This window comes from Miscanthus floridulus, chromosome 9 (genome assembly GCF_019320115.1).
Source record: "Miscanthus floridulus cultivar M001 chromosome 9, ASM1932011v1, whole genome shotgun sequence".
Lineage (NCBI taxonomy): Eukaryota > Viridiplantae > Streptophyta > Magnoliopsida > Poales > Poaceae > Miscanthus > Miscanthus floridulus.
The window spans coordinates 127,769,056-127,913,234 of NC_089588.1; the positions used below are offsets into that span (position 1 = coordinate 127,769,056).

Genomic DNA, 144,179 nt, shown 5'->3' on the forward strand with positions numbered 1-144,179 from the left:
CGTATTGAAGGGTTTTCTATTTTTTGAAATTTGAGTCTCATCACGCGATAAAATATGGTGCTGAAATTTTATATTATTTTTTCGAGCATCTTACTGTCCTCAAATGAAAAAACTCAAAACTATAAAGTTGTAGATCTCATCGAGGTCTACAATTTACATATAAAATTATCTTCATCCGGCATCGTATTGAAGGGTTTTTTCTATTTTTTGAAATTTGAGTCTCATCCCGCAACAAAATTGTTTCACGAGTGCGCAACACGCAGAATTCGTCCGACTAAACGTGGCCTTAATCATTAGTCGTATGATTAAAGTTCAGATACTTTCACCAAGCACTAGATGAATTAATTAATATAATTAATTCATCTGAAAAGTCTGCCGTGCCCGACTTTTCAGATGAACAGAGTAGAAAGCGATGAACACAGTGGCTGAGAAACAGTAGAAAGGACGATTGAACAGTCCCAAATACAGCAGTTGACACGTGGGTGAGGTCCACCCAACGAGTGTCATCTCCCTAGGCGACGAAAAGAAAGATGCCGCGGTGGACGGTTCTAATCAAATGACGTACGTCCGTACTCTGTCGTCTGCTCATCGTCCCTTTCTCCATGCTATACTCACTGTCAGTATTGGTGGGCCTCCTCATTTTTCGCATTTTTTTTTGTGTCAGTTTTTATCTGAACTTGCATACAGCCCACACCACACAGGCACCACACCCGCATCCGCAACCTATACTTAGGAGTGTCCGATGCTGTGACTAAAATTTAGAAGATGTCACATAAGTATATTATATGTGGTGTTTGAATACTAATAAAAAAAATAAATTACAGAATCCGTCAGTACTCCACGAGACGAATTTATTAAGCTTAATTAATCCATCATTAGCACATATATATACTGTAGCAACACATTGTTAAATCATGGACTAATTAGACTTAAAAGATTCGTCTCGCAAATTAGTCGTAAGCTGTGCAATTAGTTTTGTAATTAGTCTATATTTAATACTCCATAAATATGTCCAAACATCCGATGGGATAGCGACTAAAGTTTAGGAGGAGGAACTAAACACCCCCTAAAACCTAAGAGTACACAGGTAAGAGATCTGGAATTTTTGCATGACAAGCACGTCACCTCTGACTATTATAAAACATATGTGTGTTGTAAGGCGAAGAAACCTAAAGGCAAAATAGCTGTTTTGGTCCCTGAACTATTACTCGAGGCTCACTTTCATCGCTGAAGTTTTAAAATGGCTATTTTAGTCCTCAAACTCTACTTTTGGGTCTACTTTTGGGCTCACTTTCATCCTAGAACTACGAAAATAATCATTTCAGTCCTCAAACTTTGACACGTGGGTGAGGTCGACCCAACGAGTGTCATCGCTGCCCACATCAACATCTCACTAGGCGAAGAAAAGAAAGATGGCGCAGTGGACGTCCGTACTCTTTCGTCTGCTCATCGTACCTTTCTCCGTCCTCAACTCACTGTCACCTTACCTTGAAAGTGTCTCGGGAATAATTAACTCGGTGACATGGGTATTTCGACTTATAGTGAAAGTGTACAACCTCTGCAGAGTATAAAATTGGTATATTAGCTGTGCTCATGATTATAAGCGGCTTTGGAACTCTTATAGAATAAATGATCACTAAGAATTACATGTTTATGCTATTTATAAACATTGATCATGTGTTTTACTTTGGAATTGAAACAACTTATTGCTACTTGTATGTTAAAATTGTGACAACAAAAAGCTGAATGTTGTTAAACATGTGTCAAGCCTTTTGAGCCTCATGAACCGCATGTTACACTTGTTGAGTACGACACATACTTACGCTTGTTTATTTTCATTATTTGGATAAAATTCCCAGATGTGTAACAGATGGCTATGTTAATGACGACTTTGCTGAGGATTACTAGACTTGTGGTCAACCAGTCGACGTCCCTGTGATATGGAGTTTTTGCGAGAGATTTTTCTTTATACTTTCGCTACATTTATGTGAAGACTATGTCATATTATTCATGATGTAATAATCACTTGTGATGATACTATTTATAATTTATCGGCTTATGTGTATGACTGATCTCTGGACGCGCATAAGATTATACATCCCATTTTATCCATAAAATTGGGTGTGACACCTTATGAGATGAGCTAAAAGAATAAATCTTATAATATCTCATAAGAATGAGAAAGATTTGGCTATCAATTCACGGAAATAACCATTGATAGTAATAAACATTTGATCCATTTTTCTTTTAAAAATTTACTCACCTAAGCTGTTATGAAAAACAACATAAAATAAGCCCTAAATCTACATCTAAATTACCCATCTATCCATTTTATGAAACAAAATCTAAAATAACCCATAAATTTACATCTAAATTACCCATGTATCCATTAACATAATCTAAATTAACCTCTCTAAATTTGCATCTAAATTACTACTTCTACCATTGTTAAAAATAAACTAAACTATCCTTCAAATCTACATGTAAATTATCGACGTCTGCTAATATGAAAAATATTTAAATAACCATAAGTTACTCCTATATAAGTTTATAAATTAACTACTTCTTACTATGAATATATAGAAAAACTAACTTAGAGTAAACATACGTATTGTGCATACATTTTAATGGAAATATTGTGAGATATAAATTGATAGTATAATTCTGAGCACTATACTTTTTTATTAAAATACTACTACATATATAATTTCGTGATAAAGAAATTCAATATCTTAAGCATGGAGGAGGTTAAGTGACTTCGAACACATATTTAGGACTTTAAGTGACTTCAAATATAAAAAAATTCAACTACAAAGTTGTAGACTGTATTGAGAACTATAAATTTTGTATAGACCATGTCACTATGTTCATCTCTTAAAGACGCCAAAAAGATAAATTTTGTATTGAGAACTATAAATTTCGAACAGGCTGAGAGACGCCAAAAAGATAAAACAACACGGAGAATGAGTTCACGTTTTGAAAATAGAAACAGTGGAGAGCGGGCTCAATTGTCAGATATAGAAAACAATAAAGAACAGTCACGGACCGAGCGGCCGGCTGTATTAGACTGTTGCTATAAAACAATGACCGTGATCAAACGGACAGAAATTGGCCTGACGGGAGGACATGAAACAACCGAGTGTCCGTTAGCTTTTGCCTAAAAATTAATATAATTAATCATTAGTCGTATGATTAAAGTTCAGATACTTTCACCAAGCACTAGATGGGTTGGCTCTGCCGTGCCCGACTTTTCAGATGAACAGAGTAGAAAGCGATGAACACAGTGGCTGAGAAACAGTAGAAAGGACGATTGAACAGTCCCAAATATAGCAGTTGACACGTCGGTGAGGTCGACCCAACGAGTGTCATCGCTGCCCACATCAACATCTCACTAGGCGAAGAAAAGAAAGATGACGCAGTGGACGTCCGTACTCTTTCGTCTGCTCATCGTACCTTTCTCCGTCCTCAACTCACTGTCACCTTACCTTGAAAGTGTCTCAGGAATAATTAACTCGGACATATGTGTATTACGACTTACGGTGAGAATGTACGACCTCTATAAAGTATAAAATTAGTATATTAATTGTGTTTACGGTCACAAACGGCTTTGGAACCCTTATGGAATAGATGATCACTAAGAATTATCTGATTATGCTATTCATAAACATTGATCATGTGTTTTATTTTGGGATTGAAACAACTTGTTGCTACTCGTATGCTAAAATTGTGACAACTAAAAGCTGAATGCTGTTAAACCTGTGTCAAGCCTTTTGAGTCTCGTGAACCGCATATCATACTTGTTGAGTACGACACATACTTACGCTTGTTTATTTTCATTATTTGAATAAAATTCTCAGATGTGTAACAGATGACTATAGTAATGACGACTTTGCTGAGGATTACTAGACTGGTGGTCAACCAGTCAAAGTCCTTGTGATATGGAGTTTTTGTGAGAGATTTTTCTTTATACTTTCGCTATATTTATGTGAAGACTATGTCCTATTATTCATAATATAATAAACACTTGCGATGATACTATTTATAATTTATCGGTTTATGTGTGTGACTGATCTCTGGACGCACATAAGATTATACATCCTATTTTATCCATAAAATTGGACGTGACACCTTATGAGATGAGCTAAAAGAATAAATCTTATAATATCTCATAAGAATGAGAAAGATTTGGCTATCAATTCAGTAGACTGAAATAACCATTGATAGTAATAAACATTTGATCCATTTTTCTTTTAAAAAATTACTCACCTATGCTGTTATGAAAAACAACATAAAATAAGCCCTAAATCTACATCTAAATTACCCAACTATCCATTTTATGAAACAAAATCTAAAATAACCCATAAATTTACATCTAAATTACCCATGTATCCATTAACATAATATAAATTAACCTCTCTAAATTTGCATCTAAATTACTACTTCTACCATTGTTAAAAATAAACTAAACTATCCTTCAAATCTACATGTAAATTATCGATGTCTGCTAATATGAAAAATATTTAAATAACCATAAGTTACTCCTATATAAGTTTATAAATTAACTACTTCTTACTATGAATATATAGAAAAACTAACTTAGAGTAAACATACATATTTTGCATACACTTTAATGGAAATATTGTGACATATAAATTGATAGTATAATTCTGAGCACTACACTTTTTTATTAAAATACTACTACATATATAATTCCGTGATAAAGAAATTCAATATCTTAAGCATGGAGGAGGTTAAGTGACTTCGAACACATATTTAGGACATTAAGTGGCTTCAAATAAAAAACTTTTCAACTACAAAGTTGTAGACTGTATTGAGAACTATAAATTTTGTATAGACCATGTCAACATCTGAGATTGTTTGATAATTTTAAACTTTAAATTTCAATATCCATGAACTTACAACAATATTTTGGGACCCTAAATAGTTTTAATTAAAAAACTTTTCAAATACAAAGTTGTAGATTACGTCGAGAGCTACAATCTTGTCAAGCACAGCAACTTTGCTGCCAACCCATGGGAAAGACACAAGAACAAGGAGGTTATCAAAAGGCTTAAGTTGTTGTACACCTCAAAGGCGGAGAGGACCTTCAAGAGAAGCCTAGTTTCATCAGAAAAAGTAATGAACGGTGAAGTAAAAGCGTGGGTTCAAAATGAAATGGGTAATAAGGAAAAATGGGTAGCAGCATTGGATGATGGTGGTTGGAGGTACGGTGTACACAGTACAAATATCTCCGAGGTTCTAAACAAGGTGTTCAAAGGCATAAGAGCAATGCCCGTCTCGGCCATCATAGAGTGCTCTTTCTACAAACTGAACTTGTACTATGTGCATAGATGGCAGAAAGCGGGGATCCATTTGGAGAACAATGACATGTGGAGAAAAATGGGTGGCCAGAGTCATGGAAGACGCCGGCGAAGTGGACGCAGCCAGATCCATGCAAGGATGCACTAGCAGAGAAACGACCTTTGATCTACTTCAAAATTTGGCTTTAGTCCTGATATTTTTCACGTCCAGGATTAGAGAAACCTTTAGTACCGGTTGGTAGCTCTAACCGAGACTAAAGGTCCTTGCCCAACGGCTACTGCGGCAGACTTTTGCTGCTGGGGACCTTTAGTCCCGGTTGGAGCTACCAACCGGGACTAAAGGTTAACTTTTACTCCCGGTTCATACCTTCAACCGGGAGTAAAAGTCTACTCTCGGCTGGAGGTTTCGTCCGGGACTAGAAAGGGACCTTTAGTCCCGGTTGCTGTCTTCAATCGAGACTAAAGGTCCCCTTCTATATACCTCTTCTTCCTCCCCGAGCGCGAGCCACTTCGAGCTTAGTGTTCTTGCTTCATCGTCGGCCTCTCTTCTTTCCTCATCGCCGGTAATCACAAGATTTCTTTGATTCCTCCATCGATTCTTCGGTTCTAAAGGTTACCAACTTTATACTCTCATATTTTATCAGTAGCATATCTCATTTTGTGGACTAGATATATGTGGTTTTTTATGGTGGATTTTTTTTTATTTATAAGCCATTTAAGCTCAAAATCACTTTAAAGTTTGCATATTTGGATGAAGGAAGGTTAAAGTAGTTATTCAAAACTAGTATTCAGCTTTTATTTCTAGCATGCATAGCACACTTCATGGTTTAGAGATATAGAGATTTTTAGAGTTTTTTTAATTTTATTTGTTTATAAAATGAGAAATTTATATTATACTAAAAATGAGTATAGAGAGTAGATGGCAACTGCTTCCGGGTCCTCGGCCTCTCATTGGGTTCCAAAGCGACTAAGGCCGGACCTCCCTCTCATTGCATGCGGCAAGTGTGAGGAGAAGATCGTGATGGAGTACCGGGTGAGGAAGGAGTGTCCCAACAAAGGCCGTATCTTCTGCAAGTGTCCGGATCGCAATGTGAGTTATTTTGTCGCATTTGATGATTATGGTTAATTTATACTTATTTTCATGATGATTGTGATTAGAGTTCTAATTTTTTTGTTTTAATTTCAGTGGGATGGCACTGGATGTTCAGGCTGGTACTGGGAGGAAGAGTATGTCGTGCAAAACTCTCTTGCACAGGCGGCTACGGCGGCTGATGAGGCAGTGATCATGCGGAAGAAGCCCATAGATGTTGAATAAACGCATGATCTGTCTGTTTTAGTTGGGATTGGTCGCAAAATCCTTATGCTGCTGAAGTGCATTTTAGCTTTAGTTTTTTTAGTGGTAGTTGGAATTGTCTACATTGTAGCGAGACTTTCTTAAATTAATACCTTCTGTAGTGGCATGCATGTCGTATAATTAACTAATTATGTTCTAGGTTTTAATATGGTATGTATGTCATGTAATGCAGATGAGCCGGCATTGGATGTACAATGCTGATCGCTGCTCCCAAGAGTTCATTGAGGGCGGGCATTCTTTCTTACGTGTGGCTGAGGCAAACAAACGCGATGGTTTCATGTGCTGCACATGTGCCATATGTAAGAATTTGAAGGAATATGCTAGCTCAAGGAGTCTTCATTCACACTTGTTGAAGTTGGGTTTCATGCCAAACTATATTTGTTGGACAAAGCACGGAGAAACCGGGGTTGTAATGGAAGAAGGTGAAGAAGAACAATGGGACGATGATGACATTATTGCTAAATATGGTGCCTTCAATGATACTGCAATGGGGGAAGCTGAAGAAGAGGTAGGGGTAGAAGATGAGCCCGCTGATGATCTTGGTCAGGCCATTCAGTGACGCACAAAGAGAATGTGAAAGTGAAAAGGAGAAGATCAAGTTCGAGCGCATGCTAGAGGATCACAAGAAATTGCTATACCCAACTTGTGATGCGGGGCAGAAAAAGTTGGGTACCACACTGGAATTGCTGCAATGGAAGGCAAAGAATGGTGTATCTGACAAGGGATTTGGGGAGTTACTAAAAATCCAAAAGAAGATGCTTCCGAAGGATTACGAATTGCCCGCCACTACGTACGAAGCAAAACAGGTAGTCTGCCCTTTGGGATTAGAAATCCAGAAGATACATGCATGTTCCTAATGACTGCATCCTCTACCTGTGGCGAGGAGTACAGAGAAGTTAGATGCATGCCTGGTATGTCATGCATCGCGGTATAAGATTAGGCGAGATGACCCTGGTGATGTTGAGGGCGAACGTCCCTCAAAGAAAATCCCTGTCAAGATTATGTGGTATACTCCTATAATACCACGCTTGAAACGTTTGTTCAGAAACAAAGACCATGTAAAGTTGTTGCGATTGCACAAAGAAGACCGTAAGGTAGACAATATGTTGAGACACCCTGCTAATGGGTCCCAGTGGAGAGCAATCGATAGAGAATTCCTAGAGTTTGTAAATGACGCAAGAAACTTAAGGTTTGCTTTAAGTACGAATGGTATGAATCCTTTTAGGGAGCAGAGCAGTAGTCATAGCACTTGGCCTGTTACTCTATGTATCTAAAAGCTTCCTCCCTGGTTATGCATGAAGCATAAGTTTATTATGATGCCAGTGCTCATCCAAGGCCCAAGGCAACCTGGCAACAACATCGATGTGTACCTGAGGCCACTAGTTGAAGAACTGCTACTTTGTGGAACAGACCAGTTGTACATGTGTGGGAAGAGCACAAATAGGAGCACTTTGACCTGCGAGCATTGTTGTTTGTAACAATCAATGATTGGCCTGCTCTAAGTAATCTTTCAGGACAATCAAATAAGGGATATAATGCATGCACACACTGTTTCAATGACATTAAAGGTATATTCTTGAAAAAATGTCGAAAGGTCGTGTACCTTGGCCATCGTCGATTTCTTCCTACGAATCACCACCTAAGAAAGAAAGGCAAGCATTTTAAAGGTAAGGTAGACCACCAGACCAAGCCAGGCAACCGAACTGGTGAGGATGTACTCAATATGGTCAAGGATGTGAAAGTAGTATTTGGAAAGGCACATGGTAGTGAACCTATTCTGAACGACGCCAACGGTCACGCACCCATGTGGAAGAAGAAGTCCATATTTTGGGAGCTACCCTATTAGCAAGTCCTAGAGGTCCTTAGCGTGATCGACGTGATGCACCTGATGAAGAATCTTTGTGTGAACCTACTTGGCTTCATGGGTGTGTATGGGAAGCCTAAGGACACACTTGAAGCATGACATGACCTGTGGCAAGTCCTAGAGACAACCTGCATCCAGAGAAGACAGATGATGGATGCCATTACTTAAGTCCTGCCAGCTACACTCTTAGCAAAGAAGAGAAGGAAAGCATGTTTGAATGCCTAGCAAGCATCAAGGTACCATCTGGATTCTCCTCGAATATAAAGGGTATAATAAATATGCTAGAGAAGAAATTTCTAAACTTAAAGTCCCATGACTTCCACGTGCTCATGACGTAATTGCTTCCAGTTGCATTAAGAGGAATTCTACCTCCAAATGTACGTCTAGCAACCGTGAAGCTATGTGCATTCCTCAATGCAAATTCTCAGAAGGCAATCGATCCAATGGATCTAGCTAAACTACAGAATGATGTGGTTCAATGTCTTGTCAGCTTTGAGTTGGTGTTCCCTCCTTCCTTCTTTAATATCATGACACACCTCCTAGTTCACCTGGTCAAGGAGATTAGCATTCTCGGTCCTATGTTCCTGCATAATATGTTCCCCTTTGAGAGGTTCATGGGAGTCCTAAAGAAATATGTTCACAACCGTGCTCGGCCAGAAGGAAGCATCGCCAAGGGCTATGGAACAGAAGAGGTCATTGAGTTTTGTGTTGACTTTATTCCCGACCTTGACCCGATTGGTGTTCCTGAATCGTGACACGAGGGGAGACTAAGTGGAAAGGGGACACTAGGGAAGAAAACATATATTGTTATGCAGGACAATTATTTTAATAAAGCACACTACACAGTTCTGCAAAACTCCTCCTTGGTGGATCCGTATATTGAAACACATAAAGAGTTGCTTCGATCCGAGTTTCCCGGGAAGTCTGAAGCTTGGATTATGTGTCAACACATGCAAACTTTCAGCGACTGGTTGCGAAAAGAATGTTAGGGTGATGAGAGTATTGATGAGCAACTGTATTTGTTGGCTAGGCAGCCATCGTGGCATATCCTCACATACAAAGGGTACGAGATAAATGGGAATACATTTTACACAGTAGCCCAAGATAAAAGGAGCACCAACCAAAACAGTGGTGTCCGCATAGATGCCACCGACCCTAATGGAAATAAGCAAACATATTATGGCCGCATAGAGGAGATATGGGAACTAAACTATGCACCTACTTTTAAGGTACCTTTGTGCAAGTGCCAATGGGTAAAGGCGACTCGAGGCGGGGTAGCAGTCGACAACTAGTATGGAATGACAACCGTGGACCTCAACAATATTGGATACAAAGATGAACCATTCGTCCTTGCCAAGGATGTGAATCAGGTGTTCTATGTCAAGGACATGTCTACAAAACCGAAGAGAGGAAAAAACAACAACGACCCAATCAATGAGCCAAAGCGTCACATAGTTCTTTTAGGGAAAAGAAACATTGTCGGAATTGAAGACAAGTTAGACATATCAGAAGATTATAAAAGGATGACCGAATTCCACCCTTCATAGTGAACAAAGACCCAAGCATCCAGCTAAATGATGCGGACACTCCATGGTTACGGCGCTATGATAACCAAGGGATATACGTTAAGAAGAAGTTCACTACCGTGCCCGCTTGATATATATAACGATGTTTAATAGTGTGTATTAGAGGTATTATGTAATAATTGTGAATTCAGAGATGTTTATTAGGTGTTTCCTTTTTTTCTATGTTCAAATTAAATTTGTGTTTGATGGTGGAATTTCCATGTCGCTTTTGGACAATGAGTGATGAAAAAATGAAAAGATTTATGTTAAAATGATGTGAAAACAAAAGTTTTAATGATTTAAATTAAACACTACATTTTTGCATTAAAAAATAGTAAATATTAATGACATTATGTTTCAATACTTATAAGAAAAAACAAAAAACTTTAGGTCACACAATTTTCCTGTGTGCAATAAAGCAAAACTAAATCCATATTCTTTTTAAAACAATTTTATGCCTTGTATTTAATTTATTGTGCAATTAAGAAGACTTTAACATTTTATAGAAAGAAATATATAAAAAAACAAATGGAGATTGAAACTAGCGGGAAGCCAAACTGCAGCCCACCTTTACTCTCGGGTGGATCAACCACCCAGGACTAAAGGTGGGCTACGTTTTCGCGGCCCGCAAAAATCCCCTTTACTCCCGGGCTGTGGCTACACCCAGGACTAAAGGTCAGACCTTTAGTCCTGGTTCTAACCATCGCCCAGGACTAAAGAACCTTGCCAAGGTGGGCTACACTTTCGTGGCCCGCCAAAATCCCTTTACTCCCGGGTCGTGGCTACACCCGGGACTTAAGGTCATACCTTTAGTCCTGGTTCTAACCATCACCCGAGACTAAACAGCCTTTAGTCCCGGTTTTAACCATCACCCGGGACTAAAGAGCCTTTAGTCCCGGTTCTAACCATCACTCGGGACTACAGGTCTCCCTTTATAAACCATGCCCTTCTCCCTTCTCTAGTTCTCTTCCTCTCTATCTTTGCCACGCCGTCGCCTCATCTTCTCCACCAGATTGATCCGATCTAGCAGTGTCACCGCCCCTAGGTGACCACCCCTAGCCTCGCCTCGTCACGCACGCACGCTGTCACTGGCCCCACACGCACGTGCGCTTCTTCTCCGGTTGACCAGCACACGCCTCGCTCATCCTCGTCCATCGTCGCTGCAGTCCTCACCGGAGCCTTCCCCGCGCTGAGCGTCCCTGGCCCAAGCGACATCGTAGAGGAGGAGCCGCCCGAGCTGAGCTGACGCACCGCCGAGGACGAGGATTGGGTCTCTTGTATGTGCCTGTTTTGATTTCTTGCGGCTTGACATCAATTGGGTCTCTTGTATGTGCCTGTTGTATGTGCCGACGGGGTTTAGAAGACGACGACTAGCTAGGGCTCATTTGATCTCTTGTATGTGTCTGTTGTATGTGCTTGTCAGTAGCATGAATCATGAATGAACCGTCAACCAAGGCAACCTAAACGACGCTCAGATCTGGGCAAACCCCCCGTCGGATTGGATCGACAAGCGGCGGCTTACGTGATCTTAAAAGATGTGTGAGGTCATGAGAGCGTGTGTTTTTCTCAATTTTGTCGAGCAGGTCACTTATAATTAATTTTTCCATGAAACGCCCGCGAGCTCGCTGATGTTGAGCAGGTCACTTAGAATTGATTTTTCCATGAAATGAAATACTTAGAAATCATGCCTTTTATTTTTTAGAATTAATTTTTCCATGAAATGAAATACTTAGAAAATTGTAGAAAATTCGTACTAGTTGAACTTGCGGACCGTGTTTATCTCGGCTAGCATGTTCTCTGCCGAGCGGTAATGGACGTCAAGGAGGAGCTTTGATTCTACGAGGGAGAGCGGCAACGGTCGTGGAAGACCGTGTTCCCTTCCTTGTAGAATCGGAGCTCTTCCGTGGCCAAGTACGGTGCCATCCGGGGGAGAAATGCTCGCCGAGATGATCACGTAAGCAAGGTCATGAGAGCGTGTGTTTTTTCTCAATTTTGTCGAGCAAGTCACTTAGAATTAATTTTTCCATGAAACACCCGCGAGCTCGTCGATGTCAAGCAGGTCACTTAGAATTAATTTTTCCATAAAATGAAATACTTAGAAATCATGCCTTTTATTTTTAAGAATTAATTTTTCCATGAATGAAATACTTAGAAAATAGTTAGAAAATTGTAGAAAATTCATACTAGTTGAACTTGCGGACCGTGTTCATCTCGGCTAGCATGTTCTCTACCGAGCGGTAACGGATGTCAAGGAGGAGCTTTGATTCTAGGAGGGAGAGCAGCAACGGTCATGGAAGACCGTGTTCCCTTCCTCGTAGAATCGGAGCTCTTCCGTGGCCAAGTACGGTGCCGTCCGGTGGAGAAATGCTCGCCGAGATGATCACGTAAGCAAGGTCAACTAGTACGGATGGTTATTTATTTAAACATGTTTTTGAGCTAGAATTTGATGGATATTTGATAACTTTAGACCTACAAATATCATCTACAAATGTTACTATCCTCGAGGTGGCACGTCCTGCAGGAGTCCATTTTATAGACATAGTTTTTTATTTTTTATAGATATATCTAGTGGTGTAAAAGCTAGATGGCTGCCCCGAGAGACAACATGGATGAAGAAATGAATTATATTATCAACACCGGCACTCAATTTGCCAATGGTGACCAGTAGGATGTAGATGACGGGAGTCAATACCTGGCTCTTGAAGATAACCAAGAAAATATTGTGCAAGAAAATACTGGCGAGGTATATATATTTATATATATAATTGAATATTATATATATATATATTTGAATATCTATCATCTATTATGTGTACACATGATATTTATTTATTTTTAAACGTAGCCCTCTGGATCGACGACCACAACGGCGAAAAGCAAAAATATTCGAGGCTCGAAAAAGCCATTGGAGGGGCGCTACATAATATCAGAATTCAATATCGAGATAGGCGAACCACTTAGTCCACATGCAAGGAAATTCATGCAACACTGTGGGTGCCTTGTAAGGGACAAACTTCCGATCAGTGCCCGTAAATGGAAGCAAAAGATCAACGAGCCTCATGTTAGTTTTGTCTCTGATCTTTATAAGAATTTAATTTGGGATGATATCCTTCAACATTTCACGTTGCAAGCGGATGATTATGATGATATCAACGATGATGAATTGAAGGAGCTAGTTTAAAAGTGGGCTATGAAGAAGATGGCCACACAATTCCAGATTTGAAAGAAATCCCTATACACGAAATACGTCAAGAAGAACCTAACGCCCAATTTCAATACTAGTGGCCCGCTCGCGAAGTTGAGGCCGTACTGGAATGATTTTGTACAGTACAAGACATCGGAAGAGGGTGAGGAACGGGTGAGAAGGAACCAAGAGAATGCCCGACAGAAGGTATACCACCATGGCATGGGATCAGGTGGCTACGCGACTACCATTCCCAAGTGAGAAAAATGGAAGCGGACATTCTTGCCAAGGGTATCACACCAGAATCACTCAATTGGCCCAAACGCGCGAAGAATTGGTTTTTCGCTCAATGGGGGAAGACTGGACCTAGAGATCGGGAAGCTGGTTCATGGCCCAAAACTCGAAAGAGCAACACAAATATTTTCTTATGCTCTACAAGCTAAAGCTATTGGTGCGTTCAGGCCCAATATAGAGAAGGATGAACTGACGTATGCCATCGGGACTGCTGAACACAGTGGCCGAACGAAAGGTTTAGGACGGAACATTTCTTGGGAGCATGGTTTCCCTAATGATAGAGATACCTACAGAAGCCAGCAGAGAAGGAAGGATGAGGAAGCAGCGCGGATCAGCAGGTTGGACGAATATGTTCGTGAGTCACGGGAGGCGTTGCTTCAAGCACAGGAGCGCGAAAAAGACATGCAAGCTAGAATGCAGGACGAAATCATAAAGCAAGTGCAAATAGCAATGAGTGCCCAAAGGCATGCATCAGATCCAGGAATCAACATTAATATTAGCCCCCCTAATCAGTTGAAAAGCAGCTGCGCTTCCACAGAGTTGCCAAATCAAGATGAAGCAATGCTACGTTTCCCCGTGGATGACATCACTGCACCGTTTACATCATGTGAGCTACATATTCCAAAAGGGAATGCCACATCATGGTGGCTCTCGGTGTTTTTTCTCCTCTAGATCTTACCAAGACACCAAGAATCCATAGGACAATAATACCACCTGGATATGTTAGCGTCTCAGTGGATAGAGTTAACAAAGGTTTTAGTGATCTGGCTCTTGACATTCTAGGAGGTGATGGGGAGAAGACTCTAGGAGAAGCAGAGAAGACATTCATACTATGGCGCAAGCGCTACATCATTATTCCTGGGGTCTCTAGTCCACCGTTGCTTCCTCAACTGCCAGACACTAGGTGCAGACAAAAGTGAACGAAACATTTTTTTCACTAATTTTCTATTGACATGCATGATTAATAATAACAATTTCTTATACCTAATTATTCTTTTTTGTACTCACACAGTAGGGCCTCTGTCAACCTAAGTCCAATTATTCAATCTCTAGATCATCATAGTGCTCCGGGCAATGATAATGCAACGCCTCCACCGCCGCCACCTCCAAGGAGGTCTCCAACGGCTGCCCCGCCTCCCTTCATGACCAAGAAGCAGCCAACTCCTAAGAGGTCCGCCCCGCAAACGAAGCCGTTGGCCCACCAGCCGGCAAAGAAGAAAGCCTCCTCTAATCCAGTTATTCCCCAAAAACTGGCTTACGAGAAAAGTGAAAAAGGAATTAAATGCTGCAGTACAAAAAGATGTGAGCAGTTTCTTTGAAAAAGTAAGAAAGCAACGAGAAGCGAGGGAGAACCCGGAGAAACCGTACTTCTACCTACCTCCAGATCTTCTAAGAAAGAAGGTAGACCAAAAAAGCGGGAATCTCAAAAGACCCTGCCAAAATCGGACTACAACCGCTCTCTCACCAAGTCATTTGAGGCGGCGCAGAAAAAGACTAGAGCAGGGAAAGGTGTTGCACAACTCGGACAACAATCGCAACAATCAGTCCCCCCTCTTGTCATTCGTAATGAATGTGGTTCAAACTTAGACGTACTGGACATCGATTTTGAGGACCTAGCTCAGTTTTATGAGGATACCGGTTTGGACCTTGCCCAAGTGCTCATTGAAGGACCATCTGCTTCGAAAGTGGATCCTTGGAAGAAATTTGAACATGGAAAGAGTCTATACAACCCTGAGGCCTTAGGTGAACTGGGTACGCAAATGTACCTGCTAAACAAGTGGTACATGGCGGCGTGTGAACGGGGAGAGAACTTTGTTTCTGTCAGAGTTAGAAACCAACATTACTTCCGTGGCGATGACGTTATATATGTTGAGTTTTTAGAATTACACCAACTATGCCACCTGGACTCTCTCGACAAAAGTCTGATTAGCTGCTATTGTCTATAAGTGTGATTATTTTCTACTATTAAAGTGTATATATATAAAACTACATGTATATATATAAATTATATATCCTCACACTATATTTTTATATATGCAGATATGAGATGACAGAACTCAGAAAGAGAAAGGATAATGATGTTGGTTTCGTTGATCCAAATGTCGTATTCAAACACCCTAATCCCTCGCCTCAATGGAAAGCTGAACTCGAGAAAAATCTCATGAGGTTCTTAGTGAACCAACAAAACAAGGACATACTCTTCCCCTACAACTTCAAGTGAGTGTTAAATAATTAATGTCGATCATATGGACATTTGTTCAATTATTTGCTTACTAGCTAAGCTATCTCACATATATATATATGTTGACTCTAGTTAATGTTGATCATATTTGTGTATAAAAACAGATGCAGCAATCACTGGATATTGATGGTGATCGATATGGCCAATAGTCGGTTGAGCATCTTAGACTCGTTAAGAAAAGAGCAAACAGAGTACCAAGACATGATAGATATTATCCAAAGGTAATTTGGTCCCTCTAGCAACTATATATACCCCGATCTCTTAACTGCAACAATTATTAAAGGCCAAATTACTTTTTTATTTTATTGGGCGCAGTGTTTGGAAAAGTTTCATTGAGGAACACCACATGAAACAATGCAAAGCGCCACTGGATGTAATCGCACACAAAGTAAGTACTAGCTACATTTATATATATATATAATTCAATTAACACCATGCATGCTTTCAATTCACTGGATCTTTTTTCTCGTAAAAGATGGTTCTGAGGCAAGAACAGGGGAACAACTAATACGGATACTATGTTTGCGAGTTCATCATGGCGTACACAAAAAGAACTCCTGAAGAGACCCTCAAAGTACGTTATATAAATATATTCATATATTCACAATTTCTTTTATTGCTCATATATATAAGTAATCACGTGACCAACACATATATATATATTAATACTTTTCCTTTAACTTTTATTGAAGACTCTATGGTTGAAGGAAAAAGTCATACGACGTGACCAACTGAAAGCAATTGAATAGACCATAGCAGGATTTCTTAATGACCAGGTCTTAAACCCCGCCGGCGAGTTCTACAATGATGTGAACGAAACATGGAAGCCAAACCAGATGGAGTGAATTTGTTATCCCAAGAATATGATAGAATATACAATACAAGCTTTATTTGTAATATATATATACATATTATATGTACATAAAATAATGTACAATATATGTATATGCATGTAATATATACGTTAGTTTCATACTTTAGTTTGTACAAAATGTTCGAACATTATAAACGTGTAGAATACGTATATTATTAGCAGCGTAGAATACGTATTCGAAAACCAAAATGAATCATCAATTGAAAATAGAAACAAAAAAAAAAGAAAAAAAAGAAAACCTAATACCAACCAGGACTAAAGGACCGGCCCATGTGGCCAGGCCGGGAGGCCTCTTTAGTCCCGGTTGGTATTACCAACCTTTAGTCCCGGGTGAGAAACCAGGACTAAAGGAGGGGCCCTTTAGTCCTAGATTCGTGATGAGAACATCCGGCCGGAAGTGGGGATGGGAATTTTTTTATTGGCCCCAAAGCTCCTCTTACTACCAGAGCCAATAATGAATCTGGCGCCGAGGATGGCGCTATGGCGAAACCTAGGCTGCCTAGGCTAAGGATGGTGAGGCATGCTTTGGTGGAAATACGACAAACGGGTGACAGCCATGGAGGCACAACTAAAAGCTAATGCTACTACTAGATCTGAAGGGCTAGATCTTCACCAAAAGCTGCTAGTTGATGACTTAGCACATATTCCTAAATTTTTGAAGGCATGTCCTGAAAGAGTTGTGTAGCGAGCAGAGCATCGCCTGGGTTGGTCGAAATATCCCCAGAAGATTAGCAGAAAGGAACTAGAAGATGAAACATCTTATGATCTAAATTAGTGTCTACTAGTAGAGAACATACCTTTGATCCAAGGGCCAAACCAGGCTCTAGTCCCGGGAAATATTGCGCCCGGGACTAGAGAGACCTTTAGTCCCGGTTGGTGGCTCCAACCGGGACTAAAGGTCCCTACCCAACGGCTCCTGCGCCAGGCCGTTGTGGCAGGGGACCTTTAGTCCCGGTTGGTGGCTCCAACCGGGAGTAAATCTCTTGTCCCGGCTGGTGGCGTGGCCCGGGACTAGAAAGTGACCTTTAGTCCCGGTTGAATCCACCAACCGGGACTAAAGGTCCCCCCTATAAATCCTGCTGGCCGTCTTTTTCCTCCCCGAGCCTGCCCGAGAACTTCAGTTCAAATTTAAGCAGTGTTCTTACTCTTTCTCCATCCATTCTTCGATTCCTCCATCGATTTCTTCGATTCCTCCGTCGATTCTTCGGTTCTAAAGGTTATCAACTTCATACTCTCATGTTTCACCATTGTCTTATCTCATTTTGTTCACTATATATATATATGGTTCTTTATTGTGGTTTTTTTCATTTGTAAGCAATTTGAGCTCAAAATCACTTCAAGCTTGCATATTTACACGAGGGAAGGTTAAAGTAGCTATTAAAAACTAGTATTCACCATTCATTTGTAGCATGCATAGCACACTTCATTGTTTAGAGATATAGAGAATTTTAGAGTTTTTTTAATTTTATTTGTTTATAAAATGAGAAATTTATAGTGTATTAAAAAATGAGTATAGGGTGGTATGACAGATGCAATGCAAGGCCGTGCAATAGGAAGAAAATCCATTCTCTTTTGACGATATGCCCGAACAGCCGGGCCTGACAGATTTGGGGGTTGAACGGGTCCGTCGGCCGTCGCCGTGCGACTGTACGACAAAGAACGGCATCGATCGACCATATTATTTTATTGTCTGGAGTCCGGTCCGGGGTGCAATGCAACGCAATGACAATTGACAATGCATTGCTAGGTCAAAATATGGTCATTTCTATGGACTCCATGACTAAACATTTTATTTTAACTTTTTATGAAATGAAAAACTTAGAAAATAGTTAGAAAATTATAGAAAATCCGTACTAGTTGAACTTGCGGACCGTGTTCAGCTCGGCGAGCATGTTCTCTGCCGAGCGGTAACGGACATCAAGGAGGAGCTTCGATTCTATGAGGGAGAGCGGCAACGGTCGTGGAAGACCGTGTTCCCTTCCTCGTAGAATCGGAGCTCTTCCTTGACCAAGTACGGTGCCGTCCGGTGGAGAAATGCTCACCGAGATGATCACGTAAGCAAGGTCAACTAGTACGGATGGTTATTTTTTGAAACATGTTTTTGAGCTATAAATCCTGTTGGCCATCTTCTTCCTCCCCGAGCCCGCCCGAGAGCTTAAGTTCAAATTTAAGCAGTGTTCTTGCTCTTTCTCCATCCATTCTTTGATTCCTCCATCGATTTCTTTGATTCCTCCGTCGATTCTTCAGTTCTAAAGGTTACCAACTTCATACTCTCATGCTTCACCATTGTCTTATCTCATTTTGTTCACTGTATATATATGGTTCTTTATTGTGGTTTTTTTATTTGTAAGCAATTTGAGCTCAAAATCACTTCAAGCTTGCATATTTACATGAAGAAAGGTTAAAGTAGCTATTAAAAACTAGTATTCACCGTTCATTTGTAGCATGCATAGCACACTTCATTGTTTAGAGATATAGAGAATTTTAGAGTTTTTTTAATTTATAGTGTATTAAAAAATGAGCATAGAGAGTAGATGGCAACTGCTTCTGGGTCCTCGGCCTCTCATGGGTTTCCAAAGCGACTTAGGCCGGGCCTCCCAGGCAGATATGGCAGCTAATGAGGCAGTGATCCAGCCAAAGAAGCCCAAAGATGTTGAACAAATGGGGGATCTGTCTGTTTTAGTTGGGTTTGGTCGCGAAATCCTTGTGCTGCTGAAGTGCATTTTAGCTTTAGTGTTTTTAGTGGTAGTTGGGATTGTCTACATTGTAGCAAGGCTTTCTTAAATTTATAGCTTTTGTGGTGGTATGCATGTTGTATAATTAACTAATTATGTTCTATGTTTTAATACGATATTTATGTCATGTAATGCAGATGAGTCGGCATTGGATGTACAATGCTGATCGTCGCTCCCAAGAGTTCATGGACGACGTGCATTCTTTGTTACGTCCAGCCGAGGCAAACAAATGCGATGGTTTAATGTGCTACCCATGTGCCGTATGTAAGAATATGATGGAATAAGCAAACTCAAAGACTCTTCATTCACACTTGTTCAAGTCGGGTTTCATGCCAAACTATATTTGTTGGACGAAGCACGAAGAAACCGGAGTTGTAATGGAAGAAGGTGAAGAAGAACAATGGGGCGATGATGACATTTTTGCTGAATATGGTGCCTTCAATGATATTGCAATGGGGGAAGCTAAAGAAGAGGTGGGGGCAAAGGAGAAGCCCGCTGAAGAAGAGGTGGGGGCAGAGGAGAAGCCCGCTGAAGAAGAGGTAGGGGCAGAGGAGGAGCCCGCTGACGATCTTGGTCAGGCCATTCATGACGCACAAAGAGAATGCGAAAGTGAAAAGGAGAAGATCAAGTTCGACCGCATGCTAGAGGATCCCAAGAAATTGCTATACCCAACTTGTGATGCGGGGTAGAAAAAGTTAGGTATCACATTGGAATTGCTGCAATGGAAGGCAAAGAATGGTGTATCTGACAAGGGATTCGTGGAGTTACTAAAAATCCAAAAGAAGATGCTTCCGAAGGATAACGAATTGCCCAGCACTACGTACGAAGCAAAACAGGTAGTCTGCCCTTTAGGATTAGAAATCCAGAAGATACATGCATGTCCTAATGACTGCATCCTCTACCGTGGCATGGAGTACGAGAAGTTGGATGCATGCCCTGTATGTCACGCGTCGCGGTATAAGATCAGGCGAGATGACCCTGGTGATGTTGAGGGCGAACGTCCCAAGAAGAAAATCCCTGCCAAGGTTATGTGGTATGCTCTTATAATACCACGCTTGAAACGTCTTTTTGGAAACAAAGACCATGTAAAGTTGTTGCGATGGCACAAAGAAGACCGTAAGGTAGACAATATGTTGAGACACCCTGCTGATGGGTCCCAGTGGAGAGCAATCGATAGAGAATTCCCCGAGTTTGCAAGTGACGCAAGAAACTTAAGGTTTGCTTTAAATATGGATGGTATGAATCCTTTCGGGGAGCAGAGCAGTAGTCACAGCACTTGGCCTGTTACTCTATGTATCTACAACCTTCCTCCCTGGTTATGCATGAAGCGTAAGTTTATTATGATGCCGGTGCTCATCCAAGGCCCAGAGCAACTTGGCAATGACATCAATGTGTACCTGAGGCCACTAGTTGAAGAACTTCTACTTTTGTGGAACAAGCCAGGTGTACGCGTGTGGGATGAGCACAAGTAGGAGCACTTTGACCTACGAGCATTATTGTTCGTAACAATCAATGATTGGCTAGCTCTAAGTAATCTTTCAGGACAATCAAATAAGGGATATAATGCATGCACGCACTGTTTCGGTGACATGAAAGGTATATTCTTGAAAAAGTGTCACAAGGTCATGTACCTTGGGCATCGATGATTTCTTCTTGCAAATCACCCCATAAGAAAGAAAGGCAAGTATTTTAAAGGTAAGGCAGACCACCAGACCAAGCCTCACAACCGAACTGGTGAGGACATCCTTGATATGGTCAATGATGTGAAAGTAATATTTGGAAAGGGACCTGGCAGCCAACTTGTATCGAAGGACGCCAACGGTCACGCACCCATGTGGAAGAAGAAGTCCAAATTTTGGGAGCTACCCTATTGGCAAGTCCTAGAGGTCCGTAGCGCGATCGACATGATGCACCTGATGAAGAATCTTTGTGTGAACCTGCTAGGCTTCATGGGCGCATATGGGAAGCCTAAGGACACAATTGAAGCACGACAGGACCTGCGGTGTTTGAAAGAATGAGACAACCTACATCCAGAGAAGACAGATGATGGACGCCAGTACTTAAGTCCTGCTAGCTACACTCTTAGCAAAGAAGAGAAGGACAGCTTGTTTGAATGCCTAGATAGCATTAAGGTACCATCTGGATTCTCCTCGAATATAAAGGATATAATAAATGTTCCAGAGAAGAAATTTGGACACTTAAAGTCCCATGACTGCCACGTGCTCATGACTCAATTGCTTCCAGTTGCATTAAGAGGAATTCTACCGCCAAATGTATGTCTAGCCACCATGAAGCTATGTGCATTCCTCAATGCAATTTCTCAGAAGGCAATCGATCCAACAGATCTAGCGAAACTACAGAATGATGTGGTTCAATGTCTTGTCAGCTTTGAGTTGGTGTTCCCTCCTTCCTTCTTTGATATCATGACACACCTCCTAGTTCATCTGGTCAAGGAGATTACTATTCTCGGTCCTGTGTTCCTACACAACATGTTCCCCTTTGAGAGGTTTATGGGAATCCTAAAGAAATATGTTCACAACCGTGCTCGGCCAAAAGGAAGCATCGCCAAGGGCTACGAAACATAGGAGGTCATTGAGTTCTGTGTTGACTTCATTCCCGATATTAACCCGATTGGTGTTCCTGAATCATGACACGAGGGGAGACTAAGTGAAAAGGGAACAATAGGGAAGAAAACATATATTGGTAAGGGTGATGATTATTTCAATAAAGCATACTACACAGTTCTACAGAACTCCTCCTTGGTAGATCCGTATATCGAGACACACAAGAACCTCCTTCGATCTGAGTTCTCAGGGAAGTCTGAAGCATGGATTACGCGTCAGCACATGGAAACTTTCAGCGACTGGTTGTGAAAAGAATGTCAGGGTGATGAGAGTATTGATGAGGAGCTGTATTTGTTGTCTAGGAAGCCATCATGGCATATCCTCACATACAAAGGGTACGAGATAAATGGGAATACATTTTACACAGTAGCACAAGATAAAAGGAGCACCAACCAGAACAGTGGTGTCCGCATAGATGCCACCGACCCTAGTGCGAACAAGCAAACATACTATGGCCGCATAGAGGAGATATGGGAACTAGACTATGCATCTCATTTTAAGGTACCTTTGTTCAAGTGCCAGTGGGTAAAGATGACTGGAGGCGGCGTAGCAGTCGACAACCAGTATGGAATGACAACAGTGGACCTCAACAATATTGGGTACAAAGGCAAACCGTTTGTCCTTGCGAAGGATGTGACTCAGGTGTTCTATGTCAAGGATATGTCTACAAAACCGAAGAGAGGGAAAAACGACAACCACCCAATCAATGATGAGCCAAAGCGCCACATAGTTCTTTCAGGAAAAAGAAACATCGTCGGAATCGAATACAAGTCAGACATGTCAGAAGATTATGAAAAGGATGACCGAATTTCACCCTTCATAGTGAGCAAAGACCGTAGCATCCAGCTAAACGATGAGGACACTCCATGGTTACGGCGTGATCATAACCAAGGGACATACGTCAAGAAGAAGTTCATTACTGTGCCCGCTTGATATATATATTGATGTTCAATAGTGTGTATTAGAGATATTATGTAATAAATGTGAATTTATGTTTGATGTTGAATTATGTCACGTTGAAATGATGTGAAAACAAATTTATGTTTGATGTTGGGATTATGTCACGTTCAAATGATGTGAAAACAAATTTCTAGTCGAAACACAAGAGTTTTTCTGAATTTAATTAAACACTATATTTTTACATTATCAAAATAGTAATATAAACACTATATTGTTTTTTAAAACTTGTTAAAAAAATTAAAACTTTAGGTCACATAATTTTCCTGTGTGCAATAAAGTAAAATAGAATCTATATTTTTTTAAAAATATTTTTATGTCTTTTATTTAATTTTCTGTGCAATTAACTATCCTTTTATCATTTGTGTAAAAAGAAATATATTAAAATCCTAATGAATTGGTGGGCAGCGAAACTGCAGTTCGGCTGCCCGCCAAAAACCTTTAGTCCCGAGCGCCACCACCAGGGCCCGGGACTAAAGGGCCTTTAGTCCCGGCTGGTAGTGGCGCCCGGGACTAAAGGTCCTCTCCCTTATATAGCCTCTGCGCCCCGCCCTGGCCCCTCTTCTTTCTCCTCCCCACTGCCGACCCAAGCCCTAATAGACCGCCACCGCTCGTCCGATCCGCCACCACCGCCGCACCTCGCGAGCACCCGCACGCGCACCGGCGCCCCACCGCCCCGACATCGCGCGCTAGCCGACGCACCGCCCCCCGACCAATCTGGCCCATCCCCGCTCTGCCGCGGGCCATCCCCGCCCTGGCCCCGCTCTGCCGCGGCCGTCCCCGCCCCGGCCCCGCTCTGACACGGCCGTCCCTGGCCCGGCCCCGCTCTGCCATGGCCGTCCCTGCCCTGGCCCCGCTCCACCATGGCAGGCCCTGCTCCACCGCAGCCGGCCCCGCTCTACTGCAGCCGTCCCGGCCCTGCTCCGCCGTGGCCATCCCCGCCCCAGCCCCGCTCCGCCGCAGGGCAGTAGAGGAGAGAAGGGAGGTGGAGGAGAGAAGGGAGAAGGAAGAAGGAGAAGGGAGAAGGAAGAAGGAGAAGGGAGGAGGAAGGAGAAGGGAGGAGGAGGAGCCTCGGCCACCGACCACGCCCCTCACCGCCTTGTCATCACCGCTTCCGGACACCCATCATCGCCGACCCCTACATACGTCGATCGTCACCGCCGACCCCTATGTACGTCGATATGTGTTTGTATGTGATATATGCAGAGGAACGCCTCGTTGTGTTGTATGCGGAGCAACGCCGTCGTTGTGTTGTATGCAGAGCAACGCCGCTTCGTTGTGTTGTATGCGGAGCAATGCCGCCTCATTGTGTTGTATGCGGAGCCACTACTACACAAATTTTACTAGAGCGGGCATTTTCAGTTTTCCACGGCGGGCAAAGCCATCCGCCGCGGCCTAGAGGCCACGGTAAATCATGGCTTAACCGCGGCGGGTGGCCTTGCCTGCCGCGGTTAACCGATTTACCACGGAGGGCGGTGTAACGTACCCGCCGCGGTAAATATACTTTTACCACGGCGGGCACGTTAGGATGCCCGCTGTGGTTAATCATTTAAAAAAACAAAAAAAACCAGGAGCCCGCCAGCGAGCCCGTTCTCGAGCCCACTGGCGAGCCTGTTTCCAACCCAATAGTCCGAAACCCTACTGAAACCCTAGCACCGCCGGGATCCGATGCGAGCTCGCCTTGAGCTCCACCTCACCGGATCCGCCATCGATAGGCCCACCAGCCGCCGGGAGAGGGGCGCTAGATGTGGATTCACATCGTGGAGCCACCGGTGGCCGAATCGATGCCGTGGAGCTGCTGGTGGCCGGATCGACGCCGTGGAGCCGTCGGGTCCGGATCCACCCTCACCGGGGCCGGATACGCCCTTGCCGGGGCAGATCCGCCGCCGTGGCCGTCGCTGGAGGCGGATCGAGACGACGCCACGCCGCTGTATCCCAGTGGAGGATGGGCCATCACGACAACCTCCACCCACGCGAGCCGCCTCAATGCGCCGTCCTCCCTCCGCATGAGCCACGCCACGGTGCCGCCCTCCACCCGTGCGAGTAGCGCCACCGTGCCGCCCTCCATCCACGCGAGCCACGCCACAGCACCACCCTTTGCCCGCACGAGCAGTGCCACCGCACCGCCCTCCGCCCGCGCGAGCCGCGCCACCACGGCCGAGAAGAGTGCCGCCGCCGCTGGGAGAGATAGAGGATGGGGAGTGTAGGGGTGGGGGTCGAGGGTGAGGGGCTCGTCTGAGAAGAGTGAGAGGGAGGGCGAGGGGGTGAGAGGAGTGAAAGGGAGAGGGGCTCGTCCTTGTATCCACCATGGCCGAGAAGAGCGCCGTCGCCACCCTAATTGCTGGCTTATATATGAAGACACCTATCGGGCCGGCGCTAGGCCATTTGGGCCTTGCCTTTTTCCGTGGTGGGCCTTTTAGTGTGCCCGCCACGGTAAATCGATTTACCGTGGCGGACGCGTTAAGATGTCCGCTGCGGTAAATGGGGATTTACCGCAGCGGGCAAATAAGGTTGCCCGCTGCAGTTAATCAATTTACCGTGGTGGACGCGTTAAGATGTCCGCTGCGGTAAATGGGGACTGTAGTAAATCATTTACCGCAGCGGGCGTCTCAGTGGCCGGCCGGCCACCGAATTACCGTGGCGGGCAAAAACAGTGCCCGCCACGGAGGCCAATTATGCAACGCTGCGCAAGTTCATTTCTATAGTAGTGAGCAACGCCACCTCGTTGTGTTGTATGCGGAGCAACGTCGCCCTGTTGTTGTATATGCGGAGCAACGCCACCCCGTTGTTGTATATGCGGAGCAACGCCGCCTCGTTGTGTTGTATGCGGAGCAACGCCGTCGTTGTGTTGTATGCGGAACAACGCCGCTTCGTTGTGTTGTATGCGGAGCAACGATGTCTCGTTGTGTTGTATGCGGAGCAACATCGCCCCGTTGTTGTATATGCGGAGCAACGCCGCCCCGTTGTTGTATATGCGGAGCAACGCCGTCCCATTGTTGTATACCCTAGCGAGAACGACGATTCGCCCTAGCGAGAACGATGATTCACCCTAGCGAGAATGACAATTCGCCCTAGCGAGAACGACGAATTCGCCCTAGCGAGAACGACGAATTCGCCCTGTCGTTCTCGCTAGAGCGAATTGTCATTCTCGCTAGGTCGAATTCGTCGTTCTCGCTAGGGCGAATTTGTCATTTATATGACTTGTTTATATATATGACTTGTTTATATGACTTGTTTACATATATGACTTGTTTACATATATGACTTGTTGACATATATGATTGTTTACATATATGAATTGTTTATATATATGACTTGTTTATATGACTTGTTTATATATGTGACTTAGATTTATTTTGTTTATGACTTATTGTACATATATGACTTGTTTACATATATGACTTGTTTATATATATGTCACTTAGATAAATTTGTATATGACTTATTGTATATATATGACTTGTTTATATATGTGACTTAAATTTTGTTAAATTTGTTAGATATGGCTGCCCCGGGAGACAACATGGAGGAAGACATGATGAATATTATTGCCAATGCTGGTGAGCAGGATGTTGATGACGGAAGTCAATACCTAACTATTGAAAATGAGCAAGAAAATGTTTTGCAAGAAAATACAGGCGAGGTATATATACTAAATATATATTATATATGAATATTGTATATATTTCTATGTACAAAAGATATTTATTTATTATTTTTTTTATATGCAGCCCTCTGGATCGGCGACCACAACGGCGAAGAGCAAAAATGTTCGAGGACCGAAGAAACCACTGGAGGGCCGGTACATAATATCGGAATTCAACATCGAGACAGGCGAACCACTTGGTCCACATAAAAGGAAATTTCTTAGAACACTGTGGGTACCTTGTAAGGGATAGAATTACGATCAGTATCCATGAATGGAAGAAAAAGATCAACGAGCCTGATGTTAGTTTTGTCTCTGATGTTGACAAGAATTTGCTTTGGAATGATATCCTTGCCCATTTCACGTTGCAAGCGGATGATTATGATGATATCAACGATGATGAATTGAAGGAGCTAGTTCGATCATGGGCTATGAAGAAGATGGCCACACAATTCCAGACTTGGAAGAAACACCTATACAACACATACATCAAGAAGAACGAAACGCCGAATTTCAATAGTGCTACGGGCCCGATCTTGAAATAGAGGCCCTATTGGAATGATTTCGTAGAGTACAAGACATCAGCAGAGGGTGAGGCACGGGTGAGAAGGAACCAAGAGAATGCCCGAAAAAAGGTATACCACCATGACATGGGATCAGGTGGCTACGATACTGCCATTTCGAAGTGGCAAAAAATGAAAGCAGACATTATTGCCAAGGGGATCGAACCAGAATCAGCCAAGTGGCCCCCACGCTCGAAGAATTGGTTTTTCGGTCATGGGGGAAGACTCGACCCATAGACCGGCCTGGCAGTGTATGGGCAAAAACTTGAAACAGCAGCATGCCGATTGGCTTTTGCTATAGAAGCTAAAGAGATTGGTGTGTTCAAGCCCAATAGAGAGAAGGATGAGCTGACATACGCCATCGGGACTGCTGAACACACTGGCCAAACCAGAGGCTTAGGACGCAACACTACATGGGTTCTTGGTTTCCCTAATGATAGGGAAACCTACCAAAGCTGCCAGAGAAGCAAGGAGGAGCAAGCAGCGCGGGTGACAATGTTGGAGGAAATGGTGCTTGAAGCAAAGGAGCGAGAAAAAGCAATGGAAGCAAGAATGCAGGAAGAAATCAGAAAGCAAGTGCAGATAGCAATGAGTGCCCAGAGGCAGGCATCAAAGCCAGGAATGAATGTTAATATTAGCCCCCCTGGTCAGTTGAAAAGTAGCTGCGCTTCCACTGAGTTGCCAAAGTAAGATGACGCAGCGCTGCGCTTCCCCGTGGATGATGTCACTACTCCAATGACATCAATTGAGCTACATGTTCCAAGGGGGAATGACACAATCAAGGTCGTTGTCGGTGTTTTTACTCCTCCAGACCCTACCAAGACGCCAAGAATTCATGGGGCACCAATACAACCTGGATATGCTAGGGTTGCAGTGGATAAAGTGAGCAAAGGTTATGAGGATCTAGCTCTTGACATTCCTGGAGGTGATGGAGAGAAGACTCTAGGAGAAGCAGAGAAGGCATATATACTATGGCGCAAGCGCTACATCATTATCCCTGGGGCGTCTGCTCCACCGCCAGCAGACATTAGGTGCGGACAAAAGTTAACAAAATAATTTTTTGATAATTTTCTATGGGCATGACTAATAATAAGCATTTACTTATATCTCATTATTTTTTGTACTCACAAAGTAGGGCCTCCGCCAACCAAAGTCCAGCTGTTGCTTCTCCCGACCATCATAGTGCTTAGGGCAATGATGACGCCTTCGAAGGCACTGCTGCATCCCCACCATCTCCAACTCCTCCGCCGCCTCCAAGGAAGTCCACAACTCCTCCGCCGAGGTCTCCAACGCCTCCGCCGCCTCCAAAGCCTGCACTGCCTCCAAGGCGGTCTCCAACGCCTCCCCCGCCTCCAAGGAAGCCAGCCCCTAAGAGGTCTGCCTCGCAAACGAAGCCGTTGCCCTGCCCGCCGGCAAAGAAGCAGAAAGCAAATACTCATCCAGTTATTCCCCAAAAACTATCTTATGAGAAAAGTGAACAGGAATTAAAGGATGCAGTACAAAAATAAGTGACATATTTCTTTGAAGGTGCAAAACAGGCACGACGAGCGAGGGAGAACCTGGAGCTATCATACTTCTTACTACCTCTAGATCAGCTAAGAAAGAAGTTGGAACAAAAAAAACGGGATTCTCTTAAGAGCGCCGCGAAACAACCGATATCGGACTATGACCGCTCTCTCACCAAGTCATATGAGGCGGCGCAAAAAAAGAAGAGAGTAGGGAAAGGTGTTGCACAACTCAGACAACAAACACAACAATCAATCCCCCCTCTTGTCGTTCCTAACGAATATGGTTCAAACTTAAACTTAGTGGCGGAGGTAGGCGGCTATGAGTCATTTCTTCGGTTTTATGAGGAAACTGGTTTGAACCTTGCCAAAGTGCTCGCTGAAGGATCATCTGCTCCAGAAGTGGATCCTTACAAGAAATTTGTACCAGGCCAGAGTCTATACAACCTAGAGAAATTAGGTGAACTGGGTACGCAAATTTACCTGCTAAACGGGTGGTACATGTCGGCGTCTGATGCGGGACAAATCTATCTTTCTGTCGGAATTAGAAACCACCATTACTTCCGTGGCAATGACATTATCTATGTCGAGCTTGCAGAATTACACCAACTATGACACCTGGACTCTCTCGACAAAAGTCTCATTAGCTGCTATTATCTGTAAGTATGATTATTTTCTACTATATTCATAATTTCTTTATTATATATTCACAATATATATATTCACAATTTTCATGTATGCAGATATGAGATGACAGAATTCAAAAAGAGAAAGGATAATGATGTTGGGTTCATTGATCCGTATGTCGTATACAAACACCCTAACCCCCCGAAGGATTATAAGCCTCAAGCTGAGAGAAATCTCATGAATTTCTTAGTGAACCAACGCGACAAGAAGGAGATACTCTTCCCCTACAACTTCAAGTGAGTGTTATTATAAGTAATTAATGTCGATCATATATATGGGACATCAATATTTCCTTACTAGCTAGTTACCTCACACACACACACACATATATGTATATATATATATATATATATATATATATATATATATATATATATATATATATATATATATATATGTATATATATATATATATGTTTATGCAGCAATCACTAGGCAATAGTAGATTGAAAATCTTAGACTCATTGAGAAAACCGCAAACGGAGTCTCAAGACATGATAGATATTATACAAGGGTAATTAATTTAGTTTCTCTATAACAACATATATATATAATGGCGCCGATCTCTCAACAATTATTAAAGGTTAAATTATTTTTTTTATTTTATTGGGAGCAGGGTTTGAAAAAGGTTCATTGAGGAACAAAAAATGAAACATTGCAAAGCGTCACTGGGTGTAATCGCACACAAAGTAAGTACTATAACTACACATTTATATTCAATTAACACCATATGATGATTTCAATTCACCCTAATTGATTTTTTTGTCATAAAAGTGGGTTCTAAGGCAGGAGCAGGGTAACAACTACTGCGGATACTATGTTTGCGAGTTTATCATGGCATACTCAAAGAGAACTCCTGAAGAGCAACTCAAAGTACGTATATAAATACTTTTTCCTTTATATTATTTTGATCGTATATTTACAATTTCTTTATTGCTCTCATTTGTATAAGTAATTACATGAGCAATACACATACATATATATATATATATATATATATATTAATACTTTTTCCTTTAACTTTTATTGAAGACCGAATGGTTGAGGAAAAGAGTCATACGACTTGACCAACTTAAAGCAATTCGAGAGACTATAGCAGGATTTCTAAATGACCAGGTCATCAACCCCAACGGCGAGTTCTACAATGACCCAAACGAAACATGGATGCCAAATCTGGAGGTGTGAATTGCTAAGGACATAAACAATTTATATATCAAACCTTTGTAATATATATATATATATATATATATATATATATATATATATATATATATATATATATATATATATATATATATATATATGCACATATTATATGTACATAAAATAACGTGTGTATATATATGATCAGCATATATATTTGCAAGTACGCGTATATTCGTTTATTATTTATGTACAAAGTTCGAACGAAAACTTACACGTGCGAAGTACACATATATATTACTATTAGCAGCGTATTCAAAAATGTATTTTAATATCAAAACTAATCATTAAATGAAAAAAGAAACCAAAAATAGAAACCAGAAAAAAAAGAGGGACATTTAGTCCCGGTTGGTGTTTCCAACCGGGACTAAAGGTCCCTCTTTAGTCCCGGGCGTCAAGTCGGGACTAAAGGAGGGTACCTTTAGTCCCGGATTGGTGCTCCCGGTTGGAAAACCGGGACTAAAGGGGTTTTCCAACCAGGAGCAAAAAGCCTTGCTGCACCCGTGGTCACTTGATAATAAGTTATGCTAACTCTAATTCCTGTGCTGTTATTGTATTCCCTACTTGTTTGATGCCAGTTCTTGCATAAGGAAGTTTTCTACCTCTAGAACCTTTTAAGAAATATGAAGGGGAGGCAAGACCTTTACAATAGTGGGAACGAGAAAAGGTGTTCTAAGTATGTTGTCTAATGCAACCCGAGTATCACGAGAAATGAGGAGAGCATAATTTTTTATCTTAAACAAGTAAATACACATGAAGAAATATGTATTTCTTAAAAAACAAGAATGACACAAGCACTCAAGTAAATTTTGTCTCCGTATCTTCATTTGCCCAAAACATGTCAACACAATAAGCAGCTTATAAAGGCAAAATCATTTATTATTTAACATGTACCATCACGAACCATCATTTTCTCAACATAATAGGCAGTAGCTGTTAGTTTCTATAGCCATCGGATTTGCACTCTCCAAATTATCTGTGCTTCGAAATAGGCGTGAAGATGGGTCGGATACATATAGATATCATTGATCTCCGATCATTCCATATTGTTTTTTTTAAGTTCAGAGTCCGACATGGGTAGTGTCAAATATAGGAACGAATGAGGATAATCTCGATCACGAATGCAGTTCAATATATATCAAATACGTGATGAGCCAAACACTGATAACGTCGGCCATCAATATTTTTTTCAGATATTGAGTAAAAGCATCAGAGACATGGTGATTAGCCAATTAGTTTGAATATTTTATTTGGGCATTTGCATTTTTTATTTTATTTTGAATTTGTTAGAATAATTCAGCCAAGTTAAAAAATAACTTTGATTTTTATTTATTTGAATTTATTAGAATATTTAAGTGATGTTAGAATTTAAATTTTCTAGTTGTTGGATTGTTTTCAAATATATTAGATTGTTTTAGTGAAACTAAAGCAAGCGGGCCGGTGTGCGAGGGTGACATATGGATTCGATCGGAGGGACATGTTGTTCACCAACCACACTGCTTCTAGATTATCTCAGTACACGCTCCCTCTCTTGTGCTCTCTCTCTTCCTGTTTTCCTATCTAATATTAAAAGGCGAAGTGTTTCTTCCAATTTGCTTTTTTATTTTTAAAATATCCCCATGTTGGTCTGTCCATCCTAGCGTCCGAACGTGACCATCATTTTCTATCCCTTTGTCTCCCTTTTCACATGGTTTCCAGATAGTATATAGGGCCTACTCGCTACTGCTACTTCTGCAGCTGTTGCTGTTGGACTTAAAAAGAAGAAAGAGAAAAATAAAAGGCTCAAGATAAAGGTATAAATGATAGGAGCTATTTTGTTTTGGTGATCAAGATATTTAGAGAGTGTGATCACATTTAGGTTCGATAACCGTACTATTAAGAGAGGTGAAACTCGTATCGGAATGCGGTTATTAAAGTGCCACTAGATGCTCTAACTCATTGCATATGCATTTAGGATCTAGTGGAGTGCTAACACCTTTGAAAATGTTTGTGAAAATATGCTAACACATGTGCACAAGATGATACTCTTGGTGGTTGGCACATTTGAGCAAGGGTTAGAAACTTCACCAGCGCCCTAGACAGAAAAGACGGAGGTCACTGTAAGTGACCGGATGCTGGTCTCGGTTGGACCGGCGCGTCCGGTCAGCGGCAGCAGAGGGCGTGCAGCGTCGATCTCTGACCGGACGCTGGGTCACTTAGTGATCGGACGCTGAAGGGTTGCGTCCGGTCCAGCTGATGTGGCAGTGCACAGGGGAGTCGCCGTGTGACCGGACACTGGGTGTGTCCGATTGAGCTTGACCGGACACGTCCGGTCGTGAAAAGTCATCTCTGGATGCTTACTGGAAACGACCGGACGCTGGGGTTCAGCATGCGGTCACCTTGAGCTGCTGCGTCCGGTCGTCACTTGATCATTGAGATCGGGCGATCAACATTTGAAGAGAGGGGACACGTGGCACGCATCGCGTGACCGGACGCTGAGGTCTAGGGTCCGGTTACCCCGTATTGTGCCTAGTGAAGGGGTAGAACGGCTCTATTTCGTGGGGACTTCTATTTAAGCCACATGGCCGGCTCAAGGTCACTCTCTTGGCCATTTGTATTGACATAGCAACCTTGTCAGCTTAGTCAAAGCCATCCCACTCATCTTCATTATTGATTCATCATCTTTGTGAGATTGGGAAAGAATCCAAGTGCATTGCTTGAGTGTTTGCATCTAGAGGCACTTGGTGTTCGTGTTTCGCTGCGGGATTCGCTTGTTACTCTTGGTGGTTGCCACCACCTAGACGGCTTGGAGCAGCGAGGATCGTCAAGCGGAGGGTGGTGATTGTCTCCGGCTCCGATCGTGGTGATTGTGAGAGGTTCTTGACCTTTCCCCCGGTAGAGAGCCAAAAGGTACTCTAGTGAATTGCTTGTGGCTTGTGTGATCCTCATCTTGTGTTGGTTGTGCGGCACCCCATTGAGGGTTTGGTGTGTGATGCCAATTAACGCGTGAACCTCCAAGTGAGTGAATCGCCACAACGAGGAGTAGCTTGCCGGTAAGCAAGTGAACCTCGGTAAAAAATCATTGTGTTCGTCATTTGATTCCGATATGATTGGTCTTCATTGGTATTCATTCTTGTGATTGTCTGGCTCCTTCCTCGACACGGCGGTATAAACATCTTGCTCAATCTTTTTACATTACCGCAAACTAGTTGTCAAGCTCTTTAGTGTAGCTAGTTGTGATAGTTTGTTAGTTCGGTTAGTGTGACTCCTTAGTTAGCTTTTGAGAGCACACTAACTTAGTGTAGTGTCATAGCTATTGTGTGGATAGAAACTATATAAACTAGAATTGTGGTAGGTGTCTTGCTATTTTAGTAGGCTAGCGCAACACTTGCTTCGCCTCATAATTGTCTAACCGGTTTGTTAAGTGTTGTTGTAGATTTTTTTAATAGGCTATTCACCCCCTCTAGCCATTAGTACCTTTCAGATCTTCGTGGGGAACTTCCAGGGCACGTACAAGCACCTTAAGAACCCATGGGATCTCAAAAACTGCCGACAGAAGGTCGGAGAAACCCTTCATGGGTACATCCCGTGTTTCTCCCGGCAGTGCAACGAGCTGCCTTACGTCGCCGACCACGCCGCAAGTTGTACGTTTCATTGCAATGAATGGGCATATTTGCTAGTCCAGCATAAAGTACAATATGCATTGTGTGATGAAATATAAAATGACATATAGGTGACAGTAACTACTATTATGCTATACCAGCTCGCTGTACTAACCCATCACGGTTTCGTCCTGTCCTATATGAAAATCTCGTCACAAGCTACAACTGACAAACCGATTGATCTTGAATTCTCACCATCTTTCAATTACATCACATCATTTTTTGGCAAAGCGGCATCCTGCCCTATTCCACCTTTCTTTTTTAATTTACCACAGCACGCAAAGAGATCTTAGTATGAATACTAATTGGAGGCCCCAAAAGCTTAGTATTACTAATTAGAGGCCACTCCATGCTAATCCTTATGAGATGAGCTAAAAGAATAAATCTTAGAATATCTCATAAGAATGAGAAAGATCTGGCTATCAATCCAGTAGACTGAAATCACCATTGATAGTAATAAACATTGGATCCATTTTTCTTTTAAAAAATTACTCACCTATGCTGTTATGAAAAACAGCATAAAATAAGCCCAAAATCTACATCTAAATTACCCATCTATCCATTTTATGAAACAAAATCTAAAATAACCCATAAATTTACATCTAAATTACCCATGTATCCATTAACATAATCTAAATTAACCTCTCTAAATTTGCATCTAAATTACTACTTCTACCATTGTTAAAAATAAACTAAACTATCCTTCAAATCTACATCTAAATTATCGACCTCTGCTACTATGAAAAATATTTAAATAACCATAAGTTACTCCTATATAAGTTTATAAATTAACTACTTCTTACTATGAATACATAGAAAAACTAACTTAGAGTAAACATACATATTGTGCATACATTTTAATGGAAATATTGTGACATATAAATTGATAGTATAATTCTGAGCACTATACTTTTTTATTAAAATACTACTACATATATAATTCCGTGATAAAGAAATTCAATATCTTAAGCATGGAGGAGGTTAGTATGGACAAAAGGTAGCTGTGATCTCACTGGTCATTGAGATTTGATTGGAGTAAATGATGACTGTCAGACTTAAATATTAATATCCTTTTGAGCAATGTTAGAACAATTAATTGGCCCCTCATAGATCACACCTCAAGCTTTACCACCAATCTTAAGCATCGTGGTGTAGACTTAAATGACAGTTTATGGCATCCGTAGTAATAAAGTGTGCAGTCTACGGTCTAAAATCCTTATTTTTAATAAAATACAAAATAATAGTTTTGAGTAAAAGGTAGTTTTAATTTAACTTAAGGATAAACCATTTGTAACAACTAATAAGATCAAATTTTGAAAATCAAAATATATATTTATGACATCATGACACATGAGCTGCAACAAGTGCCACCATAACTTAACTAAATGTTTCAATTATATGCATATTGAGGATAGATGGAGGTGCTATGCAGAGAGAGAAAAACTATGGATATTGATGGATAAAACATAGAGAGTAATTTGTAAGTTTATCATGACCGGATAGATATTACAAAGCATCTATATGTACTGTGTTAGAAAATAAACAAAAAAGAGGGCGCAATGATAACTAGTGCTGCCTAATTCCAAGTCCGGATACTGTGTGGTAGATTACGTATCATGTCTTTTTATTTTTCCTACGCATATACGTGGCAAGGATATTTCATAGTTTTTTCCGACAACAAGAAAGGTTTTATTGAAAATGTAAACTTAGTGCGCCTCAGCATCATCACAATTTTTGAAAGTTCAATTTAGTAAAAAATTTAAAAATCCTAGTAAAAGTACAGATTTGAGTAACAAGGTACGGAATCCATACGAAACATAAAATAATTTTTCACTCCATGGGATGAGTCCTAGAATTAAGACAAATTTTGCTTTTGACACATTTGGAGGTAGAACCCACCCTGGTGCATTTTATCTCTTGGCTGGCTAGCTAGGTGCATGCATATATACGTTACATTCATAAATGAGGTCCATCGAAAACAGTTAGCTGCTGTTGCCTTTATTAGACCCAGGAGCCTGAGATGTGACTCAGGATGGCAAAGCAGTTGTCCATCGAAAATTGAGGTATAGAGAAAAATATAAGAATTCTGTATGAGTACAGTTGCAAAAAAAAAATAGAAATGTAAAATATAAGAATTTTTAAGAAATGATCGTTTGGATAAGAAAAACGTAGAAATCCTAGAGAATTTTTAAGCCACGATTAAGTTGTCCATTTTCACTGCTTGGTCAAACATGGCTAAAATCTCTTCTATAACCAACCGATGATAAAGTTGTCCCTTTTCACTACTTGGTCAAACATGGCTAAAATCTCTTCTATAATCATCCGACAATTGGGCCCCACATGCAAGAACCACCATTAACTAGCAACAGCATTGAATTTTACCAAGATGTTTAAGAGGAATCCAAAGTTTCCTGTAGTTTTCCTCTAAAATGACAGGCACAGGAAAATTTCCTATGCTACTTCGATGCCCCTACCTATGAACCAAAGTAATGAACAGTAGATATTCCTATAGGGCTTTCAATCCTACATTTTTCTCCATTTTTCCTATGAACCAAAGGAGGCTTAACTGTATAAGTGTATAAATGAGGATCAGCTTGGTTGGCTAAATCAATTGGATGGGTGATGTGACCTTCCAACTTTTAGTAGCATTTGGTATGAGTGCAAATATGTTCATGTGACAGGATACCTGTTTGAATATAGTAGTGTTGTGAACGTGATTAGAATTATTGATTTAAACATGGATGTCACGCTACATACTCCGTAGATGAACCAAAGGAGGAGTGATCTTGCGTTCCAACTACCACACGGTTCGTGCTCTCTTCAACTCAAATCTGTATATCTATTTCCTTTTTAATCAAAAACCATGTCGTTTTTGGTAAAAAACGTGTGTTGTAGACCGAATCAATATTCTAAATGGAAGTAGGAGTATATAGTATAGTGTTGTATTTCTATAGCTGACACATCAGTGATCGAGGCATCAATTAGATACAACCACTGCAATTTACAGTATCATAATTTAACTTTCTATGATATATCTATCTAAGACAACTAATTGTCGTAAATACTGTGAGATATTATGTCCTATGATACAACCTATTGTAATATCACTTCGTGCCCAAGCGACATCTAGTGCAAGATAACTATATATGTGAGATATTATGTCCTATGATACAACCTATTGTAATATCACTTCGTGCCCAAGCGACATCTAGTGCAAGATAACTATATATGTTCTATGATGTCATTGTATCTTACTAGGCCAGCAAAACTTCAACGTGTAGTAGATGAGTTAATAAGCATGATACCACCCATTAAAAATAGATTAAAGCCATGTGTGCTTAAGGGATGTGGATTGTATTTTCACAATTACAAGCAGAAACAAATAAGCAGTTTCTCACCTCAAATTTTGGCAATTCAATTGTTAGATTATTAAATCTAAGAATCTGCTCCCCGAGCTTATGTATTGTTATAATCTATAGACCGCTTTCGCAATCTACAACCCGAAACAAATAGGTCTGTGAGTTGGTGTGACTTGAGTAAGATATAGATCGTTGGATTCGACTAAGACATAGATCATAGCTAGAGAGTACGTATAGACAAGATGCAGGTCTCTTTCACTCTAGTGCGATTCCATTTCTGTTCCCTTCGAAGTTGCTATATATATAAATCAATCACTCCGTGGAGTCAAGTGACCCAAACACACACAACAAGTGGCTAGTTAGAGTTACTTAAGTTCACAAATATGATCTTCCCCCCAGTCTTCCTAGTTTCCACAAGCTGGAATAGCAACCAGAAGGTAATTTATGTATGGCACCACTATTATGTAGATACATATAGTTCCCATTGCTGATATATATCGTAGACGGACTAAATCATTTATATCTTGGAATATACTATATAAATCGTTCTCTTGATTCATGTTTCATTATCTTAAAATTTTTTTGCAGCTGCAGCAGGCAACTGCTACTAGTAACATTAATATTCCTTCTGCATCAGCTGTTGTTGCTGGTGAAGGCAATCTTCTCCAGTATAGACAAGCCATGGCCGCAGAAGCGCTTTCCGAAGGAGGTGGAAGCCGTGATGGCAGCGCCTCAGCAGCGCAAGCCAACGCCCAACCGAGGTCCATGTCTGAGCGCTCCAAGCTGCTGAGGATCCCAAAGCCAGAGCCAGGGCTCAGGTGCCCGCGCTGTGACTCCACCAGCACCAAGTTTTGCTACTTCAACAACTACTCCTTCGCGCAACCGCGCCACTTCTGCCGTAACTGCCATCGCTACTGGACGCGCGGCGGCGCCCTCCGCGACATCCCCGTCGGCGCACCGTACAGACGCCGCCGAGCCAAGGGCAGCAAGCCCAGTGCTGCAGCCACTGCTGCAGCCAGTGCTGCATCAGCATCATCAGCAGCACTGGTGATGACTTCGTCGTGCACCACAAATGTCGTCCCGCTCGCGCCCACTCCACAACAAGCTACGGCGAGCAGCAGCGCGTCGCCGCTCCTGCCACAGTTGTATGGGCTCGCCAGCATGAGCATGGACACCCCGGATGTTGGCTCGAAATTTTCATGGCCCTGGGCTGCTAATCTGTTGGTGGACTCGGCCGGTGGGAGGGCTGTATCGGAGTCGAAGATGGAGCACCTGTGGGGAACGCTATCGCAGTCTTCGCAGATGCCCAGGCTCCCAGTATTCTCGCATGCTATTAACCAGCAGCAGGGGCCGCCAGTTGCTGTGCCGGTGACAATGGCGACGCCGCCAAGCATGTTCCACCCAGGGTTATGGAGTGGAGGCGACGGAGGCATCTACAGTGGAGGCGAAAGTCAGTTCCATATGATCACGAATCGAGATGAGGAGTGCCCAATTTGGGCCATGCAAGCAGATGTGAATGGTTACACTACTTCCTATATGATCCTATCCCAGTTATAGCGCAGGTAATTAACCTCTACTCTGTTGCAAAGAACTTGAATCGAAAAAAGCCATCGCAAAGCGCCTTTAAATTTCAAGATGTTACTCCCTCCGTTCCAAAACAAACGCACATTACGATTCTCGTAGAGTCAAACTCTGAGTTTGACTAGTTATAAAAAAAATGGTATCAATATTTGTATCTCTAAATAAGTTAATTAGGGCATGTACAATACGTCTGTATAGCCCATCTGTGTCTTGCTACTTTTACAAAAATAACCCTGCTACAGTGTATTCAATGAGGAGAGAGGCTCTCATTTTCGCCTCGCGAGGCGACGATGAGCGCACGTGCTCCGAGACTTCCTCGTGGTTGGAGGCTTGTTATATAGGTCCGACTACTCGAGTCGACGAGCACGCCGATTCAATGTGGGTGCGCGCGCGGAGGAAGCTGAGGGCGCACGCGAAATGGATTTTTTCACGCCAAATCCACCACTGTTAGCATATAATCCTAACTTCTCCCCAGCTGTTTTCCCTACCCACGAGATGGAGGACATCAACGCATCTGTAGATTTGGGGTGGAATAGCCCGAGCACGGCAGCGGCGGGGCAGAAGGGCAAGGTCAAGGCAGCTGCAGCGGCATTGGCTTCCTTCAATCGCCGTGGATCTAGCTCAGCAGCGGCCCTCTTCCCCGTTGGCCGCGGATCCAGATCATCAGCAGCCGTTTTCCCCATTGGCTGTGGATCCAGCTCGTCGTCAGCTGTCTTCCCTTTTTGGCCCTTCAACGGCGCGGAGGCGACATCGGCTTCTTTGATGGCTGCATCTAGCGTGGCTGTGTGTTGGGACCCAGCGTCATCGGCTTATTCCATGGCTCCATTCCTCCCATCGTCGCCTTCATTTGGGCATTGAGCAAGTTGTAAAATATAATCTGCTGCTCCCCTTCTTTCCCGCGCAGGCATAGCAGGGTGGTGGCCTTTGGTTAGCCCTGCTTTCCAATCACTGCTCCTGTAGCAGCATGGCAGTAGGCCATGTCATGTAATGGTAGGTACATGTAGTTGGTGTACCTTTGTAGTAGGAGTAAGTAGGAGTTGGTGTACTCGCCATACTCCCTTGTACCCGAAGGGTTCAGCTAGAGTGGTATATATACTCATGACATATCAATAGAAATCTTCAGTTCAGCAAGCCACACTTGAAGTAGAGTTCGGCCAACTCTGGTGCTTGTGTTGTGTGTGCTCTGCGCTCACCCCCTTCTTCAACCTCTTGCCGACCCGTGCGAGTGTGTACTGGTGAGCTGATTGCTCACCTGTGCAGGGAATCCTCGGGCCAATAAGTGGTATCAGAGTCGTGGTGGGTGATCGCCGGCGACGATGGAGGGCGACGATAGTCAGGGCGGTGGCGAGAAGTCGCCATGGCTGTCCTGGTCACCGGGGCATCGCGAGATGGTCATCCAGAGGACCATGCGGGATGTTGGTGGAGCCAACTGGCCGGTTCTTACTCGCACCAACTATGGCGAGCGGTCGTTGACCATGAAGGTCAAGCTCAGAGCCCGACGACTGTGGAAGGCGGTTGACCAGGGCACCTGGGATGAAGAGAAGGATTGCTCGGCGCTGGAAGCAATCCTGGCCGCCGTGCCTCCGGAGTATCGAGAGCCGTTGGGGTCAAAGGACTCCGCCAAGGAGCTTGGGATGCCCTCAAGGCCATGTGTGTCGGGTTAGATCGCGCGAAGAAGGTGAAGGTGTAGCAGTTGCGGCGGGAGTACGACGACCTGGCATTCCGTGACAGGGATGCGGTGGAGGACTTTGCCCTCCGGCTGCAGTCCATCATCAGCCAGTTGGTTGTGCACGGCATCGTCATCGACGACGAAGAGGCAGTCTCCAAGGACCTGCGTGTCGTGCCGCCCAAATACACCCAGATTGCTCTCTCCATCGAGATGATGCAGGACATGTCAACCCTCATGATTGAGGATTTGACAGGTCGTCTGCGAACAGTGGACGACCGCATAGGGGCGACTACAACATCGGCCGGCATCAAGTTGCTATTGACCGAGGAGGAGTGGACAGCCCGAATGTGGTAGAAGCCGTCGCAGCAGAATGGCATGGTGGAACGACGGAACCAGACGATGGTTGGCATGGCTCGATCCATGATGAAGGCCAAGAGCATGCCGGCAGAGTTCTAGGCTGAGGCAGTGACCACGGCGGTGTTCATCCTCAACTGCGCGTCCACGAAGTCCCTAAAGGGCATGATGCTGTTCGAAGCATGGTACGGGCATAAGCCGGACGTGTCGTTGCTCAGCACATTCAGCTGCATCGGCCATGTCAAGAAGACGAAGTTGTTCCTCACCAAGCTGGAAGACAGGAGCACGCCGATGGTGCTCCTAGGCTACAAGGAGGGCACCAAGGCATATCGGCACTACGACCCTCGTGGAGGAAAGGTGGTTGTCTCGCACGACTTCATGTTCGATGAGAAGGTGGCCTGGGATTGGGAGGGCCCGGGCACAGGGGAAGCTGGCGGCTTTAGCAGCACCTTCGTCGTTGAGCACTTAGTCATCTACAGTGTGGAGACGCTGGAGAGGAGGTGTCGACCACTCCAGCAGTGGATCCGACCACTCCAAGAGTGGAGCCGAGTGGTCCTGTAGCGATGCCGACCACTCCAGGATTGGTGCCGAGCAGTCCAGCAGTGGTGCCGAGTGCTCTAGCAGTGGTGCCGAGCGCTCTAGAAGTGGTACCGACCACTCCAGCAGTGGTGCCGAGCACTCCAGCAGCAGTGCCGACCACTCTGGCAGAACTAGGGACTCCTTCATCAACACCGATCGAGTTCATGTCTGCTCCAAGCGACATCAGCGAGTTCATGGATGCCTTCCACGACGACAAGGAGGTGCGGTTCTGTAGGTTGGACAACAGCATCGGCAATGCAGGGGCCTCAGGCCTAGAGAGTCGGCTGCTCAGCGATCTCGAGTTGCTTCTCATCAGTGCAGAGGATCCGCCCAAGTTCGCGCTAGCTGGCTGAACGCGACGCCAATTGGCGACAGGCGATGCTGGAGGTGATGAAGGCGATCGAGGAGAATGAGAGTTGGGAGCTCGTTGATCCGCCTCCAGGATGCCGTCCGCTCGGACTGAAGTGGGTATACAAGGTGAAGCAGGACGGACGTGGCGCCATCGTCAAGAGCAAGGTGCTCCTCATCGCCCGTGGCTTCGTCCAACGCGAAGGCATCGACTTCGAGGAATTCTTCGCGTCGGTGGCGCGTATGGAGTCCGTCTGACTGTTGCTGGCTCTGGCAGTGGCGAAGGACTGGCACGTTCATCACCTGGACGTCAAATCGGCCTTCCTCAACGGTGAGTTGGCAGAGACGGTCTTCGTCAAGTAAGCTCCGGTTTTCACCATAAAGGGAGCAGAGCACAAGGTGCTCCGACCATGCAAGGCGCTCTATGGGATACGGCAGGCCCCGCGGGCGAGAAACTCCAAGCTTGACGCAACGCTGGGCATGCTTGGGTTCGCGCGCTGCGCAACAGGGCACGCGCTCTACACGCGGCGATGGGGGAAGGAGGAACTCGTCGTTAGCGCGTATGTGGATGACTTGATCATCACCGGTGTGCATGCAGAGGACATTGACGGCTTCAAGCGTGAGATGGCGGCTCATTTTCGAATGAGCGATCTCGGCACGCTCTCCTACTACTTCAGCATTGAGGTGAAACAGGGGAAGGAGGCTCTCATGCTCGGTCAGAGCGCGTACGCGGCGAAGTTGTTAGAGCGGAGCAGCATGGCTGATTGCAAGCCATGCACGACTCCGATGGAGAAGCGGCTGAAGCTGTCAAAGGCCAGCACCGCGGTGAAGGTGGATGCAATACTCTACCGGAGCATCGTCGGCGGGCTGCGCTACCTAGTCCACACGAGGCTGGACATTGCGTTCATCGTGGGCTATGTCAGCCACTTCATGGAGGATCCCCTAGTGGATCATTGGGCCACGGTGAAGTGGCTACTGCGCTACGTCAAGTGGACGGTGGATCAAGGGATCGTCTTCCCCAAGACCGGTGGCAGAAGTTGGCTGTGGCTCACGATCTTCAGCGACGCAGGCATGGTGGGCGACATCGATGGGTGGAAGAGTACTTCAGGTGTGCTCGTCTTTCTTGGCTCGGCCCCAATTTCGTGGCTATCGTTGAAGCAGAAGGTGGTGGCGTTGTCTACGTGCGAGACAGAATACGTGGCGGTGGCTACAGCAGCGTGCCAAGTCGTGTGGCCGCGCCGGCTACTGGGCGAGCTGACCGGCGAGGAAGCTCGTCCGTCAGCACTGATGGTGGACAACTAGCCTGCCCTCGCCCTCGCCAAGAACCTGGTCCTCCACGACCAGAGCAAGCACATCGACATCAAGTTCCACTTTCTCAGGGACCATGTCGATGGAGGGTAGATCGTCATCGAGTTCGTCGAAACTAGTCGACAACTCGCTGATATCCTCACCAAGTCACTTGGTCGTCTTCAGTTCTCGGAGCTGAAGAAGGATTGGCATGGTGGAGGTTTCGATCTCGGGTTAGTAGCAGGATTAGGGAAAGAATTGTAAAATGTAATCTGTTGCTCCCCTTCTTTCCGGCGCATGCGCAATAGGGTGGTGGCCTTTGGTCAGCCCTGCTGTCCAATCACTGCTCCTGTAGCAGCATGGCAGTAGGCCATGTCATGTAATGGTAGGTATATGTAGTTGGTGTACCTTTGTACTAGGAGTAGGCAGGAGTTGGTGTACTCGCCATACTCCCTTGTAGCCGGAGGGTACAGCTAGAGTTGTATATATACTCATGACATAGCAATAGAAATCTTCAGTTCAGCAAGCCACACTTGAAGCAGAGTTTGGCCAACGCTGGTGCTTGTGCTATGTGTGTGCTCTGAGCTCACCCCCTTCTTCAACCTCTTGCCGACCAGTGCGAGTGTGTACTGGTGAGCTGATTGCTCACCTGTACAGGGAGTCCTCGGGCCAACACAAGTTGGGATCCAGCGTGGTAAGAACACTAATTCCAAATACATTGTTGCTGTGTGTGTTGTTGAATTAAAATTGCCATATCCTTGTTAATTGTTAATCGGTAGGTTGAACATGAGAAGTTGGTTCATTGCTCAATAGAGGTGGCACCACTGTCTGTTCTTTGGAAAGAAATGTCTCATCTGTCATGGATGTATATGCAACTGTGGGCTGTGGCTGGCCCTTGGCCATGTAGCACGGCATGCATGGATCCTGCCTCCTTAATGGCACATGAAACTTGATTCAGATCTTGACAGAAAAAGAAGAAAGAAAGTTCTCATCAGGCGTCAGGTTTTGGATTACGATCTATAGGCATGCGAGTCTGCAGACAGACAGCAAGCGACATTGAAAATAGACAGCTGTGATTGTGAGATGTTAGATTTTAGTTGAGCACGTTTCGTTCACTTTTCTTGGTAATCTCCCTAAGTTGCTCAGTTGAGACTGTTTTTTCCTCACTTATGGTGGCCTGGGCATCTTTTACATCAATAGGTGACAATTCTGATTGCTGAAATGGATGTTAAGCATTAGTTTTCAATTGTAAATTATCCACTGTTGTGTTGAGCATCTGGATGGGTTTTGCACTTTTTGGTGTAGACTCAGAAAGTTTTGTTTCAATTCTTCACTATGTGTTATGTAACTATAGAGTCAGCAAGTTTTGTTTCAATTCTGCACTATGAGCTATGTAGCTGTGCACTATGTGTTGCATTTATGCTGCTGTTAGAGTTCTGAAAATATATGTGTTGCATTTATGCTGCTGTTAGAGTTCTGAAAATATATGTGTTGCATTTATGATGCTGTTACAGCTCTGATGCATTTATCTTCAGTATACCAGTCATCTACTTGTGAGCCTCTTCATTGTAGTATTTGATAGTATCATATTGCTGCAGCAAGACCGAGATGTGAGCATACTGCAGGAAGACTGAGATGTGAGCATACTGCAGGAAGCCATAAAAGACTGGTGCCTATAATCCTTCAGAATGGAGAACATGGGTTATGGAGTTGAGAGGGAAATTTGGCTGACAGCAGCAAACAAACAAGGGATGGCTAGTAGATCAATCCAACTACGGAAACATCGATTTCAGTATACAGTAGAAACTGGCTCACAGATAGATCTATTGTCCTTATTTTCAATTTCAAGTATATTGCTTTGCTATGAAGAGTTCAGACAGTGTAATGTACAAGTATGCACTATGCAGTACACTTGATAACTCAAGACGTTAAGCTATATTTGATTAATGAAAACTATTATATTATATTATTATATATAAATATATAATATATCTTTTATATCGATGGTTCTAAAAATATTATAGTCATGTCCATCTTATTTATGCTTGCTTTGTTTTCTATCGTATAGCAACACTATGATATACAAAATGGAATTCACGATTGGTCATTGCTACATGCACAGTATTAAATAACTTGCAGACAGTCCATTGTACGAGCTGTCCGTTTAACTGTCTGTGTTCAGATTCCAAAAACCTATAGACAACTCTCTGTCTATGGGTTGTACATGCCCTACATGATCAATATAATGATGCTTATTATACATCATAAATATTAGTGGCGAGACAGCGTAGGCTTGTAAATAAGTCGTTTTGCTTAGCCTTAGTGGCGAGACGCTTGGTTTTTGGTCTTTGCTTGTGTTTTTGCTGTTCGCGGAGGGTTGGTAGTTCTATTTGCCGATTGTCTGAACCCTGGGTGTTCAGTTCAGTCGGCAAAATTTTTTAGCTATGGTTAACGGCTCATGGATGGTTAAACTTTTGTAATTTTGTTGCTTTTGAGCCCAAAAAAATATGCTGCTGTTCTTCCCTCACTCTCTGTTTTCTAAATAACTTTAATTAAACTGTATCTAAGCATGCTACCCTGAAATATATATGACGACTGAAATATTTCCAATCATACTTTCAAAAATTAGTTATATCTGAGTATGCTGAATTAGAATTACTGCTCTAACAGGAAAACCAGCCCACGCTAGTTTTCCTTCACAGCGGTGCAATGCTTCCGGCTGCATATAATTGCAATGCTGTGGCTGCCTGGCAGCAATAACTTCTCAGATCGAGGATGGTCCCTCGCTACCACTAGTCGCATGTGTTAAAAGCAAAACTGGACCGGTGGGGTAAGAACGCCCCACAGTATTATCTGAGGAAGAGTCTCAGTCAACCGATCGAGAAAACCCTTCGAAACCTGGCTTCACCTATTGGGCATCAGGAGCATATAAAATCGGTGATGGTCTTAAGGGTATAGTGATTTGCCACATGGAGGTCTTAAGTATGGGTCCATATCTAATCTAAATAAAATAAACACCTGCAGTTGTCTTCGTTTTCTTCAACCGCTCAGATTTTTTCTTTTCTTCGCCAAGAGCACGCCGCCCGCCTCTTCCCCGGGCCTATCACACCAATGCGCTGGCCGCTAGAGCTCCCACATCTGATACCGTGGGCCACAACGTCGAGCCCCCGCAGCCACTACCTTCACGTCCAGCCTCTTCCTCATGGTGCTCGATGTACCAACCTGTTGACAACAAAAAATGTCCATTTTGTGAAGTTGTCAAAATGTGAAATGGACTTCACCATTGCGTTCCTCTGGTCGAGATGGTCAAAAAACATATATGGAACGTCTAATTCGAAGTCCGGATGAAGAAGTTATGCCCTCGGAAAGATGCCTCGTTGTCGGGTGTTCCGACCCAAGTCGGGACTTCCGGGAAGCCTGAAGAAATCTGCTTGGGTGTCTGGGGTCATCCCTACATTGGGAGTTCCGACTGTTGGGAGTTCTGACCCAAGTCGGGACTTCCGACATACCTAACAGAAAATCCTATTTGGATCTGGCCTTTTGGATTCCGATCCGAACTGTTCCAAACTCGTAGGAAACTTAGAAAATAAGGCTTGGAGAGGTTTCCTACTGGGATAAGACCCCCTCTCTATATATATGAGAGGATCATGGCCGATTGGGTTCCCATCTATCCAATCATCATACAAACCAATCTATCAACTCCTTATGCCCTAATTCCCCTCTCTCAACCCCTCTTGCTGTTTGTTGAGTTTCTCGGCGAGATTCAGCGGCAGCCTAGGCGGCCTTGCTGGTCCTAGGAGATCCTCCACGTGCTCCTCCCTGTCGGGTCTTCCCAGGAGAAGTTCGGGAGCTTTTCTGGCCAAGAACAAGCTCTACATTGGTCTCACCGGTCTTTAGATTGGTTTGATCGATTACACCGTGTTCTTCCTGCGTTGCAGGTTGTGTGCAACCTCTTTGGGCGTCCAAGGCCCTGCTGGTGTGTTGGTTTGGGGTCATCCTCAACGTCAACATACTTTTTGGTGACTCCGCTGGGGAAAGCGAAGCGAATCAAGACTCAATCTACTAGCAACATGGGAGGCAACGATGGTGCTGCCACTGACAAGGGTGACAAGACCAGCCCCTTCAATGAGGCTAACATGATCTTTCCTCAATCCATAGACGAGCTTCCAGATGAGTTGCGCCAGAAGCTTCAGGCCAAGCTCAATGCCGATGTCAAGGTTTTCTTGGAGAGCTACACCAAGAATCGGCACAACAAGGTCACTTAGTTCTGTGAACCCTCCTACGGCGATGCTACTGCTTCCGAATCTTCAGGCGCCGAGGAGAAGGGCAACGGAAAAGCTAAGTATGATGAGGAGGTAAATACTGATGCTTATCCTACTCATGCCAATTTTTCTCAGATGTTGATAGATGAAAGAAAATTGCATAGTAACAACCTTCAGCATCTTTTTAATCTACTTCAAGCACGTATGGATAAGTTAGAGGGCAAGACAACCGATTGTGATCAATCGGGTGCCGTGCAACAACCTCAATTCGGTATGCCTTTGATTTTTTATGAAAATCAAACATCTCATGCTTCCGCTAGCCAATTTCAATTGGCCCCTTCGGCATCTGAAACCGATAAGGCCGGTCAACTTGGTGCTAGCACATCTACATGTACAGGTGTTGGTGCACAAAGTTTGGGTCGAGCTCTTCGAACCGATTATGGAGCATCAACAAATAGAGCTTCAGCGGGGCATAATGTTTTACCAAACCCACCGAAGTCACCTAGTCAAATTCCTACATTTAATGATACTCCTAGTGCTCCTACTACCGATTTTGATGATGCTTTGAATCGGTTTAAGGATGAATTGGCTAAATCTCTTGAGAGTAGTTTAGGAGTGCAACTTAAATCTAGTAGGAATACTTATCAAAAGACGTACCCTTCTACTTATGATTTCATGAAAGCACCTGATGGGTGGTGGGTACCTGACTTTCAAAAATTTAGTTGTGATGCTAGTAAATCAACCATGGAGCATATTAGCATGTTTCTTGCACAATTGGGTGAAGCTAGTGCTTATGATTTTATGAAAGTTCATAATTTTCCTTTATCTCTTACTGGCACAGCTTTTGCATGGTTCACTTCATTACCATCTTGTTCTATTGGTTCATGGGCTGAATTAGAAGAGAAATTTCATAATCACTTTTATAGCGGTGCTCATGAAACAAGATTGTCTCATCTTGCATCGGTTCGTCAAGGGCGTGATGAGTCCGTCCATGATTTTTTCAAACGATTTAGAAAGATTAAGAACCGATGTTTCCATTTAAATATTTCTGAAAGAGATTTAACTGATTTATGCTTTGCTGGTTTACGTTCTAGTATTAGAGAAAAGCTTGAGCATTATGAGTTTCACAATGTTAATCAACTTATGCAAAAGGCCGTTTCAATTGAATCACACTTTAAAGAGTTTCGTGATGCTTATAAATCTCATCGTCAGAATGTGCATTTTGTTGGTGATTGTTCCGATGATTCTGATGATGATAATAAAGAATGTTTAGCTATTGAAATTAAATGGCCAGCAGAGAATAAATTGGTTACTTGTCCTTCTCTCAAGCCGATTCGTAAAAATCGGAATGACGAAATGAAATTTACTTTTGATTTCTCTAAAGAGACAGTCCATTGTACGAGCTGTCCGTTTAACTGTCTATGTTCAGATTCCAAAAACCTTATAGGCAACTCTCTGTCTATGGGTTGTACATGCCCTACATGATCAATATAATGATGCTTATTATACATCATAAATATTAGTGGCGAGACAGCGTAGGCTTGTAAATAGGTCGTTTTGCTTAGCCTTAGTGGCGAGACGCTTGGTTTTTGGTCTTTGCTTGTGTTTTTGCTGTTCGCGGAGGGTTGGTAGTTCTATTTACCAATTGTCTGAACCCTGGGTGTTCAGTTCAGTCGGCAAAATTTGTTAGCTATGGATATGGTTAACAGCTCATGGATGGTTAAACTTTTGTAATTTTGTTGCTTTTGAGTTGGAAAAAATATGCTGCTGTTCTTCCCTCACTCTCCGTTTTCTAAATAACTTTAATTAAACTGTATCTAAGCATGCTACCCTGAAATATATATGACGACTGAAATGTTTCCAATCATACTTTCAAAAATTAGTTATATCTGAGTATGCTGAATTAGAATTACTGCTCTAACAGGAAAACCTACCCACGCTAGTTTTCCTTCACAGCGGTGCAATGCTTCCGGCTGCATATAATTGCAATGCTGTGGCTGCCTGGCAGCAATAACTTCTCAGATCGAGGATGGTCCCTCGCTACCACTAGTCGCATGTGTTAAAAGCAAAACTGGACCGGTGGGGTAAGAACGCCCCACAGTATTATCTGAGGAAGAGTCTCAGTCAACCGATCGAGAAAACCCTTCGAAACCTGGCTTCACCTATTGGGCATCAGGAGCATATAAAATCGGTGATGGTCTTAAGGGTATAGTGATTTGCCACATGGAGGTCTTAAGTATGGGTCCATATCTAATCTAAATAAAATAAACACCTGCAGTTGTCTTCGTTTTCTTCAACCGCTCAGATTTTTTCTTTTCTTCGCCAAGAGCACGCCGCCCGCCTCTTCCCCGGGCCTATCACACCAATGCGCTGGCCGCTAGAGCTCCCACATCTGATACCGTGGGCCACAACGTCGAGCCCCCTGCAGCCACTACCTTCACGTCCAGCCTCTTCCTCATGGTGCTCGATGTACCAACCTGTTGACAACAAAAAATGTCCATTTTGTGAAGTTGTCAAAATGTGAAATGGACTTCACCATTGCGTTCCTCTGGTCGAGATGGTCAAAAAAACATATATGGAACGTCTAATTCGAAGTCCGGATGAAGAAGTTATGCCCTCAGAAAGATGCCTCGTTGTCGGGTGTTCCGACCCAAGTCGGGACTTCCGGGAAGCCTAAAGAAATCTGCTTGGGTGTCTGGGGTCATCCCTACATCGGGAGTTCCGACAAAAGTCGGGAGTTCCGACTGTTGGGAGTTCTGACCCAAGTCGGGACTTCTGACATACCTAACAGAAAATCCTGTTTGGATCTAGCATTTTGGATTCCGATCCGAACTGTTCCTAAACTCGTAGGAAACTTGGAAAATAAGGCTTGGAGAGGTTTCCTACTGGGATAAGACCCCCCCCCTCTATATATATGAGAGGATCATGGCCGATTGGGTTCCCATCTATCCAATCATCATACAAACCTGTTGACAACAAAAAAATGTCCATTTTGTAAGTTGTCAAAATGTGAAATGGACTTCACCATTGCGTTCCTCTGGTCGAGATGGTAAAAAAAACATATATGGAACGTCTAATTCGAAGTCCGGATGAAGAAGTTATGCCCTCGGAAAGATGCCTCGTTGTCGGGTGTTCCGACCCAAGTGTGACCCCTAATCAATATCCCTCTGTGACCCCTAATTTGTATGGATGCCACGACGCTAATCAGTACGAATGTTGCAACCCTAACTAGTATGCACAGAGTATAGCATACCCATATTTGAGAATTTTAAAAAGTAGCATCCTGAGCATATGGTAGAAAGAACCCCATAACCCAAATCAGAATGGATGCTACAACCGTAATCAGAATAGATGTTGTGAAGCCTAATTAGTATGGACGTTGCAACACTAATCAGAATCTATGTATAGACAAAACATTTAAAATGACCAATAAATTACAACATGCTGCCAACTTGTGGCAAACCATTGTCAAAATCCTTGCATTGGCCCCAAAAAACAACAAGATGCCAATCGGGAGGGCAAACCAATGTCAAAATACTGGCAACAGTCCCTATACCACGAAAGGCTTCCAATCAGGGGTACAAACCATAGTCACAATCCTTTAAGCGACCACTAAACACAACAAGTTGACAACTAGGTGGGGCTGGCAAATCGTTGTCAAAATCCTTGTAGTGGCCACAAAACACAGTAAGCTACCAACTGGGGTTGGGGGATAAACCATAATCACAACCCTTGAAGCAAACCTAAATCACAAAACGCTGCCAACTAGGAGCAAAACGTACAACCCATGCAGTGGTCTCTAAACACAACAAGATGCCAACTGAAGGGCAAACCGTTGTCAAAATTATTGCCGTGGCTCGGAAACACAACAAGCTGCCAACTGGGGTTTGAGGCTACTAGTCACAATGGTTATTAATCCCTAATCACAATGGTTATTAATCCCTAATCACAATCCATGTGCGACCCTTAATCAGAACCTTTACTGATCACTATTACAGTGCCTGCTATACGATCTCTAATCATAACATTTGATATAAACTGTAACCGTACTGTGGGAACATAGAAAATTATAAGGGACAAAACCTACACCCCTAAATACAAAACATAGATATAACATAGAATATTTGTGATGGAGCTTTTCATATGAATAAAATAAAAAATAGAGGATAAAACCCCACGCTCCACCTAAACATAAGCAATCTCAGGTTCAAGATGAAGCTTTGCCCATAAAATGTTCCTTTCCAAAATCGAAATTGGGACAGTGATTGATGGATTTGGTCCTTAAAAACTAAGGGCACGTTTCGCTAAGTGAAACGTTTCCGTTTCTGCTAGGAATGAGGAGAACCAGAGCCAAACGTAGTAGGAGCTAAACAAAACGTTTATGTTTCTCCTCGAAGCGTTTATTGCTTTCTTCACTGGAACTCTGAAACGACAGTATCCTAGTTTCGCAGTGATTTTTTGCTTAAGAGCCCCTGGGTTCTTTAGACGTTGAACCCGCAGTCCAAAGCGGATTCCATAGAATACGCTTTCTCTTTTGGAAAACGTATTTTTCATTTATCAGATTCAAAATCAAGTTCCATCTAATTACAGTTTTGCCACTACCTTTAATTGTTCATAACTTATTCGTTTTAACTCCAAATTAAACCGTTCAACTTGCGTTAGATTCGTCTTTTCGAGATCTATCTGTTCATATAGTTTGTCACCATGTTTTTGAACTTTAAATTTCGAGTTTAGATTTAATCTATTTCTTTAATAGGGAAACTTGTTTTAATCCTAACTTTCTCGTTGTAACTCCGTTTTTCAGTGATCTTCGCGCCTGTGTGATCGTAGCAACGTGTAGAATAGTTTTATGAACTTTTCAAAACTGTTTGTCTCTGTTGGTGTACTGTTCTAATTAAATTTATTTGTTTGCCTCGTGTATGATTGCTCGGATGATTGTATGTTGCTGCTTGGTGATGTTGATCGAGTTCAGACGGTGAGGTTTACGTTGGTGATCAAGAGAACTTCTACGACCAGCAAGACCAGCAAGACTTTCAGGAGAACTCTGATCAAGGCAAGTATAGCTAAGGACCTTCCTTGTTGTCCTATTCATGATGCTCACTAAAATACATATGCATGTGTCTTCCTTGCTACCTATGGTAGGATTCCCTAGAGATTGAATACTCAGTTACCTTGAAAACCTTGGGATATATGCATGGGTAGTATTTGTGCTAGTGCTAAGCAATGACAATGATCATGTGGATTGATTAATGGAATAAGCAATACATTAAAAGATGACTAAAAGGACTTATCCTTTGGCAAAAGCTGGGACAACCCGTACAGCTGTGAGGGCTACATGGCTCTGGCTCTAGTCGCTTAAGAAACCCTTTTCTAACTGGTTAGAGGTCTGCGAGTTGGGTATAGGACAAGCCTCTGTCCTATTGAGCCTAGCTATGGAAGCGGCCTTTTATATTTTTGGAAGGGGGGTTCCTATATCCGATGACCCTGCGGCCCTGGCCGGTTAGGCGAGCTCTTAGGTGGCTTTATATGGTGTTCGGTGTTTGGACGTAATTAACCCATACATTTGAACAACATGACTCACAGTGAAAGTGTACAACCTCTGCAGAGTGTAAAACTGTTATAACAGCCGTGCCCACGGATACGGGCGGCCCGGAAAACTGAGGGAATATACAAGTTCTTAATTGAAACATGATAATCGTTTATTTATGATACTTTATTGTTATTCATTATTCGATTACATTGGATCATTGTGACATGGGATCATTGCTACCTTGACGTTAATAAATGCTAAACTTGATGATGACTTAAATGCTAACCGCAGTAAACCTAGTGTCAGCTATTTGAGCCTCATGAACCCTTAGTTATCTTGTTAAGTACTGACATATACTTATGCCTTGCTTTATCTTTTATGTTGGAAAATCCCTGGATGGGTAACAGATCAAGATTGGATTGAAGATTACCGTGATGAGTATTAGGCTTGGTGTCAACCAGTTGACGTCCCTGTTGGAGCTTCCACAAGATAGTTATTTAGCAGATATTATATCTATGTTTGAGACTATGTGTTGAGTATTTATTCGCTATGTAATAAACATTGTGTTGGTACAATTCACAATTTGTCCACTTATGTGTGCGACCGTTCCTAGGGTGCACATAAGACTTTTATACATCCTCTTTTGTTCTTAAAATTGGGTGTGATAGATTGGTATCAGAGCACTGTTGACTGTAGGACGCAAGCCTAGTTAGAATGGTCATTTTTAGTTTCCTCTGCTTCACTTGTTTCATGCTTTCCACCTCAATCTTGTTATTTGCTAAGTTTTGTGCTTCTTTTGTCTTATTCTATTATAAAATCAATTGATTCTATTCTAATTAATTTGAAACTTCTGTAGATGACACGTGACCGCAAGTCTGCCCACTTGTACGTTGGATGCTTTCAACCACAGCGTGCTGTGTATGAGCCAATGGAGCCTAGAGAGGACGTCCAGAGGAAGAACTGGAAGAATGAGGTTGGTGAAGAGGTCCATTCTTCGCCAACTCCGATAGCTCAATCCCCAGCACGTGTGGAGGCCATAGACTTGACCCATGATGATGAAGATGAAGTACTCCAGCCACTGTCTCGTATAGGTTGGACTGATAAGTTAAGCATCAAGAAGCCTGATGACAATGCCTTCTACCATGACTTGCTGACAATGATGTTGGAGTGCTATTATCCAGACCTGCAAGCCACTCTGGAGTATCATACTACGGAGCACAGTCATCCTTTGATTGGTTCATCTTGGGATACTCGGTTGCTGATCAAGACCCCAAATACTCACAAGATAGATGCAGTTGTCACTCACCATGTAAGTCGAGCTACCGCAGAAAGAAGCATGGAGGATGCTGCTTCCATTGCACTTGCCTACTACCGAGGCCGAATCTCTGATGATAAGAAGGACGATGGACTTTTGTATTACCCATGCTATCTTCCGAAGGAAAATAGTTGGACCATAGAGGTCGTGGTAAAAGGATCGAAGACTCTTGAGGCCACCGTTGAGTTAAACCGTGAACTCACAAATAAGGTGGGAGCGTTAAAAGAAGAGCTGAAGAAGGCACAAGACATGATCAAAGAATACCAGAAAGAGATTGATGGCCTTAACGCCGAGTTAGGCCGTCCCAAGCTGTTTGAGAAGTTAGATGAGCCCTCCACCAAGAAGAACGCCGCCCCTTAAGTTTATGAAACCATTGTAATAGGCACGTTTTTAGTATCATGAGTCGAGTCGAGTCTTTTAAGTGTTTGTGAACTAATGGTGTGCTAGCTGGATTATTATTGTGATTTATGTGTGATTTGGATCTTTGTGATGAGTGCTGGAACTTTGTGGGCATGTCCATGAGTTCCTTAGCTAAAATATTAAGGTTAAAAGTGCTATAATAAATAATTTGGGTTGGTCTATCCTGTCTCCTTGCTTGCTGTTTTCTGGAACAGTCAGTGATGTTTTGGTTATAACTTTTCACCTGCTCGAGCAATGGTCATGAAATTTTACTGGGAGTATATAGACTTCTGTGTCTTCCCAATGGCACAGGAATCACCTTTTTATCTGTTCGTATCTGAGAGTTATGACTGTCACAATATGAACTTTTGTGCTGTCTGGAATCTGAGGACAGTTTCTGTTGTAGTCTGTTTTTGATTAATGTAACGCCAGAATCAGAAAATGTGGTATAAATGAAAGTTGTAGATAATTTCTTAAGCTTTCCAACCGTATAAAGATCATCTTATTTGGATGTCTGGACCTCGAGTTATGACAGTTTTTTCTGACCTGCTGATTCTGCATCACGTCCAGAAATTTTCAGAATTGCCTATCTCTTACATATTGGTGATGTTTCGTGTTGGATTGCAGATGTCTGGCCGTGGAGGAAATAGAGGATGTGGGAGAGGTGCTCCACCACCCCCACCACCACCCATGACCGCAGCAGAGGTGTTGGCGATGCAAGGACAGTTTATGCAGTCCATGATGCAGTTCTTTCAGAACCAACCTATTGGAGCACCAGCACCTCCACCACCAAGAGACAAGCGGAGGGAATTCATGCAAGGACATCCTCCAGTTTTCTCTCATGCCGCTGACCCCTTGGAGGCAGATGATTGGCTACGCGCAGTGGAGAAACAACTCAACATCGCTCAGTGTGATGATCAACAAAAGGTATTGTATGCATCGGGACAGCTTCAGGGAGCAGCTCAGACTTGGTGGGAGTCGTATCAGTCTGCTCGTCTCAACAATGCTCCTGCTATCACTTGGCTAGAATTTGTGAGGGATTTCAAGGCACACCATATTCCAGATGGTTTGATAGAGCTCAAGCAGGAGGAATTCAGATCCCTCAGAATGGGTTCTATGTCTGTCAGTGAGTATCACGACAAGTTTGCTCAGTTGGCTCGCTATGCTCCTAATGACGTGAGGGAGGATGCTGACAAGCAACGTCTCTTCCTCAAGGGAATTTACTATGATCTCAGGTTGCAGTTGGCTGGTAACACATATGCTAATTTCCAGCAGTTGGTGAATCGCGCTATTGTGCTTGACAATATGCGATTGGAGAGGGACAGGAAGAGAAAGATGAAGGGACAGGCCTCCGGAGACAACACATGCCCGCACTATAATAATCAGCAGAGGTATCAAGGTCTAGTCAGTCAGTGGAACCGTGGTCAGTTTCCACAACGCTCTCAGAACCAACAGCAGAATTGGAACCAGCGTACACCGCAGCAAATGGGCAATCAGACTCCACGCCAGGGAACGCCCAACAGCACCCCGATGAAGAGCAGTGCACCTAGTACTCCCAATAGGTGTTTCAGGTGTGGAGATGTGGGACACTATGCTAACCATTGCCCTCAGAAGCCGAATCAACAGACACCTCAGAAGCAGAATAGCAACCAGAAGTCCTCGTACAACACTAGAAGAGTGAACCATGTGGCGCCTGAGACTGTGGTTGGAGCACCAGAAGTTATGATGGGTACGTTCAACATCAACTCTATCCCCGCTAATGTTCTTTTTGACTCTGGAGCTTCGCATTCCTTTATTTCGCAAGCATTTGTTAGAACACATAGCATACCTTTAATTGCAATGAAGACCCAAATGCTAGTAAATTCACCTGGGGGATCAATACCTGCTGCACATTGTTGCCCTTTGGCAAGTCTTACCTTAAGGGGGGTAGACTTCACAGTCAGTCCTATTGTGTTGAGACTTTTGGGATCGATGTGATTCTGGGTATGGATTGGATGAAAGAACACCGAGCTGTGATTCAGTGTCAGGAGAGAGTTGTAGCAGTGACAACACCAAAGGGAGATCGAATCAGTGTTGGCGTGACAGTGCAACAATCACCAACAGCTACAGTGAATCAACTAGATGATGATGCTAATCCCCAGGACTGTGTTGTGGAGGAGTTTCCAGATGTCTTCCCCGATGATTTGCTAGGTATGCCACCTGACCGTGACATTGAGTTTATAATTGAATTATTACCTGGTACTACACCTATAGCTAAGAGACCATATAGAATGGGGGTTAACGAATTAGAGAAACTTAAGAAACAGTTGAAAGAGTTGTCAGATAAAGGGTTCATACATCCTAGTGCATCACCTTGGGGAGCGCCTGTGATCTTTGTTGACAAGAAGGATGGAACACATCGTATGTGTGTGGATTATCGATCTCTTAATGAGGTAACTATCAAGAACAAGTACCCGTTACCTAGAATTGATGACTTGTTTGATCAGTTGAGAGGTGCTTATTTGTTTTCTAAAATTGATCTGCGTTCTGGTTATCATCAGTTGAAGATTTGGAGTACTGATATACCAAAAACAGCTTTTACTACGAGGTATGGGTTATATGAGTATACAGTTATGTCATTTGGTTTGACCAATGCACCTGCCTACTTTATGTACATGATGAATAAGGTGTTTATGGAGTATCTTGATAAGTTTGTGGTAGTATTCATTGATGACATACTGGTATTCTCTAAGACTGAAGATGATCATGCTAAACATCTGAGATTGGTGCTACAGAAGCTTAGAGAGCATAAGCTATATGCCAAGCATAGTAAGAGTGAATTCTGGTTAAGAGAAGTCTCTTTTCTTGGACATGTTGTTTCTAATGGTGGTATAGCAGTGGATCCAGGCAAGGTGAAGGATGTACTGAATTGGAAGCCACCTACTGATGTAAGTGAGATCCGTAGCTTTCTTGGTTTAGCTGGATATTATCGAAGATTCATTGAAGGTTTCTCCAAGCTTGCTAAACCCATGACAGCCCTGTTAGAGAAGAATGCTAAGTTTGAGTGGTCTAGTAAGTGCCAAGCTAGTTTTGAGGAATTAAAGAAACGATTGACAACAGCTCCAGTGCTGATTTTGCCTGATCTAAGTAAGAAGTTCTCTATCTATTGTGATGCATCTTGTCAAGGTTTGGGATGTGTTCTTATGCAAGAAGGTAGGGTTGTTGCTTATGCATCTAGACAGCTAAGGAAACATGAAATGAATTATCCTACTCATGATTTGGAGTTAGCAGCTGTGGTTCATGCATTAAAAATATGAAGACACTATCTGATTGGGCATAAGAGTGATATCTTTACCGACCATAAGAGTTTGAAGTACATATTCACTCAGACGGATCTGAATTTGAGACAACGTCGTTGGTTGGAACTCATCAAGGATTATGATCTAGAGGTGCACTATCATCCTGGTAAAGCAAATGTTGTAGCTGATGCACTTAGTTGGAAGAGATATGCCAATGAGCTTGAGATGGCGCCTGTGCCAGATGGCACCCAAAAATTTGCATCACATGGAAATAAGTGAAATTGAATTATTAGTGATTTGGTGAGCATGCAAATCTAGTTAAATAAATAATTTTTGTGAAAGTAAAATTCATCCTAAGGCTAGAGACATGTTGATGCATTCATGCTGGTGCATATTTTGTGTTGAGTTGGTTTGGATTTTGTTCTAGTTCAAAAGGGAATTCAAATTCATTTGAAAAGGATTCAAAATGCTTGAAAAATAAAAAGGAAAAAGAGTAAAAGCCTCCCTTTTCTCTTTGCCTGGTATTTGGCCCGGCAGGCCTGCTCCCTCCCGTGGCCTGCTCCCTCTCCCTCAGCCCGCAGCACAGGCCCGCCTGGTCTCCTTTCCCTTCTCCTCTATCTGGGCTGAGCCGAGGCCCAACAAGCAGTCAGCCAGCTCACGCACGTCGGCAGCCCGCTTTCTCTCCCTCTCGGTCTCGCTGACAGAGCAGGCCCACCCGTCAGCGGAGTCTTCCTCCTCGAACCGGACTCGGGCCGGACATGGCACCGACCGAGCCACGCGCTTCCTCGCATCTTGGTGCAACCCGCACGTCCGCGCGTCCATAAATAGTGCGTGCGTCCGCATCCGCATCGTTTTCCGATCTCTGCTGCACCCGCCGCCTCGCTTTGGTGTAACAGCAGCCGCCATAACCCTAGCTCGCCGCCGCCGAGAGCAATTCGCCACAACCGTTCCTTCATCACCTCGGTAAGCTAGCTAGGAAGCTCCATCTTGACCCCGCGCATCGTCCCGAGCTTTTCCCCTGTTCTAATCTGGCTTTAACCGTGACTTCATCGTGCATAGGAACGTCGTCGCCGCCCCATCGTGCTGCACACTCACCTCGGCTCACCGCCGGCTTCATCTTCTAGCTAGGTAAGACCGCCTTGATCTCCTCCTTCCAACGGTACCGGTCTCGTCGCGTTTGGTGCCCTAAATCGTTTCGACAGAGAACTCCGGCGAGCTCTACGGCCGTCGGCAATGGCCGCCACCGCGGTCTGCCTCCGCTCCGGCCGGCAGCACCGTCTCTCCCTCTCAGATCAGATCTAAGCCATCCATCTTTGATCCAGCGGCTGACAAGACCCGTTACCCCTTCGCATGCATTTTTGCTTAAGAGCCCCTGGGTTCTTTAGACGTTGAACCCGCAGTCCAAAGCGGATTCCATAGAATACACTTTCTCTTTTGGAAAACGTATTTTTCATTTATCAGATTCAAAATCAAGTTCCATCTAATTACAGTTTTGCCACTACCTTTAATTGCTCATAACTTATTCGTTTTAACTCCAAATTAAACCGTTCAACTTGCGTTAGATTCGTCTTTTCGAGATCTATCTGTTCATATAGTTTGTCACCATGTTTTTGAACTTTAAATTTTGAGTTTAGATTTAATCTATTTCTTTAATAGGGAAACTTGTTTTAATCCTAACTTTCTCGTTGTAACTCCGTTTTTCGTGATCTTCGCGCCTGTGTGATCATAGCAACGTGTAGAATAGTTTTATGAACTTTTCAAAACTGTTTGTCTCTGTTGGTGTACTGTTCTAATTAAATTTATTTGTTTGCCTCGTGTATGATTGCTCGGATGATTGTATGTTGCTGCTCGGATGCATGTGTTTTCCTTGCTACCTATGGTAGGATTCCCTAGAGATTGAATACTCAGTTACCTTGAAAACCTTGGGATATATGCATGGGTAGTATTTGTGCTAGTGCTAAGCAATGACAATGATCATGTGGATTGATTAATGGAATAAGTAATACATTAAAAGATGACTAAAAGGACTTATCCTTTGGCAAAAGCTAGGGACAACCCGTACAGTTGTGAGGGCTACATGGCTCTGGCTCTAGTCGCTTAGGAAACCCTTTTCTAACTGGTTAGAGGTCTGCGAGTTGGGTATAGGATAGCCTCTGTCCTGTTGAGCCTAGCTATGGAAGCGGCCTTTTATATTTTTGGAAGGGGGGTTCCTATATCCGATGACCCTGCGGCCCTGGCCGGTTAGGCGAGCTCTTAGGTGGCTTTATATGGTGTTCGGTGTTTGGACGTAATTAACCCATACATTTGAACAACATGACTCACAGTGAAAGTGTACAACCTCTGCAGAGTGTAAAACTGTTATAACAGCCGTGCGCCGCGGATACGGGCGGCCCAGGAAAACTGAGGGAACATACAAGTTCTTAATTGAAACATGATAATCGTTTATTTATGATACTTTATTGTTATTCATTATTCGATTACATTGGATCATTGTGACATGGGATCATTGCTACCTTGACGTTAATAAATGCTAAACTTGATGATGACTTAAATGCTAACCGCAGTAAACCAGTGTCAGCTATTTGAGCCTCATGAACCCTTAGTTATCTTGTTAAGTACGACATATACTTATGCCTTGCTTTATCTTTTATGTTGGAAAATCCCGGATGGGTAACAGATCAAGATTGGATTGAAGATTACCGTGATGAGTATTAGGCTTGGTGTCAACCAGTTGACGTCCCTGTTGGAGCTTCCGCAAGATAGTTATTTAGCAGATATTATATCTATGTTTGAGACTATGTGTTGAGTATTTATTCGCTATGTAATAAACATTGTGTTGGTACAATTCACAATTTGTCCACTTATGTGTGCGACCGTTCCTGGGGTGCACATAAGACTTTTATACATCCTCTTTTGTTTTTAAAATTGGGTGTGACAGTGCAACTAGTTAAAATGGTTTGTATTCAACTTGTTATTCGCCCACAAAATGCTTGGAATTTTTTGAAGCATATTTTTTATTTATATGATCTTTTAGAAAAACATATATTTTCTTACACATCAGAATCCATTATACTAGCCAAGCCTTCCCTCCCACTTCAGACAGAGACGCCAAAAAGATAAAACAACGCGGAGAATGAGTTCACGTTTTGAAAATAGAAACAGTGGAGAGCGGGCTCAATTGTCAGATATAGAAAACAATAAACAACAGTCACGGACCGAGCGGCCGGCTGTATTAGACTGTTGCTATAAAACAATGACCGTGATCAAACGGACAGAAATTGGCCTGACGGGAGGACATGAAACAACCGAGTGTCCGTTAGCTTTTCCCTAAAATTAATATAATTAATCATTAGTCGTATGATTAAAGTTCAGATACTTTCACCAAGCACTGCCCGACTTTTCAGGTGAACAGAGTAGAAAGCGATGAACACAGTGGCTGAGAAACAGTAGAAAGGACGATTGAACAGTCCAAATACAGCAGTTGACATGTACGTCATCTCACTAGGCGACGAAAAGAAAGATGCCGCGGTGGACAGTTCTAATCAAATGACGTACGTCCGTACTAATTATATGTGGTGTTTAGGAGGTGTCACATGATAAATTTAGGAGGTGTCACGTAAGGATATCATATGTGGTGTTTGAATACTAATAAAAAAATAAATTATAGAATCCGTCAGTACTTCACTAGACGAATTTATTAAGCTTAATTAATCCGTCATTAGTACATGTTTACTGTAGCACCACATTGTTAAATCATGGACTAATTAGACCTAAAAGATTCGTCTCGCAAATTAGTCGTAAACTGTGCAATTAGTTTTATAATTAGTCTATATTTAATACTCCATAAATATGTCCAAACATTCGATGGGATAGCGACTAAAGTTTAGGAGGAGGAACTAAACACCCCCAAAAACCTAAGATTACACAGGTAAGAGATGTGGAATTTTTGCATGATGAGCACGTCACCTTTGACTATTATAAAACATCTGTGTGTTGTAAGGCCAAGAAACCTAAAGGCAAAATAGCTGTCCTGGTCCCTGAACTATTACTCGAGGCTCACTTTCATCCTTGAAGTTTTAGAATGGCTATTTTAGTCCCCAAACTCTACTTTTGGGCTCACTTTCATCCTAGAACTACGAAAATGATCATTTCAGTCCTCAAACTTTGCATTTTGGACTCAATTTCATCCATAAATTATCAAAGTGCATTTCGGTCTTTAAACTTTATCTTCAACTCAACTTTGTCTATAAATAAAACTTTATATTTTAGTCACAATTTCATCCATGAATTACAAAATATATTTTGGCTCAACTATAATAATATAGGGTTATAGGTCGAGCACCACCCACGTTTTGAGATGGACGGTTACTATTAGGTACTATTGTCCCTAGTGTCGTCCCAGCTAGCGAATCGGATATCAGACTTTCAACAGTTATATTTATATTCTAAGATGCATATAGATATAAATATTCTTAAATATGAACTATTTTTAGCCTATGGATAAAAAATATTATTCTATACACTAATTATTTTTAGTTGAGCCTAACTCTAGAAGTAGCTAAAGAAAAAATTATAGATTTGCTATTATTTCAGTATATATCCATATATTCTTAGGGAATAAATAGCGTTCCAAGCAACTGTAATTGCTCCCACAAAAATCATTTAATTGGATATATATATAAACGGTGTCATTATAAGGTAACATAACAGCTTGGGATTATTAATGGCCACTAAAGAGTTTTTTATGAATATTATATGTTCTATCTCCCATCGCTGGTGGTGTTGGATATGAACAAGTGCAACAGTGCAACGATCCACGTAGGACGATAGACAAAGTTCTGTTGAAAAATAAAAGTTTAAAGTCTGAAATACATTTTGATAATTTACGGATCAAGTTGAGTGCAAAATGTAAAGTTTGAGGACTGAAACGATCATCTTCATAGTTCTGGGTTGAAATTGAGTCTAAAAGCAAAGTTTGAGTACTAATACGACCTTTTTAAAAGTTTGAGGATAAAAGTGAGCCTTGAGTAATAGTTCAGGGACCAATACGGCTCACTACCGGAAACCGGCACTTTGCCGAGTGCCGGAAGCTTTGCTGAGTGTATTTTATCGGGCACTCGGCAAAGACGGCTTTGCCGAATGTTTTTTCGGCACTCGGCAAAGATGGCTTTGCCGAGTGTTTTTTTTTGGCACTCGGCAAAGATGTATTTTGCCGAGTGCCATTTTTCGGCACTCGGCAAAATGCGTCTTTGTCGAGTGCCTTTTTTCTGGCACTCGGAAATATGTATTTTACCGAGTGTCATTTTTGGCACTCGGCAAAATACGTCTTTGCCGAGTGCCTTTTTTTGGCACTCGGCAAAGAGGCATTTTGCCGAGTGCCATTTTTTGGCACTCGGCAAAATGCGTCTTTGCCGAGTGCCTTTTTTGTCACTCGGCAAAGAGGTATTTTGCCGTGTGTATTTTTTTTGGCCCTCGGCAAATTATTTTTTCAAAGCAATTTTTGAGGCCCGAAATGAATTCAAACGAAAAACTTTTCAACTACAAAGTTGCATAACTTCTCAAGATCTACAAAGTTTATTTTGGTCATTTCTTCATTTGACAAAACGACAATAACGTTGTTCATAAAATCTACATCTCTCTCATATGTCTTATATTAGTTTCATGAAAGTGGAAGAGGGATATATAAGATTTGTGAATAATGTTACTACCACTATGTCGGATGAACAAATGACCAAAATAAACTTTGTAGATCTTGAGAAGTTATGAAATTTTGTAGTTGGCAACATTTTGATTTGAAATCATCTTGTCATGCAAAAACGGCGTTTGAATTTGAAAATTTTAAAATTTGAATTTTTCAAAAGACCTCGGATGGAAAAACTTCCTAAACGAAAATTGTAGATCTCCAAAAGTTATGAAACTATGTAGTTGACAACTTTTTGATTTGAAATCATCTTATCATGCAAAACTACGTTTGAATCTCTAAAATTTAAAATTCGAATTTTTCAAACGACCTCGGATGAAAAAACTTTCTAAATGAAAATTGTAGATCTCGAAAAGTTATGAAACTTTATAGTTGACCACTTTTTTATTTGAATTCGTTTAGGGCCTCAAACAAGTAATTTACTCTCGGTTTAGTATAATATATGAGGACAGATAACGGAATTTACATACAAGTGACAGTGTAGTGTAGTGGTAGAGCAGTAGACACGCGAGGAAGATGTCGTGTGTTCGAATCCCACCGGCCACGTTAGCCGCGAATTTTACGCAAATAATACAGCGACTTCAATGGCCGGTGGCGCTGGACGGACAGGTGCCGGGCGGTGGCGGCCTTCCCCGAAAAAAAAAATTTGCTATTATTTTTGGGGTTTTTTTCGCATTTTCATTTTGCCGAGTGTAAATTTTTGCCGAGTGCTTTTCCGAGTGCCAGTGCCCGACAAAAAGCACTCGGCAAATGCCTCTTTGCCAATTAATTCTTTGCCGAGTGCTCTTTGCCGAGTGCGGGAGTGTATTTCGGGCTTTGCCGAGTGCCGCAGACACTCGACAAAGTGCCAGTTTCCCGTAGTGGCTATTCCGCCAAACCTAAAATAAATTTGAGAAAAGCCCCATGAGACACGCAAAGCTCGTTCTATCATAAATCGAACCCGCCATAAGCGGACCAACTGAGCTATCACTCGGTCCTCTGCTAGTCTCCGAGACGAAGGAAGCTCTCGAACGATCCGTTGTCAAAGGCTTTGAATGCCCGCCAGCGTCACGTGGGTCCGTACGTCCGCGTCACGCTCCCTGTTTGTTCCATAGACTAGCCACAAGAAGATCGATGCATGCTTTCCAGTTTAGTTTATAATATATAGTCAGAAGCAGCTTATTGGTTAACACATACACACCTGCTACGTACAGCTATGCTCGTTGTACGGTCCCCTTCATTCACACAAACGCGACCTGTTTGCGCGGCACCTCCGATCCCTTGCGTGCATCTCGCGCCTCCTCTTCGGCCTTGCTATCCAGCATCCAGCACCAGCATGGAAGGTGGTTGGGTCAGCCAGCCAGCGACGCCCGTGCTGTGTGAGGGCGACAAGTAGCACATTTTATCACTCATGCCACGACTCACCGACAACCATGGAACTCCATGCACGTACGTGGAGCTGACCTAGACTGAAGTATCTTTCCTCCCTCCCTCACTCTCAAACCCGAGCTCATTCGCTCCGACGGTGCCAGCCGCCGCCACTACGTCAAATATCATTTCCAGGGGTGGCTACAGTGTATTTGTAGGGACGGTTTGCCCAGCCGCCCCTACGCAAGGGTCTCTACAAATCATGCATTTGTAGGGGCGGTTCCCAGACCGCTCTTACAAATCGATTTCACTACTAGAAAACAGACCTTTCATCCCGCCTCTATTTTTGCCTTTAGTCCCGGAATTTTTGTGTTCGGGACTAAAGGGACTACTAGTCCCGGTTGTATCCTCAAACAAGGATACAAAGTTCCTGCCCCAAGTGTGTGGCGACGGCAGACAACAATTAGTCCCGGTTATAGCCCAGAGCCGGGACTAAAGGTTATTCTTTAGTCCCGGCTGGACCTTCCAACCGGGAATAAATCTTTACTCCCGGCTTGAGGCTCCAGCCGGGACTAAAAGATAACCTTTAGAACTGGCTCTGGGCTATAACCAGGATAAAATCTTTCTTGATAAAATAATATAGTCGCGCTGGACAAAAAATGGGGCAGCCACGCATTGAACCCACGACCTCATAGCCAAGGTCCAAACCGCATCGCACTATCTAGCCATCTGAACTAAGTCACTTTCTCGACAAGAAAGCACCCAAACATTTATTTAATAAGAGAAAAGACCCTTTAATTGATTATACATTGAACTGAGTTCACCCCACCCCCGAAAAGATCCAGAATGGTGCCAAACTTTGCCAAATGGTCTCTTGTGCCCTAGGAGACAAATATTTGTGGAGGTTGATGCAAAATTATATTGTTTTGAATATGTAATTCGCCGTATTTCGTCTCACGCGGCACAAAGAAAAATGTAATAATAAAAATAATTATCAGAAAAACCTAAGATCTTGTGTGGGGCCATATTTTGGGTGTAAATGTCTGCCAAAAAAATTTCAAGCCATTTCGACATAGGCGAAGTCGACGTGCTTCACAGAGGTATATAGAACCTTTCGTCGAACCCTATATATACACCTAGGTTCTCTGGGACTCTGAAGTCCATTTGCTTTCCAGTGTCGAATTGGTCTCAAACTTTTTCTCAAGACTACAAATGCCCTGTGTGTAGCCACCACCAAGTTTGAGATTTTTCTGAGGTGGTTTGGTACTTTTTTAACTTTAATTGAATTTCCGCCCGAACTCACCGATTAATTATACAATGATTAATGAAGAACCTAAAGATTAACGTTACAATTACGTGAAAACTAATTTCCTGTCGAAAACCAATAAATTTAATAATTTCAATTAAAGTCTACATTTTTGCATTAACAAAAATAGTGAGTATTAGTTGCATTATGTTCAACATTTATAATAAAAAACACAATAGTTTAGGTCACTTTTTTTTTGCGTGCAATAAATGAAAATAAAGTTTATTACTTTTTCTAAACAAATTTATGCCTAGTATTGAATTTACTGCGCAAATAATAAGACTTAAACATTTAAATACAAAACATATATAAAATAAACTGATCTGCTTAAAAGTTGGCGGGAAATGAAAATGTAGCCCACCTTTAGTCCCGGCTCCTGCCACCAGCTGGGACTAAAGGTGGGCTGCATTTGGCGGCTCGCCAACCCCTTTAGTCCCGGCTGGTGGCAGGAGCCGGGACTAAAGGTGCTTTAATCCCGGACGGTGGATGGAGCCGGGACTAAAGGTCCCCCTCCTATATACCGCCGCCTCCCTTCTCTCTTCCTCCTCATCGATCGTCTTCGTCTTCAGCGCGTCCCCAGAGCTCCGCCGCCGCCGATTCGCCTCGCCGGCCACCCCCGACACCGCCTTCCTCACCGGAGGGCACCCCGAGGCTCGCCCACCTCGCCGGAGTAGCCCCGACGCCACGCCCCTCACCGAGGAGCCCCCGGCCGCCCCCGACGCCACGCGCGCGCCACGCCGCCGCCGATTTCGCCTTCCCGGCCACCCCGACGCTGCCTTCCTCATAGGAGGGCACCCTGACGCCCGCCAACCTCGCCAGAGTAGCCCCGACGCCGCACCCCTCAAGGAGGAGCCCCTGGCTGCCCTCGACGCCGCGCGCGCGCCACGCCGCCGCCGATTTCGCTTTCCCGGGCCACCCCGGCCCGATGCCGCGCCTTCTTCCTCACCGGAGGGCATCCCGACGCCCACCCACACCTCGCCGGAGTAGCCCCGACGACGCCACGCCCGGCCAGGAGCCCCCGTGCCTCGATCCAGCGCCGCTGTCCACCACCGCCCGTCGCCAACACTCCATTAATTCTAAACCACCGGTATATATATATTATATTTATTATATTTATGAATTATATTGACGAAATGTGTATTAATGTATATATGTATGAAATGTGTGTATATATATATATCAATTAATGTATATATGTATGAAATTATGTATGTATGAAATCCCTGGCCACCGACGCTGGCCGGCCGCCCCGCGCAGGCACCACCGCCCCGAAATGTGTATGAAATGTGTATGAAACCCTAATTGCATAATTATTGTTTTATAATTGTTTATGCTCTCTATGGCCGACCCGAGAGACGATGACCTGGAGGCGGAAATGATGGATATTATCAACGCCGGCACTGAACATTGTGCCGATGTTGATAATGACCAGCAGGAAGATGACGGGAGTCAATACTTGAATCTCGATCATATTGTTGAGGAAGTTGTTCATGAAGATAATTCCGGCGAGGTATATATTTCTCAATATCTAGCTCTCATTTATTTATTATGCATACATGTAGCCCACTAGATCGACCTTCGTTTTATAATACTTTTTGTGTTTCTATGCGTACATAGTCGTCTGGATCGACGACGACGATGGGGAACACAAAGAATGTTCGAGGGGCCAAAAAGCCGTTGGAAGGCCGCTACATCATCTCAGAATTCAACGTGGCTACAGGCGAACCACTAGGACAATATGCATAGAAATTTGTGAACCACTGTGGGTACCTTGTAAGGGATAAGCTCCCGATCAATGCCCGTGAATGGAAAAAAATAACAATGCTCCTCATATTAGTTATGTCTCTGATAAGGACAAGGAGCTGATTTGGCAAGATGTTCTTGCACATTTCACACTCCAAACAGATGATTATCATGAAGACATCACCCACGAAAGGTTGACGGAGCGAGTTAGGCACTAGACAATGAAGAAGATGGCCACCCAATTCCAATCTTGGAAGAAGCAGCTGTACAAATCATACGTCAAGAAGAACAAGACTCCAAATTGGAACGATAAGGGCCCAATCGCGAAGGCAAGGCCCTACTAGGAGGAATTTGTACCGTACAAGACATCAGAAGAGGGTGCGGAACGGGCGAGAAGGAACCAAGAGAATTCCAGACAAAAGCAATACCACCATAACATGGGATCAGGTGGCTACATGACTTCCGTTCCCAAGTGGCAAAAAATGGAAGCAGACCTTATTGCCAAGGGGGTCGTACCTAAATCAGCATCGTGGCCTGAACGCACAAAGCATTGGTTTTTAGGTCATGGGGGAGGATTGGACCCAGTCACTGGGAAGCTCGTCCATGGCACAAAACTCGAAAGAGCAATAGAAAGGTTGATTCAAATTCTAAAAGCTAGAGATAGTGGACTATTCCGGCCGAACAGAGAGAAAGATGAACTGACATATTCCATCAGGACTGCTGAGCATTGTGGACGAACTAGAGGCAAAGGGGCCGTTCCGTGGGTGCAAGGTTTCCTTGAATGGATCGATTCGTACAGAAGCCGCCAGAGACGGAAGGATGAGGAGGCAGAGAGGATCCGCATCTTGCAGCAATATGTTATTGAGACACGGGAAGCGGTGCTTGAATCACAAAGGCGAGAAAAAGAAATGCAAGCGAAAATGCAAGAGGAAGTCGCAAGGCAAGTGCAAATACAATTGAGTGCCCACGGGATTACAACAGCTCTGGGAATCAACATTAGCCCCCCCCCCCCCGATTAGTTGAGAAGCAGTTGTGCTTCTACAGAGCTGCCTGATGCCATAAAAGATGCAGAGCTACGCTTCCCCGTGGATGACATCACTGAACCTTTTACATCATGTGAGCTGCACATTCCAAAAGATAATGGCACAGTGAAGGTGGCTATTGGTGTTGTAAACCCTATCGACCGTACCAAGACACCAAGAATCCATGGGGCAGTAGTACCAGCTGGATATGCTACCGTCTCGGTGGATAAAGCTATTGAAGGTTTTAGCGATGTGCCTCTTGACATTCATGGAGGTGATGGGGAGAAGACCGTGGGAGAAGCAGAGAAGCCATTCATTGCATGGCGCAAGCGCTACATCAATATTCCTAGGAAGCCGTTGCCGCACAATAGGTACGGATGAAAGTGAACGAAACAATTTTTTTATTAATTTTATATTGCCTCTTAAATAACAATTGACTCATTGTCTTCTGTACGCACACAGCAGGGCCTCCCCCAACCTAAGTCCAATAGTACAATCACCAGACCAGCATAGTGCTCCGGGCGGCGGTTACGATGGGGTAGAAGACACGGCTGCATCCCCACCATCTCCAAGACGGTCCTCCACCGCCGCCGCCACCGCCTCCAAGGCGTTCCCCAACGCCGCCTCGAAGGTCTCCAACTGCCTGTTCCCCCACCTCCTCCCATGAACCAGGGAAGACGGCTGCAAACAAATAAGCCATCTGCCCCGCCGGCGAAGACGACCAAGAAGGCCCCTCGTGAAACCAAGGCCAATTCCACAGAAATTGCCTAGTGAAATGAGTAAAGAGGAGTTAGATGATGCGGTTAAAAAAACCGTCGAAGCATTCTTGTCAGGCACAGGGAAGAGGAAGCAGCAGGAGCAGAAGCACTTCCACCTACCTCTAGCTAAACTAAGGCAGATGGTGGAAGCTGAGCAGAAAAAGAGGCGGCAAGCTCGTAAGCCCTCGCCACCATCAGACTTTGACCGCACTCTTAGCAAGATAATCAAGAAAGCTGCTAAAGCAGGGAAAACTATTGCACAACTCGGAGAACAAGAATTGCAATCAGTCCCTCCTCTAGTTATTGCTAATGAATATGGTTCAAACATAGATATGCTAGGATATGATGGAAATACCTGCTGATAAAGAAGCGGATATGACGGAACTTGCTAACTTTTATGCTATGAGAGGTATCGACCTTGGCGATTTCCTCTTCGAAAGTGCGCCGGTAGCAGGATGAATGGCAGAAATATGAGCATGGTAGGAGTCTATGGAATCCTGAGACCATCAATGAACTGGGTACACAATTGTTCAAGCTAAACACCTTGTACCTCGACGTGTGTCACTGGAAAGAGTTCTATATTTCTGTCAGAATCAAAGACGACCATTGGTTCCGTGGCGATGACGTTATGTACATTGAGTTTGCTGAATTACACCAACTAGTCCACCGGAACTCTCTCGACAAGACTCTCATCAGCTGCTATTGTCTGTAGTGATTCTTTCTACTAATTAATAATAAGTCACTATGTACGTACATGTCTATGTTTATTATCCTCACTCTATATATATGATGCAGGTTTGAGATGGGAGAGTGCAAAAAGAGAGGGTGTACTGATATTGGTTTCATTGATCCACATATCGTATTCAAAAACCCTAAACCCCAACCAACATGGAAAGCAGAAACGGAGGCCAATATCAAGATGTTCTTAGAGAAGTAACGTGACAAGAAATGTATACTCTTCCCCTACAACTTCAGGTAAGTGTTCATAATGTCGACGATCGTGTATCCATATATATATGTTCACTGTACCTGTTAGCTAATTAATGAGTGTTAATGGACATGGCAGTGAACACTGGATATTGATGGAACTCGATCTGGAGAAAGGTCTTCTAGGCATCTGGGACTCGATGAGAAAAGAGCAAAAAGAGTTCCAAGAGATGATAGATATTATTCAGAGGTAATTGCAGTCTCACTAGCAAAACTATTCCAGTCTCTCTGCATGCAAATTAATGGTCCAAATATTTTTTATGTTATTTGGTAGTTGTTGGGAAAAGGTCTGTCAGGAACACCATATGAAACGCAAAGTGCCACTGAAAGTAGTGCTATACAAAGTAAGTACTATATACCTACCTTAGTTCAATTTCCCTATGCTCGGATGATGACGAATCTTTTTCTCGTAAAGTGGGTTCTGCTGCAGCCCCAGGGGACCAATCTCTGTGGATACTATGTTTGCGAGTTCATGAGAGTGTGCTAAAAAAGAACTAGTCTAGAGCAAAAAAGGGTAAGTGTACACATATATATATATATATTCGTGATAGATACAATTTATTTATCATTATTCTTGATACATATATATATATATATATATACTAATATACTTTTTCTTTATCTCATATCTCAAATTGAAGACTCGTTGGTTGAAGGAAAAAACCCTGGACACACACCATCTCAAAGCAATCCAAGAGACAATAGGTGGATTTCTGAATGATCAGGTCTTAACTCCCGGCGGCGAGTTTTACTATGACCCAAATATGTGATGATGAAAGCCAAATTTCATATTGATCCAAAGAACATGTGATGATGAAATGTACCATTAATGCAAACTTTACATGTGACGATGAAATGTAATATTATGTTTTAGTTTACTTTTACTTGTGTTGCTTGCGTGCATTGATCGAGCGAAAACTTTACAGTACGCGCGCGTATACGTATATTACTTTGCAGCGAATAATGCAGTATTCGAAAACCAAATTAAAACAAAAAAGAATCATCAATTGAAATAAGCAGGAAAAGGAAAAAAAAGACCCTTTAGTCCTGGTTGGTAATACCAACCGGGAATAAAGGGGCCAGCCCAGGCGCTGGCGTGGCTACCTTTTTAGTCCCGGTTGGTATCACCAACCGGGACTAAAAGTCCACTTCTATTCCCGGCTACTAACCCTTTATTCCCGAACTCCTATTCCCGGCTACGTAACCTGGGAATAAAGGGGGTTGGCAGCGGGAATAGAAGCCCTTTTTTTACTAGTGTTTGTAGGGGCGGTTGGTACTGTAGCCGCCCCTACAAATCGATTTATAGGGATGGTCTGGGAACACCAGCCGCCCCTAGAAATCGATTTGTAGGGGCGGCTACAGTACCAACCGCCCCTACAAATTATTTTTTGCCAAACCTTGTTAACTTTAACTATGTCAGATATAGTTCATTTTTGGCTTTGTACTAAGTCAAACTACTCTAACTTTGACTAAGTTTTTAGAAAAAAATATATTAATATATAAAAGTCCAAATAAATACACTATCAAAACGTCTTTTTGTTTTCTTCTTAACAGACACACAGCTCTCATGCATGTTCAAGAAAAAAAATCTTTTAGATGTTGGTGCATTTTTTGCATGGTCAAAGTTAGACAGAACTTCGATTTAGGAAAAGCCAGAGTGAACTATAATTTGGAATGGGAGTACAATCTACTAGAAAGCAAGGGGAGAACCACCTCTTCTACAAAATCATACAGGAAGAAGTGGCTGCCTCTTGTCAGATCCATGGCGGTGTTTAGCCTTCATGATGCATAGAATGACCATTAGTTATACAGAAGTATGAAACAAACCACCTGAAATTCTAGGCAGTAGTTATTTACCTCACTTGCCACTGAATCAGGCACATTGACATAACTAGGTTCCTTTCTGCTGAGCATCATAAAAAAATATGTTGTTAACAAACATGAAAGTCTATTAAATGCAATAAGATGCACTGCACCAAGTTTTCAGCAAAACAAGAAATGCCACCTGATGGTGGAACTGGTAGATGGCAGAGACCTCAAGAACTGTTCCAAATATCTACTTTTCATGGTATTGAATGGGTGTGAAACCTTACCCAAAGCACAAACTACTCTAAAAGGGGCACCTGAGCACAAGACTTTTTAAAGGCCTGCCTTGGATATAGCTAAAAGATAAAGATGCTACTTCGAAATAGTCAGACTACCATGGAACCGCTACTACACTACCGCGCTGACCAACACACGGCCACCAAAGAGGAGGCAAACCACGTGATCAGCACCACGACATCAACTACCTGATCAAACTATGAAAGTAGGAATCGTCATCATTATCCCTTCTATATATCGTGCTCCGGCCACATGGATATAAACAAAAAAGCATACGCAACCAACACGGAAATGCTACTGATTTGCTTATTCATGTACATGTACAATTTTTTTCTTCAGATATGCAGAACTGCATGCTTTATACTAAGAAGAATACCATCCATATTACAAACCGAAAAAAGTGGAATCGCCATAGAGAAGCATGCGTGGAACAAACATGATATTTGACCAACCACTAATAAATGTTCAATCTTTCAACTCCTATAAATGTCCATATTCAGCCATTAGGCAAGACTTTGGTAAGATGCATGCCCATGCAAGGTAATCTTTTACGGGTACATGCATGCAAGATAAAAAGTTTTCAGAGATACGTGTATGCGATATATATAGTGACATTTAAAGAACATATTGAATAAGAACTAATGTTTTTCTCTTTGCTGATAATATACCTGCATACTTGAAGAAAAATGACAACAGTATGCAAACATTATTGTGCTGCAGTCCACTGACTGCAAGAGCACCATGCCTATTCTGTAATCTGTACACGGAAGAAAAAGAGCTCACCAAGAAAAATTGAGTGCATAGAAATTAAACTAGCATTCCAAATTTCATGGGAGATGTGTTTTACATTGCATCAACATGTGCATTACCATAATTATGAGAAAATCAGAACTTACAAAAAATAGTGTATATAGGTAGGCTCCAGCTGCAACAGGAAGACCTAGTGCACTAGAACCTTCTGGCAATGATTTCAGCTGATTAACAGATATTCCGATTAACAAAAGGGCAAGGGCCTCCCACTGTCAATATATAAAAGCATGATGTCAACTAAAAATAGGTTCTTGAAGTCGCTAAAATATAGTACACTCAGAGATTCCTATATGTTAGAGATACAAATTGTCAAGTACCAATTACTACAATTGGAATTACACAACTTCAATAAAAATCTAGGTTTGCATCACTTTTAAGTAGAAATAGACATAGGAAAACAAAGAGTATACTTGCCTAGATTATGGAAAATCGCCTCCTCATTATCATCTTTAGAAGCACAGCGATTACTAGAACCTGCAAATGTTAGAATTCAGTATAGCATGAATCACACCAGTGGCCAAGTTAAGTTAATACAACTGTTACAATCCACTACTACTACAGACAGATAAAGAACACCAACCTGTGGCAGATCCGAAAAGAACGGGTCAATTTCCCCACAGATCCGAAAAGAACGGGTCCATTTCCCTGATGGCAGAAACGAACCATAACCTATCTCGCAGAGCCCCGAACAAGGCACGCCAATTCCCTAATCATTCCACGCGAATCGATGGGGAAAGAACGCATTCTCATGCTTGGAAACCCGGAAACCCTAGCTAGGATGAGTACGTGATTGATAGAAATGAAATCCTAGGCCACCAGCTCGAAGGGAAAAGAGAGACGAGGAAGAGGAGCACACCAACCTGTGGGGGCACACTTGGCGCTCGCCGGCGCGGACGAGAGCGGGTGGGTGCGCCGGACCTGGCTCCCTCCACTCCTAGATCCTCCTCCGCCTCCTCGTGGTGAGGGCGGAACGGATCGGGGTGGACGCGCGCGCCTCGCCCACGACGCGGACGGAGGGAGCCGGGAAGGGAGGGGGCGCGTGCTCGCCGGCGACGCTTGCGTGGCTCCTCCCTCTTCTTCGCCAGCGAGAGACGACGGGGGGAGGGGGGTGCGACGCCGGCGCTGGAGGAGGGGAGTGCGACGCCGTGCGCCTCCGCTGGAGAGGGAGGGTCACCGCGTGGGGGAGAGGGAGGGGCGGCGTGGGGGAGAGACGGAGGAGGGGCTCGGAGGAGAGGGAGGGTGTGGCGCGGGACAACGAGCGAGGGAGAGACAGAGAGGGAGGGGAAGGAAGAGTCGAGATGGAGAGAGAGAGGAGGGCAGATGATATTATGGTTTGGTGTACGTCGGGCATTTGTAGGGGCGGTTCAATCACCAACCGCCCCTACAAATACTAACACCAGGGGCGGCTGGTGAGTAAGTCGTCCCTACAAATCAGACCCATTTCTAGGGGCGGCTCGTATCACCAGCCGCCCCTGCTGTTCCATTTGTAGGGGCGGCTCCATCACCAGCCGCCCCTATAAAAAAATTGGTGCCGTTGCTACAAACCTTTTTTCACGTAGTGCACGGATGCGGACACGGCGCCTCTGTTAATTAACACGCCCGTGTCCGTTAATGGTCTCCAGAAAACCTCAAAACCCAAAAGCTTTGGAACTTCTGGGATTCAAACCTGAGACGTACCGTTCATACACCACACAATCATCTGCAATTATATAGAATATGCTATCTTTTTCTATCAATATTTTGTAATCTTGTATTGAATATTTTGAGTACTAAATAAACTCAAATGAAATAACTTTTAACTACAAAGTTTCGAATCTTGTCAAGCACTACAACTTGAGTATAGGATGTTTTTCCATCCGAGATAGTTTCAAAAAGTCAAAAATTTGAATCTCAAAATATGTGAATTTAAAACAAATATTTGAGACTTCAAATAAAAAACTTATCAATAGCAAACATGTATCTCAGGCCGGCCACTACAACTTTGGTATTAACTATATGAACATTCAACGTCGTTTAGAAATTCTAAATTTTGAATTTCAAAATCTATAAACTTCGAACACATATTTAGGACTTTAAGTGACTTCAAATAAAAAAAAATTCAAATACAAAGTTATAGACTTTATTGAGAACTATAAATTTTGTATAGACCTTGTCAACATATGAGATTATTTGATAATTTTAAACATCAAATTTCAAAATCCATGAACTTACAACAATATTTTGGGACCCTAAACAGTTTCAATTAAAAAACTTTTCAACTACAAAGTTGTAGATTATGTCGAGAGCTACAATCTTGTCAAGCACTGCAACTTTGCTTCCAACCCATGGGAAAGACACAAGAACAAGGAGGTTATCAAAAGGCTTAAGTTGTTGTACACCTCAAAGGCGGAGAGGACCTTCAAGAGAAGCCTAGTTTCATCAGAAAAAATAATGAACGGTGAAGTAAAAGCGTGGGTTCAAAATGAAATGGGTAATAAGGAAAAATGGGTAGCAGCATTGGATGATCACTACAGGAACTGCTGGCTTCCCCGAGTGCCAGTTACACTCGGGGAAGGCCCAGTTGCACTCGGGGAAGCCTTCCCCGAGTGCAACACTCGGGGAAGAGCCTCCGGCTAGTGTCAAAAATCGTGCACTCGGGGAAGGCTTTGCCGAGTGCCGTGTTGGCACTCGGGGAAGACTTGACGCCGTTGGCCGACGACCGACGTCGTTTTTTTTTTATTTTCTTCCCCGAGTGCAACACTCGGGAAAGATTTTTGAATTTTTTTTAAATACTCTTCCCCGAGTGCCACAGCTCAGGCACTCGAGGAAGAAATTTGTTTTTTTTAAAAAATCCCTCTTTCTCGAGTGCCACAGCACATGCACTCGGGGAAGCCACCTCTAAAATTCTTTTTTTTTGTTTTTTGCTTTTCCATGTAAACAACAAAGCATATATATATATATATCACAAACCACAAATCAACACCAATATGTCACAAACCACATTTATATATCACAAACGACCAAATTTGTCCGAAATCCACAATATATTACAAACCACACGTTCAAAAGTACACACTATTCCAAGTTCACAAGTTCAATACATAAAAACGACTCCGAAGGCGGCTCACGGCGACTGTGAGGGGTGGGACGCCCCAGCGTGCGATCCCGGCGACGGTCCAGGTGGGGATGGCCCGACGTGTGATGCCGGCGACCCTTCGACATGGTTCGACGCCGCCCCCGATTGATGCTGCAAAAAAGAGAGGAGATTGCACGTGAGTGACAAGATAAAAATGTAAGGAGTTTAAAGAAAAGTTGAAAATTTCGGCAGCACCTCCCCTGCACGGGGAGGTTTCCAAAACCTACAAGAAAAACGTCGGCACGAAGGCCGACAACCACATTTCCGGCACGAAGGCCGACACATCAACAAATCCGGCACAAAGGCCATCACTAGGTTTGACACTAAGCATGAGCAAAGAAAGTAAAACATCCGTACTCATACTCACCGGAGTAGACTCTAGACGATGTGGTGGTGGTGGTATGATCAGGCAACAAGAAATAAATTGAAGTGAAATAAGCACAAAACATCAAAATGCTCTGGTTAACTGAAGAAAAAACATACCCACTGATATGCAATCAGCATTGCCCATAGCACTACAGATGGAATTCCCTAGCCTGCTAAACAACTATTACGTGTCTTCAGGTCACATGTGGTACTGGAAGGAGGAATGAAAACTCAAAATAAATGCTCACCCCATGTTTCTCCATCAATGAAGCAGGGTGGAAAAAATCAGGAGATTGATCATAAAGAACTGTCGCCCTGGAATTGCAGACTAGAGAATGTGAACAGCAGTCCTTCATATATATGGAGAAAACTATGTTTAAGTTTGATCAGTCTACCTGATTCCCCAATTTTGAGCAAGCTCATGCTGCATTGCTTTTGTAACACAAAAGGCACCATCAGCCATCTGCCCAAAGTGCTTCTCAAACCTATAGAATACAGAACAAGCTACTATATTAACAGATATTTTCAAGTAAAGGAACAAAATTCTGGAACACCAAGTTATATATGTTATGTTAATCTTAACAGAAGATAAATGATCAGGGTAAAATGGATTACCAGAAATATATTTTGACTATAATGTGACTTCTTCCATGTCAATCAAGCGATACATGCTACCTTGGATTCTCTCCCTCCTTTCTATGATTTCTATATTTACACAGAGTTGTTGATTTTCAGGTATATGCTAATTCATAGGCAGTACTTTATTCCTATATATGTACTCTCTCTTTCCTTGATTAATCTCTCTCACTAATGAAATTATCATATGACTATCTTTATTTTTTTTCAGAAAAATATACCTCTGATGAATGTAAAAAATAATAATGTATGGAGGTCTATTTGGATTACTGTATGCTCAAAATTATCTTTACTAAATAAGAGATTTGTGATGTCTGGAACTCTACAAGATCTTTGCACTCAAAGAAAAGAAATGTGTTGTATAATTTGTATCAATGATTTAGGCATCTCTGCTCCTCAAACTTCTTGGCATTAGTTGCCGTGTCATTCATGGCTATCTCTTTCCCCTCCTGTATTGCATGCTTGGTGTTCTGAACATCGGATAGGTAACTGTAAGGACTATTCCTTCCTTCACGTCACTCCAAAATCTTTCCATGGCCAATAGATAATTTTTTGCTACTACAGAAGCAATCAACTGCGCGCAGCAAGCTGGAGAGACGGTTCGAGTGCAGCCCTGCCCAATTTAACCGAAACACTGCTAAAACGAGATGGTGGATTTAGGAGGAGCGGACCTGGTTATCGAGCGAGAGGGAGTGGTACTGCATCCGCGGGCTGCGACCGATGTCGCCCAGTACCACGACTGCCGCGCGCTTCCTCCTCTCCATCGCCTCCGCCATCGCCGTCGCCGTCAGCCTACGGACAGGGATGGAACCGGTGAAGGACATGGGTGTACACATGCACAGCCGATTAAGTTAGGTTTTGGGTGCTCGGTTTAGCACATCAGGAAGAGAAGGGAAATGGTGCGAGCGGGAAAACCTGGCGGACGCTCGTCGTGGGCGAAGGGTCCAACGAAGACCTCCGGCTCCTGACGCAGGGCGGCGGCGGCGGCGGCGTAGCCCAGTCGTCGCAGGCAGAGAGAGAGAGAGAGAGAGAAAGAGCGCCGGCAGGGCCTTGCGGGGGCTGCGGGGGCGCGCCGGCAGGGCCTGCGGGGGGCGCGGCGGCGCTGGGGCTGTGCGGGGCGCGCGGCACTGCAGGGGCTGCGGGGGTGCGCGGCGCTGCGGGGGCTGCGGGGGGCACGCGCGCGGGGGGGCTAGCTGCGGCAGCAGCGGGGGCTGCGGTGGCGGCGCGGGCCCGGGGGGCAAGCTGCGGCGGCGGCGGGGGCTGCGGGGTTGCGGTGGCGCTGGGCCAGCGAGCGGCAGCGGCGGCGCGTGTGGGTGTGGGGGTGGCCGGTTAGGTTTAGATAGGGCCTGCTGGGCTTTTTTTTAAGTCTTCCCCGAGTGCCCTGTCCTGGCACTCGGGAAAGGGCCTCTTCCCCGAGTGCCAGGAAAGGCACTCGGGAAAGAATTTTTTGTTTTTTTTGTTTTTTGTGCATAATTTTTTTGTGAGGCCTTCCCACATTATTTAAAACTCCCTATTCAAAGTTGGGATAATTTTGATTTTTTTTTGTTATATTTCGTTAGTTTTTTTCGTTTCGTTGAATTTTTTTGCATACTTCAAATTTGAACTGTAGGTGCATGAAATAATAGAATTTTGTGATTCAAAAAATTATATTAATGATATTTGGTGTATGTTGAGGCCTTATCCAGGAACTTGCATGAAATGTCGAGCATCTTGTTGACGTAACATGACGAACAACTTGCGAGAAAAGTGTTTTTAAATTATATAAAATCCGAACGAAGTCCGAAAATCACGAAACTTGTCTGGGCGTCGTGTTATCGCATGTAGAGGCTATGAGAAAAAATCGAGAAGGTTTCGAGCAAGTTGCGACGTCGGATGCCTAAAACCCAGACATCTCCGCATGTGATCACTTGTAGAGGCATGCGGAGATGTCTGGGTTTTAGGCATCCGACGTCGCAACTTCGTCGAAACCTTCTCAATTTTTTATCATAGCCTCTACATGCGATAACATGACGCCCAGACAAGTTTCGCGATTTTCGGAGTTCGTTCGGATTTTATATAATTTAAATACACTTTTCCCGCAAGTTGTTCGTCATGTTACGTCAACAAGATGCTCGACATTTCATGCGAGTTCCTGGATAAGGCATCAACATACACCAAATATCATTAATATAATTTTTTGAATCACCAAATTCTATTATTTCATGCACCTGCAGTTCAAATTCGAAGTATGCAAAAAAATTCAACGAAACAAAAAAAACTAACGAAATATAACAAAAAAAGTCAAAATTATCCCAAATTTGAACAGACAGTTTCAAATAATGTGGGAAGGCCTCACAAAAAAATGATGTAAAAAAAACAAAAATTCTTCCCCGAGTGCCTTCCCTGGCACTCGGGGAAGAGGCCCTTTCCCGAGTGCCAGGACAGGGCACTCAGGGAAGGCAGCCTCTTCCCCAAGTGTCCTGTTTTGATACTCGGGAAGGGCCTCTTCCCCGAGTGCCTTCCCTGGCACTCGGGGAAGAATTTTTGTTTTTTTAAGTTTTAACGGCGTGGGCGGGGTGAACCGTCAAGTAACATGTTTCTTTGCCGAGTGCCGATCTTCCCCGAGTGTTGCACTCGGGGAAGAGGGCCTTTGCCGAGTGCTGATCTTTACCGAGTGCCAGGATCTCTGCGGCACTCGGGAAAGCCTCTCTTCCCCGAGTGCAATTCTTCCCCGAGTGCAACACTCGGGGAAGATTCTCTTTCCCGAGTGCCCGATTTTTGGCACTCGGGGAAGCCAGCGACACTCGGGGAATTTTGTCTCTCCCGTAGTGGATGGTGGTTGGAGGTACGGTGTACACAATACAAATATCTCCGAGGTTCTAAACAAGGTGTTCAAAGGCATTAGAGCAATGCCCGTCTCGGTCATCATAGAGTGCTCTTTCTACAAACTGAACTTGTACTATGTGCATAGATGGCAGAAAGCGGGGATCCATTTGGAGAACAATGACATGTGGAGAAAAATGGGTGGCCAGAGTCATGGAAGACGCTGGCGAAGTGGACGCAGCCAGATCCATGGCAAGGATGGATGAGAAGACCCGGCCGGAAGTGGGGATGGGAATTTTTTTATTGGCCCCAAAGCTCCTCTTACTACCAGAGCCAATAATGAATCTGGCGCCGAGGATGGCGCTGTGGCGAAACCTAGGCTAAGGATGGTGAGGCATGCTTTGGTGGAAATACGACAAACTGGTGACAGCCATGGAGGCACAACTAAAAGCTAAGGCTACTACTAGATCTGAAGGGCTAGATCTTCACCAAAAGCTGCTAGTTGATGACTTAGCACATATTCCTAAATTTTTTAAGGCATGTCCTGAAAGAGTTGTAGCGAGCAGAGCATCGCCTGGGTTGGTCACAAAATCCCCAGAAGATTAGCAGAAAGGAACTAGAACATGAAACATCTTATGATCTAAATTAGTGTCACTTGATAATAAGTTATGCTAACTCTAATTCCTGTGCTGTTATTGTATTCCCTACTTGTTTGATGCCAGTTCTTGCATAAAGAAGTTTTCTACCTCTAGAACCTTTTAAGAAATATGAAGGCACTACCGGAATCAGTAGCTTTGCCGTGTGTCTAGGGCACACGGCGAAGCCTAAAAAACACTCGGCAAAGGCTTTGCCAAGTATTACACTTGACAAACGACACTCGGCGAATAAAGACTTGGCAAAGCTGTCTTTGCCGAGCGTTTTTATCGAGCACTCGGCAAACACTTTGCCGAATGCTAAACCGACACCCGGCAAACAATTTTTGAAAAATATAAAAAAAACTGTGCCACTAGGCCGCCAACACCATGCCGCCCGCCGCCACCACCACGCCGCCGCCACCACCATGTCCGCCGCTGCCACCACGTCCCCCGCCACCATGCCGCCGCCGCCACCACCACGTCCCCCGCCACCACGCCCGCTGCCGCCACCACGCCGCCGCCGCCGCCGCCACCATGCCAGCCGCCACCACGCTGCCGCCGCCGCCACCACGTCCCCCGCCACCACGCCACCACGTCCCTGCGCAAAAGGGGTAAGAAGAGGGAGAGAGGGCGGGGGAGCTCACCGTAGGGGCCCGCGGGCCCCGCCCTCGATGGGGAAGCTCCTCACGGCCCCGCGCCGCCACTCCCGCAGGGGAAGCTCACCCCTAGACCATGCGCCACCGCTCTCGGCTAGGGGGCTGTAGCTCGCCCCTGGCCCGTGCAGCATTGACAGGGCTTGGGGGTGCCGTCCCTCCGCCGGGGTAGGGGGGGTCGGGAGAGGGAGGGAGGGGGGCCGGCATCAGGAGCCAGCGACGGGGACCGGGCGCCGGCGGCGCCTGCGTAAAAGGGGTAAGAAGAGGGAGAGAGGGCGGGGGAGCTCACCCTAGGGGCTTGCGCGCTGCCACCCTCGATGCGGAAGCTCCTCGCGGCCCCGCGCCGCCACTCCCGCGGGTGGAGCTCACCCCTGGACCACGCGCCGCTGCTCTCGGCTAGGGGGCTGCAGCTCGCCCGTAGCCCGCGCGCCGCCGATGGGGCTTGGCAGTGTTGTCCCCTCCGCCGGGGCAGGGGGCAGGAGAGAGGAGGGAGGGGAGGGGCGGCGGCGGGGTGCGTTTGTGTGTGGGGGCGGCGGCGGGGTGCGTGAGTTATAGTATAGGAGCTTTGCCGAGTGTCCTAGATCTGACACTCGGCAAAGCGGTGTTTGTCGAGTGCCAGATTAGGGGCACTCGGCAAACTTTTTTTCCCCTCCTCTTCCTTCTTTTCCATAACGTGTTTTTCTAAATTTGTTCCGATGTACTTTGAAAAACTTATTTCTTTGCCGAGTGCCAAAAAAAAAACACTCGGCAAACTTACTTCTTTGCCGAGTGTTTTTTTTTCAGCACTCGGCAAAGAGAATGTTTACCGAGTGCAATTATTTTGCCGAGTGTTTTTTTCACAGCACTCGGCAAAGAGCTTGTTTGTCGAGTGTCCAAGGGAATGCACTCGGCAAACATAAAAACACTCAGCAAAGATCCAGTTTCCGGTAGTGAGGGGAGGCAAGACCTTTACAATAGTGGGAACCAGAAAAGGTGTTCTAAGTATGTTGTCTAATGCAACCCACATATCACGAGAAATGAAGAGAGCATAATTTTTATCTTAAACAAGTAAATACACATGAAGAAATATGTATTTCTTAAAAAACAAGAATGAAACAAGCACTAAAGTAAATTTTGTCTCCGTATCTTCATTTGCCCAAAACATGTCAACACAATAAGCAGCTTATAAAGGCAAAATCATTTATTATTTAACATGTACCATCACGAACCATCGGATTTGCACTCTCCAAATTATCTGTGCTTCAAAATAGGGGTGAAGATGGGTCGGATACATATAGATATCATTGATCTCCGATCATTCCATATTGTTTTTTTTTTAAGTTCAGAGTCCGACATGGGTAGTGTCAAATATAGGAACGAATGAGGATAATCTCGATCATGAATGCAGTTCAATATATATCAAATACGTGCTGAGCCAAACACTGATAACGTCGGCCATCAATTTTTTTTTTCAGATATTGAGTAAAAGCATCAGAGACATGGTGATTAGCCAATAAGTTTGAATGTTTTATTTGGGCATTTGCATTTTTTATTTTATTTTGAATTTGTTAGAATAATTCAGCCAAGTTAAAAAATAACTTTGATTTTTATTTATTTGAATTTATTAGAATATTTAAGTCATGCTAGAATTTAAATTTTGTAGTTTTTGGGTTGTTTTCAAATATATTAGATTGTTTTAGTGAAACTAAAGCAAGCGGGCCGGTGTGCGAGGGTGACATATGGATTCAATCTGAGGGACATGTTGTTCACCAACCACCCTGCTTCTAGACTATCTCAGTACACGCTCGCTCTCTCGCGCTCTCTCTTCCTGTTTTCCTATATATCTAAAATTAAAAAGCGAAGCGTTTCTTCCAACTTGCTTTTTTATTTTTAAAATATCCCCATGTTGGTCTGTCCATCCTGGCGTCCGAACGTACAAGCGTGACCATCATTTTCTATCCCTTTGTCTCCCTTTTCACATGGTTTCCAGATAATATATAGGGCCTACTCGCTACTGCTACTTCTGCAGCTGTTGCTGTTGGTTTTCTTTACCATATGAACAGTACCTACAGGGGTGCTTGTTGCAGCAGCAGCCGCATTGCTGCTGTGTAGGGATGAAAACGGATCGGATACGGACGGATATCACCGATATTACATTTGTTTTCATATTTCTGTCCGGATTCGGATTCGAATACGAATAGTGTCAACTATGTCGGATAGGATATGATTGGATATCGACATCATAAATATGCGATTTGAGTATTTTGATACGGATACGGTATCAGATGTTGGATATCCGGACTCGGATACGGATAGATCTCAACCCCTCTAAACGGATTCGGTTTCGAATACGGTCGGAAAATATTCGTACCGTTTTCATCCCTACTGCTGTGGGTTTTTCATTGTTTTCTTTCGGATTAACAGAGGCAGGCACTTGCCTGTCTCCGTAAAACATGATTAACAGTGACCTATATGTTGAGATGGACAACGCCCCCGCCTCTGTAAATATTGAATGCCCTTCTCTAAAAACTGGTTTTCTTGTGTTGTCGGATGCAGGTAATTAATTTCATTTGGACTCTTTGCATCTCACTTATTAGCCATCACATCGTACGGATGAAAGCAACTATATCAACCAGCCAGCTCGATCATCTAATTCTTCACTTACGTTTTCTTCTTTTCTTCTCGTCAGCCCTAGCGCTTGCAGCAGTTGGACGACTCCATGACACAAGGGACACGCCAGCATATGACGTCACGTAGACGAACTCACATACAGTCTCCACTAATCTTGCCAATAGCACAATTTTTTGCAGCCTATAACAAAATCCCGGCCGCCTTGGGCCTTGGCCATGCACCACCGCTTAGCTGCAGATGGGTGGCACTAGATGCTTAGTGCTGCGACCATAGGCCACGATGTATCTGACTGCGCGATGACGGACCAATTTGGTCACTGACTGATATCAACCCATTGTTAACTCATCATAGGCCGAGTCAGCTGAACTTACCCTAAGGAAGTTGTATGGATAGCTATTTTCTTAATTAAAAACCCTAACATTTCGCCTCTTCTCCACAGTTGACGAGCCCCTCGCCAGGATAGTTTGAGGTCGAGGCAGGTTAGAATAGCGCATGTTTAGGCACATTACAATGCCTGATTCTAAAAATTGGAACATATGACGCGATTGCCGAATAAATCTCCGGGCCGCAATCATCTAGGTGACCACGCCGCAAGTTGTACGTTTCATTGCAATGAATGGGCATATTTGCTAGTCCAGCATAAAGTACAATATGCATTGTGTGATGAAATATAAAATGACATATAGGTGACAGTAACTACCTATTATGCTATACCAGCTCGCTGTACTAACCCATCACGGTTTCGTCCTGTCCTATATGAAAATCTCGTCACAAGCTACAACTGACAAACCGATTGATCTTGAATTCTCACCATCTTTCAATTACACCTTTCTTTTTTAATTTACCACAGCACGCAAAGAGATCTTAGTATGAATACTAATTGGAGGCCCCAAAATCTTAGTATTACTAATTAGAGGCCACTCCATGTTAATCCTTATGAGATGAGCTAAAAGAATAAATCTTAGAATATCTCATAAGAATGAGAAAGATCTGGCTATCAATTCAGTAGACTGAAATAACCATTGATAGTAATAAACACTGGATCCATTTTTATTTTAAAAAATTACTCACCTATGCTGTTATGAAAAACAGCATAAAACAAGCCCTAAAACTACATCTAAATTACCCATCTATCCATTTTATGAAACAAAATCTAAAATAACCCATAAATTTACATCTAAATTACCCATGTATCCATTAACATAATCTAAATTAACCTCTCTAAATTTGCATCTAAATTACTACTTCTACCATTGTTAAAAATAAACTAAACTATCCTTCAAATCTACATGTAAATTATCGACGTCTGCTAATATGAAAAATATTTAAATAACCATAAGTTACTCCTATATAAGTTTATAAATTAACTACTTCTTACTATGAATATATAGAAAAACTAACTTAGAGTAAACATACATATTGTGCATACATTTTAATGGAAATATTGTGACATATAAATTGATAGTATAATTCTGAGCACTATACTTTTTTTATTAAAATACTACTACATATATAATTCCGTGATAAAGAAATTCAATATCTTAAGCATGGAGGAGGTTAGTATGGACAAAAGGTAGCTGTGATCTCACTGGTCATTGAGATTTCATTCGAGTAAATGATGATTGTTAGACTTAAATATTAATATCCTTTTGAGCAATGTTAGAACAATTAATTGGCCCCTCATAGATCACACCTCAAGCTTTACCACCAATCTTAAGCGTCGTGGTGTAGACTTAAATGATAGTTTATGGCATCGTAGTAATAAAGTGTGCAGTCTACGGTCTAAAATCCTTATTTTTAATAAAATACAAAATAATAGTTTTGAGTAAAAGGTAGTTTTAATTTAACTTAAGGATAAGCCATTTGTAACAACTAATAAGATCAAATTTTGAAAATCAAAATATATATTTATGACATCATGACACATGAGCTGCAACAAGTGCCACCATAACTTAACTAAATGTTTCAATTATATGCATATTGAGGATAGATGGAGGTGCTATGCAGAGAGAGAAAAACTATGGATATTGATGGATAAAACATAGAGGGTAATTTGTAAGTTTATCACGACCGGATAGATATTACAAAGCATCTATATGTACTGTGTAAGAAAAATAAACAAAAAAGAGGGCACAATGATAACTAATGTTTTTTTAGTTATAGGTACGTACTAAACACAAACTTCTAATGCTTTTGTTTTCTAAGAACATGATGATAAACTTGTGATGCCTAATTCCAAGTCCGGATACTGTGTGGTAGATTATCGTGTCTTTTTATTTTTCCTACGCATATACGTGGCAAGGATATTTCAGTGTTTTTTCCGACAACAAGAAAGGTTTTATTGAAAATGTAAAGTTAGTGCGCCTCAGCATCATCACAATTTTTGAAAGTTCAATTTAGTAAAAAAATTTAAAATCCTAGTAAAAGTACAGATTTGAGTAACAAGGCACGGAATCCATACGAAACATAAAATAAATTTTCACTCCATGGGATGAGTTCTAGAATTAAGATAAATTTTGCTTTTGACACATTTGGAGGTAGAAACCACCCTGGTGCATTTGGCTAGCTAGGTGCATGCATATATATGTTACATTCATAAATGAGGTCCATCGAAAACAGTTAGCTGATGTTGCCTTTATTAGACCCAGGAGCCTGAGGTCCATCGAAAACAGTTTGCTTGATCGTATCAACCATGCTTATTAATCATGATACAGTATTTTTTCTCTCACAACAAAACAGCATCAGCCGGCTTATAAGCCACAGAAACGATAAGCGATCAGGGTTATGGCCTCAGGATGGCAAAGCAGCGGGCCACACTTGTTGCATAGGGAAGCGTGTCCGCTCCTCACCGCCCGGGTCTACGAGGCAATTCTATAATTGAGATGTGTCTTTTTTTTCTTGAAGAGGACCCAGTGCAGCTGGAGTATAAGGGCCTTTTGAACCATACGAATGCGAAAATTGAGGTATAGAGAAAAATATAAGAATTCTGTATGAGTACAGTTGCAAAAAAATAGAAATGTAAAATATAAGAATTTTTAAGAAATGATCGTTTGGATAAGAAAACGTAGAAATCCTAGAGAATTTTTAAGCCACGATTAAGTTGTCCATTTTCACTGCTTGGTCAAACATGGCTAAAATCTCTTCTATAACCAACCGATGATAAAGTTATCTCTTTTCACTACTTGGTCAAACATGGCTAAAATCTCTTCTATAATCATCCGACAATTGGGCCCCACATGCAAGAACCACCATTAACTAGCAACACCATTGAATTTTGCCATGAAGTTCACTACCGGAATGAGGAAGTTTGCCATGTGTCCACGTCACATGGCCAAGCCCAAAAAAAACTCAGCAAAGCCTTTGCCCGTGTGTTACACTCGGCAAACGGCACTCGACGTACACAGAGTTGCCAAACGTTTCTTTGCCGAGTGTTTTTTATCGGGCGCTCGGCAAAGACTTTGCCGAGTGTTTTTTGGGCACCGACACTCGGCAAAAAAAATTTGAAAAATATAAAAAAACCGCCACCGCCACCGCGCGGCTCGCCCCACCGCCGCTGCCACCGCGCGGCTCGCCCCACCGCCGCTGCCACCCCGCGGCTCGCCCCGCCGCTGCTCGCCACTGCCACCACGCAGCTCGCCCCACCTCCGCCGCCACCGCCACCATGCGGCTCACCCCGCCGCCACCACCACCACGCGGCAAGCCCTGCGGGCTGCTCGCCCTCCGCTGCCGACACCCCCCGGCCCGTCGCCACTGCCACCACCTGTGCAAAAAAAGGGAGAGGGAGGGAGATGGCGGCGCCGGGAGGGAGGGGAGGGGGCGGCAGCGGGAGAGGGAGGGGAGGGGCGATGGCGGCAGAGGGAGGGAGGGGAGGGGGGCGGCGCCGGGAGAGGGAGGCTAGGGGAGGGTGGGAGGGAGGGGGCGGCGGCCGGGTGCTTATATAACATGCCGAGTTTGCCGAGTGTCGGATCGAGGATACTCGGCAAAGCTGGCTTTGCCGAGTGTCAGATCACAGCACTCGGCAAATATATTATTTATTTTTTATTTCCTAATTTTACATAACGTGTTTTTCCTTTTTTGTTTGATGTACTTTGAAAATACCTTGTCAAATTGACTTAACAATATATATATATATATATATATATATATATATATATATATATATATATATATATATATATATATGATTTTTCTACAAATATGATTCCATTATTTTATGCAGTTACAGCTCAAATTTAATTTATATCAATTAAAATTCTATAATTGCACTTAATAAATTAAAATTATCAAATGGATCCAAAAATTTACCAAAATTTCACATGAAACAATCTATGTTCTCTATTGCCTATACAAAAAGTTTTGAAGTCAAACCCCAATTCGACCGTCACTTTGACTCCAAATCTTACCGATTCCTTCTCAACGCTACGATTCTTCTTCTGAGATGCTTCGGTTTGTAAACATCGTACGTGACAAATTATGCGAAACCTCAATTTTTTATAATAGCCTCCATGTATGATATCATCACATCATGACAAATCTCATGATTTACAGACTTCGGCCTTGTTTAGTTGGCGAATTTTTTGGCGAAATGGTACTGTAGCACTTTCGTTGTTATTTGGCAATTAGTGTCCAATCATAGTCTAATTAGGCTTAAAAGATCCGTCTCATGAATTTCGTCTAAACTGTGTAATTAGTTTTATTTTTTATTTATATTTAATGCTTCATGCATGCGTCCAAAGATTCGATGTGACGGGGAATCTTGAAAATTTTTGCAAAATGGAGGGAACTAAACAGCACCTTCGTTTGCTTTTTTTGAATTTAAAAACCAATCGGCCACACGTTCGTGGTCGTGTTTTCTGAACAAGATGTTCGAAATTTCTTTTCATTTCCTGGGTAAGGCCTAACACTGGACTCAATAACATGAATATCATTTTTCTACTCATTTTATTCTATTATTTGAATCACTTACGGTTCAAATTTGACTTATACCAAAAAATTCGTAGAAATGCAATAAACAAATTAAATATAGCAAACAGATCTAGAAATATACCAAACTTTAACATGGAATACCACATGTTGTATGTTGAGAGTAGAAAAAGTTTCAAGGTCAGAAGGGAAAAAAATGAAATTATTTGCCGAGTGCCACAGATTTACACTCGGCAAAATGAAGTTCTTTGCCAAGTGTTTTCTTCCTCTTTTGCCGAGTGTTTATGCGCTCGGCAAAGTCTTTGCCGAGTGTTTTTGTGTTAGCACTCGGCAAATCGATTCTTTGCCGAGTGCCCGATATAATATACTCGGCAAAGAACTTGGCACTCGGCAACCTTCCAGATTCCGGTAGTGGTTTAAGAGGAATCCAAAGTTTCCTCTAGTTTTCCTCTAAAATGACTGGCACAGGAAAATTTCCTATGTTACTTCGATGCCCCTACCTATGAACCAAAGTAATGAACAGTATAGAAATTCCTATAGGGCTTTCAATCCTACATTTTTCTCCATTTTTCCTATGAACCAAAGGAGGCTTAACTGTATAAGTGTATAGATGCGGATCAGCTTGGTTGGCTAAATCAATTGGATGGGTGATGACCTTCCAACTTTTAGTAGCATTTGGTATGAGTGCAAACATGTTCATGTGACAGGATACCTGTTTGAATATAGTAGTGTTGTGAACGTGATTAGAATTATTGATTTAAACATGGATGTCACGCTACATACTCCATAGATGAACCAAAGGAGGAGTGATCTTGCATTCCAACTACAACACGGTTCGTGCTCTCTTCAACTCAAATTTGTATATCTATTTCCTTTTTAATAAAAAAAAACATGTCGTTTTTGGTAAAAAACGTGTGTTGTAGACCGAATCAATGTTCTAAATGGAAGTAGGAGTATATAGTATAGTATTGTATTTCTATAGCTGACACATCAGTGAGGCATCAATTAGATACAACCACTGCAATTTACAGTATCATAATTTTACTTTGTATGATATATCTATCTAACACAACTAATTGTCGTAAATACTGTGAGATATTATGTCCTATGATACAACCTATTGTAATATAAGTTCGTGCCCAAGCGATATCTAGTGCAAGATAACTATATATGTTCTATGATCTCATTGTATCTTACTAGGCCAGCAAAACTTCAATGTGTAGTAGACGAGTTAATAAGCATGATACCACCCATTAAAAATAGATTAAAGCCATGAGTGCTTAAGGGATGTGGATTGTATCTTTCACAATTACAAGCAGAAACAAATAAGCAGTTTCTCACCTCAAATTTTGGCAATTCAATTGTTAGATTATTAAATCTAAGAATCTGCTCCCCGAGCATATGGATTGTTATAATCTATAGACCGCTTTCGCAATCTACAACCCGAAACAAATAGGTCTGTGAGTTGGTGTGACTTGAGTAAGATATAGATCGTTGGATTTGACTAAGACATAGATCTTAGCTAGAGAGTACGTATAGACAAGATGCAAGTCTCTTTCACTCTAGTGCGATTCCATTTCTGTTCCCTTCGAAGTTGCTATATATAAATCAATCACTCCGTGGAGTCAAGTGACCCAAACACACACAACAAGTGGCTAGTTAGAGTTACTTAAGTTCACAAATATGATCTTCCCCCCAGTCTTCCTAGTATCCACAAGCTGGAATAGCAACCAGAAGGTAATTTATGTATGGCACCACTATTATGTAGATACATATAGTTCCCGTTGCTGATATATATCGTAGACGAACTAAATCATTTATATCTTGGAATATACTATATAAATCGTTCTCTTGATTCATATTTCATTATCTTAAATTTTTTTGCAGCTGCAGCAAGCAACTACTACTAGTAACATTAATATTCCTTCTGCATCAGCTGTTGTTGCTGGTGAAGGCAATATTCTCCAGTATAGACAAGCCATGGCCGCAGAAGCGCTTTCCGAAGGAGGTGGAAGCCACGATGGTAGCGCCCCAGCAGCGCAAACCAACGCCCAACCGAGGTCCATGTCTGAGCGCTCCAACCTGCTGAGGATCCCAAAACCAGAGTCAGGGCTCAGGTGCCCGCGCTGTGACTCCACCAGCACCAAGTTTTGCTACTTCAACAACTACTCCTTTGCGCAACCGCGCCACCTCTGCCGTAACTGCCATCGCTACTGGACGCACGGCGGCGCCCTCCGCGACATCCCTGTCGGCGCTCCTTACAGACGCCGCCGAGCCAAGGGCAGCAAGCCCAGTGCTGCAGCCAGTGCTGCATCGGCATCATCAGCAGCACTGGTGATGACTTCGTCATGCACCACAAATGTCGTCCCGCTCGCGCCCACTCCACAACAAGCTACGGCGAGCAGCAGCGCGTCGCCGCTCCTGCCACAGTTGTATGGGCTCGCCAGCATGGACACCCCGAATGTTGGCTCGAAATTTTCATGGCCCGGGGCTGCTAATCTGTTGGTGGACTCGGCCAGGTGGGAGGGCTGTATCGGAGTCGAAGATGGAGCAGCTGTGGGGAACGCTATCGCAGTCTTCGCAGATGCACAGGCTCCCAGTATTCTCGCACGCTATTGATCAGCAGCAGGGGCCGCCAGTTGCTGTGCCGGTGACAATGGCAACGCCGCCAAGCATGTTCCACCCAGGGTTATGGAGTGGAGGCGACGGAGGCATCTACAGTGGAGGCGAAAGTCAGTTCCATATGATCACGAATCGAGATGAGGAGTGCCCAATTTGGGCCATGCAAGCAGATGTGAATGGTTACACTACTTCCTATGATCCTATCCCAGTTATAGCGCACGGTAATTAACCTCTACTCTATTGCAAAGAACTTGAATCGAAAAAAGCCATCGCAAAGCGCCTTTAAATTTCAAGATGTTAGTATACTCCCTCCATCCCAAAACAAACGATTACGCTTCTCGTGGAGTGAAACTCTGAGTTTGACTAGTTATATAGAAAATGGTATCAATATTTGTATTTCTAAATAAGTTAATTAGGGCATGTACAATGCGTCTGTATACCCCCATCTGTGTCTTGCTACTTTTACAAAAATAACCCTGCTCCACTGTATTCAATGAGGAGAGAAGCTCTCCTTTTCGCCTCGCGAGGCGACGATGAGCGTGCGTGCTCCGAGACTTCCTCGCGGTTGGAGGCGCGTTGTATAGGCCCGACTACTCGAGTTGACGAGCACGCCGATTCAGTGCGGGTGCGCAGCGCGGAGAAAGCTGAGGGCGCACACGAAATCGATTTTTCACGCCAAATCCACCACCGTTAGCATATAATCCTAACTTCTCCCCGGCTGTCTTCCCTACCCACGAGATGGAGGACATCGGCGCATCTGCGGATTTGGGATGGAATAGCCCGAGCACAACTGGCGGCGGGGTGGAAGGCCAAGGTCAAGGCAGCTGCAACGGCATCGGCTTCCTTCAATCGCCGTGGATCCAGCTCAGCAGTGGCCCTCTTCCCCGTTGGTCGCAGATCCAGATCGTTAGCAGCCATTTTCCCCGTTGGCCGCAGATCCAGCTCGTTGTCGGCTGTCTTCCCCTTTCGGCGCTTCAACGGCGCGGCGGCGACATCGGCTTCTTTGATGGCTGCATCTTGCGAGGCTGTGTGTTGGGACCCAGCGTCATTGGCTTATTCCATGGCTCCATTCCTCCCATCGTCTCCTTCATTTGGGCATCGAGCAATTTGTAAAATGTAATCTACTGCTCCCCTTCTTTCCCACGCACGCATAGCAGGGTGGTGGCCTTTGGTCAGCCCTGCTTTCCAATCACTGCTCCTGTAGCAGCATGGCTTGTAGGCTATGTCATGTAATGGCAGGTACATGTAGTTGGTGTACCTTTGTAGTAGGAGTAAGTAGGAGTCAGTGTATACGCCATACTCCCTTGTACCCGGAGGGTACAACTAGAGTTGTATATATACTCATGACATAGCAATAGAAATCTTCAGTTCAGCAAGCCACACTTGAAGCAGAGTTCGGCCAACTGATGGTGCTTGTGCTGTGTGTGTGCTCTGAGCTCACCCCCTTCTTCAACCTCTTGCCGACCAGTGCGAGTCTGTACTGGTGAGCTTATTGCTCACCTGTGCAGGGAATCCTCGGGCCAACAAGTGGTATCGGAGCCGTGGTGGGTGATCGCCGGCGACGATGGAGGGCGACGGCAGTCAGGGCGGTGGCGAGAAGTCACCATGGCAGTCCCGGTCACCGGTGCGTCGTGAGATGGTCATCCAGAGGACCATACGGGATGTTGGTGGAGCCAATTGGACGGTTCTTACTCGCACCAACTATGGCGAGTGGTCGTTGACCATGAAGGTCAAGCTCAGAGCCCGACGACTCTGGAAGGCGGTTGACCAGGGCACCTAGGATGAAGAGAAGGATTGCTCGGCGCTGGAGACAATCCTAGCCGCCATGCCTTCGGAGTACCAGGAGCCGTTGGGGTCAAAGGACTCCACCAAGGAAGCTTGGGACACCCTCAAGGCCATGCGCGTTGGGTCAGATCACGCGAAGAAGGTGAAGGCACAGCAGCTGCGGCGGGAGTACGATGACCTGGCGATCCGTGATGGGGATGTGGTGGAGGACTTCGCCCTCCGGCTATAGTCCATCATCAGCCAGTTGGCTGCGCACGGCGTCATCATCGATGACGAAGAGGTAGTCTCCAAGTACCTGCGTGTCGTGCCGCCCAAATACACCCAGATCGCTCTCTCCATCGAGACGATGCTGGACATGTCAACACTCACGATTGAGGATTTGATAGGGTGTCTGCGGACGGTGGATGACCACACAGGGGCGACTGCGACATCAGCTGGCGGCAAGTTGCTACTGACCGAGGAGGAGTGGACTGCCCGGATGTGGGAGAAGCGGTCCGGGGAAGGCTCCTCCTGTCGCGGCGATGACGGGAAGCGTCGCATTAAGGCCTTGCAGCAGCAGAAGAAGAAGAAGGACAGCGACCCCCTAGGCAGGGACATTTGCCGCCACTGCAGGAACACAGGCCACTAGGCCAAGGAGTGCCCAAACCCGAAGAAGGAGAAGAAGGCTGAGGCTCACTTGGCGTAGGTGGACGACGATGAGCCAACTCTCCTGATGGCAATATTTTGTGCGCTGCACGACGTCAAGGCAGAGGAGAAACCAGAGGAGGTGGCAGTTGCGGAGCATGGGAGGGCATCGCAGAGCATCGACCTCGACTGAGCCGCAGTCCATCTCGGACGAGTGGGCGGTGAGGTGGAGCAGAGGTGGTACCTGGACTCCGACGCCAGCAACCACATGACCAGCTCCAAGGTGGATTTCACCAAGATCGACGGCGGCGTGATGAGGTAGGTGAAGTTTGGGGATGGCTCGAAGGTGGAGATTCGAAGCCGTGGCACCGTCATTTTCCGATGTCAGAACGGCAAGCACTGCTCGCTGACGGATGTATACTACATCTTGCAGCTATGCTTGAGCATCGTCAGCATCGGGCAGTTGGACGAGCGCGGGTGCGAGGTGCTGATCAAGAACGCGATCTTGAGGATTCACGATCGGGAGCGACATCTTCTCGCCAAGGTAAATCGCTCCCGTAATCAACTATACCTGCTCAATTTGAAGGTGGAGCAAACAATGTGCTTGGCGGCGTGGCACACCGAGGAGCCATGGCTGTGGCATGCCCGGTTCGGCCACCTCAGCTTCAACACGCTTCGTTGGCTAGAGAAGATGGTCCGAGTGTTGCCCCACATCTAGCACGGTGGGAAGCTGTGTCACAGCTGCCTAGCCAGGAAGCATAGGAAGCTGTCGTTCCCAAAGGCGACCAAGTATCAAGCGGTGGACGCCCACGAGCTCGTCCACGACGACCTCTGCGGGCCAATCACGCCATCCACGCACGGCAGGCGGCGGTATTTCCTTCTGCTCATGGAGGATTGTAGTCGCTACTTGTGGCTGCAACTCCTGATGAGCAAGGACGAGGAGGTGAATGCGATCAAGAGATTCTAGGCACGGGCAGAGGCAGAGTCAAAGAAGAAGCTGCGCGTGCTAAGGACAGATCACGGCGGCGAATTCACTTTCGGTGGAGTTCACTGCGTACTGCGTGGATCAGGGTGTGGTGCGACACCACACTACGCTGTACTCATCACTGCAGAATGACATGGTGGAACCAGACAGTGGTCGGCATGGCTCGATCCATGTTGAAGGCCAAGAGCATGCCGGTAGAGTTCTGGGGTGAGGCGGTGACCATGGCGGTGTTCATCCTCAACCGCGCACCCATGATGTCCCTAAAGGGCATGACGTCTTTCGAAGCATGGTACGAGCGTAAGCCAGACGTGTCCTTGCTTAGGATGTTTAGCTGCATCAGCCATGTCAAGAAGATGAAGCTGTTCCTCACCAAGCTGGAAGACAGGAGCACGCCGATGGTACTCCTAGGCTACGAGGAGGGCACCAACACGTATCGGCTCTATGACCCACGTGGAGGCAAGGTGGTTGTCTCGTGCGATGTCGTGTTCGATGAGAAGGCGGCCTAGGACTAGGAGGGTCTAGGCACGAGGGAAGCTGGCATCTTCAGCGACACCTTCGTCGTCGAGCACTTAGTCATCTACGGTGGTGGAGACGCTAGAGAGGAGGTGCCGACCACTCTAGCAGTGGATCCGACCACTCCAGGAGTGGAGCCGAGCGGTCCTGCAGTGATGTCGACCACTCCAGCAGTGGTGCCGAGTGGTCCAGCAGTGGTGCCCATCGCTCTAGCAGTGGGGCCGAGCGCTCCAGTAGTGGTGCCGAGTGCTCTAGTAGTGGTACCGACCACTCCAGCAGTGGTGCCAAGCACACCAACAATAGTGCCGACCACTTCGGTAGAACAGGGGACTCCTTCATTGACACCGATCGAGTTCACGTCTGCTCCAAGCGACATCAGCGAGTTCGTGGATGCCTTCCACGATGGCGAGGAGGTGCGGTTCCATAGGTTGGACAACAGCATCGGCAATGCAGGGGCCTCAGGCCTGGCGAGTCAGCTGCTCGACGATCCAAAGCTGCTTCTCATCAGTGCAGAGGATCCGCCCACATTCGTACTGGCTAAGCGTGACGCCAATTGGCGACAGGCGATGCTGGAGGAGATGAAGGCGATCGAGGAGAATGAGACTTGGGAGCTTGTCGATCTGCCTCCAAGATGTCGTCCGGTCGGGCTGAAGTGGGTATACAAGGTGAAGAAGGACGAGCACGGCGCCATCGTCAAGAACAAGGCGTGCCTCATCGCCCGCGGCTTCGTCCAGCGCGAAGGCATCGACTTCGAGGAAGTCTTTGCGCCAGTGGTGCGCATGGAGTCTATACGACTGCTGCTGGCTCTGGCAGTGGTGAAGGACTGGCACGTTCATCACCTAGACGTTAAATCGGCTTTCCTCAACTGTGAGCTAGCAGAGACGGTCTTCGTCAAGTAAGCTCCGGGCTTTGTCGTAAAGGGAGCAGAGCACGCTCTACGAGCAACGGCAGGCCCCGCGGGCAGTGGAACGCCAAGCTTGATGCAACGCTGGGCACGCTTGGGTTCACGTGTTGCGCAATAGTGCACGCGTTGTACACGCGTCGACGGGGTAAGGAGGAACTTGTCGTCAGCGTGTATGTGGAGTACTTGATCATCACTAGCATGCATGTAGAGGATATCGATTGGCTTCAAGCGCGAGATGGCGACTCGTTTTTGAATGAGCGATCTCGGCGCGCTCTCCTACTACCTCAACATTGAAGTGAAACAGGGGAAGGAGGCGCTCACTCTCGGTCAGAGCGCGTACGCGACAAAGTTGTTGGAGCGGAGCGGCATGGCTGATTGCAAGCCATGCGCGACTTCGATGGCAGAGCGGCTGAAGCTGTCAAAGGCCAGCACCGCGGTGAAGGTGGATGGAACACTCTACCGGAGCATCGTCGATGGGCTACGCTACCTAGTCCACATGAGGCCGGACATTGCGTTCACCGTGGGCTATATCAGCCGCTTCATGGAGGATCCCCAAGAGGATCATTGGGCCACGGTGAAGCGGCTGCTGCGCTATGTCAAGGGAATGGTGGATTAGGGGATTGTCTTCCCCAAGACCAGCGGCGGAAGTGGGCTAGCGGCTCACGATCTTTAGCGACGCAGACATGGCGGGCGATATCGTTGGGCGGAAGAGCACTTCAGGTGTGCTCGTCTTCCTTGGCTCGGCCCTAATTTTGTGGCTGTAGTTGAAGCAGAAGGTGGTGGCGCTGTCTACGTGCGAGGCGGAGAACGTGCTGGCGGCTACAGCAGGCGTGGAAAGCCGTGTGGACAACTAGCCCGCCATCGCCCTCGCCAAGAACCCAGTCCTCCACGACCGGAGCAAGCACATCGACATCAAGTTCCACTTTCTCTGGGACCGTGTCGATGGAGGGTAGATCATCATCGAGTTCGTCGAAACTGGTTGGCAACTCGCTGATATCCTCACCAAGTCACTCGGCCGTCTTCGGTTCTCGGGGCTGAAGAAGGATTGGCTTTGGAGGTTTCGACCTCGGGTTAGCAGCAGGATTAGGGAAAGAATTGTAAAATGTAATCTGCTGCTCCCCTTCTTTCCCGCACACTGCAGCAGTAGGGTGGTGGCCTTTGGTCAGCCCTGCTGTCCAATCACTGCTCCTGTAGCAGCATGGCAGTAGGCCATGTCATGTAATGGTAGGTACATGTAGTTGGTGTACCTTTGACCTAGGAGCCGGCATGAGTTGTTGTACTCGCCAGTACTCCCTTGTACCCGGAGGGTACAGCTAGAGTTGTATATATACTCATGACATAGCAATAGAAATCTTCAGTTCAGCAAGCCACACTTGAAGCAGAGTTCGGCCAATGCGGGTGCTTGTGCTGTGTGAGTGCTCTGAGCTCACCCCCTTTTCAACCTCTTGCCAACCAGTGCGAGTGTGTACTGGTGAGCTTATTGCTCACCTGTGCAGGGAGTCCTCGGGCCAACACAAGTTGGGATCCAGCGTGGTAAGAACACTAATTCCAAATACATTGTTGCTGTGGTGTTGTTGAATTAAAATTGCCATATCCTTGTTAATTGTTAATCGGTAGGTTGAACATGAGAAGTTGGTTCATTGCTCAATAAAGGTGGCACCACTGTCTGTTCTTTGGAAAGAAATGTCTCATCTGTCATGGATGCATATGCAACTGTGGGCTGTGGCTGGCCCTTGGCCATGTAGCACGGCATGCATGGATCCTGCCTCCTTAATGGCACATGAAACTTGATTCAGATCTTGACAGAAAAAGAAGAGAGAAAGCTCTCATCAGGCGTCAGGTTTTGGATTAAGATCTATAGGCATGCGAGTCTGCAGACAGACAGCAAGCGACCTTGAAAATAGACAGCTGTGATTGTGAGATGTTAGATTTTAGTTGAGCAGGTTTGGTTCACTTTTCTTGGTAATCTCCCTAAGTTGCTCAGTTGAGACTGTTTTTTCCTCACTTATGGTGGCCTGGGCATCTTTTACATCAATAGGTGATAATTCTGATTGCTGAAATGGATGTTAAGCATTAGTTTTCAATTGTAAATTATCCACTGTTGTGTTGAGCATCTGGATGGGTTTTGCACTTTTTGGTGGAGTCAGGAAGTTTTGTTTCAATTCTGCACTATGTGTTATGTAACTATAGAGTCAGCAAGTTTTGTTTCAATTCTGCACTATGAGCTATGTAGCTGTGCACTATGTGTTGCATTTATGCTGCTGTTAGAGTTCTGAAAATATATGTGTTGCATTTGTGCTGCTGTTAGAGTTCTGAAAATATATGTGTTGCATTTATGATGCTGTTACAGCTCTGATGCATTTATCTTCAGTATACCAGTCAACTACTTGTGAGCCTATTCATTGTAGTATTTGATAGTATCATATTGCTGCAGCAAGACCGAGATGTGAGCATACTGCAGGAAGACTGAGATGCGAGCATACTGCAGGAAGCCATAAAAGACTGGTGCCTATAATCCTTCAGAACGTCGGGGTGCAGCCGGAGGCGACGGTCTGCGCGGCGGAGTGGTTCAGCGGCGGCAGTGCGACTACGACGAGGCGGCGTAGCACGCAGAGAGGGAGAGAGCATGCGCGGAGGGCACCAACGCGATCCCTAGCGCGACGCGAAGCTCGTGTGGCAAAACGATGGCGGAGGCGGAGATCGAGGGCAGTGGCGATCTCGTGCGGCGGTAGCTCAATCTAGGGCTAGAGGAAGCAGGCGCGTAGGTGGCTAGGGTTAGGTGAGGCAGCTTTGTGCGGTGGCTCTTCCCCTTTATAGGGCGACGAACCTCGGTTCGTGTGCACGGGCGCGGGGTGGCGGCGCACCCAACGCGGGCTCGGACCCGTCTCCGGGAAGGAGACGCCACTGTGGCATGGGCCGCTGGCAAGCGGGGCCTAGTTGTCGGTGACCCGAGCGCGGGAGCAAGCTAGGGTGTGGCGGTAGGAGCGGCAGCAGTCGGCTGGAGCGCGGGCGAACACGGCTGCGGCGCGGGCTGGCCAAGCTGGGCCGCTGCGGGACCGGCGGCGCTGTTGCTGGGCTTGCTGCGCGCTGGCGAGCGAGGGAGGCCGGGGCCGACTGCTGTGTGGGCTGAGGCAGGCATCGGCCTGGCTATGGCCGCCTGGGCAGGCTGGGGGTTGGCTGCGGCCGCTGGGGCTAGCTATGGCTAGCTGGGGCTGGCTATGGCCGGCCAGAGCAGGCTAGGGGTGGCCAGGGGTGGCTAGGAGCCGGCCATGGTTAGCTAGGGTAGGCTAGGGTTAGCTAGGATAGGTTAGGGGCTAGCTGGGTTAGGTTGAAGCCCAAAGCAAAAGAAAAATATTTTCCTATTCTAAATAAAAGTAGATTTTTGAATAGGGGTTTTCACAAATTGGTTTTCTAAAGAGCTTACTCACACACAAAGCAAGCAATAAAACAATGCACCAGCATGAATGCCACCATTCATGGTTCCTAACTTATATTTCATTTTAGGATTTTTATAAATCATTAATATTTGCCCATAAATGTAAAACAACTAGTGGAATTAAATCAAATTAAATTCTACTTTTGGAAAAGCAAATTTTATGGTGTTACAGTTTTTCTTGGGCGAACTAGCTAGAAGAGTACCTCCGTTCCCTGTGGAAAATACGATAGCCTGAATACTTCTGGGTGAAGTACTACAACGGTAATTCCCTGCACTTGTGGTTTCTTTCTATTCACATTAAGAAATACCAACAGTATAGTGTAGGAGTCTAAAATACTGTACATGCTTGCTAGCAGACCAGTGCTCGTTTGGTCTCCCGGGTGCCTGGGTGCTTAGAACTAAGTCCTAATCATGTATTTGTATGATCATTTGATAATCTTTACATAACAACAGTAGGATACTTGTATGCCTTGCTTCTGTTTAGGGCTTATTCTTTATTCTTTATTTCATTCTTGAGATTGGCTCGTGTGTGTCACACTATCCAAATATTTATCATGGCTTACCCCTGCTATGAACTTTGGTATATTATACAGTATGTTATCTTGTTCGTGTACCTAGTAGAGACTTTTACACCCATGCCTTCCCTTGGGAAAATATAAATCACGATACCCTAAATACTTCCAGGTGAAATGCTACAACGGTATATTCGTGTGCTTGTGGACTATTTCAGTATGCGTTCAGAAATACCAACACGGTGGTGGTGGAGGGCTGGCCCATGGCTGGGCGACGCCACGGTCGTGGTGTGGTTGAGCGACATATGGGTCGACTGGTAAAAGCTGAGGTGGCTGTGGATTTAGGTCATTGTCCACATTATCCTCAGCGGTGGCGACATACTCATCCATTCTTCTCAGTTGTTCCCGGGCCTCTGTCGTTTTCTACCTGATTACTTGAATGTGGGCTTGTCTCTCATGAGCCTCGACGCAATGCCTTTTCTACTGCAACTCTTCGTGCATTTGGTTTAGGGCAGTGAGGCCCCGCTCCTCTGCTCCAGTCGTCGCCTTCAGCTTCTTGACCAGTCGGACCTTCAAAGCGCTTTGTGTTGGGCGGCGGCTCCGTCACGACGAGGGTTCCTGCTGATGCCGTCACACCTATAGCTAGTGCGGCTCCTGGTAGCAGTAGAGTGGGTTATGTTGCGTGTATCACACCTGGCTCCGGCGGCGGAGGTTCCAGCTACGGTTTCATTGGGAGGGGGTGCCGGCAGAGGCTCTTTGGTCTGGCCTTTCCATGGCGCCATGGTTAGTTAAGGTAGGTGTGGTGCGGTGGGGTCCCCATGGACAACGCCAACTGTCGGGGCTTCGCTTGGCCTCCTACCCTTGCTAAGAAATAGCGCGGAGGAGGCCGACGGTGTCCCACAGGAGTGAAAACGAAGGTTTGGGAGAAGCAAAACGGAATGGATAGGGAATAAATTGTGTAGTCAATGGCCATTAATTCATCATCTATTACTGTGCCACCCACCGGGTTTTTATAGGGCACACCCGGAGGCCTGGCAAAATTACATCTTGCCCTTGCCGAGTAGGGCATCACTTTACAAGGGGGTGGGGGCACCACGGACATTCCTCGTGCTCCCCAACTACTCTTCTGTCGCCATTGGGCATTCAGCTCCTAGGGACCACTGCCTTCAGTGCTTCATCTCACGTCGATGGAGAAAACTCTGTGGTGGCTTCCTCTAGCCTAAATGACCTTGCGGTCTAAACCCGATCTGCAAGGAACCAGAGCCAAGTTTACCTTCGCCGAAGGCGTTAGCGAGGCGCCTCCTCTGGCGCCCGTGGTTGGGTGAGGTGGCGAGGGTCCCGCCAAAGACAACCCTCGGGCCACGACGGTTGGAGCCTTGCCTGCTGCATCCTTGGGTATGGAAGGAAGAGGTGGTCGAGGGTCCAGCTTCTTAACAAGGCCAAGATGTGGTGGGGCTCCAAAGGCGTCCCCCCAACAATCAAGTTTATAAAAGTATTATTGATATTTATGACTCCAAATAAGTGCATTGTGAAAACCTATTTCATAATGAATCTAATTGTACTTATTTGGCATTATAAAAGTTAATATTTTTTAATTTTGGTTAAAATTTAAGTTGTCTCACTTATTCAAAAACGAAAATTGCATCTTTTCTGGGCCGAGGTACTAGTTACTATACTACCTTACATTTTATATTTCATCACACATTGCAAAGTGACAAACGAGAAGCGTTTTTTTTTTTTGGGGGGGGGGGGGGGGGGGGGGGGGGGGGCATGAACAGAGTTACAATCGGTGTCTACAAAATCCCTAAGACTCCCTAAGGGCTGGTGGGGTTATAAGAAACTCTTCCACCTGGTTGCCATGAGAAACTAGACGAGCACATTCATGAGCTAATCTATTACAATCTCTACTAATGAACATCAAATCAAAAGCTTCAAAGCTCCGACTAAGACCATCCATCTGCTTCAGCAAAGCGTCGATTTCAGACTTCTGGCTTGCTCGATTTGTCCACAGCCCGACCAAAGACAAGCGGGGTGGTTGGTGAAGTACGACGTGGGAGCAAGCAAATTAAAAGCAAACTCCGATCCCTCCAATGAGATCGACATGTCACCTTCGCACACCGGCCCCGCCTGCGCCATGCGTCGTACAAGTGTACAACCAACATAATACATTCCTGCTGGTGCTGGATAGCAAGTCAGAAGAGGCGGCGCGAGCGACCCGTGCGTTGCTCATGAGATGCACGCAAGGCATCGGAGGCAGTGTGAGTGTAACACCCCGTCCTAATTGTACTTATTCGCCATTCTAAAAGTTAATATTTTTTTATAATTTTGGTTAAAATTTAAGTTGTTTGACTTCGCGTCTTTTCTGCAGTGAGGTAGTAGTTACCATACTACCTTACATTTTATATTTCATCACACATTGCATGCAGTACTTTCTTTTTATGAGTGACAAACGACAATCAGGGAGGTTGGTGAACCGCGACTTCGTAGCAAGCAAATTAAAAACAAACTCCAATCCCTCATATCGGATCCACATGGCATCTTGGCACACAGGCCCCGCCTGCGCCATGCGTCGTGCAGCCAATATAATACAGCCTCCGTTTTTTATTTAGATATCGTATCTGTTTTTTTATTTGTTTTTTGGAAAAAGTCACAATTGCATGACATATTTTGGTCTAAGTGCTTCGCTAGGAAAGCCATGCAGTTAAGGGGCCGTTTGGTAGCGCTCCCCGAACGGCTCCGGGAGCAGCTTCGCCCCATCGCCAACCAAACGCGTCTTTGCCGCTCGGCTCCTTTGAAGAAGCGCCAGACAAGCCACTGAGACAAGGCAAGGGAGAGAATGGGAGCGGAAAAAACTAGCTTCCTTCGGTTCCTCCGTCTGGATGGTGGTCCCTTCCCCGAACTGCCCCCTCCATCCGGGCAAAACGCAGGGCAGGTGGACGGAGGCGCTGCGGCCGGTGGTTACCGAGGCAAGGGCTAATGGATCTGCCGGAGCACAAGCGAGTGTAGGCGGACGGGCGGATGCACCGTGAAGGTGCTGTAGCGCCAGGCCAAGCGACACGGCGAGGGTGCACGCGGGTAACCCCGGCGGGGGCGCGGCCGCGGGGATGGTGGGGCGTGCTGTCGCGGAGGCGGTGGGGCACGTGAACAACCCTGGAGTAGCGCGGGGGAGATGGGGCACTCCGCACGCAGGACCGGAGGTTGAAGAAACCGTGGGCTGAATGGATAAGGAAGATGGAAAAGAAAGAAATGAAAAAAAATAAGGGCATAATGCACATTTTATCATTTTAGAGTACTAGGTGAAGCTGTTTTGCCAAATGGTCCAGAAAACGGTTTTAGCTCCCCAAATGAATCCTCTCCATAGGTGAAGTCACAACTGAAGCTGTTTTGGCTGGAGCCGGAGCTCTACCAAACGGGCCCTAAGTGTCGCCTCTTTCCTTCGACAAGATTTAAATCGACATTCTTGCAGGTAGACTAAAAAGGGATCTTCATGGCCAATTTGCATGCAGCCATGTAGGGAGGGAGCTAGAGGCATAGAGCGACCGGAGCGCTCTCTACAACGGAGCATCAATCGGATGGAGCAGAAAAAACGAGGAGGATTAATTGAGTGTTAATCTCCTCCTTGGTCTGTGAAACCAAAGACAAATATGACATCTAAATAAAAACACAGGGAGTACATTCCTGCTGGTGCTGGATAGCAAGGCAGAAGAGGCAGCGCGAGCCACACGTGCGTTGCTCATGAGATGTAAGCAAGGGACCTGAGGCAGCGTCAGTGTACACCCTGTCCAAAAATTTCTTCTAGTGAATGGACATTACACAATATGAAAAGGGTTTAAAACTATTGGGCACCTAAAAAACTGTGAACTAGGAGGGACAAATCATAAACACAACCACAAGCAGCAACCCAAAAAATCCCTACAACCCTAAAACAAACACGAAATTAGTATACCTATTGTAACCCTAATCGGTATGGTTTCGATACCTAATCAGTATGTCTACTGAGCCATAATCAACATGGATATTGCAACCCTAATCAGCATGGATGCCACAACACTAACCCATGTCTAAAAATTCTTAAAAGTAGCAACATGAGCAGATAATAGGGCAAACACCATAACCCTAATCATGTATGTCTACTGCAACCCTTATCACTATGGGTGTTGCGACCCCTAGTCAATATAGATGCTGCAACCCTTACCAGTATGCAAGACTATACATGACCCACAGTTGATAATTCTAAAAAGTATCAAACTGAGCAGACGGTAAGACAAACCACATAACCCTAATCCGTATGCCTCTTGCGGCCCTAATCAGTATGCCTGTTGCAATGCCAATCAGTATGGATGTTGCAACACTAATCAATATCCCTCTGTGACCCCTAATTAGTATGGATGCCACGACGCTAATCAGCACGAATGTTGCAACCCTAACTAGTATGCACAGAGTATAGCATACCCATATTTGAGAATTTTAAAAAGTAGCATCCTGAGCATATGGTAGAAAAAGAACCCCATAACGTACCCAAATCAGAATGGATGCTACAACCGTAATCAGAATAGATGTTGTGAAGCCTAATTAGTATGGATGTTGCAACACTAATCAGAATGGATGTACAGACAAAACCTTTAAAATGACCCATAAATTACAACATGCTGCCAACTTGGGGCAAACCATTGTCAAAATCCTTGCATTGGCCCCAAAAAACAACAAGATGCCAACCGGGAGGGCAAACCAATGTCAAAATCCTGGCAACGGTCCCTATACCACGAAAGGCTTCCAATCAGGGGCTCAAACCATAGTCACAATCCTTTACGCCACCACTAAACACAACAAGTTGACAACTGGGTGGGGCTGGCAAATCGTTGTCAAAATCCTTGTAGTGGCCACAAAACACAGTAAGCTACCAACTGGGGTTGGGGGATAAACCATAATCACAACCCTTGAAGCAAACCTAAATCACAAAACGCTGCCAACTGGGAGCAAAACGTACAACCCATGCAGTGGTCTCTAAACACAACAAGACGCCAACCGAAGGGCAAACTGTTGTCAAAATTATTGCCGTGGCTCGGAAACACAACAAGCTGCCAACTGGGGTTCGAGGCAAACCATAGTCACAACCTTGAAGCAAACATATATCACAAAAGGCTACCAACTAGGGGACAAAGCATAGTCACACACTTGCAGCGACCCTAAAATACAACAAGCTGCCAACTACGAGGGGAATCATAGGGGAAACTAAAATTTGTAATCTATGCAGACGGTAGGTCCAAAACCACTATCCTAATCACAAAACATATGCGACTACTAGTCACAATGGTTATTAATCCCTAATCACAATCCATGTGCGACCCTTAATCAGAACCTTTACTGATCACTATTACAGTCCCTGCTATACAGTCTCTGATCATAACATTTGATATAAAGACTGTAACCGTACTGTGGGAACATAGAAAATTATAAGGGACAAAACCTACACCCCTAAATACAAAACATAGATATAACATAGAATATTTCTGATGGAGCTTTTCATATGAATAAAATAAAAAATAGAGGATAAAACCCCACGCTCCACCTAAACATAAGCAATCTCAGGTGCTCAATGTCAGGATAGGGATCGGAGACAAAATGGCTAGGTTCAAGATGAAGCTTAAATTGCCCATAAAATGTTCCTTTCCAAAATCCAAATTGGGACAGTGATTGATGGATTTGGTCCTTAGAAACTAAGGGCACGTTTGGCTAAGTGAAACGTTTCCGTTTCTGCTAGGAATGAGGAGAACCAGAGCCAAACGTAGTAGGAGCTAAATAAAACGTTTCTGTTTCTCCTCGAAGCGTTTATTGCTTTCTTCACTGGAACTCTGAAACGACAATATCCTAGTTTCGCAGTGCTTTTCTTCCGTTTCTTTGCCTCTCTTTTATGCCAATAATTGTATTTTTTAATTATAATCCCTTTTAAGTGCAACAAGTTAAAATGGTTTGTATTTAACTTGTTCTTCGCCCACAAAAGGCTTAGAATTTTTTATTTATATGATTTTTTAGAAAAACATATATTTTCTTACGAATTATAATCCAGTATACTGGTCAAGCCTTCCCTCCCACTTGAGGCAGAGACGCCAAAAAGATAAAACAACACGGAGAATGAGTTCACGTTTTGAAAATAGAAACAGTGGAGAGCGGGCTCAATTGTCAGATATAGAAAACAATAAACAACAGCCACGGACCGAGCGGCCGGTTGTATTAGACTGTTGCTATAAAACAATGACGTGATCAAACGGACAGAAATTGGCTTCAGTATTGATACAGTACTGGTCTGCCCTGCCCGACTTTTTTAGGTGAACAGAGTAGCCTTGTTTAGTTGGGTGAATTTGGATTTTGGGGCTACTGTAGCACGTTCGTTTTTATTTGACAAATAGTGTTCAAACATGGACTAATTAGGCTCAAAACGTTCGTCTCGTAATTTCCCACCAAACTGTGCAATTAGTTTTTCTTTTCGTCTACATTTAATGCTCCATGCACGAGCCGCAAACATTCGATGTGATAGGTACTGTAGCAACTTTTTGGAAGTTGGACACCAACTAAACACGCGCGAAAGCGATGAACACTGTGTGAGAAAGTAATGAACAGTGCTGGGAAACAGTAGAAAGGACGTAAGCGATACAGTGAGGTCGACCCAACGAGTGTCATCGCTGCCCACATCAACATGTCACTAGCGATACAGTGGACGGTTCTAATCAAATGACGTACGTCCGTACTCTTTCGTCTGCTCGTCGTACCTTTATAATACGGTCCGTACGTCCGCGTCACGCTCCCTGTTTGTTCCATAGACTAGCTACAAGAAGATCGATGCATGCTTTCCAGTTTGGTTTAGATGGGTTGGCGTGCTCTGCCGTGCCCGACTTTTTTAGGTGAACAGAGTAGAAAGCGATGAACACCGTGTGAGAAAGGACGTATGAACAGTCATAATATATAGTCAGAAACAGCTTATTGGTTAACACATACACACCTGCTACGTACACCTATGCTCGGTGTACGGTCCCCTTCACACAAACGCGACCTGTTTGCGCGGCACCTCCGATCCCTTGCGTGCATCTCGCGCCTCCTCTTGGGCCTCGCTATCCAGCATCCAGCACCAGCATGGAAGGTGGTTGGGTCAGCCAGCCAGCGACGCGCGTGCTGTGTGAGGGCGACAAGTAGCACATTTTATCACGCCAACACTCATGCCGCGACTCACCGACAACCATGGAACTCCATGCACGTACGTGGAGCTGACTAGACTGAAGTCATCTTTCCTCCCTCCCTCACTCTCAAACCCGAGCTCATTCGCTCCGACCACTCGGCGCCTCACTTAATTAACACGTCCGCCTCCGTTAATGGTCTCTAGAAAACCCCAAAACCCAAAAGCTTTGAAACTTCAGGGATTCAAACCTGAGACCTACCGTTCATACACCACACAATCATATGCTACTATATATAATATGCTATCTTTTTCTATCAATATTTCGTAATCTTGTATTGAATATTTTGACTACTAAATAAACTCAAATGAAATAACTTTTAACTACAAAGTTTCGAATCTTGTCAAGCACTGTAACTTGGGTATAGGATGTTTCTCCATCCGAGATAGCTTCAAAAATTCAAAAATTTGAATCTCAAAATATGTGAATTTAAAACAAATATTTGAGACTCTAAACTACTTCAAATAAAAAACTTATGAACAGCAAACATGTATCTTAGGTCGGCCACTACAACTTTGGTATTAACTATATGAACATTCGACGTCGTTTAGAAATTCTAAATTTTGAATTTCAAAATCTATAAACTTCGAACACATATTGAGACTTTAAGTGACTTCAAATAAAAAACTTTTCAACTACAAAGTTGTAGACTGTATTGAGAACTATAAATTTTGTATAGACCATGTCAACATCTAAGATTGTTTGATAATTTTAAATTTCAAATTTCAAAATCCATGAACTTACAACAATATTTTGGGACCCTAAACAATTTCAATTAAAAAACTTTTCAACTACAAAGTTGTAGATTACGTCGAGAACTACAATCTTGTCAAGCACTACAACTTTGCTGCCAACCCATGGGAAAGACACAAGAACAAGGAGGTTATCAAAAGGCTTAAGTTGTAGTACACCTCAAAGGCGGAGAGGACCTTCAAGAGAAGCCTAGCTTCATTAGAAAAAGTAATGAACGGTGAAGTAAAAGCGTGGATTCAAAATGAAATGGGTAATAAGGAAAAATGGGTAGCAGCATTGGATGATGGTGGTTGGAGGTACGGTGTACACAATACAAATATCTCCGAGGTTCTAAACAAGGTGTTCAAAGGCATAAGAGCAATGCCCGTCTCGGCCATCATAGAGTGCTCTTTCTACAAACTGAACTTGTACTATGTGCATAGATGGCAGAAAGCGGGGATCCATTTGGAGAACAATGACATGTGGAGAAAAATGGGTGGCCAGAGTCATGGAAGACGCTGGCGAAGTGGACGCAGCCAGATCCATGGCAAGGATGGATGAGAAGACCCGGCCGGAAGTGGGGATGGGAATTTTTTTATTGGCCCCAAAGCTCCTCTTACTACCAGAGCCAATAATGAATCTGGCGCCGAGGATGGCGCTGTGGCGAAACCTAGGCTAAGGATGGTGCGGCATGCTTTGGTGGAAATACGACAAACGGGTGACAGCCATGGAGGCACAACTAAAAGCTAAGGCTACTACTAGATCTGAAGGACTAGATCTTCACCAAAAGCTGCTAGTTGATGACTTAGCACATATTCCTAAATTTTTTAAGGCATGTCCTGAAAGAGTTGTAGCGAGCAGAGCATCGCCTGGCTTGGTCAAAAAATCCCCAGAAGATTAGCAGAAAGGAACTAGAACATGAAACATCTTATGATCTAAATTAGTGTCACTTGATAATAAGTTATGCTAACTCTAATTCCTGTGCTGTTATTGTATTCCCTACTTGTTTGATGCCAGTTCTTGCATAAAGAAGTTTTCTACCTCTAGAACCTTTTAAGAAATATGAAGGCACTACCGGAATCAGTAGCTTTGCCGTGTGTCTAGGGCACGCGGCGAAGCCTAAAAAACACTCGGCAAAGGCTTTGCCAAGTATTACACTCGACAAACGACACTCGGCGAACAAAGACTTGGCAAAGCTGTCTTTGCCGAGCGTTTTTATCGAGCACTCGGCAAACACTTTGCCGAATGCTAAACCGACACCCGGCAAACAATTTTTGAAAAATATAAAAAAAACTGTGCCACTAGGCCGCCAACACCATGCCGCCCGCCGCCACCACCACGCCGCCGCCACCACCATGTCCGCCGCTGCCACCACGTCCCCCGCCACCACGCCGCCGCCACCACCACGTCCCCCGCCACCACGCCCGCCGCCACCACCACGCCGCCGCCGCCGCCACCATGCCAGCCGCCACCCCGCTGCCGCGGCCGCCACCACGTCCCCCGCCACCACGCCACCACGTCCCTGCGCAAAAGGGGTAAGAAGAGGGAGAGAGGGCGGGGGAGCTCACCATAGGGGCCCGCAGGCCCCGCCCTCGATGGGGAAGCTCCTCGCGGCCCCACGCCGCCACTCCCGCAGGGGAGCTCACCCCTAGACCATGCGCCACCGCTCTCGGCTAGGGGGCTGTAGCTCGCCCCTGGCCCGTGCAGCATTGACGGGGCTTGGGGGTGCCGTCCCTCCGCCGGGGTAGGGGGGGTCGGGAGAGGGAGGGAGGGGGGCCGGCATCAGGAGCCAGCGATGGGGGCCGGGCGCCGGCAGCGCCTGCGTAAAAGGGGTAAGAAGACGGAGAGAGGGCGGGGGAGCTCACCCTAGGGGCTTGCGCGCTGCCACCCTCGATGCGGAAGCTCCTCGCGGCCCCGCGCCGCCACTCCCGCGGGGGGAGCTCACCCCTGGACCACGCGCCGCTGCTCTCGGCCAGAGGGCTGCAGCTCGCCCGTAGCCCGCGCGCCGCCGATGGGGCTTGGCGGTGTCGTCCCCTCCGCCGGGGCAGGGGGGCAGGAGAGAGGAGGGAGGGGAGGGGCGGCGGCGGGGTGCGTTTGTGCGTGGGGGCGGCGGCGGGGTGCGTGAGTTATAGTATAGGAGCTTTGCCGAGTGTCCTAGATCTGACACTCGGCAAAGCGGTGTTTGTCGAGTGCCAGATTAGGGGCACTCGGCAAACCTTTTTTTCCCTCCTTCCTTCTTTTCCATAACGTGTTTTTCTAAATTTGTTCCGATGTACTTTGAAAAACTTATTTCTTTGCCGAGTGCCAAAAAAAAAACACTCGGCAAACTTACTTCTTTGCCGAGTGTTTTTTTTTCAGCACTCGGCAAAGAGAATGTTTACCGAGTGCAATTATTTTGCCGAGTGTTTTTTTCACAGCACTCGGCAAAGAGCTTGTTTGTCGAGTGTCCAAGGGAATGCACTCGGCAAACATAAAAACACTCAGCAAAGAGCCGGTTTCCGGTAGTGAGGGGAGGCAAGACCTTTACAATAGTGGGAACGAGAAAAGGTGTTCTAAGTATGTTGTCTAATGCAACCCGCATATCACGAGAAATGAAGAGAGCATAATTTTTATCTTAAACAAGTAAATACACATGAAGAAATATGTATTTCTTAAAAAACAAGAATGAAACAAGCACTAAAGTAAATTTTGTCTCCGCATCTTCATTTGCCCAAAACATGTCAACACAATAAGCAGCTTATAAAGGCAAAATCATTTATTATTTAACATGTACCATCACGAACCATCGGATTTGCACTCTGCAAATTATCTGTGCTTCAAAATAGGGGTGAAGATGGGTCGGATACATATAGATATCATTGATCTCCGATCATTCCATATTGTTTTTTTTTAAGTTCAGAGTCCGACATGGGTAGTGTCAAATATAGGAACGAATGAGGATAATCTCGATCATGAATGCAGTTCAATATATATCAAATACGTGCTGAGCCAAACACTGATAACGTCGGCCATCAATATTTTTTTTCAGATATTGAGTAAAAGCATCAGAGACATGGTGATTAGCCAATAAGTTTGAATATTTTCTTTGGGCATTGCATTTTTTATTTTATTTTGAATTTGTTAGAATAATTCAGCCAAGTTAAAAAATAACTTTGATTTTTATTTATTTGAATTTATTAGAATATTTAAGTCATGTTAGAATTTAAATTTTGTAGTTTTTGGGTTGTTTTCAAATATATTAGATTGTTTTAGTGAAACTAAAGCAAGCGGGCCGGTGTGCGAGGGTGACATATGGATTCAATCTGAGGGACATGTTGTTCACCAACCACCCTGCTTCTAGACTATCTCAGTACACGCTCGCTCTCTCGCGCTCTCTCTTCCTGTTTTCCTATCTAAAATTAAAAAGCGAAGCGTTTCTTCCAACTTGCTTTTTTATTTTTAAAATATCCCCATGTTGGTCTGTCCATCCTGGCGTCCGAACGTACAAGCGTGACCATCATTTTCTATCCCTTTGTCTCCCTTTTCACATGGTTTCCAGATAATATATAGAGCCTACTCGCTACTGCTACTTCTGCAGCTGTTGCTGTTGGTTTTCTTTACCATATGAACAGTACCTACAGGGGTGCTTGTTGCAGCAGCAGCCGCATTGCTGCTGTGTAGGGATGAAAACGGATCGGATACGGACGGATATCACCGATATTACATTTGTTTTTATATTTCTGTCCGGATTCCGATTCGAATACGGATAGTGTCAACTATGTCGGATAGGATATGATTGGATATCGACATCATAAATATGCGATTTGAGTATTCGGATACAGATACGGTATCAGATGTTGGATATCCGGACTCGGATACGGACAGATCTCAACCCCTCTAAACGGATTCGGTTTCGAATACGGTCGGAAAATATTCGTACTGTTTTCATCCCTACTGCTGTGGGTTTTTCAGTGTTTTCTTTCGGATTAACAGAGGCAGGCACTTGCCCTTGTCTCCGTAAAACATGATTAACAGTGACCTATATGTTGAGATGGACAACGCCCCCGCCTCTGTAAATACTGAATGCCCCTCTCTAAAAACTGGTTTTCTTGTGTTGTCGGATGCAGGTAATTAATTTCATTTGGACTCTTTGCATCTCACTTATTAGCCATCACATCGTACGGATGAAAGCAACTATATCAACCAGCCAGCTCATCTAATTCTTCACTTACGTTTTCTTCTTTTCTTCTCGTCAGCCCTAGCGCTTGCAGCAGTTGGACGACTCCATGACACAAGGGACACGCCAGCATATGACGTCACGTAGACGAACTCACATACAGTCTCCACTAATCTTGCCAATAGCACAATTTTTTGCAGCCTATAACAAAATCCCGGCCGCCTTGGGCCTTGGCCATGCACCACCGCTTAGCTGCAGATGGGTGGCACTAGATGCTTAGTGCTGCGACCATAGGCCACGATGTATCTGACTGCGCGATGACGGACCAATTTGGTCACTGACTGATATCAACCCATTGTTAACTCATCATAGGCCGAGTCAGCTGAACTTACCCTAAGGAAGTTGTATGGATAGCTATTTTCTTAATTAAAAACCCTAACATTTCGCCTCTTCTCCACAGTTGACGAGCCCCTCGCCAGGATAGTTTGAGGTCGAGGCAGGTTAGAATAGCGCATGTTTAGGCACATTACAATGAATGATTCTAAAAATTGGAACATATGACGTGATTGCCGAATAAATCTCCGGGCCGCAATCATCTAGGTGACCACGCCGCAAGTTGTACGTTTCATTGCAATGAATGGGCATATTTGCTAGTCCAGCATAAAGTACAATATGCATTGTGTGATGAAATATAAAATGACATATAGGTGACAGTAACTACCTATTATGCTATACCAGCTCGCTGTACTAACCCATCACGGTTTCGTCCTGTCCTATATGAAAATCTCGTCACAAGCTACAACTGACAAACCGATTGATCTTGAATTCTCACCATCTTTCAATTACACCTTTCTTTTTTAATTTACCACAGCACGCAAAGAGATCTTAGAATGAATACTAATTGGAGGCCCCAAAATCTTAGTATTACTAATTAGAGGCCACTCCATGTTAATCCTTATGAGATGAGCTAAAAGAATCCATTCAGTAGACTGAATGAGAAAGATCTGGCTATCAATTCAGTAGACTGAAATAACCATTGATAGTAATAAACATTGGATCCATTTTTATTTTAAAAAATTACTCACCTATGCTGTTATGAAAAACAGCATAAAACAAGCCCTAAAACTACATCTAAATTACCCATCTATCCATTTTATGAAACAAAATCTAAAATAACCCATAAATTTACATCTAAATTACCCATGTATCCATTAACACAATCTAAATTAACCTCTCTAAATTTGCATCTAAATTACTACTTCTACCATTGTTAAAAATAAACTAAACTATCCTTCAAATCTACATGTAAATTATCGACGTCTGCTAATATGAAAAATATTTAAATAACCATAAGTTACTCCTATATAAGTTTATAAATTAACTACTTCTTACTATGAATATATAGAAAAACTAACTTAGAGTAAACATACATATTGTGCATACATTTTAATGGAAATATTGTGACATATAAATTGATAGTATAATTCTGAGCACTATACTTTTTTATTAAAATACTACTACATATATAATTCCGTGATAAAGAAATTCAATATCTTAAGCATGGAGGAGGTTAGTATGGACAAAAGGTAGCTGTGATCTCACTGGTCATTGAGATTTCATTCGAGTAAATGATGATTGTTAGACTTAAATATTAATATCCTTTTGAGCAATGTTAGAACAATTAATTGGCCCCTCATAGATCACACCTCAAGCTTTACCACCAATCTTAAGCGTCGTGGTGTAGACTTAAATGATAGTTTATGGCATCATAGTAATAAAGTGTGCAGTCTACGGTCTAAAATCCTTATTTTTAATAAAATACAAAATAATAGTTTTGAGTAAAAGGTAGTTTTAATTTAACTTAAGGATAAGCCATTTGTAACAACTAATAAGATCAAATTTTGAAAATCAAAATATATATTTATGACATCATGACACATGAGCTGCAACAAGTGCCACCATAACTTAACTAAATGTTTCAATTATATGCATATTGAGGATAGATGGAGGTGCTATGCAGAGAGAGAAAAACTATGGATATTGATGGATAAAACATAGAGGGTAATTTGTAAGTTTATCACGACCGGATAGATATTACAAAGCATCTATATGTACTGTGTAAGAAAAATAAACAAAAAAGAGGGCACAATGATAACTAATGTTTTTTTTAGTTATAGGTACTAAACACAAACTTCTAATGCTTTTGTTTTCTAAGAACATGATGATAAACTTGTGATGCCTAATTCCAAGTCCAGATACTGTGTGGTAGATTGTCATGTCTTTTTATTTTTCCTACGCATATACGTGGCAAGGATATTTCAGTGTTTTTTCTGACAACAAGAAAGGTTTTATTGAAAATGTAAAGTTAGTGTGCCTCAGCATCATCACAATTTTTGAAAGTTCAATTTAGTAAAAAATTTTAAAATCCTAGTAAAAGTACAGATTTGAGTAACAAGGCACGGAATCCATACGAAACATAAAATAAATTTTCACTCCATGGGATGAGTTCTAGAATTAAGATAAATTTTGCTTTTGACACATTTGGAGGTAGAAACCACCCTGGTGCATTTGGCTAGCTAGGTGCATGCATATATATGTTACATTCATAAATGAGGTCCATCGAAAACAGTTAGCTGCTGTTGCCTTTATTAGACCCAGGAGCCTGAGGTCCATCGAAAACAGTTTGCTTGATCGTATCAACCATGCTTATTAATCATGATACAGTGTTTTTCTCTCACAACAAAACAGCATCAGCCACCTTATAAGCCACAAAAATGATCAAGCGAACAGGGTTATGGCCTCCGGATGGCAAAGCAGCGGGCCACACTTGTTGCATAGGGAAGCGTGTCCGCTCCTCACCGCCCGGGTCTACGAGGCAATTCTATAATTGAGATGTGTCTTTTTTTTCTTGAAGAGGACCCAGTGCAGCTGGAGTATAAGGGCCTTTTGAACAATACAAGGAAATTGAGGTATAGAGAAAAATATAAGAATTATGTATGAGTACAGTTGCAAAAAAAAATAGAAATGTAAAATATAAGAATTTTTAAGAAATGATCGTTTGGATAAGAAAACGTAGAAATCCTAGAGAATTTTTAAGCCACGATTAAGTTGTCCATTTTCACTGCTTGGTCAACACATGGCTAAAATCTCTTCTATAACCAACCGATGATAAAGTTGTCCCTTTTCACTACTTGGTCAAACATGGCTAAAATCTCTTCTATAATCATCCGACAATTGGGCCCCACATGCAAGAACCACCATTAACTAGTAACAGCATTGAATTTTGCCAAGAAGTTCAGTACCGGAATGAGGAAGTTTGCCGTGTGTCCACGTCACATGGCTAAGCCCAAAAAAAAACTCAGCAAAGCCTTTGCCACGTGTTACGCTCGGCAAACGACACTCGGCGTACACAGAGTCGGCAAACGTTTCTTTGTCGAGTGTTTTTTATCGGGCGCTCGGCAAAGACTTTGCCGACTGTTTTTTGGGCACCGACACTCGGCAAAAAAAAATTCAAAAAATATAAAAAAACCTCCACCGCCACCCCGCGGCTCGCCCCACCGCCGCCGCCACCCCGCGGCTCGCCCCGCCGCCACCACCACCACGCGGCAAGCCCCGCGGGCTGCTCGCCCTCCGCCGCCGCCACCCCCCGGCCCGTCGCCACCGCCACCACCTGTGCAAAAAAAAAAGAGGGAGAGGGAGGGAGATGGGGGGAGAGGGAGGGAGATGGCGGCGCCCGGAGGGAGGGGAGGGGGCGGCGGCGGGAGAGGGAGGGAGGGGAGGGGGCGGCGGCGCCGGGAGAGGGAGGCTAGGGGAGGGTGGGAGGGAGGGGGCGGCGGCCGGGTGCTTATATAACGTGCCGAGTTTGCCGAGTGTCGGATCGAGGACACTCGGCAAAGCTAGCTTTGCCGAGTGTCAGATCACAGCACTCGGCAAACTAATCTTTGCCGAGTGTCTAGGGTTTGGGGCACTCGACAAATATATTATTTATTTTTGATTTCCTTTTTTTCCATAATGTGTTTTTCCTTTTTTGTTCGAGGTACTTTGAAAATACCTTGTCAAATTGACTTACCAATATATATATATATATATATATATATGATTTTTCTACAAATATGATTCCATTATTTTATGCAGTTACAACTGAAATTTAATTTATATCAATTAAAATTCTATAATTGCACTTAATAAATTAAAATTATCAAATGGATCCAAAAAATTACCAAAATTTCACATGAAACAATCTATGTTCTCTATTGCCTATACAAAAAGTTTTGAAGTCAAACCCCAATTCGACCGTCACTTTGACTCCAAATCTTACCGATTTCTTCTCAACGCTACGATTCTTCTTCTGAGATGCTTCGGTTTGTAAACATCGTACGCGACAAATTATGCGAAACCTCAATTTTTTATCACAGCCTCCATGTATGATATCATCACATCATGACAAATCTCATGATTTATGGACTTTGTTTGCTTTTTTCGAATTTAAAAACCAATCGGCCCCACGTTCGTGGTCGTGTTTTCTGAACAAGATGTTCGAAATTTCTTTTCATTTCCTGGGTAAGGCCTAACACTGGACTCAATAACATGAATATCATTTTTCTACTCATTTTATTCTATTATTTGAATCACTTACGGTTCAAATTTGACTTATACCAAAAAATTCATAGAAATGCAATAAATAAATTAAATATAGCAAACAGATCCAGAAATATACCAAACTTTAACATGGAATACCACATGTTGTATGTTGAGAGTAGAAAAAGTTTCAAGGTCAGAAGAGAAAAAAAATGAAATTATTTGCCGAGTGCCACAGATTTACACTCGGCAAAATGAAGTTCTTTGCCGAGTGTTTTCTTCCTCTTTTGCCGAGTGCAAAAAATTGCCGAGTGTTTATGCGCTCGGCAAAGTCTTTGCCGAGTGTTTTTGTGTTAGCACTCGGCAAATCGATTCTTTGCCGAGTGCCCGATATAATACACTCGGCAAAGAACTTGGCACTCGGCAACCTTCCAGATTCCGGTAGTTTAAGAGGAATCCAAAGTTTCCTCTAGTTTTCCTCTAAAATGACTGGCACAGGAAAATTTCCTATGTTACTTCGATGCCCCTACCTATGAACCAAAGTAATGAACAGTATAGAAATTCCTATAGGGCTTTCAATCCTACATTTTTCTCCATTTTTCCTATGAACCAAAGGAGGCTTAACTGTATAAGTGTATAGATGCGGATCAGCTTGGTTGGCTAAATCAATTGGATGGGTGATGACCTTCCAACTTTTAGTAGCATTTGGTATGAGTGCAAACATGTTCATGTGACAGGATACCTGTTTGAATATAGTAGTGTTGTGAACGTGATTAGAATTATTGATTTAAACATGGATGTCACGCTACATACTCCATAGATGAACCAAAGGAGGAGTGATCTTGCATTCCAACTACAACACGGTTCGTGCTCTCTTCAACTCAAATTTGTATATCTATTTCCTTTTTAATAAAAAAAAACATGTCGTTTTTGGTAAAAAACGTGTGTTGTAGACCGAATCAATGTTCTAAATGGACGTAGGAGTATATAGTATAGTATTGTATTTCTATAGCTGACACATCAGTGAGGCATCAATTAGATACAACCACTGCAATTTACAGTATCATAATTTTACTTTGTATGATATATCTATCTAACACAACTAATTGTCGTAAATACTGTGAGATATTATGTCCTATGATACAACCTATTGTAATATAAATTCGTGCCCAAGCGATATCTAGTGCAAGATAACTATATATGTTCTATGATCTCATTGTATCTTACTAGGCCAGCAAAACTTCAATGTGTAGTAGACGAGTTAATAAGCATGATACCACCCATTAAAAATAGATTAAAGCCATGAGTGCTTAAGGGATGTGGATTGTATCTTTCACAATTACAAGCAGAAACAAATAAGCAGTTTCTCACCTCAAATTTTGGCAATTCAATTGTTAGATTATTAAATCTAAGAATCTGCTCCCCGAGCATATGGATTGTTATAATCTATAGACCGCTTTCGCAATCTACAACCCGAAACAAATAGGTCTGTGAGTTGGTGTGACTTCAGTAAGATATAGATCGTTGGATTTGACTAAGACATAGATCTTAGCTAGAGAGTACGTATAGACAAGATGCAAGTCTCTTTCACTCTAGTGCGATTCCATTTCTGTTCCCTTCGAAGTTGCTATATATAAATCAATCACTCCGTGGAGTCAAGTGACCCAAACACACACAAGTGGCTAGTTAGAGTTACTTAAGTTCACAAATATGATCTTCCCCCCAGTCTTCCTAGTATCCACAAGCTGGAATAGCAACCAGAAGGTAATTTATGTATGGCACCACTATTATGTAGATACATATAGTTCCCGTTGCTGATATATATCGTAGACGAACTAAATCATTTATATCTTGGAATATACTATATAAATCGTTCTCTTGATTCATATTTCATTATCTTAAATTTTTTTGCAGCTGCAGCAAGCAACTACTACTAGTAACATTAATATTCCTTCTGCATCAGCTGTTGTTGCTGGTGAAGGCAATATTCTCCAGTATAGACAAGCCATGGCCGCAGAAGCGCTTTCCGAAGGAGGTGGAAGCCACGATGGTAGCGCCCCAGCAGCGCAAGCCAACGCCCAAACGAGGTCCATGTCTGAGCGCTCCAACCTGCTGAGGATCCCAAAACCAGAGTCAGGGCTCAGGTGCCCGCGCTGTGACTCCACCAGCACCAAGTTTTGCTACTTCAACAACTACTCCTTTGCGCAACCGCGCCACTTCTGCCGTAAGTGCCATCGCTACTGGACGCACGGCGGCGCCCTCCGCGACATCCCTGTCGGCGCTCCTTACAGACGCCGCCGAGCCAAGGGCAGCAAGCCCAGTGCTGCAGCCAGTGCTGCATCGGCATCATCAGCAGCACTGGTGATGACTTCGTCATGCACCACAAATGTCGTCCCGCTCGCGCCCACTCCACTACAAGCTACGGCGAGCAGCAGCGCGTCGCCGCTCCTGCCACAGTTGTATGGGCTCGCCAGCATGGACACCCCGAATGTTGGCTCGAAATTTTCATGGCCCGGGGCTGCTAATCTGTTGGTGGACTCGGCCAGTGGGAGGGCTGTATCGGAGTCGAAGATGGAGCAGCTGTGGGGAACGCTATCGCAGTCTTCGCAGATGCACAGGCTCCCAGTATTCTCGCACGCTATTGATCAGCAGCAGGGGCCGCCAGTTGCTGTGCCGGTGACAATGGCAACGCCGCCAAGCATGTTCCACCCAGGGTTATGGAGTGGAGGCGACGGAGGCATCTACAGTGGAGGCGAAAGTCAGTTCCATATGATCACGAATCGAGATGAGGAGTGCCCAATTTGGGCCATGCAAGCAGATGTGAATGGTTACACTACTTCCTATGATCCTATCCCTGTTATAGCGCAGGTAATTAACCTCTACTCTATTGCAAAGAACTTGAATCGAAAAAAGCCATCGCAAAGCGTCTTTAAATTTCAAGATGTTAGTATACTCCCTCCATCCCAAAACAAACGATTACGCTTCTCGTGGAGTGAAACTCTGAGTTTGACTAGTTATATAGAAAATGGTATCAATATTTGTATTTCTAAATAAGTTAATTAGGGCATGTACAATGCGTTTGTATACCCCATCTGTGTCTTGCTACTTTTACAAAAATAACCCTGCTCCACTGTATTCAATGAGGAGAGAAGCTCTCCTTTTCGCCTCGCGAGGCGACGATGAGCGCGCGTGCTCCGAGACTTCCTCGCGGTTGGAGGCGCGTTGTATAGGCCCGACTACTCGAGTTGACGAGCACGCCGATTCAGTGCGGGTGCGCGCGCGGAGAAAGCTGAGGGCACACACGAAATGGATTTTTCATGCCAAATCCACCACTCTTAGCATATAATCCTAACTTCTCCCCGGCTGTCTTCCCTACCCACAAGATGGAAGACATCGGCGCATCTGCGGATTTGGGGCGGAATAGCCCGAGCACAACGGCGGCGGGGCGGAAGGGCAAGGTCAAGGCAGCTGCAATAGCATCGGCTTCCTTCAATCGCCATGGATCCAGCTCAGCAGTGGCCCTCTTCCCCGTTGGTCGTAGATCCAGATCGTTAGCAGCCATTTTCCCCGTTGGCCGTAGATCCAGCTCGTTGTCGGTTGTCTTCCCCTTTCGGCGCTTCAACGGCGCGGCGGCGACATCGGCTTCTTTGATGGCTGCATCTTGCGAGGCTGTGTCTTGGGACCCAGCGTCATTGGCTTATTCCATGGCTCCATTCCTCCCATCGTCTCCTTCATTTGGGCATCGAGCAAGTTGTAAAATGTAATCTACTGCTCCCCTTCTTTCCCGCGCACGCATAGCAGGGTGGTGGCCATTGGACAGCCCTGCTTTCCAATCACTGCTCCTATAGCAGCATGGCTGTAGGCCATGTCATTTAATGGCAGGTACATGTAGTTGGTGTACCTTTGTAGTAGGAGTAAGTAGGAGTTAGTGTATATGCCATACTCCCTTGTACCCGGAGGGTATAGCTAGAGTTGTATATATACTCATGGCATAGCAATAGAAATCTTCAGTTCAGCAAGCCACACTTGAAGCAGAGTTTGGCCAACGATGGTGCTTGTGCTCTGAGCTCACCCCCTTCTTCAACCTCTTGCCGACCAGTGCGAGTCTATACTGGTGAGCTTATTGCTCACCTATGCAGGGAATCCTCGGGCCAACAAGTGGTATCGGAGCCGTGGTGGGTGATCGCCGGCGACGATGGAGGGCGACGATAGTCAGGGCGGTGGTGAGAAGTCACCATGGCAGTCCTGGTCAATGGTGCATCGTGAGATGGTCATCCAGAGGACCATATGGGATGTTGGTGGAGCCAATTGGACGGTTCTTACTCACACCAACTATGGCGAGTGGTCGTTGACCATGAAGGTCAAGCTTAGAGCCCGACGACTCTGGAAGGTGGTTGACCAGGGCACCTAGGATGAAGAGAAGGATTGCTCGGCACTGGAGACAATCCTGGCCGCCATGCCTTCAGAGTACCAGGAGCCGTTGGGGTCAAAGGACTCCACCAAGGAAGCTTGGGACACCCTCAAGGCCATGCGCGTTGGGTCAGATCGCGCGAAGAAGGTGAAGGCGCAGCAGCTGCGGCGGGAGTACGATGACCTAGCGATCTGTGATGGGGATGTGGTGGAGGACTTCGCCCTCCGGCTATAGTCCATCATCAGCCAGTTGGCTACGCACGGTGTCATCATCGATGACGAAGAGGCAGTCTCCAAATACCTGCGTGTCGTGCCACCCAAATACACCAAGATCGCTCTCTCCATCGAGACGACGCTGGACATGTCAACCCTCATGATTGAGGATTTGATAGGGTGTCTGCATCCGGTGGATGACCGCACAGGGGCGACTGCGACATCAGTTGGCGGCAAGTTGCTACTGACCGAGGAGGAGTGGACTGCCCGGATGTGGGAGAAGCGGTCCGGGGAAGGCTCCTCCTGCCGCGGCGGTGACGAGAAGCATCGCGTTAAGGCCTTGCAGCAGCAGAAGAAGAAGGACAGCGACCCCCTAGGCAGGGACATTTGCCGCCACTGCAGGAAGACAGGCCATTGGGCCAAGGAGTGCCTGAACCCGAAGAAGGAGAAGAAGGCTGAGGCTCACTTGGCGTAGGTGGACGATGATGAGCCAACTCTCCTGATGGCAATATTATGTGCGCTGCACGACGTCAAGGCAGAGGAGAAACCAGAGGAGGTGGCGGTTGCGGAGCATGGGAGGGCATCACAGAGCATCGACCTCGACGAGCCGCAGTCCATCTTGGACGAGTGGGCGGTGAGGTGGTACCTGGACTCCGACGCCAGCAACCACATGACCAGCTCCAAGGTGGATTTCACCAAGATCGACGGCGGCGTGACGGGGTAGGTGAAGTTTGGGGTTGGCTCGAAGGTGGAGATTCAAAGCCATGGCACCGTCATTTTCCGATGTCAGAACGGCAAGCACTGCTCGCTGACGGATGTATACTACATCTTGCAGCTATGCTCGAGCATCGTCAGCATCGGGCAGTTGGACGAGTGCGGGTGCGAGGTGCTGATCAAGAACGCAATCTTGAGGATTCGCGATCAGGAGTGACATCTTCTCGCCAAGGTAAAATGCTCCTGTAATCAACTGTACCTGCTCGATTTGAAGGTGGAGCAGACAATGTGCCTGGCGACGTGGCACACTGAGGAGCCATGGCTGTGGCATGCCCAGTTCGGCCACCTCAGCTTCGACACGCTTGGTCAACTAGAGAAGATGGTCCGAGTGTTGCCCCACATCTAGCACGGAGGGAAGCTGTGTCACAGCTGCCTAGCCAGGAAGCATAGGAAGCTGCCGTTCCCAAAGGCGGCCAAGTATCAAGCGGTGGACACCCATGAGCTCGTCCACGGCGACCTCTGCGGGCCAATCACGCCGTCCACGCACGACAGGCAGCGGTATTTCCTTCTGCTCATGGAGGATTGCAGTCGCTACTTGTGGCTGCAACTCCAGATGAGCAAGGACGAGGTGGCGGATGCGATCAAGAGATTCTAGGCACGGGCAAAGGCAGAGTCAAAGAAGAAGCTGCGCGTGCTGAGGACAGATCGCGGCGGTGAATTCACTTCGGTGGAGTTCACTGCGTACTGCGTGGATCAGGGTGTGGTGCGACACCACACTGTGCTGTACTCATCACAGCAGAATGACATGGTGGAACTAGACAGTGGTCGACATGGCTCGATCCATGTTGAAGGCCAAGAGCATGCCGGCAGAGTTCTGGGGTAAGGCGGTGACCATGGCGGTGTTCATCCTCAACCGTGCACCCATGAAGTCCCTAAAGGGCATGACGTCTTTCGAAGCATGGTACGAGCATAAGGCAGACATGTCCTTGCTTAGGATGTATAGCTGCATCAGCCATGTCAAGAAGATGAAGCTATTCCTCACCAAGCTGGAAGACAGGAGCACGCCAATGGTAATCCTAGGCTACGAGGAGGGCACCAACACGTATTGGCTCTATGACCCATGTGGAGGCAAGGTGGTTGTCTCGTGCAATGTCGTGTTTGACGAGAATGCGGCCTAGGACTAGGAGGGTCCAGGCACGAGCGAAGCTGGCGGCTTCAGCAACACCTTCGTCGTCGAGCACTTAGTCATCTACGGTGGTGGAGACGCTAGAGAGGAGGTGCCGACCACTCTAGCAGTGGATCTAACCACTCCAGGAGTGGAGCCGAGCGGTCCTGCAGCGATGTCGACCACTTCAGTAGTGGTGCCGAGTGGTCCAGCAGTGGTGCCCAATGCTCTAGCAGAGGGCCCGAGCGCTCCAGCAGTGGTGCCAAGTGCTCTAGTAGTGGTACCGACCACTCCAGCAGTGGTGCTGAGCACTCCAACAGTAGTGCCGACCACTCCGGTAGAACTGGGGACTCCTTCATTGACACCGATCAAGTTCACGTCTGCTCCAAGTGACATCAGCAAGTTCGTGGATGCCTTCCACGATGACGAGGAGGAGTGGTTCCGTAGGTTGGACAATAGCGTCGATAATGCAGGAGCCTCAGGCCTGGCGAGTCAGCTGCTCGACGATCCAAAGCTACTTCTCATCAGTGTAGAGGATCCGCCCACGTTCGCACTGGCTAAGCGTGATGCCAATTGGTGACAGGCGATGCTGGAGGAGATGAAGGCGATCGAGGAGAATGAGACTTGGGAGCTTGTCGATCTGCCTCCAGGATCCCGTTTGGTCGGGCTGAAGTGGGTATACAAGGTGAAGAAGGACAAGCACGACGCCATCGTCAAGAACAAGGCGTGCCTCATCGCCCGCGGCTTCGTCTAGCACGAAGGCATCGACTTTGAGGAAGTCTTTACGCCAGTGGTGCGCATGGAGTATATACGACTGCTGCTGGCTCTGGGAGTGGTAAAGGACTGGCACGTTCATCACCTGGACGTTAAATCGGCTTTCCTCAACTGTGAGCTAGCAGAGACGGTCTTCGTCAAGTAAGCTCCGGGCTTTGTCGTAAAGGGAGCAGAGCACAAGGTGCTCCGACTGCGCAAGACGCTCTACGGGCTACGGCAGGCCCCGCGGGCATGGAACGCCAAGCTTGATGCAATGCTGGGAACGCTTGGGTTCACGTGTTGCGCAATAGTGCACGCGTTGTACACGCATCGACGGGGTAAGGAGGAACTTGTCGTCAGCGTGTATGTGGAGTACTTGATCATCACTAGCATGCATGTAGAGGACATCGATGGCTTCAAGCGCGAGATGGAGGCTCATTTTTGAATGAGCAATCTCGGCGCGCTCTCCTACTACCTCAGCATTGAAGTGAAACAGGGGAAGGAGGCGCTCACTCTCGGTCAGAGCGCGTACGCGGCAAAGTTGTTGGAGCGGAGCGGCATGGCTGATTGCATGCCATGCGCGACTTCGATGGCAGAGCGGCTGAAGCTGTCAAAGGCCAGCACCGCGGTGAAGGTGGATGGAACACTCTACCAGAGCATCATCGATGGGCTATGCTACCTAGTCCACACGAGGCCGGACATTGCGTTCGCCATGGGTTATATCAGCTGCTTCATGGAGGATCCCCAAGAGGATCATTGGGCCACGGTGAAGCGGCTGCTGCGCTATGTCAAGGGGACGGTGGATTAGGGGATTGTCTTCCCCAAGACCAGCGGCGGAAGTGGGCTGCGGCTCACGATCTTCAGCGATGCAGACATGGCGGGCGATATCGTTGGGTGGAAGAGCACTTCAGGTGTGCTCGTCTTCCTTGGCTCGGCCCTAATTTTGTGGCAGTAGTTGAAGCAGAAGGTGGTGGCGCTGTCTACGTGCGAGGCGGAGTACGTGCCGGCGGCTACAGCGGCGTGCAAAGCCATGTGGACAACTAGCACGCCATCGCCCTCGCCAAGAACCCAGTCCTCCATGACCGGAGCATGCACATCGACATCAAGTTCCACTTTCTCTAGGACCGTGTCGATGGAGGGTAGATCATCATCGAGTTCATCGAAACTGGTTGGCAACTCACTGATATCCTCACCAAGTCACTCGGCCGTCTTCGGTTCTCGGGGCTGAAGAAGGATTGGCATTGGAGGTTTCGACCTCGGGTTAGCAGCAGGATTAGGGAAAGAATTGTAAAATGTAATTTGCTGCTCCCCTTCTTTCCCGCACACGCACAGTAGGGTGGTGGCCTTTGGTCAGCCCTGCTGTCCAATCACTGCTCCTGTAGCCGCATGGCAGTAGGCCATGTCATGTAATGGTAGGTACATGTAGTTGGTGTACCTTTGTACTAGGAGAAGGCAGGAGTTGTTGTACTCGCCATACTCCCTTGTACCCGGAGGGTACAACTAGAGTTGTATATATACTCATGACATAGCAATAGAAATCTTCAGTTCAGCAAGCCACACTTGAAGCAGAGTTCGGCCAACGCGGGTGCTTGTGCTGTGTGAGTGCTCTGAGCTCACCCCCTTCTTCAACCTCTTGCCAACCAGTGCGAGTGTGTACTGGTGAGCTTATTGCTCACCTGTGCAGGGAGTCCTCGGGCCAACACAAGTTGGGATCCAGCGTGGTAAGAACACTAATTCCAAATACATTGTTGCTGTGGTGTTGTTGAATTAAAATGGCCATATCCTTGTTAATTGTTAATCGGTAGGTTGAACATGAGAAGTTGGTTCATTGCTCAATAAAGGTGGCACCACTGTCTGTTCTTTGGAAAGAAATGTCTCATCTGTCATGGATGCATATGCAACTGTGGGCTGTGGCTGGCCCTTGGCCATGTAGCACGGCATGCATGGATCCTGCCTCCTTAATGGCACATGAAACTTGATTCAGATCTTGACAGAAAAAGAAGAGAGAAAGCTCTCATCAGGCGTCAGGTTTTGGATTAAGATCTATAGGCATGCGAGTCTGCAGACAGACAGCAAGCGACCTTGAAAATAGACAGCTGTGATTGTGAGATGTTAGATTTTAGTTGAGCAGGTTTGGTTCACTTTTCTTGGTAATCTCCCTAAGTTGCTCAGTTGAGACTGTTTTTTCCTCACTTATGGTGGCCTGGGCATCTTTTACATCAATAGGTGATAATTCTGATTGCTGAAATGGATGTTAAGCATTAGTTTTCAATTGTAAATTATCACTGTTGTGTTGAGCATCTGGATGGGTTTTGCACTTGGAGTCAGGAAGTTTTGTTTCAATTCTGCACTATGTGTTATGTAACTATAGAGTCAGCAAGTTTTGTTTCAATTCTGCACTATGAGCTATGTAGCTGTGCACTATGTGTTGCATTTATGCTGCTGTTAGAGTTCTGAAAATATATGTGTTGCATTTGTGCTGCTGTTAGAGTTCTGAAAATATATGTGTTGCATTTATGATGCTGTTACAGCTCTGATGCATTTATCTTCAGTATACCAGTCAACTACTTGTGAGCCTATTCATTGTAGTATTTGATAGTATCATATTGCTGCAGCAAGACCGAGATGTGAGCATACTGCAGGAAGACTGAGATGCGAGCATACTGCAGGAAGCCATAAAAGACTGGTGCCTATAATCCTTCAGAATGGAGAACATGGGTTATGGAATTGAGAGGGAGATTTGGCTGACAGAAGCAAACAGACAAGGGCGGGCTAGTAGATCAATCCAGCTACGGAAACATCGATTTCAGTATACAGTAGAAACTGGCACGCAGATAGATCTATTGTCCTTATTTTCAATTTCAAGTATATTGCTTTGCTATGAAGAGTTCAGACAGTGTAATGTATAAGTATGCACTATGCAGTACACTTGATAACTCATGATGTTATGCTATATTTGATTAATGAAAACTATTATATTATATTATTATATATAAATATATAATATATCTTTTATATCGATGGTTCTAAAAATATTATAGTCATGTCCATCTTATTTATGCTTGCTTTGTTTTCTATCGTATAGCAACACAATGATATACAAAATGGAATTCACGATTGGTCATTGCTACATGCACAGTATTAAATAACTTGCAGACAGCTAAAGAGACAATCTATTATACGAGCTGTCCGTTTAACTGTCTGTGTTCGAATTCCAAAAACCTTATAGACAACTCTCTATCTATGGGTTGTACATGCCCTACATGATCAATATAATGATGCTTATTATACATCATAAATATTAGTGGCGAGACAGCGTAGGCTTGTAAATAAGTCGTTTTGCTTAGCCTTAGTGTGTTTTTGCTGTTCGCGGAGGGTTGGTAGTTCTATTTGCCGATTGTCTGAACCCTGGGTGTTCAGTTCAGTCGGCAAAATTTGTTAGCTATGGTTAACGGATGGTTAAACTTTTGTAATTTTGTTGCTTTTGAGTTGGAAAAAATATGCTGTTGTTCTTCCCTCACTCTCCGTTTTCTAAATAACTTTAATTAAACTGTATCTAAGCATGCCTACCCTGAAATATATATGAGGACTGAAATATTTCCAATCATACTTTCAAAAACTAGTTATATCTGAGTATGCTGAATTAGAATTACTGCTCTAACAGGAAAACCTGCCCACGCTAGTTTTCCTTCACAGCGGTGCAATGCTTCCTGCTGCATATAATTGCAATGCTGTGGCTGCCTGGCAGCAATAACTTCTCAGATCGAGGATGGTCCCTCGCTACCACTAGTCGCATGTGTTAAAAGCAAAACTGGACCGGTGGGGTAAGAACGCCCCACAGTATTATCTGAGGAAGAGTCTCAGTCAACCGATCGAGAAAACCCTTCGAAACCTGGCTTCACCTATTGGGCATCAGGAGCATATAAAATCGGTGATGGTCTTAAGGGTATAGTGATTTGCCACATGGAGGTCTTAAGTATGGGTCCATATCTAATCTAAATAAAATAAACACCTGCAGTTGTCTTCGTTTTCTTCAACCGCTCACATTTTTTCTTTTCTTCGCCAAGAGCACACCGCTCGCCTCTTCCCCGGGCCTATCACACCTATGCGCTGGCCGCTAGAGCTCCCGCATCTGACACCGTGGGCCACAACGTCGAGTCCCCGCAGCCACTTCCTTCACGTCCAGCCTCTTCCCCGTGGTGCTCGATGTACCGACCCTAAGATTGCCAGCGATGGTATTAGGGTTCGAAACCCTGCTGGCCGGTTACTCCCTCTACAGGTGAGTTTACCGTCACGCTATCAAGTGCTTGGCATTGCATTTGTTATAAGAGGTCAATGATTTTAGTATTGTTTTCCTTAGCTTGTTTAACTACGGATCCTTGCTTTGATCTTGTGGTCATGACATCTACTATATTAATACAACAGTGTTAAAAAAGAGCCACCACGTTCACTGAGAGGCCTAGAAATTCCCACATTAGTTGAAAAAAGGAAAGATTCTACACTATTAGATTTTATGATGATCCAATGGATCAGATTAAATAAAAAAATCATACCAAATAAAATTAATAAATAATAAAATTGGAATAATAAATTAAAGAAAAAATAGAAACTTAATTTCCGTATGAATTTGGAAAGAAAAATACCTAAATAAAGAGTTCATGTCACTACCACAAAAATCATTTTAGGAGACAGCCTCTCTAATTAATAGAGGTGGACACATCTAGCGGTCGCCTCCGTAAATGGTCGGGCAGCCTCCAGGAAAATGCCTGCCTTCGAAAATTATTTATGGATGCGGGCGTCCTAAGGAGTCCGCCACTAAAAATGATCGATTAACAGAAGCGGTCGTCTTAGGACACCCGTCTCCGTCAATCGATTTTCAGAGATGGGCATCTTAAGATGCCCTCCTCTAAAAATTGATATTATCAGAGGCGGCCATTCTAAGCGTCCGTCTCTAAAAATCGTTTTTCAGAGACGGGCATCAATAAATAGTTGCATACAAAAATAATTCATAACTTTTCCATATTAACTTGTACGAGGACAAACTATATATCAAAAGTTTAACCCTTGACGTGATCTACAGCTTTATAGTTGAAAAGTTTTTGATTTGAAACAGGTCCCAAACTTTTGTTATAAATTCACATATTTTGAAATTTGAAATTTAAAATTTTCAAACAATCTCGGATGTTAACATGGTATATACCAAAGTTGTAGTTCTCGATACAATCTACAACTTTGTAGTTGATTTTTTTTATTTGAAGTCGATTAGAGCACCAAATATATGTTCTAAATTTATAGATTTTGAAATTCAAAATTTAGAATTCCTAATCAACCTTGAATGTTCATATGGTTAATACCAAAGTTGTAGTAGCCGGCCTGATCTACATGTTTGCTGATGATAAATTTTTGATTTAAAGTTTTTAAATGTTTCAAATATTTATTTTAAATTCATATATTTTGAGATTCAAAATTTTAAAATTTTCAAACAATCTTTGATGGAGACACATCCTATAATAAAGTTGTAGTGCTTAACAAGATTTAAAACTTTGTAGTTGAAACTTTTTTCAGTTGAGTTTATTAATAGCCAAAATATTCAATCCAAGATTACAAAATATTAATATAAAAAGATAGACTCCTATATATACTCATAAGGGAGTGTGCGGTGCAGTGGGAGTGTGTGGTATAGTGGTAGTATGGTGTTAGTATTAAGTGGTAGGTCACGAGTTCAAGTCTTGAATAACACCAATTTTTTTTTGGTTTTTTTGGATTTTCTAGAAACCATTAATCGAGACGGACATCGCCTGCGTTAATGGGATTATAAAAGAGGCGGGCGGCTTAAAGCACTTGCCTCTGTTAATGCCTGCCTCCAGAAAGCTTGATTCACAGTGATGTTTTGTGTTGGCGTCTCTTAATGTCGCTACCACGTTTGTAGTCCCCGGCAACGGCGCCAGAAATGCTTGTTGGGTTTCTTAGCATCACTACTCAGGAACATATTCCCAGGCAATGGCACTAGAAACGCCTTGGTGGTAGTTCTTTACATTTACACAACAAATCAGCAAGCGCACGGAACAAATCCGCAATGGTGTAAAAGTCTCTAGTATGGATATGATCAAGATAACATGCTTATATAATGAACCAAGGTTCATAGCAGGGGTAAACATGATATGGTCTAAGATAGTGTGACACACAGATGAGCGTATCTCTGGGGTAATGATGGAAGAAAGAATAAAGAATCAAAGAATAATCATAACAAGAGCAGGCATATCCTAATACAGCAATGCAAAGAATAGCAAGTGTACATACACATACATGGTTAAGATCTAGCTCTAAGCATGAGATGCACGGGGAGACCTCCGAGTACTGGTCTGCCAGCAATCTCAAGAGGCAATATACAAACTCCTACACGAATACCCGAACGTGGGGGATTACATGGGACGAACAGGGCTATCACCACCTACCGCTTGCCCCTCAATCGTGGAGCACCGTCATATCCGAAGACTTCCGTATACCCGGGAACCACGCCCGTGTATAAAGAAACTACCTATTTCCCTCGGGACTATGACCCTACGGATCGACAAGCATAGGACATGGGCAAACCCAAAGGAATGATGAACCGCCACTTCAACTTAGCTCTAATTCTAACTATGGATGTTGTATGAACAATTAAGCATAAAGTTCTATATGCTAAACATGTAACATAAGAACTTAGCTCTAATTCTATCACATAGCTATATTGATAAATAGAGGACAAGAACAAGTTAGATCCAAATATATTTCTCATACCAAGTGTTGCCAAGATGCCCAAGCCTCTTATAATGCTTAGGCTTTGCTCCACTACTACTAAAAGGTAAAAGAGTACAAATATGAAGAGAGTAGAGCTCTAGTGTGGTGTGTGTTCTAGTGTGGAGAGCACCCCTCTAATTATACTACTCTTGGAGGCAGTTTGGAGAAGAATATTCCTCGGATCCTGCCCGCACCGTCCTCCACAGGAGTAATGGCTCCGCCACACGAAGACTGGGCCTAAGAGGCGGCAGGGGTGTGTGGCCGCACCCCAGGTGCGCCCGCCCCCTGGGTGGCACCTCCTCGCACCGCCTTGCTCTGGCAGGCTATTGGCTGGGTCTGGGCTGCATCCCCATGGGTTTGGGGCCTAGGTTTGTAAGGTAAGTGGGCCTTCTTTCTATTTCTTGGCTAGAGTCTGCATTACGTTTTGCCAGATTGCACATTTTGACTATATTTTCCACCGTATCCATATATATGTCCTGCAAAACCTTGATCTTCCAATACATGTGGAAATATGTCAATATGAAAGACATATGTGTGCAAGATGTACTAGTTCTCTGGTTTTTGTATCTTAATTGGCGGTCGAATTTGGTTGATAAGGACAGCCAACAAGATCCCCCAAGCTTACCCTTTGCTCGTCCTAGAGCAAAAGCTAAGGCATTGGTTGTTGATCAGGAGTTGCTACAATGCCGATTATATTTCAAAAACTACCATGTCTATAACAAAGCATTCTTACTTGATTCAAATAAGTCGGCATTTTATCCACCCTTTTTCCTTGATTCCTATGGGGCTTATTGCTTTTCCAAGTCTTAGATAGAATAGTTTTACAGAACCACCAATCATTTATTCTTTTATTAACTTTCTTTCCAGAGGTTTTTGAAAGTTTTGCAAAATAAAAGTAAGTTCTCAAATGATTCACTTGATCGCTCAATTGTGTATGATCCTCACCAAAGGCTTTTGATGTTTTGCCTTTCTTTTCATCCTACTTCTAAAAGTTTTTTGTGGAGTTTTAGGTAGGTATGAAAATGAGGCAAACTTGCATCACATAATATTGCCAAGTCAAAAACTGGATCCAAGGAGATGCACTTTGATCAAGAAGTGCAAGTGTGTGGGCTTTTAAACTTTTTATTTGAACTCCTTTGTCATGTTCTCTCTCCTTTGCTTTGGTTTTGAAAATATGGGCTATCTTTCTTTTCTTTTTTTTCTCTTTTTTTCTCTCATGCTCTTTAGCAAGGATTTTATTATTTTTTTGCTCATGCTCTTTGGCATGGATTTTTATTTTTCTCTTTTTGTATAGCCCATATTTTCTTTTTTGGCAAAAGAAGATTTTGGAGAGAGATGGTTATGACACAATAGTGGAGTTTATTTTATTTGGTGGATAGAATAGAATGTTTTTGCATAACTCTTAGTGTAAGAGTGAGCATAATTATATATGGAGTGTACGTGAATCTGGATGATGGGTGCATGACGAGGATCTCAATAGGGGTCACAATAATTTGACAAAGATCAACATGACAACAAGCAGCATATGACTAAGGTTTTTATAGTTGAATGATATCATATGGCTTTGGTAGGGTATATCATCATTGAGGAACTTTTTGAATCTTAGTTTTTTGAAAGTGAAAACTCCGGATGTCAAGTTTCTCTTAGAACAAATTCATAGCAAATTCTATTGCACCATATCATGACTCGCAACTACTTAGAAAAGGATCATGTGTCTGCATCCCACAAGTTTCAAGTTTTTAGGATGAGACATTTTTAGCCAACAAACTTAAATCTTGGGGAATGCTAAGTTATGAACTAGGTACAGAAGAAATATAAGACATAGCAACTATTCATCATTTCAACAAGGAGAGACTAAACATTCTTACTACTACTCATATGTGGAGTGGAATAAATATTTTTTTGTTCTCTTTATCATATTTTTTTTGCAATGATGCTAAAAAAATAAACATGAATGCAAGATACAAGTCACCTTGGGATTAGGGAGTCCTCCCCCAAGCTAGCTTAAACCCTATGGTCTGGGGTTGTACCCCTGCGACCGCCAGTAGCTGTCTTGAGCATGCTAGAAGGTTTTCTCCCAAGCTTGTTTTTGGTGACACAGCATAATGACAAGGCAAAATACTCGAGAATATGTTTTATATAATTGAGAAAACAATGTAGCCATCTCGAGAGTTTGCCTTGCATTCTTACTGTATTATTATTATTTTATTATTTTTTAAGTAACTAGGGAATGATATATTTTGGGATTTTGAAAACTAAAATATTAATGCAAAATTTTAAACATGTAATTTGAATTTTAAAACTTGGATATGCTTTTCAAGTAAATATATGATAATTACCGATTTACCTTCGGCAAGGACTCACCATTTAAAGTCCGCTGAGCATGATTTTTCTCCTTTCATTTCTTGCTTGAGGAGGCAACTTGTCCAAGAGAAATGGATGCGGACGCCAGTACTTTTACCTGCCACACCATTTTGTTTTTTCTTTGTGGTTTGGGAGTGAACATGGGAGCTACTTTCTTTGGTTTTCACACCACTTTGTTTGTTTTTGGTGGTGTGGTGGTGGTCTTTGGAGCTTCTTCCCTTGGGATTTGTTTGATTTTCTTTTGCTCCGGCCTCTTCTTGATTTCTTTGTTCTTATTCTTGTTACTGAGGCTGTCCACCAGTTGGGGTTGAATCTTAACTTACCTTATGCCTTGTGGATTTGGCCCATACTTGATCCTTATCATGGAGCATTGCTCCTATCTGGGCCGGAAATCAAACTTCTCTTCTTTACCATTTATATTGAAGCGGATTTCTCCAGCTCCAACAACAATCTGTGCTCCTGTAGTGCTCAAGAAAGGTCGCCCTAGGTTGAGTGGCGATTCTTTTATGGTTTCCATGTCGAGCACCAAGAAATCGACGGGGACGAAGTACCCCCAGATTTTGACCGTAATGCCTTTGGCAATCCCCGCCGGGTAGCAGACCGATGAATCGGCCAGCTGGAGCTGCATTGGCATTGGCGCAAAGTGTGTGAAGTTCAATTTGTCAAATACGACCTTAGGCATCACACTGATGCTAGCCCCAAGGTCGCACAAGGCATGATCGAACTGCTGGATCCTGATTGAGCAGGTAATTGTGGGACACCCTGGAAGGCTTTTTCTCAAGTAGACAGTTAAGTATAGCTGCGCTACACTCTTCTGTCAGCTTGACAACCTCTGTGGATGGTAGTGGTCCTTTGTTGTTGATGATGTCCTTGATGTACTTAGCGTATGAAGGTACATGCAAGATGTCCATTAAAGGAACGCTTACATGTATCTTCTCAATCATCTCAACAAAGCGAGTGAATTGTTCGTCCTAGGCCGTCTTTCTTGTTCTTTTAGGAAACGGTAGTTAACTTGTGTCTGTGTATTCAAGTGGTTGTTGCATTGCCGTTTCCTCTTCTTCTTGCTCTGTTTGTATTTTTGTAGAAGGTCCTGCCTCCTAGCATTCTTTTGTTTTTTCTGCTGAATGGTTAGGGTTTGGTGGATCACAAGTGGACTTACCACCCTTCGTGGTCACCTCATTAACATTTTCACGGGAGTTCTCAGGTTGCCCTGGGATCTTCCTGGCATTTTCAGTAGGTATAGCAGCAGCTATTTGAGCTAGTTGAGTTTATATCATTTTATTAAAGCTCAATTGATTTTTAACTGAGGAGGTTAAACCTTCTAATTTAGAATTTATGTTTTCTAATATTTCATCATTATAGACATGTTTTTCATAAGATTTTCATTGATTTCAGCTTGCCCTAACACTAAATCCTTTAAACATGGTTGGTTTGAGTTGTAATTCGAATTGAAATTTGAGTTGAAATTCAAATTATTATGTTGGAAGTGTGATTGATTATTACCTCCTTGTGGACGAAACCCGTTGTTGATGTAGGCAGCGTCTTCACGGGTCTCGGGGCAGTCGTTCCTCAAATGTCCAACTTCACCACAGACCTTGCATGTCATGTGCAAGTCCATGGCATTGACGGTGCCGCACATTGCATCCTTCTCAGCGGCACGCTCGACAAGTGTTTTCATAAGTAGGTCAAGTTTTGCGGCAAGCATATCTGTCTCCTTAACGGTATGCATGCCCTTTTGTTTATTTTGGAGCCTATCTTCGCTCCAACCCTGGTTCGAGACCTTTTTCTCGATTAGGGCTGTAGCCCCATCGATTGTCAGCGATAGGAAGGCTCCACCAGTGGTAGCATCAATGTGGCCTTGTGATATGGTTGTTAACCCATTGTAAAAGTTCTAGAGAATGAGACAATTCTCCACCCCGTGGTGTGACAGGCAAGGATGTACTCTTGCAGCCTCTCCCATGCTTCGAGGATGGATTCCATTGCATTTTGCTGGAAAGTTGAAATTCTTCCCCGCAGGGCATTGGTTTTGCCCATGGGGAAGAATTTGGAGAGGAATGCTATGGAACATTTTGCCCACATGTTGACAGCTTCCTGGTCTTTTTAGAACCACTGCTTTGCCTTCCCCACGAGGGAGAAGGGAAATAGATGTTGCCTGATTATCTTTGGTGCGACGTCCTTCTTGACGACGGTGTTGCACAGCTCCAGGAAGTGTTGGAGGTGTGGGTTCACGTCCTTGCTAGGCAAACCACAAAAATGTGTTCGCCTGCACCATCGTGATTAGCCCGGTACATAGTTCGAAGTTCTTGTTACCAACGTTGATAGCGGCCCCAACGGGCACATTAACAACGGCGGGGATGGAGAACTCGCGGAGGGTCTTTTGGGCCATGTCTGTGGTTGCAAATGGTGCTAGGGTGAGAGGTTCGCCTGCTGGTAGAGTAGCGTCAGGAAGCACGAGACGACAACGGGGCTTCCTTAGCAACGACTCTAGATTCTCGATGAAGTTTGTTGGAAAGGCGAAACCACTCGTACATTATCCTGTTTTCATCAACAATAGGAGAAAACAAGCAAGCTTCAACGTGCTCATTGCAAGAAAATCAAGCAAAACTCTTAGAGTTGCTTGAAAGATGGTTGATTTACACATATCGCCTTTAGAACAAAAATGGCCGATGTATGCATCGCCCTTAGAACAAAAATTGCCAATGTACTTTGTATTGTTGCTATTACTGTCATGTGTTTTTAAACTTGCATACGATTCATTTAAAAATAGGGAGGCATATGTTCACAGTCAAAATATGATCAAGGAGATCTGGAACACTTGGAGAAAGTAAACACAAAGTGAAAGAATCAAATTTGGGCCAAATTCATGAAATTAGCAAAAGCCAGCCCAGGCCGATTTAGATATCCGCCTAGGCCGATTTTTGGGCCAAGGCAGGGAAAAATGGCCCAGGCCGGTTTCCAAACTAGCCCAGACCGGTTTTGGCCGGGCACGGGGGAAAACCAGCTTAGGCTGGTTTCGAAACTAGCCCGAGCCAGTTTTGGCTGTCCAAGGCCAAATCTTTCGGTTTTGATCCCAATGTCCTTTGGTCGTGTGGGAAACTCGGAGGACGCATCTTGAAGAACTTTCCAACTGGGATAAGAATTTATATGAGAGGATCATTACCGATTGAGTCCTAACCAACCAACCAAACGATCAAATACACACTAGTAGAGAACAGACCTTTGATCCTCGGCCAAAATGGGCTCTAGTCCCGGAATTTTTTGCCCCCGGGACTAGAAATACCTTTAGTCCCGGTTGGTGGCTCCAACCGGGACTAAAGGTCCCTGCCCAACGGCTACTGCGCCAGACAGAGGTGGCAGGGACCTTTAGTCCCGGTTGGAGCCACCAACCGGGACTAAAGGTATACTTTTACTCCCGGTTTGTGGCTCCAACCGGGAGTAAAGGTCTACTCCCGGGTCGTGGCTGCGCCCGGGGTTGGAAAGTTACCTTTAGTCCCGATTGGATCTATCAACCGGGACTAAATGTTCTCCCTTTATAAATCGGCCGTCTCCTCCTTCCTCCCCGAGCCCGAGCTCAGCACATTTTGAAGCTCACTGCAGTAGTGTTCTTGCTTCCTCCCTCCCTCCATTGTTCCTCCATCCATTCTTCGATTCCTCCGTCGATTCTTCAGTTGTAAAGGTTACCAATCTCATACTCTCATTTTTTACCATTTTCTTATGCCATTTTATTCACTATATATATTTATGGTTCTTTATTGTGGTTTTTTTTCATTTGTAAGCAATTTGAGCTCAAAATCACTTTAAGCTTGCATATTTACATGAAAGAAGGTTAAAGTATATATAAATATAAAGTTAGAAAATAGTTAGAAAATTATAGCAAATCCTTACTAGTTGAACTTGCGGACCGTGTTCAGGTCGGCGAGGATGTTCTCTGCCGAGCGGTAACGGACGTCAAGGAGGAGCTTTGATTCTACGAGGGAGAGCGATAACGGTCGTGGAAGACCGTGTTCCCTTCCTCGTAGAATCGGAGCTCTTCCTTGACCAAGTACGGTGCCGTCCGGTGGAGAAATCCTCGCCGAGCTGATCACGTAAGCAAGGTCAACTAGTACGGATGTTTATTTATTCACATGTCCCGATATCGTCGTAGTAGTCTGTCAATCACCGTACCTAAACGTAGTATATATAAATAAAAACTTAGAAAATAGTTAGAAAATTATAGAAAATCCGTACTAGTTGAACTTGCGGACCGTGTTCAGCTCGGCAAGCATGTTCTCTGTCGAGCGGTAACGGACATCAAGGAGGAGCTTTGATTCTACGAGGGAGAGCGACAATGGTCGTGGGAGACCGTGTTCCCTTCCTCATAGAATCGGAGCTCTTCCTTGACCAAGTACGGTGCTGTCCGGTGGAGAAATGCTCGCCGAGATGATCACGTAAGCAAGGTCAACTAGTACGGATGGTTATTTATTCACACGTCCCGATATCGTCGTAGTAGTCTGTTATGTGTGTACATTCCCATTCTTCTGTTAATTTGCGGAAATATCATATGAATTACTTACCTGCCGCAGTAAAAGACGAGAACACAATGACCATTAAAAATATCATTGTTTAGAGATCTAGATAATTTTATAGTTTGTTAATTTTATTTGTTTATAAAAGAAGAAATTTATAGTGTATTAAAAAATGAGTATAGAGAGTAGATGGCAACTGCTTCCGGGTCCTCGGCCTCTCATGGGTTTCCAAAGCGACTTAGGCCGGGCCTTCCTCTCATTCCATGCGGCAAGTGTCGTGATGAGATGAAGATTGTGATGGAGTACCGAGTGAAGAAGGAGGGTCCCAACAAGGATCGTATCTTCTACAAGTGTCCGGATCGCAATGTGAGTTATTTTATCGTATTTAATGATTATGGTTAGTTTATACCTATTTTCATGATGGTTGTGATTAAAGTTCTAGTTTTTTGTTTTAATTTCAGTGGGATGGCAGTGGACGATGTTCAGGCTTCTACTGGGAGGAAGAGTATGTTGAACTCGTGCAAAAATATCTTGCACAACAGGCAGATAGGGCGGCTAATGAGGCAGTGATCCAGCCGAAGAAACCCAAAGATGTTGCACAATCGGGGGATCTATCTGTTTTAGTTGAGATTGGTCGCGAAATCCTTGTGCTCCTGAAATGTATTTTAGCTTTAGTTCTTTTAGTGGTAGTTGGGATTGTCTACATTGTAGCGATGCTTTCATAAATTTGTATCTTTTGTGGTGGCACGCATGTTGTATAAATAATTAATTATGATCTAGGTTTTAATATGATATTTATGTCATGTAATGCAGATGAGCCGTCATTGGATGTATAATGCTGATCGCCGCTCACAAGAGTTCATTGACGGCGTGCATTCTTTATTACGTGCGGCCGAGACAAACAAACGCGACGGTTTCATGTGCTGCCCATGTGCCATATGTAAGAATACGGTGGAATATCCTTGCTCAAGGACTCTTCATTCACACTTGTTCAAGTCGGGTTTCATGCCAAACTATATTTGTTGGACAAAGCACGGAGAAACCGGTGTTGTAATGGAAGAAGATGAAGAAGAACAATGGGACGACAATGATATTATTCCTGATGGTGCGTGCTTCAATGATACTGCAATGGGAGAAGCTGAAGAAGAGGTAGCCGCAGAAGATGAGCCGGCTGATGATCTTTGTCAGGTCATTCGTGATGCACAAAGAGAATGTGAAAGTGAAAAGGAGAAGATCAAGTTCGAGCGGATGCTAGAAGATCACAAGAAATTGTTGTACCCAACTTGTGATGCAGGGCAGAAAAAGTTGGGAACCACACTAGAATTGCTGCAATGGAAGGCAAAGAATGGTGTATCTGACAAGGGATTTGGAGAGTTACTAAAAATCCAAAAGAAGATGCTTCCGAAGTACAATGAATTGCCCGCCACTACCTACGAAGCAAAACAAGTTGTCTGTCCTATGGGGCTAGAAATAGAGAAGATACATGCATGTCCTAATGACTGCATCCTATACCGTGGCAAAGAGTACGAGAAATTGGATGCATGCCCGGTATGCCATGCGTCGCGGTATAAGATCAGGCGAGATGACCCTGGTGATGTTGAGGGCGAACGTCCACGTAAGAAAATCCCTGCCAAGGTTATGTGGTATGCTCCTATAATACCACGCTTGAAACGTCTGTTCAGAAACAAAGAACATGCAAAATTGTTACGATGGCACAAAGAAGACCGTAAGGTAGACAATATGTTGAGACACCCTGCTGATGGGTCCCAGTGGAGAGCAATCGATAGAGAATTCCCGGAGTTTGCAAATGACGCAAGAAACTTAAGGTTTGCTTTAAGTACAGATGGTATCAATCCTTTTGGAGAGCAGAACAGTAGTCATAGCACTTGGCCTGTTACTCTAAGTATCTACAACATTCCTCCTTGGTTATGCATGAAGCGGAAGTTCATTATGATGCCTGTGCTCATCCAAGGCCCGAAGCAACCTGGCAATGACATCGATGTGTACCTGAGACCACTTATTGATGAACTTCTCATTTTGTGGAATAAAGAAGGTGTACGTGTGTGGGATGAGTACAAACAGGAACACTTTGATCTGCGAGCATTGTTGTTCGTAACAATCAATGATTGGCCTGCTCTAAGTAATCTTTCAGGACAGTCAAACAAGGGATATAATGCATGCACACACTGCTTCGGTGATATTAGAGGTGTATTCTTGAAAAAATGTCGAAAGGTCGTGTACCTTGGCCATCGTCGATTTCTTCCTGCAAATCACCCCGTAAGAAAGAAAGGTAAGCATTTTAAAGGGAAAGCAGACCACCTGACCAAGCCTCGCAACCGAACCGGTGAGGATGTACTCGATATGGTCAATGATGTGAAAGTCGTCTTTGGAAAAGGACATGGAAGCCAACCTATTCCGAAAGACGCTAACGGTCACGCACCCATGTGGAAGAAAAAGTCCATATTTTGGGACCTACCCTATTGGCAAGTCCTGGAGGTCCGTAGCTCGATCGACGTGATGCACCTGACGAAGAATCTTTGTGTGAACCTGCTAGGCTTTATGGGTGTGTATGGAAAGCCTAAGGACACATTTGAAGCACGACAGGACCTGCGTTGTTTGAGAGAAAGAGACAACCTGCATCCAGAGAAGACAGATGATGGACGCCATTACTTACGTCCTGCTAGCTACACTCTAAGCAAAGAGGAGAAGGAAATCATGTTTGAATGCTTAAACAACATCAAGGTACCATCTGGATTCTCCTCGAATATAAAGGGTATTATAAATGTGACAGAGAAGAAATTCTGTAACTTAAAGTCCCATGACTGTCACGTTCTCATGACGCAATTACTTCCAGTTGCATTAAGAGGAATTCTACCTCCAAATGTACGTCTAGCCACCGTAAAGCTATGTGCATTCCTCAATGCAATTTCTCAGAAGGCAATTGATCCAACTGATCTAGCTAAACTACAGAATGATGTGGTTCAATGTCTCGTCAGCTTTGAGTTAGTGTTCCCTCCTTCCTTCTTTGATATTATGACACACCTCCTAGTTCACCTAGTCAAGGAGATTTTCACTCTCGGTCCTGTGTTCCTACACAACATGTTCCCCTTAGAGAGATTCATGGGAGTCCTAAAGAAATATGTTCACAACCGTGCTCGCCCAGAAGGAAGCATCGCCAAGGGCTATGGAACAGAAGAGGTCATTGAGTTCTGTGTTGACTTTATTCCCGACCTTGACTCGATTGGTGTTCCTGAATCGAGACATGAGGGGAGACTAAGCGGAAAGGGGACACTAGGGAGGAAAACATATATTGGTACGGATGATGATTATTTCAATAAAGCGCACTACACAGTTCTACAGAACTCCTCTTTGGTAGATCCGTATATTGAGACACACAAGGATCTCTTACGATCCGAGTTTCCAGGCAAGACTGAAGCTTGGATTACGCATAAGCACATGGAAACTTTCGGCGGTTGGTTGCGAAAAAAATGTCAAGGTGATGAGAGCATCCATGAGCAACTGTATTTATTGGCTATGCAACCATCATGGCATATCGTCACATACAAAGGGTACGAGATAAATGGGAACATATTCTACACAGTAGCCCAAGATAAAAGGAGTACCAACCAAAACAGTGGTGTCCGCATAGATGCCACAGACCCGAATGGGAATAAGCAGACATATTATGGACGCATAGATGAAATATGGGAACTAGAATATGCACCTACTTTGAAGATCCCATTGTTCAAGTGCCAATGGGTCAAGGTGACCGGAGGCGGAGTAACAGTAGACAACGAGTATGGAATGACAACAGTAGACCTTAGTAATATTGGGTACAAAGACGAACCATTCGTCCTTGCCAAGGATGTGAATCAGGTGTTCTATGTCAATGATATGTCTACCAAACCAAAAAGAGGGAAAAACGATAATGACTCAACCAAAGAGCCAAAGCGCCACATAGTTCTTTCAGGGAAAAGAGTCATCGTGGGAATTGAGGACAAGTCGGACATGTCAGAAGAATATGAAAAGGATGACCGAATTCCGCCCTTCAAAGTGAACAAAGACCCTAGCATCTTGGTAAATGATGAGGACACTCCATGGTTACGAAGCGATCATAACCAAGGGACATACGTAAAGAAGAAGTTCACTGCTGTGCCCACTTGATGATATAGTGATTTAATATAGTGTGTGTTTGAGATATTATGTAATAATTGTGAATTCAGATATTTATTATGTCATATTTCAAATTAAATCAATGTTTGATTTGGTGGGATTTCTCTCTCAAAAAGGTAAATTAGGATACTGAGTGATGAAAAATTAAAATATTAACGTTAAAATGATGTGAAAACAAATTTCCTATCCAAAACCAATAATTTTAATAATTTTAATTAAACACTACATTTTTGCATTAACGAAATAATAAATATTAGTTACATTATGTTTTATAATTCTAACAAAAAATAAAAAAGTTAGGTTATCGATTTTTCCTATGTGCAATAAACAAAAATAAAATTCATATTTTTAACAAAATAATTTTATGCCTTTTATTTAATTTACTATGTATTTAATAAAAACTATTGCATTTCTATTTTATTTAACAAGACTATTGCTTAAAACAGGCGGGAAACGAAACTGCAGGCCACCTTTACTCCCGGGTGGGAAGCCCACCCGGGAGTAAAGGTGGGCTGCAGTTTCGTGGCCCGCCAAAAAAAAGCCTTTACTCCCGATGCGTGTTACCAACCGGGAGTAAAGGTATACCTTTACTCCCGGTTGGTAACACGCACCGGGAGTAAAGGCACCTTTACTCCCGGTTGGTAATACGCACCGGGAGTAAAGGGTTTTTACTCCCGGTTGGTGGCTGGCACCGGGAGTAATTCTCCTCTGCTATATAACCTCCAGCGCCTGGCAGATCGATCTGCTCGTCTTCTTCCTCGTCGAACACCGCCGCCCTCTTCTTCGACCTCGCGCCGCGTCCGTTCGCCTTCCGTGACACCGGCGCCGCCGTCTTCTTCCTCATGCGGCCTCCACCGCGCGCGCCCGTGCCCCTCCTCCGCGCTTGCCCGTGGCCCTCCACCGCGCCCTCCTCCGCGCCCGAGGCCCTCCACCGCGCGTTGCCCCACCGCGCCGGCCCGAGGCCCTCCAGTACGTACACTGCCGAGCTTCGAGGTGATATATTCGTCGATCTCTTTGTACATTCGTCCGAGCCCTCCACTGCCGAGTTATAGATCACGTCGAAAACTACAACTTTGGTGTAAGCCATGTCAACGGTCGAGGTCGATTGAAAATTCCAAATTTTGAATCACAAAATCTATAGAAACTAAAAATGAATATTTGGAACTCTAAATGATTTTAAATAAAAACATATCTTAAGGCAAGTTTTGAATATTTGGAACTCTAAATGACAAGTATAATTAAGGATCACCAATGAAATTACTTTAGAAATTAATTAGATCGATGTAAAT

General features: G+C 44.3%; 7 protein-coding genes and 1 long non-coding RNA gene across 12 annotated transcripts; 7 read left to right on the forward strand and 1 right to left on the reverse strand.

Moving 5' to 3' along the window:
- Positions 1 to 38,001: 38,001 nt before the first annotated feature.
- On the forward strand, positions 38,002 to 45,153 carry LOC136480882 (dof zinc finger protein 4-like). Its single transcript, XM_066478314.1, has 3 exons — positions 38,002 to 38,055; positions 38,207 to 39,180; positions 45,035 to 45,153. The coding sequence occupies exons 1-2, from the start codon at positions 38,002 to 38,004 to the stop codon at positions 39,173 to 39,175; spliced, it is 1,023 nt and encodes a 340-aa protein (XP_066334411.1). The 3' UTR covers positions 39,176 to 39,180; positions 45,035 to 45,153.
- Positions 42,630 to 43,451, forward strand: LOC136480883 (uncharacterized mitochondrial protein AtMg00810-like). The gene has a single exon (XM_066478315.1). The coding sequence runs from the start codon at positions 42,630 to 42,632 to the stop codon at positions 43,449 to 43,451; it is 822 nt and encodes a 273-aa protein (XP_066334412.1).
- Positions 45,154 to 55,632: 10,479 nt separating the features above from the next.
- Positions 55,633 to 57,502, forward strand: LOC136480885 (uncharacterized). Its single transcript, XM_066478316.1, has 3 exons — positions 55,633 to 56,671; positions 57,046 to 57,342; positions 57,483 to 57,502. The coding sequence occupies exons 1-3, from the start codon at positions 55,633 to 55,635 to the stop codon at positions 57,500 to 57,502; spliced, it is 1,356 nt and encodes a 451-aa protein (XP_066334413.1).
- A 13,129-nt stretch (positions 57,503 to 70,631) lies between these two features.
- Positions 70,632 to 71,550, forward strand: LOC136482933 (uncharacterized). The gene is made up of 3 exons (XR_010765250.1): positions 70,632 to 70,805; positions 70,893 to 71,072; positions 71,164 to 71,550. It is a non-coding gene; the product is annotated as an uncharacterized lncRNA (long non-coding RNA).
- Positions 71,551 to 76,964: 5,414 nt separating this feature from the next.
- Positions 76,965 to 79,165, reverse strand: LOC136482934 (UDP-glycosyltransferase TURAN-like). 5 transcript variants are annotated; one of them, XR_010765252.1, is made up of 6 exons: positions 79,030 to 79,165; positions 78,786 to 78,906; positions 77,874 to 77,963; positions 77,727 to 77,793; positions 77,596 to 77,648; positions 76,965 to 77,223 (listed from the first exon to the last, which is right to left on the reverse strand). XR_010765252.1 is itself a non-coding variant. In XM_066480082.1 (6 exons), the coding sequence occupies exons 3-6, from the start codon at positions 77,939 to 77,941 to the stop codon at positions 77,063 to 77,065; spliced, it is 360 nt and encodes a 119-aa protein (XP_066336179.1). In that variant the 5' UTR covers positions 77,942 to 77,963; positions 78,786 to 78,906; positions 79,030 to 79,165; the 3' UTR covers positions 76,965 to 77,062. The 5 variants fall into 5 exon arrangements, 2 of the variants coding, with proteins under 2 accessions (XP_066336179.1, XP_066336180.1); XR_010765253.1 differs by having other exon boundaries at positions 77,596 to 77,651; XM_066480082.1 differs by having other exon boundaries at positions 77,596 to 77,659.
- Positions 79,166 to 82,521: 3,356 nt separating this feature from the next.
- LOC136480886 (uncharacterized) lies at positions 82,522 to 92,356 on the forward strand. Its single transcript, XM_066478317.1, has 3 exons — positions 82,522 to 82,723; positions 91,437 to 91,474; positions 91,625 to 92,356. Exons 1-3 carry the CDS (start codon positions 82,522 to 82,524, stop codon positions 92,354 to 92,356), a joined length of 972 nt encoding a protein of 323 aa, XP_066334414.1.
- A 5,067-nt stretch (positions 92,357 to 97,423) lies between these two features.
- On the forward strand, positions 97,424 to 97,786 carry LOC136480887 (uncharacterized mitochondrial protein AtMg00810-like). The gene has a single exon (XM_066478319.1). It carries the CDS (start codon positions 97,424 to 97,426, stop codon positions 97,784 to 97,786), a length of 363 nt encoding a protein of 120 aa, XP_066334416.1.
- A 27,727-nt stretch (positions 97,787 to 125,513) lies between these two features.
- Positions 125,514 to 125,876, forward strand: LOC136480888 (uncharacterized mitochondrial protein AtMg00810-like). The gene has a single exon (XM_066478320.1). It carries the CDS (start codon positions 125,514 to 125,516, stop codon positions 125,874 to 125,876), a length of 363 nt encoding a protein of 120 aa, XP_066334417.1.
- The last annotated feature ends 18,303 nt before the right edge of the window (positions 125,877 to 144,179 follow it).

Coding starts and splice junctions, on each gene's coding strand:
- LOC136480882 (XM_066478314.1), top strand. CDS start 38,002: ATGATCTTCCCCCCAGTCTTCCTAGTTTCCACAAGCTGGAATAGCAAC. Junction 38,056..38,206: donor GCTGGAATAGCAACCAGAAG/GTAATTTATGTA, acceptor ATTTTTTTGCAG/CTGCAGCAGGCAACTGCTAC.
- LOC136480883 (XM_066478315.1), top strand. CDS start 42,630: ATGCTTGGGTTCGCGCGCTGCGCAACAGGGCACGCGCTCTACACGCGG.
- LOC136480885 (XM_066478316.1), top strand. CDS start 55,633: ATGACCGCAGCAGAGGTGTTGGCGATGCAAGGACAGTTTATGCAGTCC. Junction 56,672..57,045: donor AGCACCAGAAGTTATGATGG/GTACGTTCAACA, acceptor AATCACCAACAG/CTACAGTGAATCAACTAGAT. Junction 57,343..57,482: donor CAAGAAGGATGGAACACATC/GTATGTGTGTGG, acceptor GGTTATCATCAG/TTGAAGATTTGGAGTACTGA.
- LOC136482934 (XM_066480082.1), bottom strand. CDS start 77,941: ATGGCTGATGGTGCCTTTTGTGTTACAAAAGCAATGCAGCATGAGCTT. Junction 77,660..77,726: donor CATTGATGGAGAAACATGGG/GTGAGCATTTAT, acceptor GACACGTAATAG/TTGTTTAGCAGGCTAGGGAA. Junction 77,224..77,595: donor TGCTGATTGCATATCAGTGG/GTATGTTTTTTC, acceptor TCTTTTTTGCAG/CATCAATCGGGGGCGGCGTC.
- LOC136480886 (XM_066478317.1), top strand. CDS start 82,522: ATGCGGAAGCTCCTCGCGGCCCCGCGCCGCCACTCCCGCGGGTGGAGC. Junction 82,724..91,436: donor GGCGGCGGCGGGGTGCGTTT/GTGTGTGGGGGC, acceptor TCTTCCCCCCAG/TCTTCCTAGTATCCACAAGC. Junction 91,475..91,624: donor GCTGGAATAGCAACCAGAAG/GTAATTTATGTA, acceptor ATTTTTTTGCAG/CTGCAGCAAGCAACTACTAC.
- LOC136480887 (XM_066478319.1), top strand. CDS start 97,424: ATGAGCGATCTCGGCGCGCTCTCCTACTACCTCAACATTGAAGTGAAA.
- LOC136480888 (XM_066478320.1), top strand. CDS start 125,514: ATGAGCAATCTCGGCGCGCTCTCCTACTACCTCAGCATTGAAGTGAAA.